General features: G+C 39.9%; 1 protein-coding gene across 1 annotated transcript; it reads right to left on the bottom strand.

Moving 5' to 3' along the window:
- Positions 1 to 26,576: 26,576 nt before the first annotated feature.
- On the bottom strand, positions 26,577 to 88,271 carry LOC149279391 (nuclear factor 1 C-type-like). The gene is made up of 11 exons (XM_089501244.1): positions 88,242 to 88,271; positions 83,437 to 83,968; positions 58,406 to 58,477; positions 58,199 to 58,273; positions 53,791 to 53,914; positions 52,579 to 52,703; positions 34,095 to 34,223; positions 33,754 to 33,938; positions 33,213 to 33,366; positions 32,213 to 32,298; positions 26,577 to 26,594 (listed from the first exon to the last, which is right to left on the bottom strand). The coding sequence occupies exons 1-11, from the start codon at positions 88,269 to 88,271 to the stop codon at positions 26,577 to 26,579; spliced, it is 1,530 nt and encodes a 509-aa protein (XP_089357370.1).
- Positions 88,272 to 132,320: the final 44,049 nt, after the last annotated feature.

The following is a 132,320-nucleotide window of genomic DNA, read 5'->3' on the forward strand; positions in this document are numbered from 1 at the left end:
ATAACCACATATTGGCATGCCTTGGAACTCTCCGGGTTTCACCGGGAGACGCCACATAAGGTGCTGCTTCTACGAGTCTCTGGGTCATTGCCTGGAATTGATACACATGCAAATGGCGACTGTATGCGTATGGAGATTCAACAAGCTCCCAGCAAGTTCACACAGATGGTTTAAAGTAACAAGCAGAAATTGTATCTTCTCGGCCTGTAGACGTAGATACAATGGATCCTTCCTAATGTGATATGATAGTTACGACTGAGGAGGGTAACTGGTATGCAAGCAATATTGATGATTTGTGGGCCAGAATAATGTGAAAGCGGGTTTATTCACTAAGGGCAAAAGTGTCAGGGAAGTTTGAGGGAAGTTTTAGTTTTAACTCTCTCATTTCACTGCTCATTATGAAAGATCAACAATAACAAGTTTGAAGTGAGAAGTTCTGAGCTGTATAATGCACAATTCAATGTGTAAGGAGACATTCAAGGACCTACAATGATTTAACTATACATTATACAGGGTCAAGCAAGCTCTTCCAGCAGCAGAAGCACACTAGGGAAGTGAAGGAGATGAAACATAACTCTCCCTAAAGTCTACAAGGTTTTGGCCAAAGCATTGACCACTATAATTGTATGTTTAAATAAACTACCCTTAGAAATGTAATTCAAAGTAAGGAAGTAGAACCCTGTCTAAAAAGCGGGATTAATAAAATCGAATCTATCATTTATCTTTATCTTCCCATGTCCCTGATATAAAACCCTCAATATTGATGTGCATAGGGGCCAGCATGGGCCAGAGTGGGCCCAGACTGGGCGTCCTGTGTATGGCTAGGCCTTGGCGCCAATTTTGGTAGCTGGGGCTGGAGTTTAGTGGGTAGTTATTTAAGGGGTTGTCACCTTATCCTGTGTTGTTTGGCTGTCCTAGTCCCTTATGTTCGGTGGCTAGCCTTTTCTTGTTTTCTCTCCCCTCTTTCTTTCCTCTTCTTGTTTTTCTGGTTTCCATTGACCAGGGTGTAGTGAAGCGTGACATGATGCTACCGCGGCTAAGCCGCTACAGTAGACGGGGGGGGTTGCCATTTCTTGATAACGGTTTTGCGCATGGCTTTCGGATACCGTTTGCTCCTAGGGCTGCCTGTTTGTCCAGGAAGAACTTAAAAATCTGTGGCGACCTTTCTGGAAGTCCTGCGTGAAAAGTTTCCAAGGAGATTCTGTTGGGCCTCATGGGGGGCCCCTTTCAGGATGCTCCTTTTGATTGCTTTCGGCCGATAAGTTAGCTGCATTAAGGTTGGGAATGGCTGAGGTGTGTGCTTCCTGGAAGACTACTTCAACCATTGTCGGATAATTCCGGTGGGACAGGTAGGTGAGGGCAGACCTAGCTGTTTGGGAGGTTTTCCTTGCCAGGTTCAATGGGAAGGTGTTTTTTTCAGTGTTGGCGGAGTCGTTGTTTTTGTTTACCCATGCATTAGGGAGAGTGAGTTTTGGGGCATACTTTGGGGGCAGTGTTGCGCGGGTAGGTGGCTGGCAATGGAGTTGTTTCCTCAAATGGTGGCTCTGACCTTGTGTATGTGTTGCATGCACAGTCGTAGGGTTGTCCTTTTTACTGACAACCTAGTGGTTGTCCACTCAATCAATTTTTTGTCAGCCTCTTCTCCTCTGGTATTATGCTTGTTGTGCTGGTCGGGAAGATCCTGCAGGGGATGTGGTGCGGTCTGCCCTGCCTGGAGCTGATGGGAACTCCAGGGGCCGCTTGCTTGCATGATGGATGGCTTATGATAAGGTTTGGCAGGAGTGGGATTGGTTGGTGGGCGTTGCGGGTTCCGTAGCAAAGGGAGGGGGATCACTTAAACATGTTGTGGTTTATAGTGGGTTTGGGGTTAAGTGGGGCATCCATCTCAGCCCACCCTATAGTTCAGCTGGCAGTACCACATACACAGCAGTGCACTTGTGCTCCCTTTTCCATGATTGCTACACACTATGGCGGAGAAAACTTTTCTGTAGTGGTCCTGTGCATTTGAAAGTATGAGCAAGACTTTCATTTACTTTAAAACACTGTGGCTTCCTCAAAAAAATAGTTACAAAAGTGTTATCATCATCATCATGGTAATATGGTGTGTGAAGGGAGCATGTTGCCAGCTAAAACAGCCTTCTCCCAGTTAACATGCTGGGATCACGGATAATGAGGTCACAAGTGCCTTCTTCCTTTGACTAAATAAAACATTTTAAAACATTTAAAAACAAGACACGTGTTATTTTGTTAAAATAAATTTAGCTTTTTACATTTTATTTTTAAATAGACAGATGAACATTTGTTGACTTCAACATGCATCACTCTCAACTAGAAGCATCAAAAGCAGGCTTGCCAAAGGTGTAAAGACATTGGCATACTCATTGGCATATGTATTTTCTATCTTTAACACAATTATGGAATATATTCCTTTCCAATATGTGCCTTCCCTGTACTATATTGTTAAGTATGACCTTTATAGCCTACATGGGCAATTTACATGTATGTACAACCATGATAAGTTTACCAAGGGAGTGGAAGCTTTTAAGGAAATTATTCAGTCTAATCTATTACTACTATTAGGTTCTAGGCATCCATGGACAACTTAACTTGTACTAAAGATCAATATATTGGTTATCTCCTTAAACTGTGTGTAACATTGTCACCTAAATGTAGCTACAGCAAAAAAAAACCTGGCAAAGAAAAATGTGCCCTGATCCCCAGCCCTCAATCAATATTGCATAGTTACCGGAGCAAGAATTTTCATCGCATTGAAACAGTAAATACATCTGGAAGAGCAAGTTTCACCCAAAATTACAAAGAGTAGGAGATGGGCAGTAAGCCCTGAAAAAGGTATTGATATAAAGCTGTAGTTAAAATACATATCATATATATATATATATATAAAACCAGTATTATATACCAATAACCAGTATTTTTCTAATATATATATATATATGTGTGTGTGTATATATATATATATATATATATATATATATATTAGAAAAATACTGGTTATTGAGATGATTTGTCCGTGGAACTCAAAGTTTTTTTTTTTTAAGAGTAGCTAATTATGCCCAATAGCCACGTGATGTTTACTAATCCTCTTTTCTTTCTGTACCATCTCTTTTACGCAATCAATAATCCTTTCTGCTGATTCTAGTGAGGTATTTATATCTGGGCTCCTAGCAGGACACCAACAAGGAAACATACAGCTAAACAGGCCATCAGGGTTTTGCTTTTATACTGAGTACCATGTCAAGAATTGGAGGAGCTGCTGTTTATACAGCTAGGTCACATATGATAAATTATGCTAAATTCACTGATACATTTGAATGTTATAAACATCAATGATAACAGTTTACAATCAGTAACATTTGTATCAAGTAGGTTATATAATGCTCATACATACATATGAAGCCTGTAAATATTTCTATTTATGTGAGATTCCAATGGCAACAGCGATATATGTTTGCCCATACACGTCTCAGTCACTAATTTTATATTAAAATGTTGTGTAGGCATGATAAATAATAAAAAAACTGATCTTATTACTCATCTATCTATGGTATTAAGAGAAAAATGACCTTATTACACATCTATCTATAGTACTCAGTATTAAGTAGAGCTTACACTTTAATACCTTAGGAATGTAGGGTTGAGTGAAGAAGGGGAGGGGTAGATAAATCACAGGATCATCCGTTGACAGCATGCAAAGAATAGAGACATTGGTAAGATAGAACGTATATTCCATACAGAATATTTTTAGACTCAGGATGTCCACAGATGAAAAAAAACCTCCTCAACAGTGAAATAGGTTTCCTGTAATGGAAAGTAGCTAAATAATGAAACTAGGTAAAGCATTGGGATACATCTTGTCCACAGAAAAGCTACTGTGACATATTGGACATCACAGCAGTCAACGGGTCAATTTTAAGAGTCTTTACTTTTGTTCATAATATGGTGAAGCCAGGTCATCTTTGAGGACTGAAGTCAAGGAGAAGCAATTGTAACCTATTACGGAACATGGCATAGGACTACCATATGCCATCTTCATATGCTGTGTCTTCAAAAGAAACAAGACTCTACGTGATACTAATATTGTCCTTATACCATCAGGAAAGCCTAAGAGACATGGATCCATCAGGAGTTTTACTTATGTACTTCTCTGTGTCATAAAATTATGCAGGTGTGGAGAAACAAAGTGGAAACCTTTAAAATGTTAAGCTGCATTTTGAAAAAGTAAAGAGACATAATGATGGAGGGGTATTTGCTGTCTCCGTACTCAGTGGAAGAAAGAAATGATGAACCAATATACAGAGATTATAAGCCACCAGCTCTAGATGCCATTCAGCTGCCCACGTATGTCATATACCTGCTAATGGCAGCACTGGTTGTTCTAACTGTGGCATATGCAATTGTTGGACACCTCATGAAAGACCTTCTTCATGACATCGCAGGTAAGAGTGAGGTATGAACACTTAAGGTCACATAGAGTCTTTTTTTGAGGGAATGGAATATTTTTGCAACAAAGAAAAGCTATAAATTAATACAGTACACATTACCCTTGCATTAACACCAAAACAACATAGTTTAGTACACTGACAATAAATAAAAACTACATCAAAGACATTTGACATAATTAATTTGCTCAATGATAATTAAAGAGCTATGTTAAGATTAGCAGTAAAAGGGCAGTGTAGGCAGCATGACCAGAAGAGTTTATTCACACCAATGGCACTTTCCATTTCTACTTTACTGAGAGTGTGCTAGAAAAGTGGAATGGCCTTCCAGGAGACGTGGTGGAGGTTAATACAAAAAGTGATTTAAACATGCATGGGATAGGCACTTGGTTATCCTGAATGTAAGATGAGACCAAGGATCAATTAAAGGCAAACTAGAAGGGCCAAATGGTTATTATTTGCCATCAAATTCAAAATAGAAGAATATCATTATCTTCTAAAGCAGAGCAGATAGAATGGTTATTAACGACATGATGGTTATTTCATAAATTAAAATACAAAATTACTTAGTTTGGTTGATTCTTTTCCCAAAACAGTATTTCTTGACCTTCCAGATTCACTGAAATGTTTTCAATACTGAAGCCAAAATGCTAGACATAGGCAAGGGAAAATACATATATTACATTAAAGTAATTTGCTTAATTGTTAAATTTAAGGAAAGCATAACGACTTCTACTTTGTTACAATCGTAAACAAGCACTATATGGGTCCAAAAAATCACATATGATCTGCTATATCCAGGGAATGAGCAGTCTATAATATATGCATGTGATCCTTTACACTAAAGGAGTAAAAAATAGCAATAGCAATCTGTATGTATTGTACAGTTAAATTGGACTGCTGGCCCTGAAAGCCCATGGTCTGTTGATTCAAAGTTAATAGTGTGTGCCTAGCACTCTATTTACACTGTATACATTTCCAAATGTGTACCAGCTCAAAAAGTGGATATTGCTCTAGGTAGCCATACCTATAACTACTGTTATACATTTGTTACTAGTGGCAAATTGTGAATTCTTACCTGAGAATTAGTAAATTCCTAATGCTTAGGCAGAGATACTCCAACACATGTATCACTGTAATGCATCATATACAAACTTAGAAGCGAGCATAATAAATATATTTATTTAGGTTGAAAAAAATAGTCCATCAAATTCAATCCTTCTACCTATCCTTGATTTTAATCTAAAAGAAGGTAACCCCCCCCCCCATAATTAGGCTATTTTTCACTTAAGGGGAGAAATCCTTCTGGACTCTAAAAGGCAATCACTTCTTGGATCCATAAGCTCTAAAATATTAATGTTTATCCTTTTATTTATAGCCCTGTATGTTCTGCTTTTCTAAAAAAAAATATCCAGTCCAAAGGAGGGAATCCATTGTATTTGAAAGCACCACCTCTCTTGGCAGTGAATTCAATACCTTTATTGCCATTACTGTAAAGAATCCCTTCATTTGCTGTGTAGGGAATCTTCCAATCTCAGAGGATGACTACTTGTTGTTTGTGCATTTCTATATTATGCCTTCTAAGATGACGTTTTTCAAGGGTATATAGATGGAACTTTTTAGTATCTCTTTATAACTAAGATCTTCCAATTCCTTTATTAATTTTGTAGCCCTCCTTTGCACCTTTTCTAGTTCCATAATGTCATTAAGGACCGGTGGCCACTACATGCCAATATCTCAATGGCCTCATTGCACACTCTTGCTAAGTCTGTTGTCTATAATTACTTAAACATGCTTCTCTTTAGTTTTTTTTCCAGGGAAATATCATTTAAGTATGTTGCATTGTTGTTATTTTTCCCATAATGCAAACCTTTGCATTTATATTGAACTTCATTCACCGCTTGCCTGCCTCTGTCTAAATCCTCCTTCAGAGAGGCAACATCAAGGTTAGAGTGTATTTGATGAGGATGTTCCAATTTATGTAGATTTTCTGAACATATTTGATACAATTCCACACAAAAGGTTAGGTTCCCATATAAAATAAAAGATGTAGGCTTAAGCAATGTGACTTGAAAACTGGGTCAAAGAGTCCAGAGAGGAGTTAATGAAGCATTCTCCAACTGGACAAAATTAGTAAATGGAGAACTTCAAAGGCTCTGCTATTTAATCTCTTTATTAATGACAGTGGGCATCAAAAGCCATGTATCAGTGTTTGCAGATGACACAAAGCTAGGAAAGCTAATGCAGCCTGAGATTGGATGTTTAAGAAGCATGTCAAATTATGCATTTTGGGGAAAATAAATGTGCAAGTTATACCTGAATAGCAACTGGAGGGGTAAGCAAGGCCATTCTTTGTTTTTCATGGCACTAACTTGAGACAACTGCCAAGACCTTCTTTTGGCTGCATATAAGCATTTCAACAACTTTTGGAAGTCCCGTGCTTCTCAAAGATCTCTTTAATCTGTCAGCTTTTCCATCTGTGGGTTCGGGTGAAACAGAGGCCCTTTATGCAGCTCGTCTTGACATGATCCAAAAACCACACTCAATCATCAGGATCACAAAAGCACTGTCCAATCTGATTTTTGAGAGCTTGGTGAGAAGCGAAAGTGAGGAAAAGACTATTGCCAATAAGAAGTTCCATAGCTGGGGCCTTTTTAGCGAGCAACTAGAGTCTTGGCATGTACTGCATTAGCCATCTATGGTGCCCCATTTATCACTTGTAGATGTCCAGGTCCAAGGCCCATTCCACTGTCTAAATCTACCCTTCCCAGCAACAGATCTTTCCAATAAGAGTGTCAAGCTGCAGACTTTGTGTGTCCCCTTGCTTGCCTAGAGACATTACTACCATTTAATTGCCTGATTGCAATCAGCCTTCCACTGCAGCTGGCATCCCATTGGTGTAAAGTTCTCTAGATCACCAGTAGTGCTATAAATTGTTGGAGAGACTTTGCTCCCTCTGGGTCCACACCCCTTGAGCAGAAAATGGTTGCACATGTATTCCCCGGACTACAGAGCTATAGTTTTGTGAAAATACTCGGGGACGAGGATGAATGTCAAAGCTTCAAATTGAAGGTGTAGGAAGGAGGTGTAGAGCCCCCTCAGGAGATGGGCTGGCAAAATCAGAATCCTTGTATACATTTGCAATAAGAACTTTATTTAAAGGGACCACAGGAATTAAGGGGCATATGACTGAGTCTCCGTTTGATTTATATCCTATTTTGTTATGATTTTCTGTGTACATACAAAATATGAATTTTTTACATAATGACTTTTTTTTCCTATTGTTTGAATAAAAAGAATAATAATATATTATATGTGTGGGTGCACTAAATGTGAAAGAAGGAAATTACAGTTTTAACAGAGACATAGTAAAAACATACAAATTGCTCTCATCCTGTAGTGACAGGGCCGGCCAGACAATGGAGCCGAGTGGGGCAACCGCTCCAGGCGGCACTTTTGAAGGGGCGGCACTTTGCCGCCCCAAGCCCTTTGCCGCCTCAAGCCTTTTTTTTTTTTTTTTTAAAGCCGAGAAGAGAGAGAGAGAGGGGTGCCGAGTGGTATTATTTTACCAAGTTGTCAGTACCCGCTCGGCGCCCCTCACTCTCTCCTCTGCGAGCCCTCTAGCTCGGTCTCGGTGCCGGCTTGTAATGTTGAGCGCCGGAAGATGATGTCATTTCCGGCGCTCAGCATTACAAGCCGGCACCGAGACCGAGCAGGGAGACTCACTGCCAAAACTGCTGAAATGTAAGTCTGGGGGGGGGGAGAGGAAGGGAGAGGAAGGATAGATAATGGGGGGCCGCAGGGAGAGGAAGGGTAGATAATGGGGGGGCGACAGAGAGAGGAAGGGTAGATAATGGGGGGGCGGCAGGGAGAGGAAGGGTAGATAATGGGGGGGGCGGCATTTTAAACTTCGCCCCAGGCGGCATTTTGTCTTGGGCTGGCCCTGTGTAGTGACCTGTAGTGTCCTGTAATAACCTGTAGAGAGAGCCCCAAAACAGATACTCACGACACTAAGGAGGTCAGGTACGTTATAGGCCCTGGTGACTTCTGCCAGGCTTTGGGCACAATTGGAAACAAGGAGGAAGGGTCTTGGAAGAGACAGCCCCTACCCATTTGCAAGCAGACGACTGCTCAGGGGAGGCCTATAGCTGAAAAGGGTTTGATAGAATTTATTGGAGTATATTTTGGTTGGATCATGTGTGGGATGCCAACATCATTTGTTTTTTTGATAAGTTTGGGAGTTCCTTGTTTCCTAGGGGCAAGGTCCTCATATGAGACATACTGATTATATGTGCCAGTCTACCTACTATTGCATTTTGTACAGCTTGTGGCGACGTCGGCACAGTTCTGCTCTGTTCAAGTTTGAGGGGTCCAAGGTGGACCCGTAATTTTGATTCAAGAAAATGTTGTGAAAACTGCTTTATGGCAATTAACAGGTTATTATGAAGTTAGAACATTGTTTTTATCATGATTGACAAGTACGCGTGTTAAGTCCCATTAGTAAGAATGTTTAAAATGTATGACATATTACTATGTATTACTATGCTTTGTGGCCATACACAATCCAATGCAATGTACAGTCTTTTGTCTTTATCGAAAGTGATTGTGATCCAGTTAACAATGGTTACATTAAACTAGAACAATATGAACACGTTTCTTTCTTCTCTTTCCCTGCAGACTGGGCATTTGGACCAAAAACGGACAATGAGAAGACTTGCGAGAAAGGGAACAGGGAGGAAGAAGAGAAGCATGAGATTCATCTTAACATGGATGTATTTGGAGGCGAGACACAGTGCAGGGACCTGCCATGTTTGGATCGAGATCCCTTCCCCCCACGATCTGGACATCGCCAATCAATAATAACCTTTAAAGAGACCAACCACAGTCGTTTCTTCTGAAAATCTTTCTTTATGAGATTTTGGACACTGAACACAGCAAAGTTGGTCAGAGTGATATGAACAAATGAGACCAGAAGTCTGTTATATATTGACATAGACTTTAGTGTCCATACGTCTCTGTACAAGGAGCACATTTGTCTGAAGTCAAATATATAATAAAAAGGGTCAGCTGAAAACAACATCATGTACAGATAGTTTGGCCTCACAACCTTAGATAATATCTAAGGTAAACGTATGTAGATGTTACTAGGCTTCCTTGAGAAGTCAGCGTTTTTGCGGCTTATTTGCTAACTAGTGTTGAAGATGATTTAAACTCATTGACTAAACTATGGATTATAAAGTTTTAACTTGGCCTTTCTGCAGAATAATTTGCTCAATGTATAAATAAATACCAATTGTGTCTGTCAGTCAGTGGAAGCGAGCTTTAGATGAATAGTCTCAAGTAAAAACATCCTTCTGAAACGATGCAAGCAGGCTATTTGAAGCTAAAGGGGCAGTAAAAAGCCCCTGGCAGGCTCAACAAAAAATAATTTATAGTAAAGAATTTTTATAAAAAAAATAAATATTAAGTTACTTACAAGTGCTTTTTTTGTAAATAAATAAATAAGAGGTGCCAGTACTCCTCTCTTCCCACATACCCTTGCCAATGCTGTACAACATCTTGTAATAAGCATAATAACAATAATTAAAAACTCCACAGCCTCCACAGTCATCAAGTCATCCCTCCACAGCCCTACCTTGGAGCAATTTCTATTGAAAGCTATGAGCTTTGCAAGAGAGAGAAATGGAAAGATTTCTGGGGGTCCCGGCAGCAGTGGGGTACCTAGCATATTTGACACCCAGGGGTGATAATTTTTTAACACTGTTCCCCATACTGAAAAATTATTTCAACAACCTACAGTGCAGCATTGCGTGACCCTTGACATAATAAACTGCGCAGCAAAATATCTTCTATGTGTGGCGCCAATACACATGCTTGCCCACACACACATATTCACCCTTGCCCTCACACACAAATATCCTAACATACACTTGCCATTATACATGCTTATATACAAAACATTCTCTCTCTTTTCTGTTTTTTCTATTTTTCCCTGTATTTCCTGCCTTTCTCGATATATATTTTATCTCTTCTTTCTCTTTCTCTCTCAATTTCCCCTTATATCTTACCCTTCTCTCTTCTTCTGGCTTCCTGGTGGTTTTGCGGTGGACGCACAAGGCCTGTTCCTACAGACTCCTGTATCAGTGCTTCTTCGCAGTGTGATATGACATTATATCCAGGCGCTCAGCATCAATAGCCAATGCACAGCATGAGGGAGCACTGAAACAGAGGCCTTTAGGAATAGACCTTGCACTCCCTTCATTGTGGGGAGATCCATAATCCTCCAGTGGTGGAAAGCAGCAGGCACCCCTGCTCTCAGGGCTTACCTCACCCATTGCCTTAGGGAGAAGCTGGAGCAACAGAGCTGAAACTACGCTCGGCACTGATTGGCTACTTGAACTACGAAAGTGCCTCCCCTGAAATCAGTGGGATGGTTTCTGTACATGTGCATGAGGGGTCTTATTTGGCCCCCATCCCACCTACAATGTTCTCTGAGCCAACACTGTAGGTAACTGTCAGTAAGTATATTAAATGGCAGGAGATATGTTCAGCCAAACACATCTCCTGCATGGCACATAGGAGCTTGAGGGAAGGAGCAAATTCATATGGGGAAATTCTACAGAATCTCTCCATGCATTTGCAAGTGTGTGGGGGGCTCAAATAACTTAAAGGGACTTCTCAGGAATAATATATGCATTATAGTGCATATGATGGCTAACGTGTCCCTTAACCATTATGGCTTTTAAAGAATTTCTCAAAGCAGGACAAAAAATAGATAATTAAACAGCTTAGAAAATGAACCGCAAATTGTGGAAAGGTGTAACAGCAAATAGTACAGGTCAGAAGTACAATGTACAGGTGAGGCGGTGTACAAAAGGGTCTAGCAGGACACAACTGAAACACATTTAACGGTTGCATTAGATTACTCGTAGAGTTGGTTGCTGTAGCAATAAAACATTTACCAAAGTCCAGTTAGAAGATACTTAACTCTTTCGTCTATGTGGGACCTCTAAATTGCACTGTTAATAAACATGCTACTTCTATTTCTAGAAACTAATGCTCTACATATATATCTATCTATCTATATATAAATATATATATATATAGATAGATAGATAGATAGATATATATATCTATATATATATATATATAACGCCACTACAAAGGCAATGAAAATTCACCTAACAGATGTATATTAGAACAGAATGATTGTGTAAATATTACAGTACTACGGCTATTAAATTGTATTACGCTTCTGACTGATCTTTACTATAAGCTGGATCACATGTCTCTGGCAGGGAATGGGTTACCCAGTAACTGAGACTCTAAGATGGAGCATGTGTGGATTTTACCCCCTACACTGTCATAAAACTGCAAATAGCCAAGAGATTAATGAACAGTAGAAAGAAGGAAGACTGGGAGTGCCATTTCAGTAAAGATCGACGACTGGCGCATTCACATTCATCTAAATTTGTGCTTTCACCTGCTGGCATAGTCACCTTTACCAACATGTCCACTCTAAAATCAGTTCTGGTTGTTTTGATGCTTGTAATTTCCACTATGGCACAAGGAGGTAAGAGAACTATTGAAGTGACCTGCGCTGTGTGTGATGGTTGTTGACAGTGCCTGTGTGTTTCCATTATACAGGGAGGATAGTCAGGAGTAGTATGTATTTGTGTATACCTTCTAGTGCGCAGAGAGAAGGCTAGTTTATGGCTGCATGTTAAAAAAAAAAGTAGTAAGAATACTTACTTGGGCATAGCGTGAGATTAAGATTAATGTTGTGGGTGCTTTTTGTGTTTCAAAAAATTGAAGCTGGAACTGGTGGTGACTGCGCTTTCACCATCTGTTTAATTGTCAAATTAAAAGTTTAACATTTATGCTCCCTGAATATTATGAAGGGCCAAGTCCAGTGAATGTCTAATCTGGCCTTGCATAATACATAGTAGGGTTCAAGAAACCACCTACATAAACTATGCATTATCCATGGCCTACTCAGTATTTCTTGTCAAAGAAGCTCACTGGGATTAGCTTTTACAAATGTATTGTGATATAAAGGAGTTTCAGCAATCCCATATTTGTCACCACATGAAGATATAGTATTAGATATCATGATGTCATCATATTATGTACAGAGGACTGGCTGAAACCTTCTTTGATAAATGCCTTTTTACAAGTTAAAACACATGTAGTGATGTCAGATAACAACCAGTTATTGTTACCTGTATTGTCTGTTTACATAATAGTTTGCCTCTCCTACGCACTAGGATTCCAAATGTGTCTTCTACTAATAAAACACACATGTTGGTGCAAACAAGATAAAGGTCACCATCCTTCTCTAGATCTCCATAACATAAAATAAAGCAGTAGGAATTGCCCAATAATCAATAAGTACTATTAATACTTAGCATTTCAACATTTTAATGCTTACGTGTAAAATAAAAGCAGGTAATAGTTTTAAACATGGTAACCTCCAAAGTATGCCTAGGTAAGGGTAGCAGCCATGAGATAACCTAGCAGTGAATAGAACAGGACCCCCCCCCCCTAAATACAATGTCCAAAGTTGTTTACAGCCAAGAATAAATAAACATAAAGGAGGGTAATCTAATATTTATATTTCAAAAAAGTCCTCGGTAGAGTCTTACGTAAACAGTCCTTGCTTGTCAAATGAAAATGAAATAGTTCCTCTTTACACCATGAATATAAAAACATGCTGCTGCCATGCTCTGTATTGTACGAGGTGTCTGCAGATGTGGTGTTCTGACAAACATTTCTTGGTTTTTTTTCATGGCGTTAAAGTTTCTTTTTTGGGTTTGGAATGTATGCCTATACCAAAGACACCAGCAAAGTAGCTTGTGAGGGTTTGTTTTTGTTGCTTTTACTTGTTCAGCTGTTCACATGTGTTTTATAACCATACCATAGATGCTGCAAATCGGGCTTCATCTGGAGGAGGCCCTCGTTACCTACAACCATGGTTGCTAGGGCTTACTGCCGTGGTCGTGTTCCTCTTCATCGTCTTCGTTTTGATGATTGTGAACAGACTGTGGTGCAAAAAAGAAAAGTGAGTATTACTCAAAAAAAAAATACAAACCATTTAAAAAGCAGACCAAGCACAAACCAGCCCCAAATAGTAGTTATTGAACAATGGACATCTACATTTCAGATATGTAGTAGAAGAAAACAAGGATACAAGGGTATCCCCACTGAGAGGTTACATGGTAGAAGAAACTCAGTCAACAAGTTTCCACGAATCTAATGAGCAACCTAATGTTGAGAACATACAATGCAGATCTCATAGTTCGCAACTGACACATCAGCTGGTTCTCTGCCTAGTTTAAAATTTGAGCTGCAACAATAACTGATTTGATTGTTTATACAACTATATTCAAATATCTTACATGTTTTTATTTGTTACAGGGATGAGTATGGTAGGGAGAACCTGAAGAGAGAAAGGTAAGGACAATTGCACACAATGCAACATATACAAAACCCTGTATGTTACACTTTAACAATGAGGATGAGTGTTTACACAGCCATGCTGGCAACCTATAGTTCAGCATGCAGCATAGAGAAGGATTTATTTTACTCAGCCCCTACCACAGTTTAATCCCTTTGCAACCCTAGCGGTTTTTCACGCCATCATGAACATGGAACACGGTAGCTAAAACTGTAGCAAAACATTGAAAATTGTCCCAGCCCATGGAAAATATGTGTCATGGCCCCTGGCACTCAAAGTATTAAGTGAGATGTATGCTTCTAAACATGCTCCTACTGACTGGTTCCCTGTGCAGCAATGGCAAGTAGAAACTGACCACCTCAGAAGATGGAGGGATCAGAATGGAGAGTTCTTTAACACAGACATGTACTGCATTATGTAGATTTTGCTCCACATGATCCATCAGCTCTACTGAGTTAAAACAATACCTAATGTTTAAGGCAAGTATCTTTAAATAAGTTATATAGATAGAATGAATGAAAAACTAAGTAAGCTTTTTATTTAGTGATTTGATGGAGAAAACTCAATGTTGATGACCAATCCGCTATAAGCAGAAGTAGTAGGCATTGGACTGGCCATCTGACATACTGGGCAAATGCCTGGTGAGCTGCTGGCCATCAGAGCGCCATACACAACTGATCTACCATTCCAGTGGATGCTGTAGTGTGCTGCCGCTAGCTGGATATGCCCAGACACACGCTTCGTGAGCATTAAAACATAGTGTGCGGCCTGCCAAATCCAGCTATCGGCCACACTTATGTCATCTGGCAGCCACTGGCCTTGAATTTCCAGGGCTGCCTCGTTATCCCCAGACTCGCACTGTCTGATATAGCCTTGCATTCATTGTTTTTAACATTATGGCTAGTTACTTCTTTGTCCATTTTTGAAACTCATCTACCATGGGCTCTGTCCATGAACACAATCCTCAATATCATAAAAAAAAAAGAAAAGGAGACGTACATACCGTACATAGTGTATAGTCCATCTCTTCAATCTAAACATGAGATCTTGCCTTCACAAGAAAATGTTTGTGAGACATGTAGTATCATAGTTTTTTTGCATTGGTGGGCATAGTAAGGGGATTTCTTAATTTATATTTTAAAAAAAATTCTTTTTTTTCCTGAAAGTAGTGTAGAAACACAGAATTAAATGGAAGATTAGAAACTATTCGGCCCATCTAGCCTGCTGTAAAGACTCCAACCTTAATTGATCTTTGTTCTTGTCTTAACCTTTACACTGTCTACTGAGTGGTATGTCATTACATCACATCTTAGCCTCTGAGCTCTAGTTTTAGATTTTGACCTTTTTTTAACATTTCTACATTTTTGAAATGAACGTCCATCCTGTATTTATTTATTAAAGGGTTCACATCCCCTTTTTTATTCCCCCATATGACATGATTAAAGGTGTTGGTGTCTTTGTAGAACTGTTCTTGTCACTAGAAGGTATTCCTAATGACATCATGATAATATCAGAGGTTATGTGATATTTAAACATTCCCTTCCCCCCTCTTTACACTCTGATCTCACGGTTCGCTGATCACACACAGTGATCAGGAAGCAAGACTCTGTAGGTCTGCTTTCTTGATCATAACATATGTACAAACCCTGAAGAGGCGCTCTTGTTGTGAGAGAACATTTCTGTGGTTTCAATGACACAATAGGAAAGGAATGCCTGAACTACCGTTCAGCATTTGAATCTCATACAATGTAATGACCGCTCACTCGAGCGCGTTCGTCATCATAGTCAGCTCATAGCAATGCTAGCAGCAGCTAATAGCAGGGAGACCAGAGTGTCATTTGAGAGCCGATTCTTTCATGCATCAGCAGGAAGATTTCCCAATATTATTATATTATGCCCTTGCATTTGAGTGCCAGTTTAGCTGGGGTGTATTAATATGCCCTTAATCCTTAATAAATACATTTTGTTATGCTAAAAGCTGTGATGACAACTGTTCCCCTTTAATAACAGAAACCCAATGCAACCGTTTTTTTTTGCAATATGGCAGGAACATATATTAAAGTTTGCATTAAATATTTTATGTAAAAAAAATATTACCTTATAACTTATTTTGCAAAAGAGAATGAAGGATTAATGGTTTTATCTTATTTAAGTGTGTTGTTCCACAAACTAATTATAACACTTACCAAATCCATGCGATTCATTCATCATTCATTTCTATTACTGAAACTTTCATGCTTTAGGGAAGTCATAATTGTAATGTGATACAAAAGCAGGCATTGATAGGTTGTTGTCATAAGAAACTCAAGAATGCTATCGTTTTTGATTTACCTGCTGAAGAAGAATTTAACACTTAGTCTATGTGCAACAATATTGGTCGGAAAGACAAGTTTGTGAATCTCACATTGGCCAAAGTCCAGTGCTTAACTGCGATATTGTTTTCTTATATTTGGAATGGAAATTCCCTATAATGACAACTAATGAAGGCAGAACCATGATAGAGGCAGATGTAACTATAAAAGCTTTCATCATTTTTTTGCTTGTCTCTGTTTTGCAATGACTTGAAGCATACTGATTATATTTCTGCTTTCACTGAAGAATGTTATCTTTCATATGATGTATTTTTTAGATCGATACAAAAAACATATTAATGGGAATATATGCAAACATATTGTTATCTATCACATGTGTACCAAACTCCCATTTTGCATATTGTTCATTAAGATATTATAAGTATACAGCATATGAATCTCAATGGACTTAAATACAGGGTTGCTTTGTTACATATCATGACCAAAATGGTGTATACTCCAGCTCGGAATGATGGCAGATTCAAAGTTTTTGTTTATGATAGGACCTGAGATCAATAATTAATGTTTGTGTTTGCAGCACATACCATCTTCAGGCAGGTAAATAAAATGACTGAATGCTGTGACTTGTAATATAATGACAAATGGCAAAATCTCAATGTTAAAATGATCACCAGAACTTGTAAAGCTGAAGAGTCCCACCCATGAATCTCTGCATTAAGACATACAATAATGGACTGTATTGTCGCACTTATTTCAGTATAGGACTACATCTCTCCAATCATACACAGTTCTTTATTTATGTGAGTGGAAGTGGTAATATAAAGGTGCTGCCTCTTGGAGTGTGGAATGGAAGCGATATGCAAATTAATATTTATTTAGAATATTGTTAATGATGCCTATGTGGAACCCCACATTCTTGTCCACTTGCAAGATAGAAGTGAATCTATAAAAACTAGGCATTATTTAGCCTAAAATGTGTAATCCAGTGCTAGTTAGCAGTTATAGTATATTATTCAGAATTGGAAGAAGTTATTATATGCGGGACAACATTTTTCTGTTGTGCAACAAATTACATATCAATATTCTTCTCTCTTATACTCATTAAACGTTGTGATGTGTCTCCATCAGAGCTGAAATGAATGCCTATGAAAATGAAGCACTTGATGAAGAAGAAGGTGGGAAGATGAAGATGGAAGTGTCAAACGTGGCCAATGGAAAAAAGGAAGAAAAGGGAAGTAATAAAGAGAAGATCACAGTCATGTGAAAAAGAGCTAAAAGAGACATTAATGTTCCCTCTTCAACCTATATTAATACTTGCCAACTAAAAGTGCAAAACTAATGTATATAGAGCGTATTGTTCTTTTTCACAATGACGTGAAGGTAGTTAAAACACAATTTAACTACTTAGGTCGGTATGTATCATTTAAATTTTGGCCAACCCTGCCGAGAATTCATTCATCATGCACATATTACTGATATATGCATATGGAATTTTGAGTGGTCATAATGCCACATGCATGAAATAATTACCAAAGAAAAGTAGAGGGACTTTTGTTGTCATATTTATAATGTAAGTGATCAAATACGTTACTCATAAATATTGGATTCTAAATAAAAATATGTCAATAATCAGGGTTGAGTGTTTTTTTTTACCAAAGAGGTGGTATGACAATTGTACTATTAATTTGTTGGTTATTAGAGTTTGAAATGCTCTAGAGATCAATACCAAACTGTGTCAACACATATAAACGTGTAGAAGCTGTATGTGCAAAAGCCTACATGAAGCCTGTCGCCTACATGAAGCCATACTAAAAACATGTTATTTTTCTTTTATCTGTAGCTTACCTAGTTACATAAATGTCAACATAATGCAAAGTTTCAATGAAGCCTCTCCAACCATAATCCTCAAACCAAAAGGGTCTTCCTTTGAAATGTTAGGAGGTTATAAAGTTTACCTTGTGAAGAAGTAGCAGCTCCCCCCGATGTGGTCCAATGATTCTCACCTCTGATTGGCTGCTTGGAAGTCCCACTGAAATGGGCCTCTCCCACAACCTTCAACAAGCCAGCACTGGAGTTCACTTGTATTTTTTAAATAAAACGGCAGAAGTGTTTGGGTTGCTATGTGATTTACTCAGCACCAGTCACCTCCTGCTCTGTCTCAGTGAACGTTGTACGTGTGTGTGGGGGGGTGCCTAGCAAGAAACAATTGCTCCCAGAGATTCAATGGGACTTTAAGCAGACAAACCAGTATACGATAATCAACTAGGTGGATTCTGAAGGGAATACAATGATCATTTAAAAGGACTTCTCATTCTCAGTTGTCATCTGCATTACTGTGCATACAGTGGGGCAAAAAAGTATTTAGTCAGCCACCAATTGTGCAAGTTCTCCCACTTAAAAAGATGAGAGAGGCCTGTAATTTTCACCATAGGTACACTTCAACTATGAGAGACAGAATGGGGGGAAAGAATACAGGAAATCACATTCTAGGATTTCTAATGAATTCATTGGTAGATTTCTCGGTAAAATAAGTATTTGGTCACCTACAAACAAGCAAGATATCTGGCTCTCACAGACCTGTAACATCTTCTTTAAGAGTCTTCTCTGTCCTCTACTCGTTACCTGTAATAATGGCACTTGTTTGAACTTGTTATCAGTATAAAAGACACCTGTCCACAACCTCAAACAGTCACACTCCAAACCCCACTATGGCCAAGACCAAAGAGCTGTCGAAGGACACCAGATACAACATTGTAGACCTGCACCAGGCTGGGAAGACTGAATCTGCAATAGGCAAGCAGCTTGGTGTGAAGAAATCAACTGTGGGAGAAATTATTCGAAAATGGAAGACATACAGGACCACTGATAATCTCCCTCGATCTGGGGCTCCAAGCAAGATCTCACCCCGTGGTGTCAAAATGATCACAAGAACGGTGAGCAAAAATCCCAGAACCACACGGGGGGACCTAGTGAATGACCTGCAGAGAGCTGGGACCAAAGTAACAAAGGCTACCATCGGTAACACACTACGCCACCAGGGACTCAAATCATGCAGTGCCGGACGTGTCCCCCTGCTTAAGCCAGTACATGTCCGGGCCCGTCTGAAGTTTGCTAGAGAGCATTTGGATGATGCAGAAGAGGACTGGGCGAATGTCATATGGTCAGATGAAACCAATGTAGAACTTTTTGGTAGAAACTCAACTCGTCGTGTTTGGAGGAGAAAGAATGCTGAGTTGCATCCAAAGAACACCATACCTACGGTGAAGCATGGGGGTGGAAACATCATGCTTTGGGGCTGTTTTTCTGCAAAGGGACCAGGACGACTGATCCGTGTAAAGGAAAGAATGAATGGGGCCATGTATTGTGAGATTTTGAGTGAAAACCTCCTTCCATCAGCAAGGGCATTGAAGATGAAACGTGTCTGGGTCTTTCAGCATTACAATAATCCCAAACACACCGCCCGGGTAACGAAGGAGTGGCTTCGTAAGAAGCATTTCAAGGTCCTGGAGTGACCCAGCCAGTCTCCAGATCTCAACCCCATAGAAAACCTTTGGAGGGAGTTGAAAGTCCGTGTTGCCCAGCGATAGCCCCAAAACATCACTGCTCTAGAGGAGATCTGCATGGAGGAATGGTCCAAAATACCCGCAACAGTGTGTGAAAACCTTGTGAAGACTTACAGAAAACGTTTGACCTCTGTCATTGCCAACAAAGGGTATAAAACAAAGTATTGATATGAACTTTTGTTATTGACCAAATACTTATTTTCCACCATAATTTGCAAATAAATGCTTTAACAATCAGACAATGTGACTTATGGACTTTGTTGTCTCATTCTGTCTGTCATAGTTGAAGTGTACCTATGATGAAAATTACAGGCCTCTCTCATCTTTGTAAGTGGGAGAACTTGCACAATTGGTGGCTGACTAAATACTTTTTTGCCCCACTGTATGATGGCTGGTGTGTCCCTTTAAAGCAAGTACTCCCTAAAAAGAGTCAAGTTGAAGTATAATGAAAAATATATGCCCATTATACAAACAATTAATTTGACAGCAGATTAGAATAATTTGACGTATCTAGTTTACACATAGTTGGACATGTAATACCTTATTACTTTAATGACTATCCCAACACATGTTTAAACACTTTACAATTGTAGTGTTTTGTGGATGGGTGAACCCAGATTTAGTTAGCGTAAAGCTAATTTCACTGCAAAAAAATGTTAATATATTATAAGATTTGGATTAATACCAAGTGTTGATCTGGATAAATATATAAAGCATATCTGTGCTAATGTTGAAATATATTACAGTTTTAGGATTATTCACACTTACTTGGGCCACTAGTTGCTTCTTGTTAGTGCTTTCATTGGCCAGAATGGCCACTCTCATACCAAAGGCCCAAGAAAACAGAAGCTTCTTGTTATCGTTAGTATGTCCATATCTACCGTTAGACCATTGTCATGCCACTTTCGACATATACAGTTGCACAGCACACAAACACCGACAGTACTCGTTTCATCTGTACATCATTCACAAACTGTCCAAAAGAAAAGGGAAAAACTTTTTTTTTTACTTTTTATATTTTTTTTCCTTATCTTTGATTGCTTACAAAAGAAACTATTTGTCTGTTCTTAAAAAAATAAGGAAACACATTTCCTCCATCCCCCACCCCAAAATATCCTGAAACAAACACAGAAGAAACAGAGATTAAGCATGAAAAACTATACAGATTAAAAACCCAAGTATTCAAATTTAGCAAAATCACCCAACAATTTTAATAGTCAAAGGAGACATAAGAGTCCCTTTAGGGTACAATTGAGTTTATTTTAGCCCTATAAAAGGTCTAGGGAGAGGGGTACCGTGAATTCGGTTTATTACTTTTATACACAAATCAGATAATCTTTTAATTAGATCTAGTCCCCTCAAACGTTAAATACAATCCGTGGCAGGGTAGAGGGGACACCTCCTCTCCCCATATTTTCATAGAGTTTAGGGACAAAACACAACAAATTGCATATATTTAGGAGGCTTTGGAAGACGCCAGAGAGGAAAAAACAAGAAGTTAAAATAAACATTTTTTCTATCCACAAAAGAATAGTTAAAAGATTAGTTGCATAAGCAATTAGACTGCCAGTTTAATCTGAGACCCATCAGATACAATGTATACCTGCATTTGATTAATCACAATTGATTAATATGGTAATCTAATCATTATAGACACAAGGTCAGGATCGAACAGTCCTTTAATATATATATATATATATATATATATATATATATATATATATATATATATAGTGACAATAGACTTCTTTGGCTGGAAAATGTATTGTTAATGACTTATGTATAGAATATTTATTTGCAATGGCGGTTTTATGTGATAACAGAATTAGATGTAGAAAATATTGCCAACAAAAGAGGTATATGACTAGAGAGCCAAAGTGTTATGGTACATAATGAAATGGAATACTTGGAGGGGTAATATGGGATACTTATACAGAACAAATAGAGTAGCGATAGACAGACAGCATAAGTTACACCAGGTAATATTAGGAGTGGGTTATACAGTATGGAGGTGAAACATTGCCAAAATGGTATAACAAAGGTAATGAAAATTTCAAGGAGGACTGGGTGACACTGACCTAAGGATCTGGAGAGGCTGTTAACCAAAGACAGTCATTATGAAATATAAGTAATTACAGCTGAACAAGTGGAAATGTCAAAGGTTTGTTGAAACTTAAGAGTGCATAAAGGTGATGCCCACCTATGAAACTAAAACTATCATGACAACAAAATATGCTTGCTAAATTCAGCCCTATAGTTGTGGGAAACTTTATATACATTCATGTTACTTTGTATGCATAAAAAAGATCAGAGTGTGATTATCAATGATCTAAAGTACATGATTAACAAAGTTTTAAGGAAAATATGATGTTGATAAAACTTAAAGCAGATCTTTCACTTTTCCAAATGCTACATTTTTTTTTAAAAAAACTCACCTTGTGTGTATACAATTTCAAAAATATCTCAGGATCATTTTTTGTTAAGTTGCTGATTAATTTTGATTGGTTCAAGCACCCCAAGAGATAATGTTCATTTGATAATGTTGGTTATGCCACTTAAGACCAGGTCTCAGCTTACATAAGATAAACTATTAAAATACATTTCTCCTAAAACAATTACACTAGTTGCCAAACAAACAGCACAGGCTACAGGGTGTTTAGTAATGCTAAAAGCTGCTATGGCAAATAGTTTCCCCTTAGCATTGAATCACAAACGATGACCTTAACTAGAAAGGACACAATGGATAACCGAATACCACTAGACCTTACCATTTACGCCAGCCATAAAAAACCATATACATATGTGTGAAGAAAAATGGAAATATACCATGTATTCATGTTTTTTTAAGATCAGGGCCATTGGAAGCACAGAGCATACTTATCCCTTCTTTTAGACCACCGTTTAACCATCTGACCGCTGCACATACGTAATGCATATTTCTAAGTAGTAGTGGATGGAGCATGACATAACTTTCTACACTGTTGTATTAAGAGGCATTTAGTGTAGCACTTCCCTCCCAGTATTCCTTCTTCTTTATTGTCTTCATATGAACCAAATTACGTTGTTTATTGAGTGTTTTGGATTATTCAACGTCGATGGTTAACAGCATCTCTAACGGTGAACGTTTGATACAGAAGGGAGGGTGAGGGGACATAAACATGGGTGGAGGAGGGGCTGAAGAAATGTCAAAAGCCAATAAACAAAATAATAAAAAGGAATCAAAAATCATTAACTGTTTAATGTCTGTACACATTTCATATTTCCTGTATACTGAAGTCAGAGCATGCAGCAAATGAGCAGTGGTTATTTCATCATTTGTCAGAAGGCAAGGCACATAATGTGATAGAAAATTCCGTGCAAATAAGGGAAAACGGTCATCTGTACATATTTAATGCTAATTTTTTACATATATATATATATATATATATATATATATATATATATAGGTTTTTTTGCGTAGAGTTTCTCTTGTAGTTACTAGTGTTTTTTTATATGACTTTTTGTTATTACCCAAAAATAAACAAAAAAAGCAGAATATCCACTCCAGGATTTTGCTGTCCTAAAAAGAGGGTCCCATAGTCCTAATCTCAAACCCCACATCTCTTCCAAGTATCCCAACAGTCATTCATACATATGTTAGTATGCTTGCAAGAGATTAAAAACTAGAAACTCCTGGGATCTTAATGTCACTGGACTGACCCAAATAGATGATTTTTCTTAAATATTATTTCCATAAGGATCATCGGAAGACGATACCTCCCAGGTCCCGAGACCTTAAATAACTTCTACATCTATGTTGGCCAAATAAAAGGCATCCACTTTCACCAACGACTTTTTTTTTTCCTCTTGGGCTAATGCAGCAATACCCGAAACTTACAGTTTGTAAGGACATCTCTTCTAGAGGAAGAATTAAAAGTAACGCCATTAAAATAAATATAGAGAAGTAGATCTGCCTCATATATACTTCAGTATATGTTTATGTCTTAGCTAAAAAAACGCTTAAAACAAATAGGATGTTTTATCTATTGGCAGTAAGGGAAAGAATACGAATATAAAATGCCCTCCCCCTAACTGCCTATATAGGGTATAGTGCTATACATAAATTGGCCATGCAGGTTCTCAGCCACAAGCCTCTTGGATGAGCCTAATCTGACTGCCAGAGAATGCACCATGCAGATTATACTGTTTTATGGCTGAGAGCTTTATCCTCTTTTAGGTCATCTTCATCTTCTGACTTGTTTACCTACTTCCTAGATAAGGGTCAGCAAAGTAGTGAATAAATATATCTGTTAGCCTCAGATTTTCTGTATGTGTACATTTATACACAGTCCTCTTAATGTTTTACTTAAATACATTTTATATAAATGCAAGAAAAATTGGGTATATATATATATATATGTTCAGATGTACATTTATACAAATGAAACACATATAACTGCCTGCTCAGATCATGGTCAGCCATTAAACCAGTGCCCATTTTCAGTGTCCAGCTGAATTACCATAGAAGGGCAACAAACTGTGCCAGGATTTCAATTATTTGTCTTAAAAGTACACTTTTTAAGGCTACAGATGTTTTTTATAAATATAATTCAAATTGATCATAGACGTGTTCTGCCAATCACTTTGAATCCTAAACATTTGTTAAGGAAATCAAACCCCAATGAAGGGATTCACAATGGTGTCCATGTTGCGAAAACTGGAAATAAAAAGTGTGCAAAACTGCGATTATTACTATGAAGAAACTGTTTTCCAATAGTGCAATAGTCACTCCAAAAAGTAGATCTTTGAATGAAATGACGCCCTATAAACATTATATAAAAGAGACACATCTCATATACAAATATTTGGCAGGCTTTTGCACAAAAAAACCCAACAAAATGAACTGCCATGTCTAATGTGGCGGTATCACACATATAGTATGTATATGGTCTTCTAATTCTGTGTATAGTAATATGTCACAAGCGCAATATTCTGCATTGCAGCTGTCATGCACTTGCAGTACCTTTTCTACATTAACTCCATTTTGTAACATGATAAATGGGTTCAATGCTAGCTTTAACCAATGCCATTTGTCGAAATGTTTTGGGCCTGCTACAACATTTTATTTGAGAATAAAAATGATTCAATCTAAATACTCTTAGATTATATTTTACACAAGAAAAGAAAGCTGGGAAAGGGAAACAGGGCTCTGTCGGCTATTATCTGAACTACAACAAGGGCTTACCAAATGCACCTAGAATTTATATGGGAAAAACTGCCCTTATTTAACCTGAGAGTCTGGTTAATATAGTGAATTATTGGACATGACCACAAATGGTCACAAAATCTGTACCATTGGCAGGTCTTCTAACAGGTAATTTACTCCAATTACTGGTGAACATTGTGCATATATATATATATATATATATATATATATGTATATATATATATATATATATATATATATATATATATACACACACATATATATATACTTGTAGGTACTTACACACATACAGTTATGCATATCTTCATGTATAAATTTTGCATTTACAACATGAATGTTCAGGTATATCTACTCATATAAACACAAATGTAACACAATTAATTGCTAGTGGTTAAAACAAACAGAACTTTCAACATCAAAAGTGACAAAATTTGGAGAGGTGCTTGATACATATTTTCGTATACAAAGTGATTTTTGAAAATGCCTCCTCTCCACAGCAAGTAATGAAATGTTCCTGCTGACTAGAACATTGCATTGGTTGCTAACTTTGTACCAAAATCACTTTTTTTTGTACATGTGTTTCAAAGTATATTATCAAATTCAGTTCTTTAATGAGCTGTTTTAAGTCAATGACTACATTAATCACTACATTAAACAAGTTATAGATATTTGTTACATTTGTTAATTTTATATGGGAGTATATATACCCACTGTTTCATGTATATCCAAATAGATGCAGATATACAACATATGCACTATTGTAAGTAAACGTGTATGTGTGTGTGTGTGTATATATATATATATATATATATATATATACATACACATATATACTATGAAACAAAGACAAGGCCCTGCATTTTTCTACAAGGCTTAAGGTGCAAGAACACAAATCTGTTGCTCTGTTATGACCCATGGCCTGTGCATTAAGCAAACACCCAGTTCTTCCCTAAATTCAAAACTGCCAAAGCTGCTATCAGACAAAATCCTTCAGCCAGAAACAGGTCAAATCATCTTTTGAGGAGCAGGAGGGGCAAAAAAAAAGTCCTGTGAATGTATATCATGTACTTACAAAATAAGAGTAACATATAATCAAAGGAAGAAGACATTTCCTTCCTCATCTTCCTTCTTGGTGGCCAGTAATGAACCACTTTGTAGAAGGACTGAAGATAATAAAAGTGATTAAAATCAAATTAATGTATGTGTATATACTTATATATATATTCTTTTGCTTATATTGTCTTTCAAGCAGAAATTGAAGCCATACAAAGGTTTGGGGGAGAATAACGCAGTATTTCCCCCATTTTTTTTTGTTTGAAGTTCAGGGCCCCAAAAACATTTTAAGGATCTTCTCTCATGACCCGCTTCTTTCTTTTGTTGCTCTATAGGATATCACTGGCTTTCTTCTTATTTCCTTTTTTGTTTTGTTTTTTTTTTAGAAAAAAAAAAATGAAATTATATTTCCTCTTTTCAAATGCCTTATTTAGAAAGTTTTTTTTTTTCCTCTGTGTTGCCTGTGGACTTGAACCTGAACAAGGATCTTCAACTTCTGCCTGTTGACTCCAGTGGCTCAGGTCACTATCCAAGGTACCATGACTGGAGAACAAAGAAAATAAATAAATAAAAAGTTATACTAGAGTTAAGAAAAGACAGTGCTTGTTTATGTCGAAGCTACACGTGTATACTGGGTGAATTAAGGAAGCTGGAATATATATTTTGATGCAACATTCTAAATCTTGCTAAATCTCAGAACAGGTGTTGAAAAAAAGGCATATTTTACAGCACTATTGTTTCAGACTAAAAAACTCAACCAAATATATATCAGAATAACAATATTCCACAATTTCCACTCATATATATATATATATATATATATATATTCATTTCCTCCCTCGTTAACACTGCAACTTTCAACACTAACACCAATACAAAAATATATGTCCTCATCTCAGCATAACGCTCTGATCAAAAAGGGTTGACTTTTCTTTAATTTAGAAGTGCTTTGCTCTGTCTTTCTCACCTAAGACTAAAATGAAGGAAGGGTAAGGTAGATAATAGTCAAGAACAGAGCCTGAGTTTGCTACGTAAATAGTATTTGTATAATATAATCCATTATGCCGAGTACAGATTGCTGTAGTAAATAGAAAACCTGACTGATTCGTATCTAAACAAAAACAAAATTGCAAAGTTAGTGGTATATAACAAGTGCCAGCCTTTCAAATCGTGACTTTATTCATTTATAAAAAGCATAGAGACAACTGAATTCTGGCTCAATAAACAAAAACAAATACAAGGAAATCAGAACACAATGTCTCTTATCCACAACACTTGGATCAAGTAGAATAACGGGGAGTTAAAAAATATTGTTGTAAAACAAAAATCTGGGGATGTATAAAATCAGATATATGCTAAATTGTTGGAAAAACCACACAAGAGAGAATATTTGGTGGGTACACATAGGCTTACAGGCACGTGAGTTTTAAGTTGATATACTAACCCGGCATATTTGCTTTGGATCTAGGAACCATACAAAAATTAAACAGCTTTTTTTCCCCTGAAGATTTTGGTGCGGGCTGTGCATGGACACAGACTCATCATCATCATTACCCACACTTCTAATGCATATAAAGTGTTTATCCACATGTTTGGAAAGATTATATGAAGCTATGCATTATGTGATATATTTTATCACATATCACATTTTATTCCAGACAGTCTTCTTGTGCAGCTGTTTTCTCTTCCAATTGTGGCATATAGGCCCAGACCAGGGGCAGAACTACCAGGGGTAGCGATTGCGACCGGGCCCTGGAGTTCTGCCAGTCAGGGGGGCCCAAGGGGTGCCGAGCGGTCGTTTTCAGCAACAGCTCGGTGCCCTTCTGTCTCCCCTGCTCCCTGCCGCCGCCTGCCTCAGCGCTGCCCTGACTGCAGTGGTGGGAGCATGAGGCGTCTGTCTCGGGTGCCGGCACTCAGCAGTGAAGCCACGCGCACCATAGCAGAGAAGCAAGACAGAGGCCTTGCGCCCCCACCACATGACTGCATGGTAAGTGGCCTACAAAGGGGGGTAGGGAGAGGGTAGATAGTGAGAAGGGGGTAGGGAGAGGGTAGATAGTGAGAAGGGGGGTAGGGAGAGGGTAGATAGTGACAAGGGGGGTAGGGAGAGGGTAGATAGTGAGAAGGGGAGTAGGGAGAGGGTAGATAGTGAGAATGGGAGGTAGGGAGAGGGTAGATAGTAAGAATGTGAGAATGGGGGGTAGGGAGAGGGTAGATAGTGAGAAGGGGTGTAGACAGTGAGAAGGGGGTAGATGGTGTGAGAAGGGAGGTAGATGGTGTGAGAGGGGGGTAGAATGGGTTGGGGGCGGCCTTTAACAGATTCTCGCACCGGGGCCCTGAGGTTTATAGTTACGCCCCTGGCCCAGACTACTACTTAAACAGACTCAGAGACTAAATACAGGAGCCTAAAGCTACACTATGGCTACAATAGATAAGACATCATGATCAAAATTTCACAAGTCAGTCTACAATGTCAACAGTATCTACAGTTACACTGAGGTTCCTGCATGATCTCTTCTGTTTTTGAGTGACAGTGGGAAAGTGTCACCAGCATCCTATGCTCCCATGAACTCTGTCTCTTAGCTCCTTACAAGGCAGACACTAGTTGGAGCTGAAATATAACTTCTTTGCTTCAATTTTGTGAATATCTCTGTGAAGATTAGCAATTCAATACTTCAAGCCCCTGCCCACCTCCCACTTTGGTTGAACAGGTGATGGACAGCAACCACACTGAAGGAACCTGGACTTCTTTTCATAGACACTATCCACCCCTTGGCTCCTTTCAACATAAAAAATATGTAACACAAGTTACACACACATACTTACTAACACACACTCCATCTCACCCCACTTACACACCCATGCTCTCACACACACAATTACACATTCATGCTCACACATACACACAATTACACATCCATGCTCACACACAAAAGTACACATCCATGCTCACACACAAGTACACATACATGCTTAAATACATATATATACATATAAATATATATATATATACACATATACATACATCCCACCTGGCTCCCTCCTGCACCTGCTTGCCTCTCACTGCTCCTGCAGCTTTCCCTCTGGCTGCTCACGCACGCTGTGTGGGCAGCCTTGGTTTCACCGCGGGGTCACGTGACCCCCAATACGCTCCTGCCAGTTCAAATAGTTTAGAAAGGGTCCTTCCGACCTGGATTGGTGTGGTCCAGGTAGGAAGGGTCCTTTCTAAACTATTTTAAAATGGTAGAAGGCGTCACGCCCTTGTAGTTACGCCAGTGACTGTATATAACACATAGGTATTGCAGAAGATTTCTTAAAACTCTTTTCATGCAGATGCAGATTGATATCAGTGATCTGAAATCTGAGCAGACCCCATTATGTAGAAATAACAGAGCATTATATAAAAACATCAGACCAAAAAATTGTAAAATAGAAGCAGAATTTCAGAGACAATAGCATACTTAAACGCTCTTTGAAGATTGAATACATAACTGTATATAATATTAAAATGTGGCACTTAAAAGAAGTGTGTTGTATTATCATACTGTTCCTATAAAACTCCCTTTATCTATAGATTAGGGGGTCTATAGGCAGTCACAAGATATATGTGATATTTAGGTAACACTGCTTTCCCAAAAATGTGAAACTGCTAATTCTAAATCAGTCCCCATAGATTTCATAATCTCGCAGATATCTACTTAGTGTGCTGCAACAGACCAGACCACCACGGGCCAATCAGAGGATCTCCCCAACTGACCTATGATCCCCACTGCCTGCAAAATCCAGACTGTCCTGTGAAAACTGGGACTTTTGAGAGGTTTGCATTAGTAATTATAAAAAACTTCATAAAAATTTATAGTAAGTTTCATGACATGACAGCTTAAAGAAATTTTACTATATTATCAGGATCCAGTTTTACAATTCTTTTATGAAGTCAGATTTCTGCCAACCTTATTCGCAAATTTTGCCAACGTAAAGCTTAAAGTCTAACGGTAACAGTCACAGCTTTTGGCGCAAGTAAGTTTATTAAAACCCCCTACAGATTGTTTTTTTGTTTGGCAATCAGAGTAACTGTTTTGAAGATATTCCGTTTCAACATTAATCTCAAGGAAGCTGACATCTGCTTCTGAGAGTGGCAAGGCCAATATTATCTAATCAATCCTGTTATGAAGTTCTACTCTCCCCTAACAAAGGTTGTCTGAACCAATCAACAACAATCAGCAACTTAACAATAGATGAGAGATAACCTGATAGGAAGAACAATCATTCTGAGAAAAAATTAAGATACACTATATGTAGTATGTCAGGTCCCCACCGCGGTACTCACCTTGGTCCCACGCCGCGTCCTCCTTCTGACCCACACCGCCGATATGGCGACGCACGAAGAGGGGTCCGACGTGGCAGACCCGCTCACTCCCCGGCGTTGACGGTGCCGCGATCTTCTTCCCGGCATTGTGATCCTCAGGACGGCCGGAACACAACAGCAGGGCCGTCCCAACAGAGACGGAGAACACGTTCCGCCTCTCGCACGCCCTCTAGTGGCGCGCGTGCATACAAATCCTTTTCTTAAAGGCACAGTCTGCAATATTCCCAGGTGTATAGAATCAGGTTAATCTTGACATCAGAGGGAGTATCCCTCCCTCCTTCCTATAAATCTGTGTCCTTTAGTTCACTCATTGCTCACATATACTGTGCTCCCTATGTATATACATCAGTGCTTCCTTATCGTTTTTTCATTGGATATTGACCCTTCGCTTGCCTTATCGTGTCTGAACCTTCGCTGCCTGAACTGACCTCTGCTCATCCTGACTTCGTCTACGTCTCATCCCTATCGGTACCTCGCTTTTGATTCACCCACGTCTCCAGCCTTGCATATTGGGCTCCGACTACTAAACCCGACATGTGGACACTTGATCATCACACCTAAATGAGCTTGTTGGACATCCCATGCCAAACCCATGGGCAGTAATATTGGGTTGGCTGCCTCTTTCAGCCAAAAGAGCGGTTGGGAGGTCAGGCACTGATGATGGACAAGAAGGTTGTACATAGTGATCTTCAGCTTATCTGCAGCTGCTCGGCCATGGAAACTCATTACATGAAGCTCCCGACGCACAGAGCTTATGCAGATGTTGCTTCAATTTGGAACTCTGTAGTGAGTGAAGATACAGAGGACAGGAGGATGTTATGCACTTCAGCACTTGGCTGTTCAATGTGCAGAGCCAACTACCTCGTGGCTAAGCTGTTGTTAACTCTAGAGGTGTCCACCTCACAATAAGGGCAGACATAGCAGGGAATAAATCTCACAAATGACTTGTGGCAAAGGTGGCATCTTTTGACTGTGTCACATTTACAGTCACTGAGCTCTTCACAATGACTCATTCTACTGCCAATGTATGTCTATGGAGATGGCTGCCTATGAGCTTGATTTTATACTCCTGCTAGCAATAGGTGAGGCTTAAAGACCTAAACTCAATAATTGGGAGGGGTGTCCACATACTTTTGGTGAAATAGTATATTGTGAAAGTTTTTTTTACCTAAATGTTCATCAGAAAGATAAAATATGTTTTTCAGGAGATCCACAAAAAATACCCCAAAAATACCAATCAATGCAATATCATATTAACTGGTCTCTTCCTGTAACAATATGATTACTCAGAGTGTCACTGCATAGAACTGGTACTACAAAACTAGTGGACTGGTAAAATATTGGGAACAAATATCACATAATGGAAGCAGTGTGTACCCTATTTAAGAGAAATAAGAGCTCCTACATGTCCAGTCTGCATATGTCTAAATGTATTGCATGGTAACAGATTTATATATTGATAGACTTAGTTTAAAAGTAGACTAATAATCACAAATCAACAAAAACAAGTCACACTAGTCTCGCAAAACTGAGAAACAGATAGGTGAACTAAGAATCCAGCCTGTGTTTTAATACACTTCCAAACGCCACTGACAAGATCCACTGTAAGTGTTTGGGATTTGTTCTTTTACACATAAATTATGTACTAGTAAAAATGTCTCTGCGGTGTTAAACCACAGTTGTCTCATTTGTGCATCTCAGATATTTTGTCGTTAAGTTGTATGAGGCATCCCCATTATAAGATCACTTAACAAGGGTTTATAATGCCCATCCTGGTACATATAACTTTCATTCTTACTTGTGCCTGATAGAGACTCCCAGGGTCGCGGGGGCCAAGTCCCACAAAGGATCGGTTGGCAGGAGGCGTGCCAGGACCGGAATATGCTGTGGAGAAAGGGAATGTGGTAAGCACCTCCTGTAGAAGAACAGTAAATGATCCGTGTACGAAGACAATACAGAGTAATGCTAGTTAATGGATCTAGTGAACACAGGGTGTAAGTGCAAAATAAAGTACAAGTAAAGCAGAAAAAGACTGTATACAAAGCACAGAACATGAAAAAGTAATCAATGAGCATGTAAAGGGCTTATTCGCTCCTAATTTTTCTTTGTCTAGTTTGGCAACTAAAAATGTGTTTCTTTGTGAGAATTCTCCTGTCATTGTGTACATTGTGTACATATATCCCTGAGGATTTCCAATGAATTTGATGGGAATAGCACACTTCTGGAGACCTACAGCTTTTCATGAACTTCACACTGTTCATCTATGTTAGCGCAAATCGGGTTTTAGTGAACAGGATCCACAAAATATTAACAGGTAAACAGATGATTGTACACATGTACAAAGTAGAGACAAAAGGGCAAAGATTGTGAGATGTTTGGGGCTTATGGTTCAGTAAATGGAAAATAAAATAAACCTAATTTACAAGCTTGTCCTTTTTTTGAGCTGCGTATAAATATCACAGCAGCTAAATGGTGAGCTTTTGGACCACTAGATGTCAGCACAGAGTTTGCAGAACAATACAACAACCGGAACTGCCACCTTTCAGGACCTGAAGGACTTCTGTGTTATGTGCATATGTTACAAAACAAAAATAAATTTCCTAACTTACAGATTCATCTCTTTTGCATAAAATTTCTTCCTTGACACAAAACTCATGTTGTATTACAAATGTTATATTCAATTGCACTATTTTGCATTTCTATACTTGTGATCAGAAGCATTGACCCTGCCACTGTGTCACTAAGCAGCTACGGTTGTCCCACATCTAGGAATACCTCCCTCCACTGAAGGTACTCACTTGGAGATGTGGGTGAGGATGTGCCCCCGTCTGATGCAGTGGTAGATTTGGTGTCGGAGGGTAACGATAGACGAGGCATGCCTGGTGGGGGTGGGGCCAACATCTGAGTTGAGATATAGTGACTTGAAACTTTCACCTGGCCACCCCCATTCAGCTAAGAGCAAGGGGAGAGGGTATCAGCAAATTCAGTGAAATGGTTACAAAGTAATGAATACGCCAAGTGAAAAATAACCAAACGTTAATGCTATACATTTGGCATTGATTCCCTCAAAGAAGGTATTGGTCATTGTAACCACCACTTGGATTCTTTAGTGTAACCACATTATTTCGAGGGCCAGATCAAATCTGAAAGACTTGCTCTAACCCCAGCCCCATGGATTATTTCTCATGCTAGTAATCTACTAAAAGTGTTTATCTTTATGCAGCTACCCCAATAATTCTGCACTAATAACTAACTATTCCAAGTATTGTATCCAATCTTGCATCCCAGTCTGAAAATACTTCCACACCCACCCCTGCTCACAACCTTTCTTTAGCTTACCGGACTAGGCTGCTGGTTGGAAGGGTCACAGGCAAGGGACACCAAATCTTTCAGTGGGTCCTGTGGATTGAGGTGAGGGGGATAGCGAATGGCTGTATGGGGAAAGTAGGTGGAGGCAGCTTGAGGAATAAGGGAGGAAGTAGGGAAGTGTAATGTAGTAGAAGTGTGAGGACTACGGGCAAGGCCTTAGCCATGGGAAGAGAGAAGCAAGGGGTTTGGGGAGGGAGGAGAGAAAAAAAGGACATATAAAGGCACAATAAAAAAAAATCAAAGACACTAAATGAGAGATGAAGACTCACAATCAAGACACAGTTGATCAGACTTTAGGACTATATACTCACCACTGTGCACAGCTATGACTGGCCGGTGATGTTGGGTGAAGCCGCTGATTCTTGGAGATGTATCTTGAGGGGATGGGCTGTGAAACGGGGATTTGTCCATTTCAGACTTCTTCACTGTAGGTGACATACCTGCCCAAATAATCGTATTACATAAAAACTGTACTACATCGGTAATAAATTTAAAATGAAATATTAATGTACCGTATTTCCTCGATTATAAGACAACCCTGATTATAAGACGACCCCCAAAATCTGAATATTAATTTATGAAAAAAAGAAAAAGCCTGAATATAAGACGACCCTATAGGAAAAAAGTTTTACCAGTAAATGTTAATTCATGTAAACTATGTGAACAATTGTTTGTTAATAAAAGCTATGATTGAGAAAAATATTTAGTTTTTATTTCCTTTTTTTTCAACCTGCCCCCCCCCCCCAGTTATGCACATCTGCCCCCAGGCTTGCCACACGCTTGAGCGGAAGTTGTCTACGCGAATCGCGTAGAGCTCTACACGCTGCCCGGACTACGCACCGGGGACTCAGAAGCACCGGTAAGTTGGGGGGGGGCATAACACAGGAGGATCCAGGTCCCCTGCATCGCTGCGGGAGATCTGGATCTTAGTCTCATAGTCAGACCTATTTGAGGTCTGATTATAAGACGAGGGGTATTTTTCAGAGCATTTGCTCTGGAAAAACCTTGTCTTACAATCGAGCAAATACGGTAATTGCCTGCATCATGAATGCTGTACTCACAACTGGCTGTCAATTGTATTGTAGTTTACAAACACAACACTTTATAATATACAACTGTTAATGCCATGAAATGATTGTGTGTAAGTATATAACTCCATGTTATCATAATGCCATATTGTTATAGAATTTAGAAATTGTCCACATGATAAAATTTCACATTGTTGTGAAATGCTACATCTGCATATTTTAAAGAGCAGAGACCGACCACAGCTATAAGCTATACTACAGTAAATGATTATATTATCCATGTAAATGTGCAGTAACACATTATTAACAATTGTATTTTAACCAGAATGAATAATGGAAATTGTTATCCAAGACCTACAGGTCTGGACTGAGGATTACGAGGCAGCCTTGGGCCATTAAGACTGGCAGCTGCCTAATGACATTAGTGCGGCAGTTGGCAGAATGTAACAGGCCACGTTACGTTGTTATGCTCATGTAGCATGTAGCCAGGCATATCCGGCCAGTAGCTACACACTGGCTGAGATAGCAGATGAGGTGAGTATGTGATCCTGGAGCTACAGCTCAGAGATATAAAAGACACTTAGCATGAATTGTTAAGGGAGTAAGACATGATGGCATGTTGGATGTAATAGTCAATTTAGGGACCAATGACTTGTCATGTAATTACGTCAGTGTGGTTGTGACAGAATGAGCTGTCATACAGGGCCCAAGGTATTCAGAGAGGGCTCCAGCCTGGCTGCCAAACAGGCAGGAACTCCATTGTTAAACTAATCCCATTAACAGGATGGCTACCAGGGGGATATTCAGTAGCTAAAGGGGATTAAAGGTTGGGTTGTCTACCTGTTTATCAATGTTGATTTATGTTAATGAAGTTCTGTGGCTATATCAGTCTATGTCTTACAACAATAAACTGTTCATTCCTGCTGTACTCAATTCAAGGTAGTTGTGTGTCTACTTATTGGGTACACATAGCAGGGTTCCAAGGTGTGCATGCTGGCTGGTGCTGGAAGTGATTCCGGGGACAAGAGGAGGATACATGTGGGTGATCTCTGGGAGTTACTACAGCTCTCTTGGTGAACCCATTACATTGGTGGCAGCGGTGGGATCGCCTCCTAGTCTGAGGGACACTTCCTTTGCACCGGGATCTATCTCCAGAGCTGATCCAGAGGAATTGTACCCGCCTGAAGCTCTGGAGGGAGGTTCTCCACTTGGAAATTAAGTACGTGACTGTACACCACAACCGGATCCAGAGATTGTGGATTTAATTGATTCTGAAGATGTTGGTCCAGGAGGGCTTGCAATTGACTTCCCTTCCCAGAGAAATGAAGAAAGTTTTCTGGGTGTAGTAGATGGCACTGCGGTCTCCACAAGCACCCACCCAGCAGAAGAGCTGCCATCGGGGAAGAGTACCGCTGGCCTCTGCCTGCTCCTTTCCCTGTTTCCCGAGCCTGACCACAGCAACCTTGTAGGGTCCAGTCAGGCAGCCCCTGAGACTGTGGTAGTTGATGGGACTGCGGTCTCCACACCTGGGTCCCCAGAATGTTGGGCAGTTGGCCCAGATCCACACTCCCCAGCAGAAGCGCTGGCAACAGGGCAGAGTGCTGCTGTTCTCTGCCCACCCCTCCCTCTTGTTCCTGAGTCTGACCATGACGCTCCCGCAGTGCCCGCTCAGACCACCGCAGCCGAAATACTGGCAACAGGAGAGAGGCAGGGCAGCCCCTCTCTACTAGCACCGGAGGTGCCCGCAAATCCTATAGAAGAGCTTTCTCCTGGTCAGAGTGCAGCTGGCCTCTGCCCTCCCTCATCAGACATCCCTCCACTAGAGGATGGTACAAAACCAGCACTGGGGGACACGTATCCCATACAGGTGGATGAGACGGTGGCTGCCACCTGTGGTCCCCAGAATTGCTGGACAGCTGGCTCGGATGCCCAACCCTGGATTGAAGGGGCCCCCGCCACCCTGTCATCTCCCCAGCGGCTGAGAAGACTCCAGAGAGTTTTCAATTCTCTCCAGCGGCAGTTATATTTTTCGGGAGAGGCAGAGGGCAGGCGGGTGAGTACTGCTCTTTTGTTACATTGTTTTGGGGAGTACCAATTTGTGGCTGGCAGTTGTGGTCCAGATATACAGACTGACTTCGGAGTCAAACTGTGTGGGGTCTTATCAGACGTCAGTCTCCCCCAGAAAAAGGAGATATGTGATGGAGTGTGTGACGGAACTGTCCATCACTGGGGCCCCTGGAGAGGACTGAAAGCAAGCCTGCTACCCGCAGATTATGGACCCTGTCTCCCTGCCCTGGCGAGTGGGACTGTTGTCCTCGTCTGGGACCCGAACTCCCCAGTCTCTAAGTGCACCCCAGGACTGGTTAGTGGGACAGGTGCCTCTTGGCAGCCCCCTGCATCCACAACTCTAGGAGCGACAGAGCTGTGCTGTCCGACTGAACTGGATGCAGACCCGGTTGGGGTCTGGCCCCAGTTCAGTCTTCTTTTTAAAAGGGGAGATATGTGACAGAATGAGCTGTCATACAGGGCCCAAGGTATTCAGAGATGGCTCCAGCCTGGCTGCCAAACAGGCAGGAACTCCTTTGTTAAACTAATCCCATTAACAGGATGGCTACCAGGGAGATATTCAGTAGCTAAAGGGGATTAAAGGTTGGGTTGTCTACCTGTTTATCAATGTTGATTTATGTTAATGAAGTCCTGTGGCTATATCAGTCTATGTCTTACAACAATAAACTGTTCATTCCTGCTGTACTCAATTCAAGGTAGTTGTGTGTCTACTTATTGGGTACACATAGCAGGGTTCCAAGGTGCGCATGCTGGCTGGTGCTGGAAGTGATTCCGGGGACAACAGGAGGATACATGTGGGTGATCTCTGGGAGTTACTACAGCTCTCTTGGTGAACCCATTACAGTGGTATTAGATGTTTTTAGCAAACTGGGTAAGGATCTTCAGCAGGTTGCATCCAGTTTATCTTTTTTATGAAGTGTTATCAGTGTATGAGAAAGAGGATGGCTACATGCTGTGAATTAGAGATTTCATTTTTAGCTAGGGAAAGCTTCAGAAGAACAGGGATTTGGTTTTTTTCACACCAGCCCTATTCGGGGCATTAAGGAACTGTATAAAAATAGATTTCATATTGAAATGGAACAGAGGTTCTTTGTGAGCGGTTCACACATTTTATTACTAGACATTTAATTTAGGACGCTGCAGGTTACCCTTACTTTCCCGTCTGCACTGTTGCATGGATGAATTTGGACAAGGTATATATCTGACACGTATGTTGTAAAACAATAGCTTTAGAGTTATGTGAACAAATGCCTGCAGTTTAGGGAATAAGATCCCTGAACTTGCTGCAATGATATAAAGTGAGATTTTATATTTAGTGGTAATCACGAGACCTGGTACAATTTGAAAAATTATTGGGATGTTATCATACCAGGATATTCTTTACACAGAAAGGATGGAAAAGGCAGAAAAGGAGGATAGGTTGTCATTAATGTAAGAAATAGTTTAAAGATTAATTTGTAATGAAGAGCACTTGAAGACAGCGTGGGAAACTTGGAAGAGTTTGGAAATCCAAATCCAGCGAAGACTTTACTCACTATAAATTCATGCTTCGCACCTACAACTCTGCCCTCTCTCTCGCCAAACAGCTCTTCTTCTCCACTCTCATATCCTCCATTTCTTCCAACCCGCGACGCCTTATTCTACTTTCAACTCCCTTCTCTGTCCCCCCATACCCACACGACAAACCTCTCTCACTGCCCAAGATCTTGCTACCCACTTCAAAGAGAAGATCAAGACTATTATACAAGACCTATCTTCTTTACAAACCTCTCCTACACCACCCACCACCACTCTCTCCACTCCTCCCATATTAACTGCCTTTTCCCCTACAACTGAAGAAGAGATAGCCACTCTTCTTTCTTCCTCTCACCCAACAACCTGTCCCCTTGACCCCATCCCATCACACCTCACAAAGTCTCTACGTCCTTCCCTTGGTCCATCACTTACCCACCTATTTAATCTTTCTCTATCATCTGGAACTGTACCAACAGCCTTCAAGCATGCTCTAATAACACCCATTTTAAAAAACCCGTCCTCAGATCCCGTCTGTCTGACTAACTACCCTATCTCTCTGCTTCCTTTTACCTCTAAGCTGATTGAATGGATTGTGTACAATCGCCTTACTAACTTCATCTCCTCTAATTCCCTCCTTGACCCACTACAGTCTGGTTTCAAACCCCTTCGCTCTTCTGAAACAGCTCTAACAAAAGTCTCCAATGACTTGCTCTCTGCCAAAGCAAAAGGTCACTTCTCTATTCTAATACTATTAGATCTCTCTGCTGCTTTTGATACTGTTGATCACCACCTTCTTCTAGACTCACTTGCATCTATAGGCATTCGAGATACTGCTCTCTCCTGGATCTCCTCATATCTGTCTAACCGCTCCTTCTCTGTCAACTTCTCTGGCAAAACATCATCAACCCTGCCACTTTCAGTTGACATCCCCCAAGGTTCAGTTCTTGGCCCTCGGCTGTTCTCTTTATACTTCATCTGTTGGCATACTAATCAACTAATTTGGCCTCCAGTATCATCTATATGCAGCTGATTCCCAAATCTACCTGTCTTCTCCTGATCTCTCTCCATCTCTCATATCCCGTATTACCAATTGCTTGTCTGCTATTTCTTCATGGATGTCACTTAATCTTTCTAAAACTTAACTCATTATCTGACAACACGACTATCTCTCCTACTAACCAGACCCGATGCCTTTGGGTCATCCTTGACTCTAACCTTTCCTTCATCTCTCACATTCAGTCCCTCGCCAGATCCTGCCGCTTGCACCTAAAAACATCTCTCGTATCCGCCCATTCCTCACCCAAGAATCCTCAAAAACTCTGGTTCATCCACTTATCATTTCCCATCTTGACTACTGCAACACTCTTCTGGTTGGCATTCCACTGTCTCGACTCTCTCCTCTACAGTCTGTCTTATCTGGGGGGGGGCAGTGGCAGCATATCTCGGGGGGGTGGAGGAGGAGGACAGTGGCAGCATATCTCGGGGGGGGGGACACAGTGGCAGCATATCTGGGGGGGGCAGTGGCAGCATATCTCGGGGGGGAGGACAGTGGCAGCATATCTCGGGGGGGAGGAGGACAGTGGCAGCATATCTCGGGGGGAGAGTGGCAGCATATCTCGGGGGGGGGAGACAGGGTGGCAGCATGTTTTTTTGGTGCTTTTTTAAAGAAAAAAACTTTTTCTTTAAAAAAGCACCAAACTTTTAGGGTGCGGCCTATATACGGGGGGGGACTATATCCGAGCCAATACGGTATATAATTTCAAAAGGTTATAGCCTTTTTGGTACCATATCTGTTTTAAAGTATATTAAAATGAGCAATAAATATATGCACTTAAACAAGTGTATAGCCACATATCTTAGCTTCCTGTTCTGAGGATCTGCATACTTATTCCTCCCTATTAATGTGGCTTTCAGCTACTGTTAAGTTGCTAATTGTTGTTAATTTGTTCAGACAGCCTTTGTAAGGAGGCAGAGAACATACGGACAAGCAACTGATTAAAGAGGACTGGCCCTGCCACTCAGAGAGCCATATCTCACCTTCCATGATTTTAATATTCAAATGAAATATCTCAAAATCCATTACAGTGATTGCTTAACAAAAAGCACAGGCTAAAGGTAGTTTTCAATAACAAATCTATGGCATCTATGGCATCAATCTATGGCATCAATATTTATCCATTAAGGTAATTTCAGCAACTATTCCAGGCACTTATATACAAAAACATATCTACATAGTTTTACCAAGTATGTGTAACAATAAAATTCAATATTTAGAAATATTACATTAACCGACACCTTAAATATGTGGTTGTGGAAAGGATAGTTTCTTAACACTTAAAATGCACAAATGAGTTTGAAAATCTAGGTAAAGGCAACATCATATATGCTAAAACTATAGGCTAAGGTATAATGGGCACAGCATGCAAATGAAGAAATAGATTTATTTGCTGTCAAAGTCAATTATTAGATTGTTACCTTAACAATTACAATATTTTAAATGTGAATGCATAATAATTTCTAAAATATCTTACACATATATTTGTAGGCTTGCCTAAGTAATTACCACCCTGGTTTGCTCAGGTTCTGACATGTATCATAAGTACCACTGCTGTAAAATGCTTTTTATGTTGTTTATCCATACCAGGACAAGCCTTGCTGTGTATTCGTACAGTTCAATTCTGATAGAAGAAACTCTGCCATAGTTCTAGGTCCATTGTAGACTGAAAGTGGTCTTCTATCGACATGGTGCTCAACCCTGACCAGTATCCTAGTCCATAGATCCCCAAAACATGTTATTGCTACCACCTTGCTTCCACTGATGATTACGTTAAAGAACAGTATAGCATTTTGCTTCACACACAATTTTGCACTAAAAAAAGGTTAGCTTTTCTGTTGAAGAGCAGCGAATGTTTTTCATGTAATCAGAAATGAATTTGTTTTTTTAGTAATGGTTTTTCACAAAGTCCACCTAGACCAAGCATTTGAATCAGATCTCTTCTCAACTGAGGACCTACCTGACTTTTTGGGGGCCTTTTAGTTAATGCATTCCCTTCTCTAGAACTTTAGCTGGACTTATTTTAATATCATCAAGGTCTTCTGGATGATGTCTACTTATACTTCCAGAAAAGGTAAATAATGTGGGACCAACTGCAGATAGGGGTGTCACTAAAAGGCAGGGTAAAAATTAATGCAATAGAGTGCATATGTTTATAGATACTGTTCAAAGGATTGGAGTCCTTATTTTTTTTAAAGAAAAGCAACTTTTGTCATTAAAATAACATCAAATGGATTAGAAATACAGTGTAGACATTGTTAATGTTGTAAATGACTATGGTACCTGGAAATGGCAGGTTTTTTTTATGGAATATCTTCATTGGCAAACTGACAGCCATGCATTTACCTTCTGTGCTGCCCTAGGCCCAACCTAGGGCAAGCTTTTCCTGTCCTCACCCTCCTTGGAGTCTGAAATGCCTTAAAAGAGGTGCTGTACCTTTAAGGCATGGAGCACCTGGATATGAGGTCATATCCCTGCGCTGTGTCTTAAAGGCGGGAAGCACCTTCTAATGCAGACTATGGGGGCTGTGCTGAGTCAGTACAGCCTGACAGAGATTAAAGATCTCCCCTGTAACCAGCCCATTGAGCAGCAGGATACTGGGAACCTGCTCACCCAAGAGGATGACCTGCCTCCCGGTTTGCCAGCAGGGATACTGTCAGACTAGTTGGCTTAGGCCAGACTACTTCACTGTGTACATAGGCCCTTTATCAGCAACCATCACTGCTGTGTTCCGATGGCATGTTGTGTTCACTAATCCAAGTTTACATTTAAAAGGCAAATTGATCATTAGAAAGCTAATATACGAGGGACGTTCAAAAAGTTTTCACACTTTTATATTTATGTTGTAAACGTTGAAGGCGGGAGGAGTAGTAATTGGTCGTGTCTTAGCGTGTCATGTGACTAGTTCTGTCTGGCAAGCCAGCTGCCCTTGCAGTTTAGTATAAGAGTTTTCACCCTGGGATGAAGATGGCTGCAAAGCGTATAAATTGCAGCAAAGAGGAACATCATTCTATCATACATTTTTTGTGGGCAGAAGGTGTTCCGGGAGCACAAATTCATCTTCACATGTGTGCTCAGTATGGGGATAAAGTTCTCTCTGGTACAGTGGTTTATGAGTGGATTGAAAAGTCCGAAAAATGGCCGTACTGGCGTGTCCAGCTACAGCCACGACCATGAGGAATGAAGAAAGAACCCTGGAACTGATTCATGAAAACAGAAGAATAATAGTTGAAGAGGTTGCAGGAAAGCTGTATGTGAGTGTTGGATCTGCCTATGCCCTGATTCATGACAGCTTTAATTTCAGTAAAGTGTGTGCCAGGTGGGTGCCTAAGCGTCTGACAGAGGAACATAAGCGCAAGCGCTTAGACGTTTGTTCCCGACACATGGCCCGTTATCGTGATGAGTTTCTGCAAAACATAGTCACTGATGATGAAAATTGCATCGAAAAGAAGGTGACTATAGAAAAGTGATGTAATTTGTTTTTGATGCAATTTGTGTTGAGACTTAAAAAAAGTGTGGCAACCTTTTGAACGTCATATATATATATATATATATATATATACACGTGTGTGTGTATGTATACATACATAAAATATGTTATGGTGGGGACAAGAAAGGTGATAAAAAAACCGTCCACTTAAAGCTAAGGAACCATTGCCAGACATTAACGTACATCCATCAGGCCTAAAGACTTAGTTTTCTCACAGGGATTCTGGGTAGCTATATGCATGTGTGGAGGTATGCACATACACACACACACAAACATATGAAGAAAACACTGTTACCTCCCTATATAACTAATCTCAGTAGGGGAGTGGGCAAAGAACAAAATTGTGTGCAACTTAATTTCATCTCCTCTTCAATGGAGCTTGCCAGCAACTCTAAGGTTAATGAATACTGATGTTTTTTTCTTTTGTTTTCTTCAAGCAGAAAGTCTAGCAGTTAACTTTATTTTACATTGATGTTGCAATAAAGTCAGTCAATATGCAAGTTAATGATTTTAGTGAAACTTCCACCACAAACTTGCAACAACTTGACATTTAGGAAAGACTGTGAAAAAAGGAGTTAAGAAACTGCCCAGATGTTTAAATTATCTACATTTGTTTATATATACTTTATTATTTTTGTGTGTCTGTGGGGTAAAATTCCACTGCCTGCTGACCGCAATGAAACCAGCCCCTGATCCAAATCAAACTACAAACTGAACAAAGACATTAACTGAAAGGAGAAGGGGGAGGAAGTGAGGAGGGGAGGGGGTGCCAGAACCTGGCAGGGTCATTTCAGGACAACCTAGCTATAATACAGCAAACATGTGACAAAGGAGAGTGGAAAGTTGCAGAGAACAGGCTGCCACATTACAAACTCTATTCTGAAGCAGCCACGCTACAAGAATAATGCTGTGCGTTGTTGTTGCCATATACCACAAACTTCATGCTGACCCCTTTTATTCGAACGCAAACCTCTTTCTGTCACGGTCTATTTTACTTTAGCTCAGTATATAAGGTTATAAGGGCTATGTTATAAGGGCTGCCATCGGAAGGTCACTGTACAAAAGACAATAACCCAGATTTTAGAAGATAACGTTTCAGTGCATCATTGTGAGGACATGCATTTGGTTTATAACATACACATGGATTGATCCATTGGCAGGCCTGGAAGTCCCCAAAAGACCCATATAAGAGACACCAACTATTTTCTATTCTCCTTCCTTACCAAAAAACAAAACAAAAAAAGATCTTTGGAATGTGTGCTACTTGGACTATATGTCTTTAATCTTCTTATGAACTATAGTATTCAGTGATTCTAATGCAGTTTAGCAATATTAATTCAGGGTAACCAGGCATGCTAGTACACCTAGGATTGAATACCGTATTTGCTCAATTATAAGACGACCCTGATTATAAGACGACCCCCCAAAATCTGAATATTAATTTATGAAAAAAAGAAAAAGCCTGAATATAAGACGACCCTATAGGAAAAGTTTTACCAGTAAATGTTAATTCATGTAAACTATGTGAACAATTGTTTGTTAATAAAAGCTACGATTGAGAAAATTATTTTGTTTTTATTTCCATTTTTTTCAACCTGCCCCCCCAGTTATGCACATGTGCCCCCAGGCTTGCCACTCTGCCCCAGAAATGCCTTATACCCCATATATGCCACTGTGCCCCATGATATGCCTTTTAACCCTCTAAATGCCACTGTGCCCCATGATACACCTTTTAACCCTCTATATGCCACTGTGCCCCATGATATGCCTTTTGACCCCCTATGTGCCACTCTGCCTCCAGAAATGCCTTATACCCCTATATGCCTCTCTGGCATATTATGGGGTAGAGTGGCATATAGGGAGGTATAGGGCATTTCAGGAGGCAAAGTGGCATATAGAGGGTTAAAAGGCATTTCTGGCGGCAGAGTGGCATTAATGGGGATTAAAAGGCATTTCACAGAGCACTCTGCCTCCAGAAATGCCTTATGCCCCCCATTTAACACTCCCTCCCCCTCCCTCCTCCAAACTTACCGGAGCCCCTCAGATGCAGGGGACCTGGATCATCCTGTGTTATTCCCCCCCCCCAACTTACCGGTGCTTCTGGGTCCCCCGGTGGTTAGTCCGGGCAGCGTGTAGATCTCTACGCGATTCGCATCGGGGACCCAGAAGCACCGGTAAATTGGGGTGGGGGGGAATAACACAGGATGATCCAGGTCCCCTGCATCTGAGTCCCCAGTGCTTAGTCCGGGCAGCTTGTAGAACTCTACGCGATTCGCGTACACAACTTCCGATCTACGTGAACAGCGTAGAGCTATACACGCTGCCGGGACTAAGCACCGGGGACTCAGAAGCACCGGTAAGTTGAGGGCGGGGGGCATAGCACAGGAGGATCCAGGTCCCCTGCATCTGAGTCCCCGGTGCTTAGTCCGGGCAGCGTGTAGAGCTCTAAGTGAATCGAGTACAGCTCTACACGCTGCCCGGACTAAGCACCGGGTACTCAGAAGCATCGGTAAGTTGGGGGGGCATAACACAGGAGGATCCAGGTCCCCTGCATCGCTGCAGAGGATCTGGATCTTAGTCTCATAGTCAAACCTATTTATTTTTTCAGAGCATTTGCTCTGGAAAAAACCTCGTCTTATAATCGAGCAAATACGGTATTTAAATCCTACTATTGACACCATCAAAAGTGTTTGTATAATCTTTCCAGTTTTATGTTTTCTTTTTGTATAAAAAAACACTAGAAAACCCAGCATTTTCTTCTAATTTATCATTTTTTGGTTTCTTAAGCCTTTAGCTCATTGCTTGATATTGACAAAGAGCTTTATATAATACTTGGGTTTTTTATTTTGTTTCACCTTACCTCATTTTAAAATGAATGGTATTATTATCATATGTATAGTAATTTCCTTGAAAACAGACACTAGTGATTTTGAAACTGGAAACCTCTATGGGGTTGGTTCACTAACATTGATTTCAAGGCTTATAAATGTATGAATCTGTATATTATTTTTCCTGCTTGCCATCCTGGCACTGTGTGAATTTTTTTGCCTGCCCTGACTTTTTTATTTTTATTTAAAAATAAATAAATGTTTTTGTGATTTTTGGATAGGCCCATTTCCTGGGAGGGACAAAACATTCAAGATCACTAATTGACGATGTTGGGCATACAAGTTAAGTGAAGTAATGATTTGTTTTATAGAGATTTAACAATTGCACGGGCAAATAATGCTTTTCACATCCTAGCCTTCTAGTAACCAAATACATATATATGTTACACTGTAGGATCATCTATCAAGGTAAAACGTAAACTATTGTAAAGGAAGGGGATTGAACATTAAAGGATTGCCTAACCATATTTACATTTGAATACAACCTTTATGGAACACACATCTGTAAAGATCTGTAACAAAAGCATTGTAATTTTCTTAGTGTGGGTAAAGTACAGCACATGACTATATTTTCCTGATAATTATTTTCCAGACCACCTCTCTTGATGCTTTTCACTGGTACGCTTCCAGCAGTATCCTAGGGTGATATCATCATCGCAAAAAAAGTAAGGAAGTCTTTTCTGAGAGAAGGTGTATAGAATAAGGGACCAAAAGAAGGCATATGTTAGGTGGTTGGAAGAGCCAATATTCAGTGGTGTGACAGGGCCCGCGTCTCTGGGGGGCGTGGGTGACCCTGCAACCACTTGTTCCTGTCTCCTCGTGCTTGTCCGGAATTGTTCAGAAAGGGTCATTTCTAAATAATTTGGAAGCGACAAGGAGAGAGACAGGCAGGCAGGGGGGTCACGTTATGTCACATGACCCCACTTTAAAACTGCGTACAGAAAACTGCAGGAAAAGTAAGGAGGTGCAGGAGGGAGGGTATGTATGTGAGCATGAATGTATGTATAAGTGTATGTGGGCATGAATGTCTATGTATAAGTGTATGTGGGCATAGATGTCTATGTATAAGTGTATGTGAGCATGCATGTCTATGAATAGGTGTGTGTAATCACGTTTGTCTGCGTATACTCGTGTGTGACCATGGATGTGGATGTGCATGTGTGTGTTTGAGCATTCATGTCTATGTATACAGTGAAGGAAATTATTTGATCCCCTGCAGATCCTCTCCAAGTTATTAAGGTTTCGAGCCTGACGTTTGGCAACTCGAACCTTCAGCTCCCTCCACAGATTTTCTATGGGATTAAGGTCTGGAGACTGGCTAGGCCACTCCAGGACGTTAATGTGGTTCTTCTTGAGACATTGACCGTGTGTTTTGGGTCATTGTTATGCTGGAATACCCATCCATGAACCATTTTCAATGCCCTGGCTGAGAGAAGGAGGTACTCACCCAAGATTTGATGGTACATGGCCCCATCCCTCGTCCCTTTGATGCGATGAAGTTGTCCTGTCCCTTTAGCAGAAAAACACCCGAAAGCAAAATGTTTCCACCTCCATGTTTGATGGTGGGGATGATGTTCTTGGGGTCATAGACAGCATTCCTCCTCCTCCAAACATGGCCAGTTGAGTTGATGCCAAATAGCTCGATTGTGGTCTCATCTGACCACAACACTTTCCCCCAGTTCTCCTCTAAATCATTCAGATGTTCATTGGCAAACTTCAGACAGGCCTGTACATGTGCTTTCTTGAGCAGGGGGAACTTGCGGGCGCCGCGGGATTTCAGTCCTTTACGGCGTAGTGTGTTACCAATTGTTTTCTTGGTGTCTACTGTCTCAGCTGCCTTGAGATCATTGTCAAGATCCTCCCGTGTAGTTCTAGGCTGATTCCTCACCGCTCTCATGAATATTGAAACTCCACGAGGTGAGATCTTGCATGGAGCCCCAGACCGAGGGAGATCGACAGTTATTTTGTGTTTCTTCCATTTGCGAATAATTGCACCAACTGTTGTCACCTTCTAACCAAGCTGCTTGGTGATGGTCTTGTAGCCCATTCCAGACTTGTGTGGGTCTACAATTTTGTCCCTGACATCCTTGGACATCTCTTTGATCTTTGCCATGGTGGAGAGTTAGGAATCTGATTGATTACTTCTGTGGACAGGTGTCTTTTATACAGTTAACAGACTGAGATTAGGAGCACTCCCTTTAAGAGAGTGCTCCTAATCTCTGCTCGTTACCTGTATAAAAGACAGCTGGGAGCCAGACATTTTACTGATTGAAAGGGGATCAAATACTTATTTCACTGAGTAAAATGCAAATCTATTTATAATTTTTTTGAAATGTGTTATTCTGTCTCTCACTGTTCAAATAAACCTACCATTAAAATCATAGACTGATCATGTCTTTGTCAATGGCCAAACGTAGAAAATCAGCAGGGGAAAAGGTGGCATTGTGGGACATGTTGCTTGGTGAAATTGGGGGGCCCGGGGTAATTTTATCACCGGGGCCCTGCGGTTTCTATTACACCCTTGCCAATACTAGAATGGGAACGGAGCTTTGGAGGAAAAGAGGGATGAGAGGAGGGGGCAACTAATGTTCATAACATGGGGAGTGTAGCTTAGGGAGATAAAAAGTGGAAGACATTGCCTTGGGGACATAATAGGGTTGAGCAGGGCTAATTCTGTGGAGTGGGGTGCGGAGAGGCACAGGAAGCCAATATTAGAGGAAAGGGGCTTGTCAAGATAACAGGAGGGTGAGAGCAGTAGGGGTTTTCGTTGCAATTTAAAGGTAAATGTATTTCACATTTTTAATGCTAAGCATTTCCTCTGTTGTCTGCTTGTATTTTGCCTTGAATGTCTGTATCTTTAAGCCCTTAATGGTGGGCACCGCCATGCCTATATCTCATACACAATGCAATGCACATTTACACCATTTAAATCAGATTACTTACTGAATATTAGCTTTTATGTTCACATTAAGCCGAGTACAGTGTGCTGTATGCTGAAAGGAATTTAGACATACTCTTGCATAGACTACAGGTACCAAAACCCTTTTAGGGATAGCAGTTAGTTATTTTAAGTAAGGTGTGGCATGGGAGTTCCAAGTTAAAGTAACAAAGTAACACATGACTCAGATCCTACAAGGATGAACTACCGTATTTGCTCGATTATAAGACGAGGTTTTTTCCAGAGCAAATGCTCTGAAAAACACCCCTCGTCTTATAATTGGGGTCGTCTTATAATCAGACCTCAAATAGGTCTGACTATGAGACTAAGACCCAGATCCCCCGCAGCGATGCAGGGGACCTGCGCATCCTCCTGTGTTATGCCCCCCCCAACTTACCGGTGCATCTCCCCGGTAAGTCCCCGGTGCTTAGTCCGGGCAGCGTGTAGAGCTATACCCGATTCGCGTAGAGCGGAAGTTGTCTGCGCGAATCAGGTAGAGCTCTACACGCTGCCTGGACTAAGCACCGGACTAAGCAGCAGCGGAACTTGTCTACGCGAATCGCGTAGAGCTCTACACGCTGCCCGGACTAAGCACCGGGGACTCAGATGCAGGGGACCTGGATCCTTCCCCCCAACTTACCGGTGCTTTTGAGTCCCCGGTGCTTAGTATGGGCAGCGTGTAGAGCTCTACGCGATTCGCGTAGACAACGTCCGCTGCAGCGGAAGTTGTGTACGCGAATCGCGTAGAGCTCTACACGCTGCCCGGACTGAGCACCGGGGACTCAGAAGCACCGGTAAGTTTAGAGGAGGGAGTGTTATGCCACTCTGCCTCCTGAAATGCCTTATACCTCCCTATGTGCCACTCTGCCCCATAATATGCCTTTTAACACCCTAAATGCCAGAGTGGGATATAGGGGTATAAGGCATTTCTGGAGGCAGAGTGGCACATAAGGGGTTAAAAGGCATACCATGGGGCACAGTGGCATTTAGAGGGTTAAAAGGCATATCATGGGGCACAGTGGCATATAGAGGGTTAAAAGGCATATCATGGGCCACAGTGGAGTGGCAAGCCTGGGGGCAGATGTGTGTAACTGGGGGGCAGGTTGGAAAATACAAGGAAATAAAAACAAAAAAATGTTTTTCTCAATCATAGCTTTCATTTAAAAAAATAGTTTACATGAATTAACATTTACTGGTAAAACTTTTTTCCTATAGGGTTGTCTTATATTCAGGCTTTTTCTTTTTTTCCTAAATTAATTTTCAGATTTTGGGGGGTCGTCTTATAATCGAGCAAATACGGTATATTTAATGTTTTTCTTATAAAGGTCCTTTATCTGCAGTGTGATATTTTGAAAGATTTGTGTCCTTGTTGAACACCATGCTAGACTGATTCTTTGTGACAATATTAACTAAGTCCTGTTTGTATATAAAGAAGCCATGTACTCCACAGAGGGTCCCTCTTGGTAATTATGTCTCAGACATTCTGTTGCTTACTACATAACATTTTGACAATGAGTCAGTGTGCTGGTCTAGTAGATTCGTCAAGGACAACAGAGCTAGAAATATACATGACAAATATGCATTTGGTGGAAACATGTGAAAACTAGGATTTTTTTAATAACAAAAAATGTAATTTTCAGTGTGATAGTAAGAAAAAAAAGCTGGGTGTCCTTTACAAACTATCGGATTACTGTGCAGCAATCCTACCAGTAAACGTGGTGTATAGGTTTTTGTTAAAATGTACTGGTTAAAAGTACACAATTTTGACAAGACCTACTTAAAACAGGCGTTCAGTTTGGGAGTACAGTCAGTAAAACTGAAATCTGACATGCTGCCAGCAAGTTTTTGGATGAGTCGCTCATACTGTCACTCATGACTAAAATTGTCATACTGGTAAAAGCACTATTTTTGGCATATATATACTATTAGAGAAGTGCAACCAAACACCGCTGTAAGAGAATGAGATTTTTGTGAGGGATCTTGAGCATGCACAGCAAGACGCAACATTCAATATTAAGCATTTTTTTGTTTTTCATATAGTGCACTCGCTATAAATTATGCATGGTTTCTCACAGCTGCCAACAGTCCCAAACTTGCCAGGACAGTCATTTTTAGTTACAGTGTCCTGTTTATTGGGCCTTCTGCCAGCTATGCCTGCACACATTTGAAAATAAGATTTCCATTCCTTGCACAAAACAAATCATAATGCAAGAGTGCTGGCCACATAACATGCAGATATATTGAGAATGTAGTCATACACATTGTCAGCTACCCTGCAGTGACCTGGCAGAAACAGGGATTACCGTTTGTAAATATGGCTTTTACATTTTTAAGCAAAATATGTATTTTAGAACTCCCGGGTGGAAGACCAAGCTAACTCAAAGGATCGTACAACAGCTTGGCAATTTTGATGACCATTGTCTGTTTTCTTTAAAAAAAAAACCTAGAAACTACAGTAGTAATATACAGTAAAATAATTGCATAGCCTTTAGCTAATGAAGATAAATTGTTTACATATGTCTTCAATACACCACCAGCTGTCTTTCTCTAAGGCAGATGAGTGTATCTCACTTCTCCAACAACTTAAATTTTGGCAGACTCATTATTATCTAATTATTGTGTAATTAACCAATTAGTAATAATATAACAATATATCTATCCAAATATCCTATCTATAGAAATCATAATTTTTAGAAGTTGTTTAACAAATACCAAATGTTTACCAAATATTTGAATGTACACAATTCTTTTGACTAGATCCTGCTGCCCCTATAATAACCAATAAGGATCTGTGATCCTCTTAAAATTGTAAAACTACATCTAAGAAAACATTACAGTGGACAAGAAGGTTCTGAAAGAAAAATGTAATCACATCAACCCCAGTTCATACTAATGTCATAACCCAGACCTACTATATAATATACCTTTATCTTCGTACAAAACGTTAAACAAACCTAATGCAACATATTTAAGGGACTGCAATTTAATTATGGGAAAGTAAAACAAACCTAATGAAATAACAACAATAACACATACAGAATTGACATCACAGGTTTAAAGTATATTATGTTTTTTGATAAAATCACAGCCAAACCATGACAAATGTACATTTCAAGCTCCCTAAATATTAAGGAGTTTATTCACTAATGCTGGTGTTGGCAGGAGAGCTGTGATTTCAATTCCCTGAATGCACTATAGATTATTTTTCTGTAATCTCACCAATTTACACTTTAAATGGGTTCATCCAAGCTATTCTTAGGGGTGTCATTGTTCCTTCTAAAGAGAAGTCAGTGAGATGAAATTGCAATACTCCTGCCAACTCCCTCTTTAATAAAAAGAAGCCTGCCTTAAAAAAATCCAAAGGATTTTTAGGAAGAGACATATGTCCCTTCCCAAGGGCAGAAGGAAAAATGCAAGGAAAGTGGGCAGAGCTTGATGAACACGAATAAATTAATATTGATAAGTATTAATATATTTGAATGAGAGTCCTACCCTGAAGTGCCCCTAAACACATGGTGATCTGGGCATAAGGGTCTAAAGGTAAAGGGAGGCAAGGGAACGATAATCTTGAAGGGCTTGTCATAGAGATGCCAAAGGATAACCAGGCTTTTTTTTTTTTATTTCTAGTTCAAAAATAGTTTAGCTCCTCCTGTGCTTGAATAAACTTCCTTTGATAATTAGAACATGATAAACACAGAACTACATTTAACATTTACCATGTTTTATGAAGTGGTCACTCATTTTCACATAGTTATAGCTTCCTTTTGGTTTACAGAATTGACAAATTCTTTAGTCCTCTAGTGTGCAACACTCACCACCCTCCATGTCCTCAGTCCAATTTCGACTGCTCCCAGTCGGAGAAGAAGGTGACGTATAAAACTCTCCCCCGGGGCTGGTGTCAATGTCATCCTCCAGAGAGCCAGACTTGTGTCGCTTACTCCTATACAGGTAGCAAAAACAATGTATTAACACACAAATAAGCAAAGATAAAAATGCAATGAGGTGTAAAATCAGAATGCATGACAATGCTGTGACAACACTACAGAAAGTGTTCCAGGCGTAAGAGTTACAGCATGGCATGTGTCAGAGTTGCTTCATGTCATACAAGTCTTGCTTCATCTGTCTTACAGTGAAAATATTTTACCACTTTCCAAAAATTAAAACCAAACTGGACATTTACATGTAAATGTATCTCCTTATTTTCTTTACTTGTGCATTTAACACATTAAACTTCTGAAATACAATGCATTTAGTAGAGAACACATAAACATGATCCTTTATCCTAACATCTTTATCTTGATCCTTCTTTTAAAGTAGTTCCTGCACCCAAATACCTATTTCTTTAATATATTTTTGCAAAACTTAATGTAAGTCTTGTCTCTTGATGAAACAACAGTGATGTATGGCTATGCTGCTGATTCATGGAATGGTATATGTTGAGATAAAAGGCTTGCACTAATAAAAACGACCAATGATCTTCACGTTGCATAACGCAGAAGTCAATACTTTCTTCTCACCATTCTTACTTTTTTGACATGATTGACCAAATGTTTTTCTATTTCATGGCATGCTATTGATTTGTATCCTACCTATCTGAGCCTTCTGTGTCCTAGCCTTACATGTCCTCAGATCCCATTCCAGCTTTTGCCCCGCTGGGTTCTGTTCTTCACACTTGGGAAGCTTAAAGAACCATTTGTCTTTAACGTCCCATTCCTAGCAATACACTTTTATCAGTCTGCAGTTTTCTGTTATATCTTCCCGGATGGCATGGTGATGATGACTTTAGCCCAACGTAAAACAGAATTACAGTTGAAAGCTATTGGATGATATGTACTATACTGCCTCAGACCCGGATGAATAAAAGAATTATTAAACAAAACTGAATTACAGATTTTCCCTACCAAAACCAATCATTGGGCAGGCAAGTAAAACTTACCAGGTCTGCATCATAACAAATGTGACTAGGTTACAACATACTGACACATATAATGCAGAGCTAGTACTACGACACAGCTGAAGTAACACACCCGCTAGACGATGTGCTGGGCAGAGTCCTTCGCATTCCAGTTCCCGAAGGGTTTAAATCATATGCCAGGTGCCCCTGTAGCTCTCCCAGAGAAAAATTGGGACCTGCACCAGAGACAACTGGAGCTGCAATGACAAAATGACAAGCTGTCAAAAACATGAAAAAAAAAACCCCTTAATGTCGATTATATAGGAAGGATTTTACAAATCCAACCCTTAGCTTTCTAGTGTCAACGGCATACCAACAGAAGGAACACCTTTAACCTGCAAGCATTCAAAATGAACAGTAAGACATGTTATCTGATGTGTACAAGTGTCGATGTTATGTGCAGTGTATGCCAAACAGCACTATGACATTGTCAGCTGCAGGAAAGGGGTGCACGTGCATTAACGCACAGGACTCATTCAGCCACAACTATTCACACCATGACAATTTATAATGCATATCAATGAGAAAGATTAGCATGTCAATATCAATGTAGTGAAGCGAAACTCTAGAAGAAGTGCCATCTAAGTCTTCCCACCTCTAATGTTTAGAACCTTAATCACATTGTATTTTGAATTAACTCAATTTTAAACAATGTGATACATAAAGGAAAAGAGCTTAATAGATTTTCAGTAAAGAAAAGCATTCTGTAAATTAATATATAAATGAGTTTTACTGGGCACGTCTTGTAAATTAAAAAAAATATATATATTATTTAAATACAAGAGGATTCTGTATATTCACAACAATGTGTCATTTTAAATTACTTACACATTTACAAATAAATACAAAGAGCAACAATCAAATAACTGTGATCTAGTTGATTATTGCACAACAATGTATAAAATATTTGTGTTTCCGTCTTGTTATCATGGATCACTGTGAAGAAAACCTCTTCATGGTGCCTTTCACAAGGCCTGGATTCGTATTTCGGAACCCTTAGGCACTCAAAGATGAAGAATGAGAAAGGTAGGCCTCACATGTTTCAAAAAAGGTATAAATATTTTGTGGGGTGAACAGGTTGATCAATCTGCCAATTATACCTCTGGACAGAAATAATTACTAGGAGGCATTTTGGATAATTGTTGGAAATGTTCATTGATGTGCAGAGGACAGGAAGCACTTAGATCTACCATTAGTAGACAGATGCACCAGTAAGCCGGAGAAGACATGCTACACATAGAAAAAAAAATGTTTTCTGCATAAGACATACTATAATAAGAGAAGATTAAGAAAACTCCAAATAAACTAGTCATTTTTTACATAAAAATCACACTGGGCTCAGTTAGGTATATTAGCATCTACCATCTGCCCTAGAAAAGACTCCACGACTTTCATGTTGGGTGCCCAGAAGTTTGTAACTGCCTTACTAGCTCACAACATGTCAGCTTGTGGCTTGATATGTAATCATTTCCTGTAAATACTTTACTAAGTATCATTCCAAAAATTGTGAGGTAAACCAAGTACAAGCATCAGAATTTGGAGCTAAATCACCAAGATTTTGCTTATGTAGCTTGGCCAGGTAACAGACAGGAAAGTCACCTTATACAAGGCAAAGAAGTTTAATGTTCTGAATCAACAGACAGAAGAGAGTGAAATATTTGAAGCAAGGACGACACAAGACCCTGTACTTATTTTAAGTGAAGCGTTCTGTAAAGTAGAGTCTGCAGGAAATTAAAAAAGCCATATATATATATATATACTGGTCATTGATAGACTGACACAAAGGAATTGAGCTCTGTAAATTAATATATCAAACAAAGTTTTACTTGGCATGTCTTGTCAATTTCAAACAAAATAATAATATTGGCTGCCTGAAGCATGTGCATGGGGGCCTTCTTAGACCCCCTGGAACTCCCTTGTGAGCCAGCACCGGAGCAAGCTGGTGATGAATACAATCAACATGCACTGGATGGGGTGTGATGGGGTTAATTATATAGAATCCCTCCATGCACTTGCAAGGAGGACCAAATAAACATCACAATTAGCCATTCTGCTATCATATGCTTTAAATAATTATTTCTCTGACGGGTCTGGGGATTCTGACAGTACTACGAATGATGTTTCCGGTGGTGCAATAGCTAGAAAAGTGTTAAACTGTGTGGAAAAGTACCCTTCATTTTGACTAGTATTACACAACCACACAGGAATACAATTACAACAATTTATCTGTGTTACACTTACATACTTCAACCAATGAAGCCTAGATATAGAGCTGCAGCATATATTGCTGTGAAAAAGTATCTGTCCCCTTCACGATTTCTTCTATTTTTTGCTTTTTTTCTAACATTTAAATGTTTCAGATCATCCAACTAATTTTACAAAATGCAACTTTTAAATGATCATTTCATTTATTGAAGGTAAAGAGTTAATCAAAACCTATATCACCCATGTGGAAAACTAATAAACCTAACAATGGATTGTGCCACCCTGGAGGGCAACAACTGCAATCAAACATTTGGGATAACTGACAGTGAGTCATTTTGATCACTGTGGATAAATTTGGGCCCAATATCCATGGAAGAATTGCTTTAATTGAGACAAATTAGAGGATTTTCTGTCTTTTTAAGGTAATGCTACAGGACTTTGACTAGGCCACTCCAATGTCTTCATTTTGTTTCTTTTGAGCCATTCATAAGAGGACTTGCTTGTGTGCTTCGCATCATCGTCCTGCTGCATTACCCAACTGTGATTGAGCTTTAGGTCACAATCTGATGACTGGACATTCTCCTTCAGGATTTTCTGGTAGAGAGGAGAATTTATGGTTCTATCAAATATGGCAAGTTGCCCAGGTCCCCAAGCAGTCAAACTATGCTTGACTGTTGGTATGATATTCTTACTGGAGAATGCTGTGTTAGCTTTACATTAGATGTCTTCCAAAAAGTTAAACTCTTGACTCATCAGTCCACATATTATATAAATATATAATATAATATATTCTATACTAAAAGTCTTGGGGGTCATCAAGATGTCTTTGGCAAATGTGAGACAAGCTTTTGCGTTCTTTTTGAATCAGGAGTGTTTTTTGCCTAGCAATTCTCCCATGGATGCCATTTTTGCGCAGTCTTGTTCTTATTGTAGGCCTGCAGTTCTTTACATGTTAGTCTGGGTTCTTTTGTGAACTATAGGAAGAGTTGTCAATGCACTCTTGGAGGAACGTTCGTGGACAGGCCACTCCAGGGAAAGTTTAGCACTGTTCCAAGTTTTCTCTATTTGTAGATAATGTCTCACACCATGTCCTGGAGCCTTAAAAAAGCTTTGTAACCATCTCCATACTGAGAGACGTAAATTACTTTGTTTATCATCTATTCTTGAATTTCTTTAGATGGTCGCATCATGTGCTGCTTTTGGAGACCTTTTAGCCTACTTCACTTTGCAAGACATGTACTTTTTAATTGATGTTAATCATGCCTGGGTGTATCTAGTGAAATTGAATCCAATTATTAATTAAATTTGGTTCAGTGGTTGATTGAGTAACTAAGGGGACAATTTCTTTTCCAGGGCCAAGTAGAGTTGCTTTTTACTTCTATACATGAAATTATCATTTTGTGTTTACTGGGGTTATTTTTGTCAAATATTAAACTTAAACTGATTAGGTGTGACATATATCTAAAAATAGAAGAAATTGGGAAGGGGCAAATACTTTTTCCACAACCCTGTACTATTAGCTAAGGCTATGCCTTATTCCTCCAATTGTGATTTTTAGCCTATTTACATAGCATTAAAAGTTAATTTTGATAGCAGAAAAATGTGGAGATTTTGAAAAAATATCATAAAAGCTTACAAAGTATAGCTTAATTAAAACAAAATTGGGCAATGCTGAGAACTGGGGGTTATGTGCAACTTGGGCTAATTTAACTGTATGGGCCATCAGTGGCTCTTGATTTTTTTACCTTAACATAAAAAGGGACTTTGCTTTATTGGTTGTAAAGAAAAATAGCCCACAGATGATTGATACCTTTTAGTGGACTGACAATAGATGAAGTTTTCGATTAGGTTTTCAAGACCGAAGAAGTCTCTATGAATGTTGGACCATTACAAGGTATCACCTGTGTATGCTTTTTACTTGCAACTCTATAGGTGGCAACAAGGGACACATAAGAGAAGACACATCCAGGACTTTAATAAAAATTTCCAGGACTGGTAAAAAAACGATTTTTAATATAAATGTAGTTTGCCTTGCATTTTTTTGCAATAGATATCAGAATTGGCATTGAAACTTTTTAAAAATGGGTAGAAAAAAAGCATTCAGCTAATGCGCTGGCATTGAACTCTCATTTTTATGCTTAAGTGGCAAACACTGGATATATATTTCAGTGTCTCTCGGATCCTTACACATTTATTGTCAGGCAGCCAGTGCCACATACAGTAAAGAAACCCTCCCAGTTTCTTAGCGCTGCTTTTTAGGAGTGTGTGTTACTCACTTCTAGATACTTGAATTAATTCTGTGACGCTGAAAACGCCAGAGGTGACAAAACTCTCCTGGAAATCTGTCATATCTGCAGAAACAAAACAGCTGTGACAGGAATCAGAGGCACGCATAAGTAAATTCACATAAATAACACTCGCACGATACCCATAATTCGGATGTGTATGCAGAACGCGTACACTCTATGCACAATCACACTCACCCAAATTGATAGGTTTAGTGTCTTCAAGGTCTGAACCAATAGCTGTGCGTGGGCTGCTGTCCTGTTCAGAGTCTGAAACATAGAAAAAGACAGTAAGCAGATTTCCAAAATTTTCCAATTATTTAAAAGCAATATAAAAAAAAAATGTTTAACATAGTCTTAATAACAAACTTCAGCCTACCTTTTGATATGTACATGTGTGCAGAGACATATTTCTGCCCTAGGTCTGACCAAAGAAAGCGCCCCCAGCTGTCCCCTCCACGGCTGCAGTCCTCTCTCTACGAAACGCCTTTTTACCCCTCAATGACAAAGCCCGTACATGTATGGGCTCAAAATGCATTGTTTTCAATGGGTTTAGGGACTGCCCATTGTGCTTAAGGGGTTAAAGCGGTGTATGCAGTGTAAATGGGCTGGTTGGGGGGGATTAGAGATGTTCCTTGTAACAGGCCCATTCAGCAGTAGCATAACAGGGGGGAATTGCCCATGAGGTTCCCTGGACCTGCTAGCCTTGGGCCCTGCGCCTAGTCGGCCTAGGCCTAAATACATGTGATATAAAAATACCTTACAAATTGCTAGCCCATCTTAAAAAGTTTAAAATATACACTCGATTAATGTTTGGTTACTTTTTCCATCTGGCAATTTCAGTGTCAGTCATGGAGCAGCATTAGAATGCTGCATTTAAAAGAATCCAATCAAGCGTTCAGTAACAGTGCAGTCTAATGAATGAGCGATGCAGCATCCTCACAAACTGATGTCATTATAAGAAAAACCAGGAACAACAAAAACCTTTACTATATATACAGTTTGTTTAAAGTATTAAAGTTCATGGATGGTTGAGATCTCTACCAGAATGTCATCCTCATTTGTATACTGTTCTCACTGGTCTATAATCTCTCTATCCTTCTTTTTCTTGCCACCATATCTTACACTTCTTCTTGCTATATACGCTAGTTCTTAACCCTGCTCTGTCACAGCTCACGTTCTTGTTCCATGTATATCTGCTACTAGCCTACCATACCTGTCAATGTACCTCTATTATTTCAGTTCTGTGAATACAGATTGTAAGCTCTTCTGCGCACTGTCCTTCTTACCCCTTGTTTCTATGAGTGAAATAGTTTTTTTATACACTACTTGTTACATCCTGTTTATCAATTGTACGTTATTAGAGAATAGGATTGCGCTATATATATATATATATAAAACAATAGATAATAATCCTACTCTCCATCATGGCAGTTCACCGTGGCATTGTGCTAGTTTTCCCTTGCTTTTCTCTATCGCCTACTCCCCTGCAGTTTTCCTGTCATGTGTAAAATACTTTGAATTGACAGGTAAGGTCCTCCCCTAACTCTGTAATCCTTGATACCTCACTATGTCCCAGCCTTGCTCCCCCTCCTTCTATCTTTCTGCGTCTCTCTATTAATATCCCTCTCCTGCAGACGCTGAGCTCAGCAATTCTTGCTCCCGACCAGCGAGATCTCCACATCTGTCCTCCCTGCAGAGGATCAGAACATCTCCCCAGAAAGTGCAGCCCCCCCCTGCACACACACTGCGCATTCCTCCCCCAAAACTGCACCCTTACGAAAAATTACTGCAGTTTTTCTGAAGTAATACTGCTGTTTTTTGGACATGAAAAAACTGCAATACTGCACTTTTAGTGCAGTATTACTGAACATTTACTGCAGTTGTACTGCATTTGTACTTCACTGTACTGCAGTTTTACTGCACATTTACTGCACTTTTTTTTTTTTATATTGCAAACCTACAGTTGTACTTCAATGTACTGCAGCTTTATTGCATTTGTACTTCCGTACAAAAATAACTGCAGTACAACTGCAGTACAGTGAAGTACAAATGCAGTACAACTGCAGTAAATGTGCAGTAAAAGTGCAGTATTGCAGTTTTTTCATGTCCAAAAAACAGCAGTATTACTTCAGAAAAACTGCAGTAATTTTTTCGTAAGGGCATTGCTGATTCTCGTCAAAACTTAACCTTTCACATATAGTCTTATAGAATCCACAGCAATATTTCATATATAAAAGTGATGTCATTTCATATCGGTATATATTACCTCAGTATAGTAGCAAAAACAATATGATTAATGGTGTAATTATTTGTACGAAGGCTTAACGAAACATAGTGTCATTTATGAAAACATTCAAACATTGTGCAACCTTATTGCTTTTGTAAGTTGTATTAGATATTCTATGCTGCAGGAAGCTACGGGTAAGCAGTCCTTTTCAGTGCAGAGTGATTTCAACTATGTTCTAATGCAACGCAAACTGCTTTTCCGGTGAAGCAAAGAAACTTGACCAAAACTTATGGACACGCAACAGCTTTAGGTAACTAAAAATAAGGTAACCAAAATAGCAAGTATCATATGTGCTGTAATACTGCGATCCAAAATGTTTTATTTATTTATACTATGCAGACCACTTGGAAAAAGACATCGCTAATGGAGTAGATATGCAAGTGCACAAACGATTTAACGATAATCAAAAAGATGGCATATAAAAACATGACGGGGCTTAGAGACAAGTATCGGAGACACTTCTTGTGTACTGCTCTTCTTGGCGCGTTGTTATGCCTGTGGCATTAAATGGCTAGGAGAATAGTTTTAATAACATGCAAGGTGATATTAAAAGCAGTCATTTCAAATTATGCTGTAATGGTATATCGCATTGCATTGCAAAATGCACGAAGATGTAGAATACCTGCTAATTGTCCCCTATTTACAGAGAGTCGATAGTTTTGACTCACCATTTGAGTATCCTTTCGCACCTGTGTATATTTCAAGTATTAAATTCTATACACATCATTACAGGATATTTACAGTAGATTTGTGTGATAATGTTTGTTCGTCTAAACTTACTGTTAATTTGGGTGTAAAGCTGACATCAGTTACATTAAGTTCTTGAAGTCAGGTCTGTCTTCCACAAGGGAAAACTCTTGTTGGGTTTAAAAGTGTGTATATTGGAAGGCAAAGGGTGATCATTTTATGAGATTTAGCCACTGACGCACTCCGCCTCACTCAAATAGACTGTTCACTTTAAGCCAAGCAGATTAAAGTTCTAATAGACTCCATTGATTTGCACTCATTATGACCACATTTAGTTACACTGATATTCACTCAAAAACACATACCACTCTCAGCCATATGACAGTTAAACATTCATCACTCTCACAGGCGCTCTCCATGAGCAGCAAGCCTCCTTCTGTGGAAAATAGAATGCTCCACCTTGCATGTTTGCCAGCATGAAGGAAAAATAACTGTATGTTTCCGACACTATATAGGGATCAGTACGTGTAACATCGTAGGTACCACCTTTGCCACAAGCCAGTTTGTAAGTGCTATTGGGAGCATATAGTTACAACAGCTCAGCCATGAAGCGGTAGACCATGCTCACTCACAGAGTGGGGGCTCCAAGTGCGGAATTGTGTAAAATTGCCTGTTCTCTGTAGCATCACTTACTACAGAGTTCTGAATCTCACTAAGAAGATCAATGCGCCCCTGTTCACAGAGCAAGGTCCCTAAATAAAAAGTTTGGTGTGAAGGAACTCAAGTGGCCTGGACAGAGCCGTGACCTTAGACCCATCGAACACCTTTAGAATAAATTGAAACTCTGTGAGCCAGGACTTCCCGTTCAATATCAGTGTCTGATTTCTGAAATGCTCTTTTGGCACAAATCCCAACAGACAGACTCAAAATTTTGTGGAAATCCTTCCTAAGAGTGGAGGCTGTTATAGCCTCAAATGGGGTTAGGGACTCCATATTCTTGCCCATGCTTTTGGAAGGAGATGTCCAACAAGCTCATATAGGTGTTATGGTCAGGTACCTACATACTCTGGGTCATTTAGTATACTTATATCTTATTTATTTTAACCACGGAATGCTTTCGTGTCGCAGTAAACATTTACCACTTGAGTTACTTTTGACGGGTTTTATTAAAAAAACCTTTTTATTGCATAGGTATTAACATATCTAGTCTGCCCTTATACCGTTTTTAGTAATTCATTATTAAGGACTGGTTTAAGTCTTGGGCAGCACGTTTTGTTAAACTATGTTCTATTTTAATGATCCTTCTCTAAATTACCTCTATTTCTATGAACCCATGGCATTCTAAATTAGCTCTCACTGATATATGATATGAACCTATAAATGGGCGTTAGTGCATCTTTTGTCTTCTGATGACGTTGTTAGGAAAACTTGGGGGTTTTGGATCAAAAATCAAGTAAATGCATGAGGTACTTTTGAAGGGTGCAATAGGCTTCATCAAAAGCTATTTAATGGATAGATATTGTCAGCAAAAAAATGTTTCACTCACTGGGTACCCCTACTGAGTGCTTAAGGTTCCTATATGGTTGAAGCACCTGAGAATCCTTAAAGGCTGCTAGTGAAAGTTAGTAAGTAACTAGACTCAACTAGACTTGACAAAACCCAAGCACCAGGTAGCTGGTTCATGTGTCCAGCAGCAGGCACTATACAGAAGAGGTCTGTGTGTCCTGCAGCTGGCTCTATACAGAACTGGCTTTTCCTTCTCATGCTCTGCTGGGAGGTGGGAGCTAGGCAAACTCATGTGATGTACGTGGCTGCTCATGGCTGTTATATATGCATACACGTAAGGAAGTTTCACTTTACTGAGAAGATGGTAGATAAGTGGAACAGCCTCCTAGCAGAAGTGGTAGAGGCTAGTACGAGATTAAGGACTTATTAAGGTTTGAGACTTAACAGGGAAGTTCAATGTTTCTATAAATACGATATATATATATATATATATATATATATATATATATATTGTGTGTGTGTGTGTATAAATGCATGTCTTATTGAAAATGAGAGAGAGAAGCACTATTGATTGTATCTTTGAAACACACGAGGTGATTAACCTTTAGTGAGACTGTTACATGTAATTTATTAAAAATGAAAATACACTTGATGTGGTAGGTAACAATAATCATCTAATGTTTTGGAAGCCATGTAGTACCCATTTTTTTCAGAAATGCACACAATAATCTCCGTCTACATTCTCTGATCTATGAGGTGGCGGCCATTTTGTGTTTCTAGATTGTCGTAATCAGTTTAATGTGTGGGTGAGGGGTGGAAGGAGTGCCCTGTGTGTGCCAGGCAGGTTCTTATTCACAGCCTGCTGATAAAGTTTAATGCTTTAAAGGTTATAGAGAGTGATTAACTCTTTCAATCTCAAAAGAATCTTATGGTAATTGGTCATTAACTAGATACTCGAAATAAAGTTTATACTGTTATAACAGCAGAGGATAAGGTTCCCGGAGAAAAGATTCTTTGTTCTAGCGACGATAAAGTACAGGGTTAATTTCTGAAGTACGCAAGCCTGCCAAACAAAGTAGTTGAATTTGGCAAGTTCTCATTCCTCAGTCTTTCTCCCTCCTAACTACATTTCACTCCCTCGTTCGTTTTCATTCGCTCTTACGTCCTCTTATCTTTTTCACTCTCTCATTTCCCAATGTTACGTATTTTTTTCCCTAACAATCTCTTCTATCCTTTCTCGTTGTTCCTTTTATTCTTTTGAACCGTTCCTCTTATTCTCTCTGTGCTATTTTTTTTTTATTTATCCCTCCATAACCGCTCTTGTTCCAACTTTTACCAGGGCTCTGCAGAATCCTACCTGCATTTTCTTTCTCTGTCTATTTACTTACATCCCCTATTTGTATTAATCTCATCATACCTAGGTTTAGACAGAAATTATTGTGTAAAGGGTGAGGAAACACAGAGAAATTCAAATAAAATGTACACGCAACAGAACTTCTATGTGTTATATACTTGAGTTTGCCAGGTGCTGACTGGTGTATAATCTAGGGGCTAATGTTTACTTTATCCAGTTAACAAAGTGTTTACTTGTTCTATACTGCTATTTGTTAAACAAGAAGGATAGGTAAGAGGGCGGAGACATAACTGTACATCCAGCTACCATTTCATTTTCTAGAGGGCGGCCATTTTAGAGCTCTGTTAAAGTTGATTTTTATAATGTTCCCTTTAGATTCCAAAGTTACTCCTAACAAATGCTCTACTAAAGTAGTTTTCATTTACAGCTATTCATATTGAATGAAGTTAAAGCTATGTCTTCTATTTTTTTTAATACCACTTAACATTAGTTCTCCTCTTCTAATATACAACAAAAAGAGTATTTTCACATGGCATGTACTGATCAGAAAATAAGGAATTTCAGTACGCTTTATAACTATCCAATGCTAAGCTGAATACAGTGTAGCTCCCACTGAGCTTATGGTCCTCTCAGACACCTTTAATGAGGTTCCTCTCTGACATTAGGGGTGCTAACTCTACCGCTTGGTCAAACATCAGAAACACACCACATCTCTCTAATATGCAGTACAACTGATTACAAAAAGACAGACCTGAAAACTCTCCAGGTTTGGTCTAGAGTATCTTGAAGCCAAGGGGATTTCTAGGACCATGGGACACCCTTTGATCTCATATTGGGGGGGGGGATGCTTGGCTCTGTCCACTCAGCAGCCGTTCCAGGCTAGATCCACTTCTACTACACAGTCAAACCCCTCTCATAAGGACCAACACTGGGGAGTCCCATGATATGACTGATAAAACATTTTCCGCAACTTTTTTTACTCCCTGAATTCATGTCTTAGAAGTTAGTGCTCCAGGACAAACTAAAACATAAATGAGAAATGTCTAGAATTTGCAGACTAGTGTCTCTTGTTATCCCAGCCAGTACCCTGATTTGATTTTTAGGAGGGCTGGCAAACAGCCATATACAATAGGTGTTGCATTCCACAAAGGTATGCATAGTGACTGAAAGATTGTCATTATATATAGACTAATTACACTGAAAACAAGAATTCACATCTAGCAGTGCAGGATCAGTGTCATGTGAGAGGCAAACATCAACTTATGGACAATCAGCCAGCACCTCTTTAACAAGAGAGAATTATTAACAAGATTAAACCCTTGGGGGAAATCCTATTTTATTCAAAGTTCAACCAGTTTCAACTCCCTATAGAATCAATCAATTTTAAAGGGCTACTAACCAACTTACATGCATATTTATTCCCCAGTTATTCTTACTTTCCATGTTTACGTAAGTATCTGAGCATTTCCTTAATGTTCCTTTTAAATAAAAAAAAATAATACAGCAGGGTCTTCATGGACCATTCACTTTTCTTCATATAACAAGGAGGATATGCTCCGACAGAAGATGTTTGGTCCAAATAATCTACACATAATTCCTACCCAATTAAAGACCTCAACCTTTCCTTGGTCTTTGATTTTCTCATATGTTTAGGAAAGAACAATGCTTATCTGCACTATAATAAACGCTTATCTGCACTATAATAAACGCAGATACTTCTTCTGAAGACTATTTCACTTATCCACTACTTAACAATGAAATAATACCTTTTCAGATTACATCCAGGGTCAGCCCTAGAGAGTCTAGTGTTCTAGGTGAGCCATGTCTGTGTGGCCATCCCCCTGAATGGACTTGCTTGCCAACAAAATTGAAACATGGAAGTAGCACCTCCACCAGCATCAATCTCCACTCCTGACCCTGTGGCCTGCTTGCCTTGACATTTCTCAACTTAGGGAGGCAAAGCTCATTATTAGTTGCAGTGTTGTATTAAAAGTCGCACAGTGCCTTTTAATTGAAGTTAATGGAGGTTATGCTGAGCCGGCACAGCATCCATAGGGTAAATAGGCCAGTTGAGGAGATCAAACATCAGACCAGTAAGTCTTATGTTAGTTGTTGATAAATTAATGCGAACCATGCTAAAGAATAGTATTGTTAAATATCTGGAAGTAAATGGTTTACATGATCAGGACCCGCACAGGTTTACTACAGGAAGATCCTGTCAAACTAACTGTTGTTTTTTTGATTGGGTAACTACAATAATAAACCAGTGAGCAGCTGTTGATATACCCTATACAGATTTCAGTATGGCATTCAACACTGTCCCTCATGAAAAAAAACGTATAAATAAATTGCAATCTTTGGGTTCGGATGTCAAAATAGTTGATTGGATAAGACAATGGTTGGGTGATAGGAGGCAGAAGGCTGTAGTTAATGGTGTATATTGAGGGGAAGGACTTGTTATTAGTGGGGTACCTCAGGGATAAGTATTGAGACTTGTACTTATAATATTACAAGTTATGTTTTATAGTTATATTTTTTGTAGTGAAATTACAGAAGGTCTTAATGGTAAAGTATATCTTTTTGCACATGATACAAATGTCTGCAACAGGGTAGACTTTCTGGGTGGAACAAGTCAAATGATCAGAATCAGAAGTATATCAGAAGAATGGTTGAGAACGTTGCAGCTGCAGTCTTATGTTGATAAATATAAAATAATGCACTTGGGACTTATAAATCCCACGACAGCATTGGGGGGACAATGGAGCAGATAGAGTAATTATTTTCTATTTATGACTTAAATTTAAAATAGGCAGACAATGCAATAAAGCCTGAGGAAAAGCAAGCAGGGTGCTGGGTTGTATTGTGAGTGGCATTAGTAGCAAGAATAGGGAGTTGTTTGTGACACTTTTCAGATCTCTGGCCAGGCCTCACTTAGAATACTGTGTACAGTTCTGGAGACAATATTCTAGTGTGTATGTGTCTGGGTATGTTACTGTGTGTGGATATTCTAGTGAGTGAACATGTGTCTTTGGGTATATTATTGTGTAAGCCTGTGTGTTAGTGTTAGTGTGTGATAGGTTCTGTTTGTGTGAGTATCTGAGTGTGCGTTAGTGCTGAATGTGTGTGTTAGCATGCATGTCTGGATGTGTGTGTGTCTGGGGGTATGTTAGTGTGAGTACCCCTCCCGAGGTCAGGCTCTGGATCCGACCCTTTCTCCAGAAGAATACTGAAACTTTGAAGAGAGTTCAGAGGATGGCTACAAAATGGTAAGTGGCTTGCAGGATAAAACTTATCAGGAAGGACTAAGAGATCTTAAGATTTATAGCCCAAAGAAAGAATACAGAGGGGAGATGTATTAAAAACATTTAAATGCTTAAAGGGAATTAAAAAACTACAGGAGGCAAGCTTATTTGAAAGGAGAAGCAATTTTAGAAGTAGAGAATCAGAGGCTTAGATGTAATGTAAGGACATTCTACTTTACAGAGAGAGAAGTAGATAAATGTCTCCCAGCAGGAGTGGTGGAGGCTAATACAGTGAGGGAATTTAAACAAGCATGGAATAGACATAAAGCTATCCTCACTATGGGACCAGACCAAGGATTGATAGGGCTTTGAGTCCCTTACATCAGGAAAAATCAGCTAACTAAATGGGCTGAATGGTTCTAATCTGATGTAAAATTCTATGATTATTTCACTTTCTGCTACTATTGCCTCTTGCTATGCTAATTCTTATGTCATTAGCATGGCATCCCTTACCTTCAAGACATAAAAACAAAACAAAAAAAATTCTATTTTAGTTACCCTCTCAAAATCTATAAAGCTGGTTTGACAAGCATTTCAGTTCTTTTCAATATTGTTTCCATTAATTTCCTATCTACGAATGTAAAACTGATCTGTAGTTCCTGGCTCTTTCCTAAAGTATTTTTTTGTTGATGCAGAAATTCACATCATAACTTCCAATCTTCTGGAACTTCACAAGTGGATATTAATTGTGTGGTAAGCACACTATTAAACTTTTAATTAGGGATGCACCAATATATCGGTGGCCGAAACATATTGACCAAAAATAGTATTATCAGCAAAATGCCGAAATAAAAAAAAAAAACAGCTGAAAATAATCGTCCGCAGGGGCCAGGCTGCTTACCTGTGCGTTGCTCCCACACTGTGCGAGCAGCGTCTCTTGTACCGGCCAGGGTAAGCAGGAACGCAGAGTTCACATGCTCCGTTCCTGCTTCCAGTAGGTGAGACAAGAGAAGTTGTTCGCACAGAGAGCGAGAGAGGGAAGCAGCAGGGCCCCTGCAGAAGTCTTCGAGTGAGAGATCTGTAGTTCAGGTAAGGGGGGGTGTATGAACAAGTATGCATGATTGAGGGAATTAATCTGTGAATTAATGAGTATATGAATGAGTGTGTGTGTCATAGCATGAATGTGTAAGTAGGGGGGCATGGCACAGGGAGGCTGTAAGTGATGTGCCCACCCAATACTGCTGGCAGAATCAATACACAAGGGGGGCAGCTATCCAGGTTTCAGCAAGTACTGGTTGACTTGGCAGGATAGGAGTCTGATTGCTAACAGCAATCGCAGTCCTATCATGCCCAGGTTCTAGCATGTACTGGTTGCCTGGGCATGATAAGAGTGTTGATTACTATTAGCAATCATACTCCTATCATGCAAAGTCAGACAGTACATGCAGGAACCTGGGTATGCCTGGGCACGATATGAGTGTGATTGCTGTTAACAATCATATATATATATATCTATAAGTAATATTATTACGTTTTTTTTGTGCAATTTTGGTGTGTTCATGAGTGAAAAGTAGGTAGTTTCAGAAATGCTGAAATAAAAGCAGATTGTGGTAGTTCATCGCTTATGTAGATCTTCATGTAAAATGATAGTCCACATTCTGCAGGAACCTTGTAGCCTTTGGACAAGTAAAACCAGATGATTACCATGGTTTACAGGGTCTTGGAACACACTGGGAGGGAAAACCTTTAGTGTGAGTAGAGGATGGAGTTGACAAGCCATGCCCACTTGGCGCTGACGTGAGGGAAGAAGGCTGCATGTATTAAAGGTGTGCATGTACATCAGCTTTTGCTTTTTTGTGTCACATGTAATGTTTTTTATTTTGCAGGAGGTACACATGTCATCATGCTCAGTTAGTTACAGTAAAACATAATAGTTTTGAAAACGGACTTTTAACGTAATAGCAATAAAAAATAGTGAAAGTTCTCATTTAATATCAGTCAGGGTGTTGCTGCAGAATTTCACTATGTTAACCACCATAGAGCTAGCAAAACCGCACGGTCACTCAGTTAACCTTACAATGCCCTACAAATCGCTATAGCAACAGTCAGGGATAGTGGTGTAGGACAAACAAAATCAATAGTAAACAGACTATGAATAATTTTTATTGAGGTTTATCAGTATTCATAGTAAAAGGCATCTTTAAAACAGACACCTACATAGCTAGGAGAGATCTTTAAACAGTGTTAGCTTGAACTGTAATATGCAATGTCATGAATTTTCCTATTGGCAGCATGAAAAACAATTATCAATCACAGATGCACATCTACATAAAACATTACCTCATGATATATATATATATATATATATATATATATATATATACACACACACACACAGGCACAATTACCTAAGGAAGAAAAAACTTATAACACAAAGTATAACAATATACTAAGAGATTCTCTCTATAAGAGATTACAATTTACACACTGGTGTAAGAGCTTGTTGGGTTTAATGAAAAGTAAAATTAAAGGAGAAAAGTTACAGTAGAGTTGAATTAGAATGTGCAAAGTGACAAAAGACCACACAGACCAGTATGCATGCTAATTATCAAAACAAGCAAGTTATATCTTGAACGTGTGCCTCGCAAAGAATGGTTAAGGATAAAGGTTAGGTCAGTACTGCATGCAGTCCCCATTCCCTCCACCTGCTCCTTACCCACACACAATTCTCTCTACAAAGTTTGATCAATATTCATCGATTGGCTCTGGTCTGAGCCGTCAGTCAGAGGCTGATTAGGATTCAGAGCTGATAGAACAGTCTCCCCTCACTTCACCCCAAACCCCCACGACACATTTCTCTACTGAGCATGGAAACACAGTATATCTGTAAAGTGCAAACAAAGAAGCAATGTTAGATTGAAAAGTCTGTTGATAATACCCCAACTGGACAATGAATAGGGCTATAGGACAATATGCACCCAGTAATCCAGCAAAAGGGGTTGCTACCCCTCAGATCTGCTGCTCTAAGCCACAATACATTGCTGCCATACATGTGACAGAACCAGTTTGCAGTAGGCTTGCCGCAGGGCACAGAAGCTTCTAAAACAGGCCCAAAGTATCACAGAGACAAAAACAAATCAAGAGACTTAAAAATGGGTTGACTGTTTAGTTCAGTGAGAAAATGACTTGATCTGATTGGAAATGGATGAATATAATTCAGGGTATTTCAGTACACCTAGTTTGGCCTTTTCCAAGTTGCCATTATCACTGATGCAAAGATTGCACTACTTGTCCTTTAAAAATGTAAACACAAAACATGCTTCATTTATGTTATTTGTGTTGCTATCGAAATAAAGTAAAATACAAATATACATATTTGCAAAATTCACAATAAAAATTGATATACTATTCAGAAACATATAATTTGTGCAGTGTATTAACAGAGTTCCAGAGGTCCCACCAAAGCCTCTACAATGATGGTGTGGATTTTCTAACACCGCTACAGATCCTTCATATGGACTTTCAGACAGCACATCCATGACGTCACTTTTTTTTGTATAGCTTGTCATGTCATGTCCTCTATGCAACCCATATATCACTGCTGCTGTTATTTAAGTCAATCGATCAGTTAAGGACTCTGCCCTGGTACAATCAAACTATAAAACACCATCTTTTCTGCTTCCTACAGTTGAAACTCATCAGTTCTTTCAATGACAAGCTCTGAAAGTTCTTTTTGGCAAGCCACCATACAGGCCACCTCACATAGACATCAGGGGTGGGCTGGGCCGGGGGGCAATTGCCCCCCAGGCTGCCCGAAATCTAATCTAAACGGCCGCTGGGTGCTGATGCCGCCGGCCGGCGCTACTTTAATACTTTTTTTAAAAATTTTATATGGCAAGCCGGATCGGCTATTTAATGAAAAAAAATAGTATTAAAGCAGCGCTGGCCGGCGGCATCAGCACCCAGCGGCCGTATGCGATGGCCGCCAAGTGATGGGAGCAGCGTGAGGGGTGAAAGCTCCGCTCCCTCGCACTCACCTTTCACCCCTCACGCTGCTCCCGTCACTATGCGGCCATCAGATTGTTGGAAATCTAATATAAACGGTCGCTGGGTGCTGATGCTGCCGGCCGGCGCTACTTTAATACTTTATTTATTTATTTTTAATATGGCAAGCCGATCCGGCATATTAAATAAATAAAAAAAAGGATTAAAGTAGCTCCGGCCGGTGGCATCAGTTTAGATAAGTTTTCCAGCAGTCTGATGGCCGCATAGTGATGGGAGCAGTGTGAGGGGTGAAAGGTGAGTGCGAGGGGGCGGAGCCACTTCACTTGACTTGCCCCCCAGGCCTTAGGCTGCCAGCCCTCCCCTGCATAGACATATTGTACACTGCTGACCCACAAAACAATTAAAGGAACCAAAACCGGCTACCTGTAATTTGCTCAAAAAATCAACCAACAAGGACTTGTCTATAATTTCTTTCACATATTGTTACAGAGGCTTCAATAGTACCAGTCAAATAGTATCGGTAAGCTAATCCATGACATTTTGTCCATATTTTACATTAAACATTCACATCCCTGTAGCACTAATGAACAGGCTTAGACATACTCTCAGCATGATATAAACAGCCTTTCAAGCAGGCTTCTTCTGGCCCAATCCTGGAAACCAGTACCTCCAACAGTTGAAAGTTGCTTACTACTAATGTTCATGAGACTACGGATCCATTTTTCAAGATCCACCACAAAGTGCATACTTTATTTTAGATTACACTGCTTGTGATGGATTTCTTCCCATGCGGATGACAGAAACAGAGGTGTTTTGCCTTCTTCCCTTAATACCCACTCCCTTTTTTGAGTAAACAAACCTAAATTATAATCATAGAAAAAAGAAAAAAAACTATAAAGATATTTTACACTTAAGTTGTGTTTTATTTTACAATGTCATAAATGTACACAAATCTAAAAAATGTATTCCATATAAGATGTTATCAAAGTAAATCACCTAGGTGTTTTTTTTCCATGAGTAACACAGACTTAAGTAAAATGGTGTTGTCAAAACCCCTAAAAGACTAAGGATGCCATATATGTCCCCACAAAACAGGCATTTAAAGCAGAGACATTATATCATCCAATACTTGCGATCATAGTGCTTGTTTCCCACCAAAAAAGCAGTGAGACATGCTATCTAGGCAGGCCAGAAGCAGCCAAGCATGTATAAAGTCTGCGCATGGGCGAAGCAAATCATATGCGCATTGATGAGGTCAATGTTAGTAAACAATCGTCCCAATGAGTTTTCCTTGTCGCTCACTCCTTCAGTCTGGTCATAAGACCATTTATATATTTTTATTTTGCTGCAATACAATTTTTTGGATTACTTGTTTTTTTATTTTTTTGTTTTGTTTAGCATTAATACATTAGGTTGGGTGGTTTGTTGGAGAATATGTTAAATTTAGGGATATAATTGTTTGTAGTTGCCTGCTGACCACAATACTTAACCCCTTCGTGACAAAGGCTGATTTTACTTTTTGTATCCTTCGTGACAATGGCCGTTTTAACATTTCTGCGCTGCTCGTGTTTAGCTGTAATTTTCTTCTTTCCCCTATACTGAACCCACACACATTATATATTGGTTTTTTCAGGACAAGAAGGGCTTTCTTTAGATGAGATTGTTTTGATTGTATCATATTATTTACTATTAAAAAAAGTATAAAATTCGGTGAAAAATTTAGAAAAAAATGACTGTTTCTAACTTTTAGTTGAAAAATCTTTTACTCATCTATAAAAAGTAATGAAAAAACCTGCTAAATAGATTCTACTATTTGTCCTGAGTTTAGAAATACCCAATGTTTTTATGTTTTTTTGCTTTTTTCTACACGTTATGGGGCAATAAGTACAGGTAGCGTTTTGCTATTTCAAAGCCATTTTTTCCAAATCTGGTAATTCTTCCCCCCATGTGCCATTTCGGGTATCTTTGATGCCGGCCAATGCAATTTACCCCATCAAGTCATATATTTTTGAAAACTAGACAGCCCTGGGTATTCCAAATATATAGTATTTTAACCCTTTCCAAGCACTAATTCTACCATCAGCCTTTGTCAAACTTTATGGTAGTAATTTTTTTTGCATTTGTTTTTTCACACACATTTTACTTCAGGTATGAATAAACAGGTTCTGGTATATGTCACTATCATAAAACACCCCAATATGTGTTTAGCAACATCTCCTGAGTACAGCGACACCTCACATGAATGATTTTGCCTGGCTGTTTGGGGGCAAAAGGGCCACATTTGGGGCATGCGCATTTTCAATGTTGAACTTTGGCGTTTGGCGATCAACTGCCCATGCCCTATTTGGTACATCTTTGAGCCGGGCCATTTCAGTATGCCCAATAAAGCTATATATTTTTGAAAACTAGACACCCCAGGGTATTTCAAATGCTAGTATTTTAACTCTTTCCATGCATCATATCTACCACCAGTCTTTGTCAAACTTTGTGGTAGTCATTTTTTTGCATTTGTTTTGTCACACACACTTTACTTCAGGTATGAATTAAAAGGTTCTGGTATATGTCACTATCACAAAACACCCCAATATGTGTTCGGCAACATCTCCTGAGTACAGCAATACCTCACATGAATGATTTTGCCTGGCTGTTTGGGGGCAAAAGGGCCACATTTGGGACATGCGCATTTTTCAATGTTGAACTTTGGCATTTGGGGATCCACTGCCCATGCCCTATTTGGTACATCTTTGAGCCGGGCCATTTCAGTGTGCCCAACAAAACCATATATTTTTGAAAACTAGACACACCAGGGTATTTTAACTCTTTGCATGCACACATTTTACCACCAGAATGTTTTCAAAGTTTGCAGTAGTATTCTTTTGTGTGTATTTTTCCCCCACACACCTATGTTATGTATGAATTTACAGCTCCTGGTATATGCCGCTGTCACACGACACCCCAATATGTGTTCAGCAACATCTCCTGAGTACAGTGATACCCCACATGCATGGGTTTGTCATTTTTGGGGGGAACTAAAAGGCCACATTTGGTACGTGTGCATTTTTCTAATTGGAAATTAGATGTGTGGCCATCCTTTCCCCCGTGTTAATTGGGACATTGTTGAACCGGCCAATTCAATGTACCCCATCAAATCATACATTTTTTAAAAGTAGACACCCCATGGGCATTTAATATGCCAGTATTTTAACTCTTTCCATGCGAAAATTGTTTTAAGCTAATGTGCTAATTTTAGGACTTGCTCACAAAAATATATTTTTTATATATATATTAAATTTTTTTTGCCTTTTTAAAAAAAATGTTTACAAATTTTTTTCAACTTGAAGGTTCCCATCAGTGGGAAATTATTTTAACATTTTACTGTTTTTTTTACTTTTTTTTTCTAATTATTATTTATTTTATTTTATTTTTTTATTTATTTTTACTAATCACACTGTGATTAGAAAGCTGGGCTCCATTGACTTGCATGGTTGAATGCAGTAGCTGTATTCAACCTGCAAGTGGAGCCAGAGTTCTCTAGAGGGTCTGGAGACCGTCTAGCGAACTTTTTCATCTTTATTATTTTTTTTCCCGGGCCGGCACCATCTTGCTGAGGTAAGTGTTTGGTGTCGCTGGATGCCTCCTGATCGAGGCATTCCAGCGACACCATTTAAGTTTAGGAGGTGATCGTTGATCGCCTCCTAAACGCTTTTAAAACGGGCATCCGCCGCCATACAATGTATGGCGGTTGTTGATGCCCCGGGGAGGGGCCAGACGTAGATCGCTTTCTGCACCCGTTTAAAGACGTGCCGGTTCTGGCACGTCATTTGTCGTAATCGACTTGTTTTTCCGTGCCGTGCCAGAACCGGCAATTGTCATTAAGGGGTTAAACAATAGTGACCATATCCAAGGCAATCCTAGGTTCCCATGGACGTCAACATGTGTGGAAGCCCAGATGGCATGTGGGGGCTTATCTAGAAGATCAATTCCAATCAGGCCATAGATAATCACGGGAATGTGCAGAGCCTTGTATACACAAGTAGCAATTTGTTGATATTAACTGACAATTGTTCATTCATTTTAAACTGGCAAATAATGGCAATCTATGTTGTATTTGTAATATGATTTGTATTTAGTTTTAGAAATGTTGCTCCCAAATATAAGAACCGGCCAAGGACATTTTCCTTTTAAAATCGCCCACAACTACCCCCAAAAAATCTTTTGACAATGTTCAACCACACCCATTGCTAATACATGTATAGAAATTAAACACATAGGCAGCCATTTCCATAGAAAACATTGGCAAGAGAATGGGTTGTACAGTGACGCTGTCATAGGATGCCACCATTGCCACAACCCATTTTGTTAAATTTCTGCCCAGCTAGATCAGCCATGATCCCATATAAATGCTATTATTGTATAGCAGAAGCACCTAGAAATAACAAGAGCTCAGCCATAAAGCGATAGACTTGCAGAGCAGGGCTGCCGAGTGCTGAAGCGCATATCACATGTAAATTGCCTGTCCTCTAAAGCATCATTCACTATCATTCCAAACTGCCTCTAGAAACAGCATCAGCATAAGCACTGAGCATTGGCACCTTCATAAAATGGATCTCCATCACCAAGGAGCTGCACGCAAGCCAAAGATTACTATGCACAATGCCAAGCGTCAACAGCAGTAGTAAAGACGTTTTAAACAATTGTTTGCTTCCAACTTTGTGGGCCCAGTTTGGAGAAGGTCCTTCCCTGTCACAACATTGCTGTGCCCCTGTGCACAAAGCAAAGTCCATGATTTGACAATTTCATGTGGAGGAACTTGAGTGGCTTCCCTAAACCCCATTGAATACCTTTGGGAATAATTGGAACACTGATTGCGAGCCAGGCCTTCTTGTCCAACCACACAAATGCTCTTTTGGCAGAATAGACACAAATTCCCACAGACACACTGCAAAATCCTGTGGAAAGCTTTCCCAGAAGAGTTGTGGCTGTTCTGTGGGGATGGGCAACTTCATATTAATGCCCATATTTTTGGAATGGGATTTCCAACAAGCTCATATAGATGTGATTGTCAGATGTTCACATACTTATTGGTTATATAATGTATATCCCCTCTGGTGATTTTGCTGAATGTACTGTATAGTACTGTGTAGTTCTCACACATCAATATCCACACATCAGTATCCACTCTTCTTTAGTGTGGTTGTCAAGGACTGTAAACTTTCAGTTGAAATACCCAGGGTTGTCTAGTTTTTAAGTTAACTTTTAAGGTTTATGGGCTTAAGTTGAAATATGGGACTGCTGTCTCAATCATGGCATGGTCCCAAAAAGTAATCTATGAAAATTCCAAGTTTTTAAATAAAAATGTTGAACTGTAACACAGCATACCTATCTATGTGGGACATTGTTGTAAATGTGGGATGTGTGCAGAATTTGAGAGTTTTCTTCTGTCCTTGAGATCTATTGCAATACAGCAATGTGTGTGTGGGGGGAAAAACCCAACATTACCACGTTTGGTAACAACTGACCAAAAAACACCCATGTAAAGGTGCCGGAATAACAAAAACGATGTCATTTTATTAGACCATTTTAGATACTGTGCATGCTTCGAATGCTCTAGTTGCAATATAATAATGTTTGAAAAACCTCAAGTTTTTTGCCCTGTAATCATGAAATTAGGTAACTGTCCTAGGCATTGCTCCCATTGTATTAAACTAACAATAACTACAATAGCTACTAATAATTAATACATTTCTCTGTACATTGGTAATAAGTACCAACAATGCTAAGAAAGGCCTTTGTTTCCTTTTGTTTTCATAATCCAAATAGTGATATACTACTTGCTATTGATACTGGGAAAGACTAAGATCAGAATCCGAACAATGCTAATTAATATGAATTGTCTTTCTAAAAAAAGCTTAGTGTCCTTTTAACACACATAGTTCTGTAAAACAATTGAAAAGAGAATTCAACCCAGTACAAGAATATATTACTTGGCAATGAAGAGTTAAGCTGCATCTGTTGGGGATCCTCCTCCTACTGCAGCAGAAGAAATCTCCCTCCGTTGACTACATGTGAAGGAGGGGTAGAAAAGGAAGAGAGGGGACCTGAGGTCAGCAAGGAAGCCAAACCAACAGGAATACAAATATTATCATACTGAATTCCAGAGAGAGTGAGGGAAAGAAGAGCACAATAAGAGTAAAAAGAGACAGAAAGGAGCAAGAAAAATAGTGAAGGTGTAGTTTGGGGAAAGAAAGCTATATATCAGGATAGATGGTTTGTAATAAGACAATAGAGATTCCAAGTGTGAGAAAAATGGAAATCTGATGAAGCCACGAGGAACCCTTGATGGGCAGTGTCAATGTTTAATATTTTAATCAAGGCAAAAAACTAAAGTGTCCATGATTAAAGTAATACCTACAGTGCAACACTCAGAATAAGTCTAAATTTCACAAAAAAAGGAAAACCTATAAATGAGGTTCAAGGGCATAAGTTAAATAAATCTACCAGAAGCAAAGGAAAGTTGCTTACATTAAACACTAACTAAAGCAAATTAACCCCTTAAGGACAATGGGCAGTCCCAAAACCCATTGAAAACAATGCATTTTGAGCCCGTACATGTACAGGCTTTGTCATTAAGGGGTTAAAGATCTCTTTTAGCCTAGTATGGAGCTAGAAATTGACTTATTAGTGAAATACCATGTTATTCTATAAAGGTTATTCATAAATAGTTTCTTAAATGCTAACTTGTTTAATTTAACATTATATGCCATACTTTCCTACAGCTGTCTACAGCATGTGGTGGCCTGGCAAAAATTAACCCAGCATCAATAAGAGGTAATTATGTGATCCACCTCACATTTCCTTTGTGCTTCAAGAGGCTAGGGTGCAGAGAATAATGGTCATGGATTATTCACCAGTTAACCAAAATTTAGCAAAATATTAAGTTGCAATTTTTGATAAATAATTCTCTCTCTCTCAGTATTGGGTACCTACTTATGTCTAAAACCATACGAACAAAGGCTTGACCTGAATTTTCCTACTCAGCAGAACTGTAAAGATATGTAACGCAGAAATTCCAATGGGACAAATTCACTAATGACCTGAGGATAGCAGAAGTAGCTTACGTGGTATTTCTAGGTTAAAGAGTGAATTCACTAAACCATACTACAACCAAAATCCAGTGGAAAACAAGGACATTTCTAACTCTAATGTAACATAATTGAAAAAGGCCTTTGTAATGATCATTTGGTCCTTTAAACCTAAACCTGGATTAGCTAAAGCAACACACCATTGAACACAAAAGTGAGGGTTGCTGATAAAGGGCCTCTGTACACATATGAAGATATTCCATAAAAAATTAGCAGTTTCCAGCTACAATAGTCATTTACAACATTAACAATGTTTACACTGTTTTCCTGATCCATTTGGTGTTATTTTAACTAACAAAATGTGCTTTTCTGCGAAAAACAAGTGACCCCAAACTTTTGAACAGTAGTATATAACACAAAGTTTATTGGGAATAAAAACCAAGTAAAAAAAAATCCCCTAGCATTTCCAAACAACTATAAGGAAAGGCAATTTATGTTTAGCAACCTCCCCTCATTTCAGTAGTACCGCAACATGCTTTTGTTATGTTTTTTTGCAGGCCAAAACAGTCCCTTACACACTATGCTGCTTTTTTCTCCCATTTTTACTATTTTTAGTTTAATTACAAATTCACTTTTTATTTTCTGTTTTTCATCATAACGTTGTAGGCCACAGGGAATTCTTTTGTAACTAAAATGCACTCCTTTATTAAGAAAACTATTTCTCAGTCTGATCACAGACCACATAATGATCAAGAAGCAGTGCTGCTTTCCTGATCCTGGTATGTGTGATGAAAGACAGGTGGGTCATCAGAGACCCCAGAAGGCTTTGTAAATCTATGTTACTGTTCTCAATGCTTCCTGCGGTGTCACCTTTAAAAACAAAAGAAAGGGAATGCCTGAACCAGGGGCGGGCTGGGCCAGGGGGGCAAATGCCCCCCAGGCCACCCTAAATCCGGGCCGGTGGGCCGGACGGACGACCGGCAGACGAGCATTCAATGCAGCCGCAAAGTTAAAAACTAAGCGGCCGCGAGCAAGATTGAATGCGGCCGTCATGCCAGTAGCGTACCTGTCGGGGGGGCACGCCTTCAGAAACGATGTGCGCGGCAACTGTGGCTGTGCGCCGGGACTTGATGTCAAATCCCGGCGCACAACACTGAAGCCACGCCCACCGTCTTCCGCGCTCAGTACATCGGAAGGACAGAAAGAAGAAGAAGAGGAGGAGGAGGAAAAGTGAGAGTGAAAGAAAAAAAGGTAGGACAAGATTCAGGGAGAGTGGATTAGTAAGTGTGTGAGAGTGATGGGTGTTATGCTGAATGTAAGTGTGTGAGAGTGATGGGTGTTATGCTGAATGTTTGTGAATGAGGGTTTCAGATAGCATGGATGTGTAAGTGTTGGGGGATAGCTTGGCATAGGGAGTCCATAATCACATTCCTTTCATGCCCAGATTCCAGCATTTACTGGCTGCCTAGGCATGATAGGAGTGTGATTGCTGTTATAAATTATTTTTTGGTCCAACTTTGGTGTGTTAACACTTTTATTGGACAGAATAATTCAATGACAGTTTTAATATATATATATATATATAATTGCAAACAGCAATCACACTCCTATCATTTTAAGTCAGCCAGCACATGCTAGAAACTGGGCATGATAGGATCATGATTGTTGTTATATATATGTGTGTATATGTTAATATTGTTATTGATTTTTTTGTCTAATTTTGGTGTTACTTTTAATAAAGTATTTTAAAGTTTTTTTTGTTTTTTTTCCAGTTTTGGCCAAGTGAATGCTGAATTTTCAGTTTCGGTCCAGAATTTTCATTTCGGTGCATCCCTACTATATACTATGCCAGTCACTAAAGTGGTAAACCTACACCACATCAATGTTTGGCTTAGTATATAGTGATAGGGGTTGTCAGTGTCTGGCTCAATGTATAGGCACACATTGACGGTGGTACCGCATAATCCCTAAGTATATAATGATAACAATTTTGCTGTACCCCTGTCAATGTTTGCCTAACCATAGAAACTATGCAGTTTTAAAGTGTGTGTGTGTGCGGGGGGGGGGGGGGTGCCACATACAGGATCTGCCACAGGTGCCAAATACTCTCGGTACGCCCCTGACCCAACGGCCATGCCTCAGCTCCTCTTCCCACGTCTTAAAAGGGGTGTGATGAAGAGCTGAGGCATGCGGCCACTTTAATTTCATTAGGCGCTGGTGGAGTGACTGCCGCACGACGGCCGCTTTCAATGTCGCTCGCAGTCGCTTTGATGGTGCAATGGGCCAGTTGACTAGACTTGCCCCCCAGTGGCGGACATGATAGAAGCTGCTGCGCAACCCATGAGAGTGCAGGCCACACATTCTTCTTTTCATCCCAGCCCTCCCCTGGCCTGAACTTCAGTTCGGGCACTCAAACACTTTCGGTGAATATGGCGCTCAGTACACTAAATCTGTCAGTTGTGGACTTGTAATGTTGGCTCTTGTTGACAGAAGGGAGAGATCCTTGCAGAATGACACTGCAGAACCAATTTTAACCCATGATGCACCAGGTATGACACTGGTTCTCCAGGACCAGGTTTTTGCGACATATGTCACCAGGCGCAAAGGGGTTAAATCAGAATGCTTTGGTTGGAGTCTTGCGTACTACTAGTTTGAAACAAACCTTTCCCTCCAAAGTAAGCTCTAGAGACAAGACCCCATTAAAATTAATTTGAACTTAACTAGGCTACCTAAAAATTTGTATTTAATAACTAAACAATTTCAGAAGCCTACTCTATACCCACATAGATAGTATTATTAAACTAAATAATATAGTCACTATGGTTAAAATGCAGAAGCGCGAGGCAATAACCAACATGTATATCTAAAGCATGAAACCTAGAATTAGTAAATTCTACCTTGCCAGTTCTCCCATCCCCGTTTTAAATCGTTTTGAGATGATATTGATTATTTAACTACACAGCCACATAACAACAACACTGTCTATTCTCCGAATCAATAATACATGAATATCTACAAGATATATAATAACAAAAATATACAAAAGCAAAAACCTAAAATGTAAAGAAACCTTAACACTATAAACAAGCATTGATTATGACACTTCATAACCAATTATGTTAGCACTGATGTTTTATGAAGATGTGCAAGATGGACTGATTAATGCATCTAATTCACTTCATGTTAAAGGATTACCCTTAAAATAAACACAAATAGTGACACGTGAAAAATTAACCGAGGCAAGGTGGGCAGTGATTGAAAAGAAAGATGCCAGCAGTATGGCTGAGCAGGTGGCAATAGATGTGAAAGGGTTAACACCCATCTGTGCATCTTGGCACTGGTAGACTGAGCAACGAGTCCCTCCCTCACACTGCCAGGCAGACTGGTACCATCTGCTGCATGTCTCAGGGCACAGGGAGGAGGGAGTGTGTTCTAACAAGGAAGAAACGAGAGCAGATCTTCATGATCTATGATCCTTCATGCCTATTTCTACTTTCAGATTACAAACCAAAGTACCCCCTTATTACCTACAGTCTTTCCTTATACCCACCATATTTCTACTTCTGAAATGGTATATGTGAATTTGTTTAAAATGTAATTTCTGCAAAGAAACCACAGGGAGGGAAACAGTCATGTGAAAGAAGAAGAGAGACAGAAAATAAAGAAGAGGGTGATAGAGATTAAGAGATGATCACACAGCGAAACGAACCAAGGTATTAATATGAGAGAGGTAGAGTTACAGAAACACACATACAATAACCACACAATGATTTTCCACTCAAAAGGGACACAATGTTCCAGACTGATTCTCCCCAGAGCACAAACCTTAAGGAGTCAGAAGGGCGGCTTATAGAATAATGCTGATGTGGAAGAGACACAGGGAGAGAGAGAATGCGACACAGTGAGAAATGAATTCAGAAATGGGAGAAAGGTAATCGAAAAGGCACTAGATAGTGAGAGGAGGAAAATGCACATGGAAAGACTCTACAATTAATTATTTCCTAATTAATTATTAGGAATGAAAGTGAACATATTAAGTGTTAAAATATCCCAGGACATTGTGATTGTGTATATGTGAAATAGTTGTTGAAACCAGAGAACCCTTTCAGCTTGACTATGGCAATAAAATAGTGTAAAAGTAATGTAAAATGGCTTATAACACACACAAAAAGTACACACACAAAAGCTTTTCTATGCAACTCACCAGTGGAAATGATTTCTTATTTATTTCTAAACAACTAAGAAGAGACTAAAGATTAGAAGCAATAATATATGGGCTAAATGCATTATTAAATGTCCCAAACTAAATAAGCCAACTAATGTAAAACCAATAAATACAAAAATACTTTTCAAATAATGAACCCATGATTTTAGGGTTCATTAAATCTTATTCTTTTCAATAACCCAATTGTTGTTGTTTCCATGTAAAATTTCAAATATGTAATTTAAAGTTTTCTAAAACTATATAAGAAACACACATGCACGATCAGATACATGTTTTCCTTCAGTACATTTATGTTGTGTGTTAATCTTATCATCATATGTATATGGTCAACTTTAATGTTATTTTTTTAACTCTCCCCTATTGTAACAGTGCTATAGAATCATTTGTTGCTCTATAAATAAAATATAATGTAATACTTATAGAGACAAATTGCATAGGGCAAATACACATGCTACAGAAAAAATGATAAAAATGGAACATTTCAACTTAGTGAATTAAGCATCTTCAATGACCCAAGAAGAAACAATGGGAATTCAAAATATATTTGCAAAGCAAGCTGCTATTTCGCTATTTTAGTTCCTTAGCACAAAGGTTTAGTGTATGGTGCGTTACCAAATGTTTTAAACAGTGCTTATGTGAAGCAAACCAATTTCTATGGGGGAAAAAAGAATGGCCGCATTACTAATACAGGCTAAACTGAATACTTTAATATAAAAAGAGACAAAGAAAACAGTTAAATGCAGCAAATAAAAGGAATGTTGTTTCAAGAAGAACTGTAAGCAAAATAAATTTGAACAGAAAAGTGAAAGTGAGTGTGAAAAATTAGATGACCTCTCACCTCTTTCTCGGATGAAGTAAGCCAAGTAAAGGTCTAGCTCTTTGACAGATACGCTGATGTGGTGTGGTTGCACACATAGTTGAGGGTTGGAGCAGTGGGCGGCCTTCACCAATCTCTCCCCATCTGTGCTCTCCAATGGAATTCCTTTGAACAGGATGACCATCACTAGGTCCAATCTCCACACTTTATCCGCCTGTCGCAAGCAGTCAATTCTCCTCATCTTTCCTTTTTGGTCAGGATTGGAGAGGACACAGCTGGCTGCTTTCTTTCCAGTTATGGACAATACAAAGTCCTCACGGAACTCTGGCCTGATATCCTTGCGTAGTTTTGCTAGAAGGCGTGACGCCCACTTCTGCTTGACTTCAGGCTTCTCGTTCAGCAGCTCATCTTTTACCCCTTGCTCCTCATCCTTGGTCATCTTCTTTTCATGCTTTTTGAAGTATTTCCGTTTCCTTGCCTGAAGGTTGAACCATGTGTATGCAAAGGCTCGAACGTGAGGGAGCAGAGCTTCAATAAACGGGTGAAACTCATCCTAGTTGGAAGGAGAAAAATGGCATATGTAACGAGTGCCACGAGAATCCACAAATATATTTTTAACAAGAACAAAACACAATTTCAAGTAAAAGCTATTTGTACTTTAAAGATAAGTCTATCCGTCCTACAACAGTATATCAGTTCAGAGAGAAGCATCACGGACTCTATTAAACGAGGGAAATGCCTTCCTAGAAGCAGAACCACTCAGAGCAGACCAACATTAAGCTGTTGGTCTGTGTCCAGCAATAAGTATGAAGACTACACATGTAGCATCATGGAGTCTCATTAAGTGCAATCAGGCAACATTTTGCCTGAACGTCATGACAAAAAAAACTGACGGGGAGGGATCTTTGATAACATAAGATGGCACAAAAAATTTCAAGGGGCCTTGTGAGACTGTGGTGCTTCACAGATTGTTTTGCTTCTCTGTTTATATTACTACTGTACCTATGCATGATAATATCATGTTTTTTATCCCATTAAAGGGAAATCCGGAAATAATATATATCTAGTGAACTGTCAGAATTGGAATAGCATAATATTGTGGGCACATACGCACTCTTTGCTTGTACACAATTTGTTAAACTACAGGTTCACAACCAGCAATTATTGGAACTGCATCTGCCGGTTAATATACAAAATACGCAACCAGATAAACTAAGACTCAGTCCAGATATGACACACAAGGCAAAGGTGCTGACTGTCAGAGGGAGGAAGTTGATTTAAATACATACACAACTACATGCACATGCTTTAGTACGGCACAGTATTATTAACTTTCATTTATATAGCGCCAACAATTTACACAGCTCTTCTTACGATACAAAGGGTATGACAAATACTACAACTGACAACTGACAAAACTTAGTTTAGGTAAAGAGGTCCCTGCTTGCAATTTTACAATCTAGAGTAGGCAACAATCCCCTGTTTATATGTATTAGGGGCTGCACTTCCGAAGGACCAGTCAAGACTATTTGTAGACTGCAGAGTGAAGTAGTACCGGTCGTCAGCAATTTGCATGTTTCAAGAATGCTACCCTGACAGATGCAGAGTAATCTTCACACACGTTTTTGAATGAGAACAGCACTACTTAAATTATTTAAAATTGAACTAATATTGATGACATGTACTATGAATATAGGATATTTATAATTCCTACTGACCGTATGGTGGGGAAGAGGTTAAATCTAGACAAAGAATGAAGAATATCGAGGGGGGGGGGGCAGGGAAGGTCTCACTTCCGGAGCAAGAGCAGGTGGAGCTGAGGAGGGGTGTTTGAGCAGAAAGAACAGAGAGGAAGGTTATGTGAGGACACCACTGAATGTGTTTATGTGCATTCATGTATGTACCAGCATGCTCATAAGTTTACTATACTTAAAAACATCCACTTTAGCTCACTATGCACAACAATTACTATCTACATTAATGCACACATACACGGCTTCGGCTTGCTACCAGGAAAGAAGTTAAGGTGAAAGGTTAAGATGTTTACCAGTCCCATGGAGAACCATAATTATATTTTAATAACAGAGATTTGGGGTGCTTATCTTGTATGGTTTGATGCAATTTGTACAGAAAAATAGCAGGGCTGTAGTCAGATATAATTTTATAGAAACAGATTTTATCTGAGCATAGACCTTTTAAAAGGGGAAAGTGATGGAACAAGGTACGAACCATTAAAAAAGTTGAGGACCAATACTAACAGGGAGAGAAGAAGAAGATAGGATTTCCTTTTACAAAGGCTTATAAGTGGATGTACACGAATACAGCTCACGACTCTCCAGACACAAGAAGAGACAGTTCAGATTTGGCCTTTGCATTATCTGCCAATACAGGCACACAGAAAAGTAATTTCTATTGGAAACATGCAAGATTAATCAAACACAGGTGAAGAACATTGTAAAGATGAATTTAGCTTAGCTCCGTCTTAAGACAAGAAAGGAGAAAAAAATGTTATGATGTTAAAGGCAAACTTTTGAAACTCCTATAATTGGTAGCTTATACTTGGTGAATAACTTTGAAGAGTCTTAGGTCAGATTATTGAGAAGCAAAACATGACTATTGTAGGCCACAGGGCAATCATGATATTGTTTTGGTATGGTCTGAGATGTATGAGGTATACGCTAACGGGAAAAATTATGTTAGGGAATAAGAGGCGCTGAGGACCATAAATTATGCAAATTAGCAACAACAGGAGGACACCATAACAGAAAATTAATAATCTGTAATAAAGTTCAATAGAAGTTATGAAAAGAGACAAAAAGTGTCACCATTGATATACCTGGAATAGGAAGCTTAATAACTTATCCAGGTGTTCACACAAGTAATAAAAGTTATGTGTTTTATATAAAGGAGAGTGGTGCAAGTAGTATACTTTTATGTGGTATATTATTAACCCATTTGGGAGCAGTTAACCGATAAGCATAGAGGATCAGTAAGGACAATTATTGGGATAAGTCATTTAATAAATGAAATAAAGCATGTAGTTAGTTACAAGGATGGGTACATGGGGCACGAAAATGTTTATCTGTTTCAGGGCTAGCATGATATCATATACAACAATTCTTGGTGTAATTTGGTGGCCATTTTTCAAACATTTCGTTGTGTCAGAAGTGCATGTCCGCTACTAATTTGAACGGCTGCTGCACCATCTACAGCATTAAATACTTCCGTTAAAACTCTAGGACGTGGCAGAGGCACACAAGCACAAACGACGATAACTGTTATGGCACAGAGACACAACTAGGTTGCACAGAGCATCACACACTAAAGAGACAATATTTAACACATACATATACAAAGACATTTATAATTTTTTTTTAAACATATATATATATATACTGTGGTTCCACATTCTACCGTATACTGAGCTGCACTAGGCTAAGGACTGCTCTGCACCAAGAAACATGGCATGTGATTCAGACTGCTCTGCACAGGCACAATTTGCTCTACGGAGACATTGACTGATTTGCACTACCACATGCCTAAACATAAATAGTTATAGATGGACATATATTGCTCTCCTGCACTGCATAAACTGCTCTGCAGACGGATGTATTATGGTGCAGGCAGATAAAGATTCCTAGGATAGGAACTCTCCATCTCCACCGTTCTAAACAACACAGCACTAAGCAAATATTACACGCAAACATATATTATACGCAAACATATACAGTGCTGCAGAAAGGTGTGATAATCTATTCCCAAGAGCTAACAATTGGATTTTTTTTTATTGAAGCCGAATACTTTGAAACCAGGCCAAGGTCACGTCAATGTCCAGGCCTTTAACATCCTCAAATCAGAAAATCTTTTAACACTCTGAGTGCCAGATTGTTCAGCAATATTTCCGTGCCCTATTCAATTTGAAGGGGTTAATAGTTGTTTTGTTTTTTTTTTATTAAGAAAGAGAGTGGGGATATAAAAAGATCCACCCCACAGTTAGTCAACACCTCAGGGAATAACGGCAAAGATTCGCCATTGCAACTGTAACAGCGCCGGACGGACCTTATACACTTAACTTAGACAACACCACAAACAATGATACAAACAGCCAAAAGAAAACGTATGCTCACATTCTCTTCCCCCACCTCATGAAAAATGAGTATATATATATATATATATATATATACACCTATATATATATATGTTTGTTATTTTTAATATATACACATGCATACGGTTGGAATTAATTAAATAACTGTCAATTTATAAAGTACAGAAGAGAGAGACAGTATTGAGAAAATATTCAGCCCGCAAAAAAGCGCGCAAGAGGGTGTGGGGCGAGGGGCGGACGAGACACGTGACTTGCTTTTTTTTTTTAGAAGACGAAGAAGAACGGCCTGTAATACATTTATAAAACAATACATATCAAATGTATTTAAAATACATTCTAATGGCATCTCTGCACTAGCGATAACGAAATAATCAAACGCGTTTTTAGTTAAAAATAAAACAGGCAATTGGTTAAAGACAACCTCTGCTGAGGACACAGCACTTCCTTTAAAACTTAGAACGAGTTCCTCGTTCCCCCATTTTATAGCAAAAACGACAGCTTTTTCTCTCTCCCGTCACAAATAAACAAGCAGCCTTCTACCTCCTACGTAAATCTGTTTGCTTTCTACAATAAACCGTTGATAAAATAAAAGCGATATAAAAATAAGAGCATAGCTGCGTGCAAGGAGTCTCGTGACTACAGCAACAGAAAGCATTAGGAGCAATAGAGTAAAAGCACTTTAGAAAGTCGACATAAAATGGGATGTATGGAACTTTACCTGTGTCAGACATAAAGGTGATGCATACATGATTGGATAGGGTATCCTCGTATACTCCACTGTTATATGCACAAAGTTACTGAGTCATAGGCAGAGGCTGTAAAGTCGCTTCTTGTAAGATCCCACATCCAACTTTCTGTCCCCCTCGCCAAAATAATAATTAAAAATAAAAATAAAAAATACCGCAATATACACATTAAAAAAAAAAAAAAAATCAAGCGATAAAAAAATCCCTTGGGAATACCAGCCTGGAGTGGTAGGGAAGGGAGTCTTTGGTTTTAAAAAAAAAATCCTGTCACCCTCCCTTAACCCTTTTCAATTTAAGATTCCCCGCAGGGAGGTGGAAGGCAACTTTGTGAATTGTGTCCCATTACGAAAATGAGGAGATGAACGATAGAATTAAAAAAAGAGAGAGAGTGTGGGAAGGAGGGGGAGGAGGAGAGGAGGGATGACGTTTTATATCAAGCCCATCCTACAGTAACACACACAAAAAAAAACCAGATATAAAATGACATCCCTTTAAAGTTGTATGATCCTCAGATGGAGGATGAAAATGCATTGGTGGGTGAGAGAAGAGCCAGGGGATCGAAAGCCTCTCTCATTGAACTACCTGGTAACATACTGGTTAAAAAGGGCAACAGGTTGCAATGTGTGTCTGAATTTCTGTACATTATGATACGCACTCCGAGTAACATAATTCACTAGGGCGGGGAAAACTTTAGCCTGCAGAGAAATTGTTAACGGCACTTTGAGTAATTAAAATGCTTCTTTTACGAGCCAGTTAACTGAAATTGGGTGTTTCGCAGGCTGTATTATGGCGCTGCGGAATATGACGGCGCTATATAAATCAATAGATAATAATAATATCATTTAAGTGTATTTAAGGAGGTCAATTCACTGTGCAGTTTTTACAGGCGACCAGTTGAAAATGCTGACATGCTCACATATACTGCAGTGGATGGACATATTATAAAATGATGTAGTGGGCAAACATGCCATGTGGCCGACCACTTTAAAGCGATATACGGGGACGGGATTATTCACCCGGATGTTATGATAGATAATGCATTGTTCCACAAGGGATATCAAAGAGGATCATGTCTCTCCTTGTTTGTAGGTTCGTGGAGAAAAAGAGATAAACAAATAAATCTGTAAATGTAATTTATCTGATTTATAAAAAAATAGATGTTTGTGTTAAACATTGTTGCTGACTTAGTGATACTGTAACAAGTCATGCTATATTTCTCTGCTAAGGGGGAAGATCTTGTCTAACATTCCCCACTAATGAACATTGCAATCCCTAATATAAGACAATGAGATATATATATATATATATATATATGTATTTGTAGGCTTGTCTAATGGGAGCGCACTGTATAATAAATGCCATTCCGTCTAATTGTAAACGTTATATAAACAAATATTGACAAAATATGTACACTTAGCACATACAAGGTTATACAACTAAAAAGCGATACAAGATGATGTGCTACAGCACGTATCCGCTTCTACAGCAATCAATTCAGTTACACATATTGTACACAACTGACAAAGTGTTTAATATCTGCCTGTAGGTGTAACAAACTGGTTTCACAATGACTGTGAACTTAAAATATGTTTACATATTAGCACAGATACAGATGTTTCAATTTTACACACACACATATATATATGAACATATATATATATATATATATATATATACGCGTAAAGTAAAATCAAAATAAAATGTGTTCTGTATTGTGACCCATGAAAACCGTGTATTTGGCAGATCATCATTTTAATAAGAATTTTGCCTTAGATAGTAATAAGCAAAAGTAAATTGGGTCTCTGAATGGACGGGCATATACGTATTTATGATGTAGAACACCATTTATCTTAAAGCAGACTTGTGTTAAAGCCAATTAAGTGTCCTCTCTAATGTAATGCAGCAATATGCTTTTACCGGAGGCAGCCTGCAATAAAGTGTGCCGTAGTACATTATTGTTACTCTATTCAAAACTCCTACCTATACGAACAGATTATTTTACTGCGCGCTTATGTGTATATAATTAATACCTATGGTTTCATATAGCGCCATCATATTCCGTAGCGCTGTACAATAGGATGTATGACTATTGGAGCTCATTCCCTAATCTAAACTGTAACTAGGTGTAAGAACAGTATTTGTAAATAAGTGAATTGTTGGTCTGAACTGCTAGTTCAAACAATTGGATGTTTGGATGGATGGAGCTAGAATGACACCCAGCATCTCAGACATCCTGCTACTGACATATTTAAGAAGATCCTGCCATTCAATGGCAGAAAAGAAGTTCATCAGGGCCGGCTGCTGCCTGCTCTCTTTTCCTAGAATATGTTACTGTTACTTCCTAGGGCTTTCTTTCCATTCTATGAAAGTCTGACTTGACTTCTTGCTAATGTGGCTTCTGGCATCCCGTGTTTATCCAAAGCTGGAATTGGGGTACGGCATCGTTAACCCTTTATGTTCCCTTTTCCTATTCTCCCCCTGCAGCCACGGATCTAGGAACAAAGGCATCATTATCGTCGCCAAGCTAGTTTTGCGGTGCCTGTCCCTTTAATACGGTCCTGTCTGCTGTACGTGGCCCGAGCCAGGCGTGCCTTTCCCGGCTTCGCTTCCAAGTTCGTGCCGATTTCGGCTCTAGGTCCTCCCCTTCGCACGCGGCCATATTTAGCCAGCTCCAGCCTCTAGTCTGATAAAGCTAATTCTCCCCACCCCCTTGTCCTAAATTCCCCTCCCCCTATAAAGCTAAGAAGGGTGAACCCCTTTTTTAATATACGAGGAACAGGAACCAATTTCATCATCCTATACAAAAGCAATTCGCATGGCATCCCATAAACATAGAGACATCAAGCAAAAAGCGGTAGGCAGGAGCCCCCAGCCCCAGCACTCACATCACTCGCAGCATGCTGGAACTGTCACCTACCATGATGCTGATCACAGTGCCTTCTACCAAACTAAGCTGGGGATACGGCGGTCGGATTGGAAGGTCCACATGGTTCTCCTAGGTGCATCCTTGTCGTACAGAGGAAAGGAATCCCGCCTGAGCCTCCTTGTGATCTGTGTCAGAGGTTACTGCGGGACCCCCATGCCTCTGCCTCCTCTGCCTACATGCCTCTGCCTCCTCTCCCTGGTGCTGTGAATGAAATGCTGAGTAACATAGTGTGTGATCCTGCGCTGCCCTCCCCACTGCTTCAGCTAGGGAATTACCAGGCTATGGGTGGAGGTGGCTAAATAAAAGCTTCCTTAAAACGTACAAGTCCTTCCAATTCACTCATCTTCCGCATAACTAGTGATGGGATCAGCACTCATCCCCTTGTGTTGGATGTCTGACACAACATATGAGTATTTGGGGCAGTTGGGGATTGGAAAGGGAAACACATCTAACACAGGTTTAAAACATTATTAGGATCCTATCAGATTTTTCTGCCTTCCCCAACCCTTTTATTACCCCATAATTTCCCTCTTCATATTCATCTGCCTCATCTTTTTCCTCATTCAGACACACTATTTACTCCTTTCTTCTCTCACAATCCTAGTAAATCTCTTTTTCTCCCCTCCCCCTCATCCACTTCTCCCAATTCCTCACCAACTCTGCCTGCCTCCTCCTACTGATCTGCATCTTCCCTCCCCATTCTCATACACTGTCCATGCCCAGCTAGAGTGTGCCCCCTGGCATCTGCAGGGGTGAGGGAGGAGCTAATGACTCCTACCGTCCCCACACTATACAAAGATCTTAACTCATTCAATGCAGCAGATAGGATTGCATTGCACCCCTTTTATAGTTTACCTTTTTATATGTATTGTGTAACGACCCAAATATCCCTCAAATTGATCAATAAAACATCTCTTCATTTAATAAGAATAATATTTTTGAATCAATATGTTACACCCTATATAATGCCTTCCCATAACTTCTCATGCTATTTAATTAAAAACAATTAAGTGGGGGGTTTTGGCATGTTCTTGAATAAAAAAACCTTAAACATAACCATATAATATCTTACTCTTATACTAAACGATATTGCATACATCATTCACTGGGCCAGGACCCTGCTCCTTTGGCTCACAAGGGGTCTTGGAGACTGCCGGGGTTATTTTTTTTGTGGGGGGTCGAATTTGTGAGTTGGCACCCTTTCCAGTTTACACATCTGTAAAATCAAGGCACTGCATCAACTCACAGACAAATTAAATATCAATGGTAAAATTGCTTTGGAGGTTATAACATGCAAGTGCCTTTAATCGCCTTGTGAGTTGTGACATCAGTCAAGAAAACATTAATTCATCAATTTTTTGTAAATAGACTCTATAGAGGTTTTCTTATATGTTTTCGCCTCTGTATCTCTGCTGTAATGCTTTCCCTTTATTGCAGCTGTATTCTCCAATTCATTATTATTAGCCTTTATTTATTAAGCACTAACATATTACACAGCGCTTTTTTTTTCCAATATAAAGTTGGGGTAGTTAACAAATACCTTACAAATATACATTTACACATACAGATACAACAAGTGTGTTCATGTGTGAAAGAATGAAAATATTACACATATGGATGTGAAATATATTTAAATAATACATATATTCGTATGCAGATTTATGTAGAATTTAGAGCTTGATTTCATATATCCTAAAGTTATGTTACGTTATCCTAAAGCTTTATGCATTTGAATTTTGCCCTCATCTTCATAATATAAATTAAAAACCCAGGACTGTATAGAATTCCCATTTTCTGCACTTGCCAATAATTAGCAGACAATTAGTACTTTGTTAATAGGTTTGCCCCCTCTGTTTAATTGAGACATAAAAGGGGAGGGGGTGTTGTTATGAACGGCGCATACACAGGGATCAGATTGTGCACACAAGGTGTCCTTGCCTGACCCCACTGAGTACAGGAAACTAAAGGAGGGGAGAAGGGGGGAATATGTGTGTTACACAGAGTCAGAGCAGAAGGAGAGAAGGGGAAGTAAAGAGAGGAAAATAACTGGGTCATTTTGTAGTATAGGAAGATTAGTGGAGTCAATGTACCATGTGAGTTCTTACCAAAACATAGGTGTAGGTATAGTTTGGTGAGAGAAAGAGAATATATTGTATATATACTGTATGATGTTTACAAAGCTTGTTTTTGGACCAGGCAACCCAGATGATTAAACAACGGATTTTGTTGAATGGAAAACTACCATGAAAAAAATCTTACCCTATGCGTCTTAAATCACAACCTAGTCAACCTCACTATTCAGGACCTTTTTATGCCCTAAACATCAGCATTTATTTTCCAACAAGCATGATTCCTCTGTTCAGTGTTTACTAGATTTGTACATCTGGATTTGTCTGAACAAAGTTTTCCTAATTCGTGCATTCATACGAAAAGGAGGAGGGAACTAAAAACCTCTGAATATTCGTTATCCATCAGTTTGTCTTTTTTTGGCTCACCCTTCCCCTCCATAACATACTCACTTAGAGCAGCGGTCCCCAACTTTTTTGGCACCAGGGACCGGTTTTGTGGAAGACAATTTTTCCACTGACCAGGGGCAGGTTGTTTTGGGTTTGATTCAAATGCATTACATTTATTGTGCAGTTTATTTCTATTATTATTATTATTAATATATTTAATATTATCTATTAATATCTATTATTATTAATATATTTATTATTATTTATAATACTCCACAGCACTCCATACCTGGCTGTGTTTAAATATGAAACTTGTAAAGTAAAGCTGCTCCTTCTCTGGCTGCCTGTCCTCCTTCCTCGCGGTTGCCGCCAAACAGAAAAATACGCAGTGTGGAAAACTTTATTGAAGACACAGCCTTCCCATGCAGCCCCGCGGTCTGTCTGCTGTGCAATGCGATGCGCATGTATGTTTTACAGTAGTCGGGCACCCGTGACAAGCCTGAAGTAGTTGATTGTATAGCAGGCAGTGGCAGGTGGCGATTTTTCGTTGTGCCTTGGGGAGGGCTGGCAGCCTAAGGTCTGGGGGGGCAAGTCTAGTCAAGTGGTCCTTTCCGCCACCGAATCATATTGATGTAATGTGATCATCAGTACACTAAAAAGTCATCATACACGGGACGCTTGAAGCCACAATTTAGCGCCACTAATCCTTTTTAATAAGATATGCAGACTAAAATAGAGTAAATAACACAAAACCTTTACTTTTCCTCTTACTGATTTCTGGGCCTAGAAAGTTTTGTCCTCTGAAGTGACTACAAATTCAGGAGGGAGTTTTATCTCTGGATAAGTTAAATAACTATTAATTAAAAAATAAGCGCTCCGTCGCCACAATGTGGGCCGTGCGGCCGAGTTGCCGTTAGTTGGGGACCCCTGACTTAGAGAAGCCAATATTCAGTTAAAGCTTGTTACATTTTATTGCAATTTATAAACTCCCAGAAAATATGGGCCAGGTACCCTGTAAGATAAGGTGAATAATAATTAGAAGAATGTAGGGAAGCTTATGTGGTTTTCTTATGTACAGGGTAGTATGAATGTGCATGGGGTAGGGTCACTGGGTATTTCTTAGTATGTATATGCATACTTTAACCCCTGAAAGACCAGGGTTTTTTTACTTTTTGTACCCTTTGGGAGCGAGGCTGTTTTGACACTTTTGCGGGGCTCGTGTTCAGATGTAATTTTATCCTCACTCATTTAGTGTACCTACACAAGTTATACATTGGGTTTTTTTAGGACAGGAAGGGCTTTCTTCCATAGATACAATTTTTATCATATTAATTTCATATTATTTCCTATAAAAAATGATGAAAAATTAAAAAAAGACATTTTCTGACTTTTACCTGAAAAATCCTTTGAATATGCTAATGCATAAACCTGCTAAATAGATTCTAGTATTTGTCCTGGGTTTAGAAATACGCAATGTTTTTTTTGCTTTTTTCTGCAAGTTATTGGGCAATAAGTACAAGTAGCGTTTTGCTATTTCAAAACCATTGTTTTCCAAATCTGGTAATTCTTTCCCAATGTGCCATTTCAGGTATCTTTGAAACTGGCCAATGCAATTTACCCCCTCAAACCATATATTTTTGAAAACTAGACACCTCAAAGTATTTCAAATAAGACCCCAATATGTGTTCAGCAACATCTCCTGAGTACAGTGATACCCCCCATGCATGGGTTTGTCGGGTTGTTTGGGAGGTAAAACGCCACATTTAGTGCACATTTTTTAACTTGGAACTTTTACATCTGGTCCTACTGCCCCATGTCCTTATAGGTCTATCTTTGAAGCCGATTAATTCAATTTACCCCATCAAACCATATATATATGGCTCTCTCCACCAAATGTATCGGTTTGTCTTTGTCAATTCTTGTCTTGTCATATCCCTTGAATTTATGTATTGTATTAAGCGCTGTGTAAATTGTTGGCGCTATATAAATAAAAGATAATAATCATCTCCCCAGCACGGTGATACCACCCATGCATGGGTTTGTGTGGTGTTTGGGGGCTCATTTGGGAACTGCGCTCCCCCCCTCATTTTGGTCAGTCTGTGCCTATGCCCTCTCTTTGAGCCCGGCCACTCCAATTTACCCCATCAAACCATTCATTTTTTTAAATTAGACACCCCTTCGGTATTTGAAATGTTTTTACTTTAACTCTTTCCATGTCAATATTTTTGAGACGATACAGGACTAATTTTAGCATAATAAACTATACATTTTTAATAGTAAACTTTATTTTTTTATTTTATTTTATTTTTTTTTGACTTTTTTTTTGCTGAAACTGGATGGTACATCTGATGCATAATGCAGTACCTGTATTCAAGCTGCAAGTGGAGCCATAATTCTCAAGAGGGTCTGGGGACCCTCTAGCGAACTTTTCCAACTTTTTTTAAAGGACCCTCCGCCATCTTGCAAGTGACAAAATCACTTACAGTGGCGGTTGTGACCGATCTCCGGGGTGAGGTTCATTGTTGCGACACCATTGAAGTTTAGGAAGTGTTTGGCGGATGTTGAGGCCCCTTGGGATGGGCCAGACAAAAGAGAACTTATGGTCGAGGATATTATGTTCCAAATAGCATCTGGATCAGACCTCGGGACCCTGAGCAACAGCATCGGAAATGTCCCCGGGAATAGTCTGTGTGGTAGAGTTCCATAGCCGCGGTTCAGTAAACCCTGGTCCTAATGATTGGTAATAAAACCAGCTTTCCCAAATGAGCTCCCTCTCCGTAACCACCACCGAATGTTGCCCACCACAAACATAGTGGCAAAAGAGAGATGTGGTGGGACAACAGGTGTCTGTAGCGACGCAGTTCCAATTGTCGGCAGGGATTTCCGCCATCATTTTTCTTCATTAGTTCCTTTTCCAGTTCCATAAAAGCTTGTTTGAAAACGCATGTGTGTAATTGCAGAGTTTAAATTACTGTTTTACATAAGTTGACTGTTAATTTCTATTAAGAACTCCTTAGACTAAAATGCATTTTTTCATCACAGCAAAATGTACTCCAGGACAAAAGAACACCAACCAAGACTAAAGGTCATCATATTTGGTCTGATTTATTTGAAAATAGATTTATACTCCTTGTGGGTGGGTAAAAGCTGAAGCCTACAAAGCGTAGAAGCTCTGCAGTATGTTTTACAAAGAAGCACTCTGCAGGGTCAGGAAGACTATTATGTTTAATAATTATGTTTAACAGACTATTAAGTTTAAAAGAAGTTTGACATGAATAGTCAAACAATAAGCTATGTGTATTTATAGTTATATAAATACATATATACAGTTGGTTAAATAATATATAATTCAATAACTTAACCACTGAACACTTTTCTCCCAAAAATGTAAAATGGCCAGTGAGGAACCAGATTTCTTTCCAATTTCACTGTGGCCTGTTAATAGCTATTTATTTAATCAGGTCGCATAGAAGAATGACATGTTTCTACAATTAACTGGCTAAATGAAATCTATTTTCTATTTATACACACATTATTGCCACTGTAAGGCTCACTGACCAATCGTCAATACAGTGGCATGATTATATCCTTCTATACCACTTAAATCCACCAAACCTTCCTGAGCTCATACAAAAACTGGATATCGGGGGAGGAAAGATGGGCAGGCTTTTGGGAAGTATAGCTTTATCAGGCTGCTGGGCAGCTCTCATCGTACAGAGCTGAACATCTGATCTAAAAAATATGCCTCCTCCCCCAACTTATCATCTTATCTCTTAAATCAGCAGCTTAGAGACTGAAAATCTCCAATCTGAACCTATAAATAGATCAACAATAAAGGCAGTAGAGTAACACTTTGTTTTTCGAACGGCAACAGTAATAATCAACATACATATCCAAATGTCAATAATGAGAACTAAATCTATATCATTACATTAATACTAACAGTTCTATTTACCAGAAAAGCCCTGACAACTAGGCTGATGTCTTGGCTATAAGCCCCAGAGGCTGCTAGCCGCTATACGGGTGCAAATGGGCCAAAAAGGATTCAGACTAGTTTTTTGGTTAATTTTTGACCCATTCATTTTCAGGCAACAAATAACGTTCCCTGCCCACTCGATTCGGACGAAAATCAGGGGCATTTTTATTTTTACACCATTCCCCATGTTCTGACCACACATAGAGAGTGAAAGGTCACACACAGAGAGTGAATGAGAAATGTGTTGTCCAGTGCCCACATTTACTCATTCACTCTCTCACACTCATTCTTGTTTACTCTCTCTCATGTTCTCTAAATGTTTCTCTAATTTCTCTGCCGACCACTTCTGCTTCTGCCTACCACTTCTGCATCTGCATCTTCTTATTCTTGGCAATTCAGATGAATCTGAATGCACAAGTCTACTAGCCGCCGTTGTATTTATAGTTTCTGAATCAGGGGCACACATAGGGTAGGGCAAGCCCAAAGGTAGAAAAAAGCTGATACATAGTAATGAGGTCCTAACCTCAAAGCTACAATTTAAAGGTAGTCAGAATACAGGGACATAGACAGTTGGTATAATCACTATCAATGTTTGGCTTAGATTATACATTGACAGCAGGGTACTTCTAAATTTTATGCCAGAAACTAGGTCTACTGTATTTCTAAGCATATTACGTCAAACAAAAACAAAATGGAGTCAGAACAATCTTGTTTTCTGTAAAATAATATAAATGGTTTGATTTATACTGTGAACCAGGGGCGTACCTAGAGTATTTGGCACCTGGGGCAGATCCTGTATGTGGCCCCCCACAAACACTTTAAAACTGCATAGCTTCTGTCATTATATACTGGCGCAGACGTTGAAGGTGGTACAGCATTACTGTTATCATTAGATACTGAGGCAGACATTGATGGTGGTACAGCATAACACCTATCACTATATACTGAGGCAGACATTGACGGTGGTACAGCATAACACCTACCACTATATACTGAGGCAGACATTGATGGTAATACAGCATAACACCTATCACTATATACTGAGGCAGACATTGATGGGGTACAGCATTGCACCTATCACTATATTCCGGCGCTCAGCATGACATGCCAGCACCGCGTATCATGGGAATTCTAACATATCAGTTTTTTGGGGATTTTTTGTCAAGATTAGTGAGTTCATTAGTCCAAACTTTTGATAGACAGTATTATGGACACAGGATGTCTGGACCAATTCCACCAAAAACATTGGCTGTTCAACACTACGTTTGATAGATGAGTAATAAACTTTCATGGCTTTTCTATATACTTTTCATCATATTTTTGAGTTAACAGTTTCATTGCTGGTCCATAACTAAAATTATTAATTAGATGAGAGCTCCTCTTGGTGGTGAATTATGGAAATTGTATAGGAATTTGCAAAATCACATGATTATAAAAGGAAACAACCATTATCCTTATTGGAGCGTTTTAATCCATGGGAGTAAATTGTAGAGATCAGGTTTGCCTTAAAAAGAGGGAAGACTGTGAGGATTAGCATTTGATTCACTCTTCTAATCACTATAAGATAGTTATTTTTATGTTTTTTATATTTATTGTCTTCTTCAACATTTAGAATAAATGTAGCCCATTAAACCCTGTAAGTGTAGTATATTCACTAAGGCATTTTTTGCATCTATTAAAAATAAAAATCTCACTGATAATATGGAAAAAATGCTAAATTGCAGCTACAGAATGTTATCTTAAACAAGTTTTTAAATTGTTTGTTATTAGTGACATTGTAACAGACAAGTTCAGTGAGATAAAATGATTTTTCTACCATGCTAATTAACGTTTTTTTCCCTTCTTTAGCTGGCAGTTCCAAAATGAGATTGTTTTGTTGTTGCTGAGTGGATTGGAAAAAGTTAACTGGTTTGGTGCCGATGGTGGTAATATTGGATACTACTACTAGAAATTGTGCAAGTAGTTGATGCACAGAAATACACTATTTTCTCAGATAAGTATTGTTGTAACCAGCAAGCTATTATATGCATAAATTGCATGTTCATGTGCTATGTAGATTACTGTGTTATAACACAACCAGTGAGTTCTGTTATTTGGAGCTACACAAACTGTATGCCTTTTAAACTTAAGGAACACGTGCTGTTTATATAAGGAATCTGGAATGTTAATGCAATGTGTTATGTTTTACTTGTTGCATCATTGTTGGTGTTAAATCTATAAGCCAGCAACTAATACCGATCAGTATTACACTGTATTCTATGCCATGCTGTATTTTGACACGTTGTGAAGTTCATTTTTCTGATTTATATTTTGTAATGCACAGATCATATAGCTATCTTGTAGACTTTTGTTTTAACAACAACATGTATTTTTGAGTAAATATAGTTGTATGATATATTATTTTGAACTCTAAATTTTAATCTGATCTACAAGAACGTAGGAATAAAATATAGGGTATCTCTTTATATTAATATTTTGGACATGGTCCTATATTAATTAATATTGCCATATTTATTAGTCATAATATTCCCTACACCATTCCCCATGTAATGGCCACACCCCCCTCTTACAATTCAATGGTGGTAGTGCCACGTCAGCGCCATCCTTGTGGAAGGAGGGGAGTTTTAGTTGATTGGCAAAGTAATGTTCCACCCTTAACAGCTCACATGTCAGTACCAGTGGATTCTTATGCCAGAAGCATAAGTACAGCTATGGGGACTTCCACTTCATAGGTCAGCCTTCTCACCCATATCTTTAGCTCTTACCCCTCCTCCTTCTGTAGCTGTTTTTCTGGCAACTTCAATAACTTTGAGTCACCGGGCAGGAATGCTGGCACCGGGTATGGGGCCGCCCCGGCACTAAGCCGCATAACATCTCCACCATTCCATGTCACCAATACAAGTTATATTACTTTCTCTCTATTAAATGAAAACAAATACTGGATAACGGAAGCATGAGGGTTCACAACAAAAAGGAGAAAATGAGAACAAAAATCTATATAAATGGTCACTGTTACTGTAATTAGTCAATTTAGTCAAATTAGTCAATCATCTTACTATATACTGACACCTAGTGGTGTATATAATCAAAATCATAGCAAGGCTGTTATGATTAGGCTGTAATCATGATTATTATTATTATTACTATTTTATACTTCATGGTATAGCTAAAGTGGGTTCAGCTACAAAAAAAAGTCACAAGATACAAGAAGACCTGCTGCTGAGATACACAAATCAGCCATAACATTATAACCACCTGCCTAATATTGTGTAGGTCCCCCTTTTGTCACCAAAACAGCCCTGAACCGTTGAGACATGGATTCCACTAGACCTCTGAAGGTGGGCTGTGGTATCTGACACCATGACATTAGCAGTAGGTCCTTGCAGTCCTGTAAGTTGTGAGATAGGGCCTCCATGGATGCATCCTGGTGCCATGTTACTCACACATGCTCAGCCATCCATGTGATGTAAAAGAAAAACATGATTCAGTTTCTTCCATTGCTCCGGGGTCCAGTTCTTTTGCTCTTGTGCCCATTGTAGACGCTTTCCGCAGCATGGGCACCCTGACTGGTCTGCGGCTGCGCGGCCCCTTACACAACTGACACAAATTTTGTTATTTCAACTGTTTACCAAAACAAATTCAAGTAACAGCTAAATAATGAATATGGGCTTAAAGTGCAGTCTTTCAGCCTTAATTTGAGGGTATTCACATCCAAAGTGGAGGAAGGGTTAAGGAAATACAGCTCTATAATACACAGCCCCCTTTGTTTTAAGGGCCAAAAAGTAATTGCACAATTGACTCAAAAGCTGTTTAAAGGTGTGGGCTATTCCTTCATTAAATTTTTCTTCAGTTAAGCAGATAAAAGGTCTGGAGTTGATTCGAGGTGTGGCATTCGCATTTGGAAGTTGTTGCTGTGAACCTACAACATGTGATCAAAGGAGCTCCCAATGCAAGTGAAACAAAATATCCTTAAGCTTCAGAAAAATAAAAAAATCTTTAAGAGAGATAGCAAGAACATTAGGAGTGGCCAAATCAACAGTTTGGTACATTCTGAGAAAAAAAACGCACTGGTGAGCTCTGCAACACAAAAAGGCATGGACGTCCACGGAAGACAACAGTGGTGGATGATTGTTGGATTCTTTCCATGGTAAAAAAAAAAAGAAAAAACTCTTCACAACATCCAGTGAAGAACACGCTCCAGGAGGTAGGCATATCATTATCCAAGTCTACCATAAAGAGAAGACTTCACAAGCAAATACAGAAGGTTCACCATAAGGTGCAAACCATTCATAAGCCTCCAGAGAATTCACATTAGACATTGCCAAAAAAGCTAGCCAAGTTCTGTAAAAGTATTCTTTTGAATGAAACTAAGATCAACCTGTACCAGAATGATGGAAAGAAAAAAGTATGGAGAAGGCTTTGAATGGCTCATGATCCGACAGATACCTTATCATCTGTAAAACGCGGCGGAAGCAGTGTGTTGGCATGGGCATCCATGGCTTCCAATGGCACTGGGTGACTAGTGATTATTGATGATGTGACAGAAGAATTCTGAAGTATATACGGATATTTTGTCTGCTCAGATTCTGCCTAATATAGCGAAGTTGATTGGTGCCCCCACTCAACTTCAATCACCTGATCTCAACTCGATGGAGCATACATTGCACTTGCTTAAGACAAAACTTAAGGCAGAATGACGCCCCAAAAAAAGCTGAAGAAACTGCAGTAAAGGCCTGCCAAAGCAGCACAAAGGAGGTCTATGCGTTACCGTCTTTAGGCAGTCATTGCCTGCCAAGGATTCTTGACAAAGTATTAAAAATGAACATTTTATGTATGATTGTATTGGTTAGTCCAATTACATTTGAGCCCCTGAAATAAGGGGACTGTGTATGAAAATTGTTGCAATTCCTAAACGATTCATACCATATTTTTGTTGAACCCCTTGAATTAAAGCTAAAAGTCTGCACTTCAATTACATTGTGGTGGCGTACAGAGCCAAAATTATGAAAATATTGTCAGTGTCCATCTTTTTCCAGACCTTACTGTATATATATAAAACATATATGATATAAAACAATCAATAATAATAAATAGCAATTACATGGCATCATGATCGTGAAAACTGAAACAAGAACCACAGGTACATCTATGCCAGGAAAATGCTCAACCAGTAAATTCGGATGAACGGGATGAAAGATGGCGGGAAATATCAGTTAAAGATGGAATTAAAAACCCAAACATGGAAAGCTAACATGGCTTTGTGTCATGATGCCCTCGGTATTTGTAGTTAACCCTTGAAAGATGTAAAGGGGAAGGAGGTAAGGGCTTGAAAGGATGTTTAGGTATTATAATAAAATACCTAAGAAGTCAGTGTAGGTAAAACATCTTTGGGTGTCAGTTCACAGCACCAGACAGAAACATTATGCCGAAGCTTTTAAACTAAAAACATATAATTTTTTAACCCCTTTACGACCAGGCACGTCATTGGTAGTTAATTGACCAATGTGCCTGGCACATTATGGCATTAAACAAGGTTAGAAAGAGATCTACGTGTCAAGGCATTCAGCAACACCAAGATCGACATTAGGGGCCCTGTTTGGCCCTTCCCCAGGGTGTCAACGTCCGTCATACACTCTATGGCAGCGGACACCTGATTTAAAAGAGTTTAAAAGTTTCCAAGAATGTCTCTCCAGACCCTCCTGTGAACTCTGGGCTCCTGCAGGTTGAATAGGAGTATTGCATTCAACCATACAAGTCAATTGACTCCAGCTTTCTAATCACAATGTGATTAGTAAAATATTTTTAAAATGATTTGATATTGAAATGGAAAAAAAATAAAAATAGCTACAAAAATATATAAAAATGTGGCAACATTTCAAAATATTTATGCATTGATGTCACCATAAGTACAAAACTTAGTGCTGTATCCTCCCAAAAATCCTGACATGGAAACTAATAGCATTTCAAATAACAAAGGGGTGTCTTAAGATGTCCCAAATAAGGCATAGGCACAGACTGACCAAAATGGGAAAAAATGCACTTCCCAAATGTAGTCCTTTAGCCACCAAACATTCAGACAAACCCATGCATAGAATCAAATAACATAATCTATTTTGCAGTTTTTTTCATTTTTAACTTTTGTACAAAATGCTTTTTTAAAAATTTTTCAGGATATATATTTTTTATATATAGGAAGTTAGATGATACCAACAAATAGTATCTAAGGAAAGCCCTTCTTGCCTTGGAAACACAATATATAACTTGTGTGGGTTCACTAAATGGGAGAGGAGAACATTACAACTAAAAACGAGCACTACAAAAGTGTTTAAACAGCCTTGGTTCTTAAGGGGTTAAATATTGATTATTGAATTGACTGTTTTTATATTTCAACTGTCTAGTCGTTCCCACCAGCACTCATCCTTGGTGGGGTTTCTTGTTCTTGAACCCTTTCTTTGTTTCCTCTCTCCCCCTTCTGGCTTATAGAGAATTCCCTGTCTTTAGACAAGCCTAAGACTGAACTCTCAAAAAGATGCGATCATCATGGCCAGACATTCTGACCATGTTCTTACACTGGTGTTATTTTCAAAACTAACTCAGGCTCAATGGAAGAGGGGACCTCTCCTGAAATATGTACTCTGTATTAGGGTGCTGGTGTTTATGCTCATGTGTAGAGCTATTGACACTAGGACCAGTCATGTGAATGGATGCTTTGGATACTATATGTTATTTCCTAACATAAATATATTTAAGTCTGTTTTAAAATGTGTTCAAATATAATTTAAAGGAAGGACAAAAGCTTAGTCTCAGGCTGAAATTTAAACACCAAACCATACAGACAGTGACACCTAGAGGGATTTATGATAAATTGAAATCTATTTTTCTATTGCATAAATACACTATATGACCAAGCTCCAGAGTCCAATGGCAGCGTGTTTTACACTACTCCAACCAACGCTTAGTATTGCACATAGTGATTTTTGGCTTGTGTGCAGCTGCTCGGCCATGGAAGCCCATTTCATGAACCTCCCAATGCACAGTGCTTGCACTGATGTTACTTCCAGATGCAGTTTGAAACTCTGTATTCAGAGATGATACAGAGGATAGGCAAGTTTTATGCACTTAAGCACTCCATAGCCCCTGCTCTGTGAGTGTGGCATACTGCTTTGTGACCGAACTGTTGTCACTCCACTACCCAATAATGGCACCGACAGCGGACCAGGGCAGATCTAGCAGGGCATAAATTTCACAAACTGGTTTGTGTCAGAAGTGGCGTCCTATGACAGTGCCACTTTAAAAATTGCTTTTATTTCCAAATATTGGGAAGTGATCTAAATAGATCACCTGCTTTCCTACACAAATTATGTCACTATTCCTAAATACAACTTTTTTACAGTATATACCAAAATGACCACACACGGAATTTGAATTCAAAAAGTATTATTATTCCGATGCAGGTGGCAATAAGTTAAATGTTTTATTTCCGATTCACACTTTTTTCAAGACACCCTTAAGGGTATTTACACCCAATAAATACTCAAAAGATCATCCCACCCACTACTTAATCCCTTCTTCTCCAAAAAATGTACCCTCTGAAAACCTCATATAAAGCGTATATGCATTGCATTTGTAAACAAATATAACGCAGCTGACAATATAGTACAGTTTATGTCCAAAAGGCGCCAAAAATGTAACATATTAACAGACACTCATTATTAAATAAATGTCAATACTGATGTCATGCACTGGAGCGGACTAGGGGGTGCATCTAACAGCTCTATTTGACAGCCTGGAAATACAATAATAGTACGCTCTCTTTGTGACCCCCAAGGGGCCACTGTGTCCAAAGTAAGTATCCAATATGAATTAAAACCAGGAATGCCCTACCCCAGTAAGCTTCCTTCATGGAAATGTAGTGATCTCTAAACTTCTTTGCAAAATATTGAGTTTAAACATTTAGTATGGACAGAACAATACAGAAATTTGACGAATCAAAATTTTGTATGTTTGAGGAGATGACTGTATGTGAAACTAACACCAAGGTGTAAAACATACCATTTAAAATGATGCAGGAAATTAACGTGTGCGGATTCTTTGCCTGTTCTGGAGTTAGTGATTTCCACAAGATTCACAACACTTTGACCGGAGAAAAGTACCACTCTATTCTGCACAAGTATGCCATTTCTTAAAGTTGTGTGGACAGTGATCCTAAACACACATTGCAGCTGTGCCATGCGAAACAGCTTCCAAATGCAAATTCCACATTTTGAGTTCACTCCAGACTCTTTAACTGCTTAATTGTTAATGAAAAAATGCGGAAATACCCCACACCTGGCCATACAACAGCTTCTCAGTCAATTGTCTGATTACTTTTTTGACCCTCCGAAAATAGGAGGGCTATGTATGAAAATTGCTGTAATTCCCAAACCATTTACCCAATTTGGCTGTAAATACCCTCAAATGAAAGCTGTACTCCAATCACACCTTGTTTGCTTAATTTTTACAAATAAATGTCACTGTCCAAATAGTCATGGACCTAACTGTATGTGTTCTTATCTTTAAACATCACTTACATAGATGTATTTAGTGTACTTAACTGAAGCAAATGTGATATCTGGCAGTGGCAGATCTGCTTTGAGCTGCATTGGTAAAAAAAAAAAATGAAAATGTATCCATACTTATCATCATTTTCTTTTCTTGGCTTGAGTCAGAGGCCCTGAATAGACCCTCCTTAACCCTAAATCCTTAGTCTTAGTGACTATAAGAAATTAGAATGCTGCCATGGAGTAACCCAGAAAAGCAAATTTCACCCTTTTAGGGCTTACCATGTATGAGTGATTGGCCAACCACTGATCCAATTGAGTGATGGCACTATTCCCTTCCGTTCCTCTTCCAAAAAATATATTCTTATTGAAGTTGGACTGCAGATCATTATCTGAGCCAACCGTCAGCCATTAAGCTTAACTAAAACAGTGGACAATATGCAAGGGTGTGGGGGCATTAATTCTTAAGGTGGTGCTGACTCGGAGCATCACATAAATCAGTCGGTAATGGGATAAATATACAATTCAGAGTTGGCTGGGGGCAATACACAAGGGTGTGGGGGATCAATAGGACATTATTCACAAAGGGAGCTAGCTGTGGGCATGACATAAATCAATACTAAAGGGAGGGACAGGCTGGGGGTATAAATACACATAGGGCAAAGGGCAGAGGGCAAAACACAAGGGGACAAAAAACACAAATGGGGGTCAATGACAAGTCCGGATATGAGTGTCAGTGTGGAAGAGCCTGTCATGGTGTGTATGTTTGGGTGTCGATGTGGCAGAGCCTGTCATGGTGTGTCTTTTGGTGTCGGTGTGGCAGAGCTTTGCCTGGTGTGTGTGTGTTTGGTCATCCGTTGTCAGGATCTACCTGGAGTTAGCTATGAGAGGAGCCAGGGTGCTCTTATAGCAATAGGTATAACAAAGGCATAGAGCAAGAACAGAGTGCAGAGGACAATAGGAAGGAGAAACTCAAGGCAAATCTAAGAACAGTTCTGGGGTTAATAGGGCAGGTGGCTGGCAAAGTGTTAATCCAGTTATCAGTCCAGGGGTCAATAGGGCAGGCAAAAGGCAAAGGGTTAATCCAGTTATCAGCCCAGGGGTTAATAGGGAAGGTGGCTGGCAAAGTGTTAATCCAGTTATCAGCCCAGTGGTCAATAAGGCAGGCAGCAAGCAAAGGGTTAATCCATTACAACAAAGCAAGGTCAGCAACAGATGGGAGACAAAGGAAACAAGGCTGGTCACAGGAAGGATAGCAGGGAGAGCACAGATAGCGGGAGACTCTGAGCTATGTGTCAGCGGGGGGAAGCGGCTTCCCGCTGCACAACCACGCATCAGCCGCCGGCAGCACCACGTCATCAAAGCTCCACTCATTTTATCCAACCCTCATAAATAGCATAATTTAGCCCCGCCTAGTTATTATGTGATGTCCCCAGTCAGCACCCCCTTAAGAATTAATGCCCCCACACCCTTGCATATTGTCTGCAGCCAGCCCTATATTGTGTATTTATGCCACCCAGCCAGCCCCCCTTTAGAATCATGTTAGCCCTGGCACCCACATTGCATCCACAGGACCTGCCTAGCACCTAGACTGGATTGTATCACCAAGTTCCCACCAACACTACCATACATCCTATGTATGCGGTAGATATATTTGCAGCATAGCATCTATATCAGGCAGGTGGATTTTATCATGTTTAGAGAGGTTATTTAGATAAGTAAATAACAAGGAAATCAGTGATTTATTCTGTGCTGGTCGGGGCTTGAGCAAGTGTTTTGCATGAGCTTAATATGATATTAGGGACAATGGGACAGTAAAGTAACCTTTGGCACTCTAGAGGTTGTGCACTAAAATTTCCATTATGCACCTGCAAGAGTCATAGCATATCCCTCATCAGTATGCAGTTAGCAAGACATTGATACGATACAGCGCAGCTTATAGTGAGCATGAGCACATAGTGAGCCTGACATATGTTATACAGCATAAATCCCATTACTGTATATTGAGCCAGTCACTGATAGTTAACCCTATCATTATATACTGAGCGTGAAGGTGGTACAGTATAACTCCCATCGATATTTACTAAGCCTAACAGTGGTACACTATAGCTCCCGTCATTAAAAAGTGATCCAGACACAAACAGTAGTACCGCATTACTCTCATCATTATATAATAAGCCAAAAACTAAGGTTGGTACACAATGTTCCATCTAATTTTTCTTAGGTGGCGTGCGCAGAAAATTTCTCTTGTGCAAAAATTTTCCCAGAGCCAAAATCTTGTGCGCATAATATCCGCGCCTCATAAAGTATCAAAAAATAAATATATATATTTTTTTTTTTTATTGGGAAAAACTGTTGTGCGCACAATTTTTGGACGTGTGTGTGCGCTCTAAAAATGCTATGTGCGCGCGCACAAGCGCATAGCTTAGAGGGAACACTGTTGGTACAGCATAACTCCCATCACTATATAATAAACCTGGCAGCGGTACAATATAGAGAGCCTGACTCCCATCATTACATAATGATCCAGGCACAGATGATGGTACAGCATGACTCATATGCAGGGGCGTACCTAGAGTATTTGGCACCTGGGGCAGATCCTGTATGCCCCCCCCCACAAACACATTAAAACTGCATAGCTTCTATCGTTATATCCTGTCACAGACATTGAAGGTGGTACAGCATAACACCTACCACTATATACTGAGGAAGACATTGACAGTGGTACAGCATAACACCTATCACTATATACTGAGGCAGACATTGACGGGGGTACAGCATAACACCTAACACTATATACTGAGGCAGACATTGACGGAGTACAGCATAACTGTTATCATTATATACTAAGGCAGACATTGACAGTGGTACAGCATAACTGTTATCATTATATACTAAGGCAGACATTGACGGGGTACAGCATAACACCTATCACTATATACTGAGGCAGACATTGACAGTTGTACAGCATAACACCTATCACTATATACTGAGGCAGACATTGAGAGTGGTACAGCATAACACCTATCACTATATACTGAGGCAGAGAATGATGGTGGTACAGCATAACATCTATCACTATATACTGAGGCAGACATTGACGGGGGTCAGCATAACACCTAACACTATATACATTGACAGTGGTACAGCGTAATCCCTATCACTACACATTGAGCCAGACATTGATAATAGTGCAGCATAACTCCTATCACTATATACTAAGCCAAACATTGATGTGGTGTAGGCCTACCACTTCATTGTCTGGCTTAGGGATGCACCGAAATGAAAATTCTGGACTGAAACCGAAAATGCAGCATTTACCTGTCCGAAACCGAATATGACCCCCCACACTTTTCTTTATAGTAAGTAACACAGCATGTACTAGCTGACTTGGCATGATAGGAGTGTGATTGCTAACGTATCTAGCTACTACAATCTCTAACATTCTCACTCACTCTTATTCAAGCTCTCTCATACTCTCCCTCACACTTTCAGTCTCTCACACTCTCACGCATGTTACCTCACAATTTTACTCATGGTCTTTCACACTCTCACTCACGCTCTTGCATACTCTCAGACTCTCAATTTGTGTGAAAAAAACCCCACAAAGTAAATTACTACCACAAAGTTTGAGAAAGGCTGGTAGTAAAAATAGTTCATGGATAGTGTTAAAATGCCAGCATTTAAAATACCCTGGGGTGTCTTGTTTTCAAAAAGATATGATGGGGAGAATTGAACTGACTGGCTTCAAAGAAACCCCAAATAGGACATGGGGACAGGTTTACCAGATTTGAAACAAAAAATGGTTTTGAAATAGCAGATTGCTACTTATTCTATTGCTCAATAACTTGCAAAAAACAAACATAAAAACATTAGGTATTTCTAAACTCAGGACAAATAGTGGAACATAGTTAGCTGGTTTTCCAGCTGAGTATATCATTTTTCAAATAAAAGTGAGAAAAAGTTTTTTCCTAACATTTCCACATTGTATTATTGTGTGGATTCACTAAACGATAGACAAGAATATTACAGCACAAGCACCGCAGAAATCATAAAACAGCCTCGGTCATGAAGGGCACAAAAAGAAAAAACAGCCTTGTCCTCAAGGGGTCAAAGCACTCTCTGAACACCATTAATAAGATACCTATATGTTAACTGGGGTGCTTAACCCTCACGTCTTTCCAAAACCTACAAATACATTTTTAATGAACTTATCACTAAAGGGAGCAGCGTGATGTTCTCCATTGGTCGTGCTCTGCTCTTATCTGCTTTTCTAGTCACCTTCGGGCTTCAGGCGTGCAAAGCTCTGCGCATAATCGGAGTCGGTATTGATGCTCCTCATTTTGCCACTCAATGCACTAATCACTCCAACACATTGGTTCCAGAAATCTTCCATGCGGCCATCCTCACAGAAGAAATTCACAGGATACCCGGTCTCAGGACCCAAATACGAATAAGGTGAAATAGAGACACATCATCAGTACGTAACTCCTTTTTGCTTACCTATCTGCAGATCATGTAGAGGAAAGTGACATTTGATGGTAAAAATGTCTGCCATTTTTCAAGGATTAGGGTATCCGCACTAAAATCCAGCTGACAGGTTCCTCAGGTGTCAGGAAAATTATCGGAAAATGCATTCAGTAGGTGAAACTACCGAACCATAGAAGAAGCTTGTTTCTAGAGCTCTTTTTCAAAGCCCAGTCTAATGGTACACAGGTGGGATCATGTGCACACTTGGTGTTTGGTTCATCATCCTCTGACTGCTTCTTTAAGATGGGATCAACGCACTACTTCAAGGGCTTGTCTGATATTAATACAGATTTATTATTTATTGATTTTTCTCACTGTTAAAAAAAAATACACACTATGTTTTTTTTGTGGGATTTCTTTGATTTTGATGTTACTGTTTGTCACTTTGTTACAAGAAGACCAAACTAGCACACAAAATGAACTGTGTTAATTCTGCCACCTTTTTCCACAAAACCCTGTTTTTATAAACCCAATATTCCCAACACAATTACATGGATTGATAAACATAAAGCCCAAATATGGTGCTGCATTCTTGAATAGCTTCTCATTACGTTATGCCAGTAATGATAGACCGATTCAACTCGTTTTACCCCGATTTTTATTTTCTCAATGACGTCTAAAGCATTCTAGCCTTCACTTTTCCCTATTCATTTGCAAATCAGGTGAGTTCACTCCTCCTTCGGTTCCCCCCCCCACACCTCCGTCTCGCTCTCTCTTTTTCCCTCCTCCCACTATTCTCCACTCCCAGCGTGACGTCAAAAGTAGCTCTCCACAGCCTTGGTGCTGAAGCATACATATGGCAGACTGTGTGCAGGGGAAGTGAGAATCATTATGACTAGCTGTACACGAAAGAAGGCATTGACCAGCTAACGCTGCCAGAAGGAGTTGGACTGAGCCAGGCACAGGGCAAATACCATGTCTTTGCTGTGCGTAGGAGGTAAGGATGGCGGTGAGGACCACATAGCATGTTGGGTGTTGGCTGCCAGACCATTTTTCCTGTTGACTACTTCCTTATATCTCTGGTGTAGAAGTACTTGGCATCGAATGGGTTATTCCTGTGTAATATGGTGGACTGTCTTTGTGCTGCCTATACATTAATCTGCCTATTCCCTTTAAGGGAAAAGTGGTAGCCAAGTATGCTTCATTTCTCCTGTAGGCATCACAGGCACTGCATGTCTTGGAAATGGTGGGGATGTTTTTAGGATATCTGTATGCCAGATGATGTGGAGATAAGTTATCCCTTTGCCTGTGTGCAGCCTCTCTCCGTCTCTCTATGTGTATATGTTATGGTGTATATGTAGGTGTGAGCATGCACCTTTCTTTTATATAAATGAATATATCTATGCAGACGTATGTCCAGATCCCTGTCTAGAAATATTATATATATATATATATCTATATATATATATATACATAGTCATCTATTATCTATGTAATAATCTATAGATCTATCTATTGCTGATATTCTTTATATCTTTATATCTATATCTATATATAGAAATATATATATATTTAGCTATCGTACAGGTTGGTTGACACAGATGTATTTCGGTGTTGATCTATATCTCTCTCTATATATATGTATGTGCGGCATGTCAACATACGTGTGTGTCCTGGTTCTTTGGTACTCTCACTACACACACTATCTCCATACACACTGCTGGTTAGCCACTGCACACTGGATCCTTGCTCTGTCTCCTACAATAATGCTCCTGTTTATGCACACTGCAATTGCTAGTGCACCCCCCCCCCCCCCAGCCACTTTCACTTCCCCCTGTGGAGCTGATTCTGCTTCTTTCACAGAGAGCACACAGAATTTATGAATAGAAAATAGAAAGGTGACGTGAGCAGATGGCAAGTGTGGGAGGTATATATTGCAGACTGTTGTATGTCTCTCTCTCTTTCTCTCTCTGTATATATATATATATATATATGATATATATATCATGGTCTACGTCTATCTATATATGAAAATGTATTTCGGTTTGGACTTAGGCTGTCTTCACGTGAAGATCCACCCAAGCTCTCTGGAAAAAAATGGGGAAACTGGCCATATATTGTATATATTTGGAATCCATTCTCTGGGACTGTTTCAAAATAGACAGAAAGGATCTGTTATATATATATATATATATATATATATATATATATATACAGTATATGTATATATAGGTATACATATATATTATTATGGTTTTAGAGGATGTTCTGGCCAATATTTATTAGCACTACTACTGTTTTTGGAGTTGGCTCGGCTAGTTTGTATGTGATCCATTTATGAACAGAAAATTAAAGAGCTTTTTTCAAATATAGATGGAATAGAGCCGGATAGATAAAGTAGAGGCTGATTTCTTTCGCTCTTGCTTCTGGTGAATGTATTATTAAATATATAGAGTAGCTCAGCTATCAACCTGATGCCCTAAAAACTAGATTGAACTATCCTTACACATCCCAAAAATATAAACTCCAGCATTTTCATTGATAGCATATCAATTTTATTAAACCGGAAAAATGGCACCCTTTTCTTTCAAGTCAAAGTATCGTGCAGGAATTTAAGGGTTCATTTGACTCATTTCCATGAAACAGCTTATGCCAGTGTCTGCCTTCCTCCTGCGTGAATCCCCATTCATTCTTTCTCTCCCGCTCGTCTTCCGCTGGAAGCATTGATTTCCTGTAGAAAGCTTGGTATGGTTTATATAATAAGACTCAGGCTGAGTACCCCCATCCCCCTCCTTTCATAAACGCCATCTCTCCCTCCTATCTCTCTCCCCTCCCTTTCTCTCCCTGGGGTTCTAAAGCATCAGCTGAGCCGTGAAATAAAACCACTGCTCACATGATTTCCTAAAAGAGATGAAATGCCAGAACAGCAGAGAACTGAGTGTGTATGCAATGTAGGTTGACCTGAGTACAGATCACCAGAATAAGTTTATCTCTTATTGTTCTTTTGTCTGGGTAATGCCTAAGGGTCATCTTAGTGGCCGTAAAACCCAGATAGTGATGGGTTTTTTAATCTAATACACTGTGGGTTCAGAAACTAACCATCAAATACATAAATCTGCAAGGATAAACACACTATATGGCAGGGGTGTCCAAGTTTTTTCTGCAGTGGGCCACTTCATCAGAATTGTATACGTGCACGGGCCGCACTCATTTTTCACTGTGACAAAAAATATGGCCTTTAATAAAATATGCAGATTAAAATAAAGTAAAATGACACAAAACCTTTACTCTTCCTCTCACTGATTTCTGGGCCTTGAAAGTTTTGCGACTACAAATTCAGGATTCCCTAGATTTATTCTAGGGATGAACTAAAATGAAAATTCTGGACCAAAACATTCAGGGTTCACTTAGCCAAAACCGAAAATGACCCCCACCTTTAAAAATAATAATAAAAACTCACATGTTTAATAAAAGTAGGTAACACACAATTGGACAAAATTAGCAATATGACTTGGCATGATAGGAGTGTGATTGCTAACAGCAATCACACTCCTGTCATACCCAGGCAACCAGTAAATGCTGGTACCTAGGCATGATGGGACTGTGCTCGCTGTGATTGCTGTTAGCAATCACACTCCTATCATGCCAAGTCAGCCAGTACATGCTGGTACAGGGTGGCTGTAAGTGATGTGCAGACCCCATACTGCTGGCAGCATCAATACACAAGGGGGGCAGCTAGCCAGGTTTCAACATGTACTGGCTGACTTGGCATGATAGGAGTGTGATTGCCAACAGCAATCACAGTCCCATCATGCCTAGGTTCCAGCACTTACACATCCATCCAGTAAATGCTGGAACCTAGGCATTATGGGACTGTGATTGCTGTTAGCAATCACACTCCTATCATACCAAGTCAGCCAGTACATGCTGGTACAGGGTGGCTGTAAGTGCAGACCCCATACTGCTGGCAGCATCACTACACAAAGGGGGCAGCTGGCCAGGTTTCAGCATGTACTGGCTGACTTGGCATGATAGGAGTGTGATTGCTAACAGCAATCACAGTCCCATCATGCCTAGGTTCCAGCACTTACACATCCATGCTATCACACACACATCACACACACACACACTCATAATCATTCATTCACAGATTCATTCCCTCAATCACACACACTCATTCAAACACCCTCCCCACCCCCTTACCTGCACTGCAGCTCCTCGATGCCGCTCACAGACTTCAGCAGGGGGCGCGGCCTCCCTATGCCTTCTCTGCTAAAGCACAGAGGAAGTAGGATGTCACGTGAACTCCGCTTCCTCTGTGCAGTCCAGAAGACCCTCCCACAAGTAAGTAGCAGGGCTTGAGGTGCGGCTCGCGTAAGATCGGTTGCCCTGGCTGCATGTTGAACGCCCCTGCTATATGGACAAAAATATGGGGACACCTGACCATTACAGCAACAGGGACATTAATAGACATTAATATGTAGTTGATCCCTATTTGCAGCTTCTGCTCTTCTAGGAAGGGTTTCCACAAGATGTTTGAATGTTACTGTAGGAGTTTTTACCCATTCATACAGTAGAGCATTTGTGTCATGGCATGCTAAAGGGGATATACTAAGACATTTTGGACAATGCTATGCTTCCAACTTTAGTGGAACAGTTTAGGGAAGGCCCTTTTTTGTTCCAGCATGGTTGTGCCCCAGTGCACAAAGCAAGGTCCATAAAGACATGGTTGGATGAGTTTGGTGTGGAAGAACTTTATTGGCCCACACAGAGCCCTGACCTCAACCCCACTGAACACCTGTGGGATGAACTGAAACAGAGATTGTGAGCCAGGCCTTCTTGTTCAACATCAGTGCCTGACCTCACAAATGGTCTACTGGATGAATGGGTAAAAATCCCCACAGAAACAATCTGTGTAAAGAAGAGTGGAAGCTGTTATAGCTGCAAAGGGGACCAAATACATTCTTAAATATCTATGTCATAAAAGTCCCTGTTGGTGTAATTGTCAGATGTCTCAATACTTTTGTCCATATAGTGTATAAATGTGTCCACATGCTCTCATTTTTAGTAATTTAAGTTAAAGTGATAGCAATATCCTAGATGAATTCTGCCTCAACTGGTATCTCTAATGCCTGGTTAGAACCTTATCTATAGAGTCATTCACAGGAAGTATATTTTGTGCATTTATACAAGAGGCATTGTATACTTTTTTAGCATTTGTAGATAAGGCAAGGCAAAACCAAGGCCCAGCACTTTGCTGGTCTAAAGCAAGCTTGGCAAATAGCACATAGCACATTTAGTGTTCATTATCTATAAATTAATTACTAATTCAAAGGAACAATGCCCAGGATTATGTCCCATTTATTAGAATTGATGGTAGCTTACCCTAAGCAGACACCGCATCGGAGGAGGAGATGGGCTTTCTGGGAAATGTGATGTCTGTGTGAAATTATGACATCTTCCTTATATCTGATGTCTCTCCGTGAGACATTGGATAGGTTGTTAATATGCAACATATATTATGTTCATCAAATAATACATAGTAAGCTAATCTACCCGCAATTCTCTTGGGACCCCATGCCTTAATACCTTTCAACAAAACCCTTAAAAAAAGGGTGGGGAATCAGCCAAATTAAAATAATGCAATGGGCTAACATAAGGGAACCCAGCTTAAATACCATCCTTTGTCGCCACCTCTGAGCAGTATTGGCTCCCTAACCTGACCCTAGGATGTTCCCTTATTTATAATGTAAAGTTAACTACACTTACGGACATGGAAATCCAATTAATCTGGGCCTGGTCATGGAGCCCTACTTTTTAATTCTTAAACCCATAGCTTAACTTTAGAAGTGGTGGAGGTTACCATATGTAATATGCAATATATTTCATATGATGATATGTTACTGTACATTATCAAGGTCATATAATAGTGTTTTAATGCGGATCTGACTCATATCAGTGTCTCTGTGTCTGTATCTTAATCACAAATACGGATATTGGAAGGATTTAAGCGCTTAATCTTTTGTAAATAAACAGATTATATCTGAAAGCCATGATTCCACATTTCCCATTATGTCTAGTTGACGTTTTACTGACAGGACCAAACTGTGATTACTTCTGGTCTTTTCTGATTTGTTTGGTTGTTGATTGTAGACATTGTTTGCAGTGACATATTAATATACCTGTGAACTTCTTCACTCCGGCTACCCAGAAACTTCCATTGACGTCAGTGTTAGGGTGTTGACCTAGAGAATCAGAGAAGTGGTTTAATACATTTATACTGACATATCTGTGCTCAAGATGGGATATTTGAAAAAGTGGCCTGGTGGCAGCACTTAAAGCCTGGAGTTCACCATTGATTTAGGGTATTTGTGCTTCTGGTGTAAAGGGAAACTGTCACAACTTTTAACTCAACTATATTTATTAAAAATGCCTGCTTGGTGCCCTGGAGTGTAATGCCATAACCAGCCTCATTGTATCTCTCAGTGGACCAGTGAGGAGCATACCCGTGTCAAGTAATTTGTAATGCCAACTTTGGTGCCAGTGTAAATAAGCATTATTTTATTATGTTGTAACAGCCATACTGAGGTATAACAATCTTAAAAGTTATATATTTAATGAGGTTGGAAAAAACATTTAACCAGTTCTATACCTTCAATAACTATTCCAAGGTATCCCAAATTTCCCCTATCCTGAGTGTGGATACAAAAACAGGTGTTTAGCTTATGTTTTGCCCAACACTGCAGAAAAAATTATCCTTGACTTTCTCACTCAAATGTATCCCTATATTAACTACTATTTATAGCAAATTAGATTAATTTAAATTTAGTTAAACATAATTACATTTTGCTAGTCTTTGCTTGGCAAAAAATGATTCATTTTAAACCCATATTCTAGATTTTAAAAATACAGGTATACTGGAAATATCAAGCATGTGAATGTATTTTTGTATGTACTTAAATTTTTATGTTTACACATTATTACATATTATACAATGAAAATGCATATTAGCCCCTTCAAGCCCAGGGGTTTTCATAACCAAAAGACCAAGATATTTTTTTGTCATTTTTACCATATGTTTGTTAAACCACAATTCCATATTTCCTATTCCATATTTGATCAACCTACACAAATTATATATCATTTTATATCTAAGTACATAAAATATAATCATTTTTGATGATAATAGATAATAGTACTATACTAAAATAGAAAACAAATTACATTTTTGCAATCTTGCATACATGTTCTTCTATACTGTAGGTGCCATAGCTGAATGACACAATTTATGTTCAGCAAAGTCTCTTGATTACAACCATGGCCACATCCGTGCTTTACATATTTCCCCATATTACATATTTACTATTGACTTGGTTCAGGTGTAGTGATTTTTTAAAGTACCTTTTTGCTTATAGTGGAAGAGCTAAGAGAAACTTTTTTTAGATAAAACTGCGACTTACATTCTTATCTCTCATCTTACTCAGTATCTCCCCTCTTTCTCTATACCTCTAATCTTTCTCTTCATCTCTCTTTTCTCCTCATTATATCTCCTCTTCCACAGCTTTGGTATTGAGCACCAGTATATGACACCATACTCAGCATCAGCCGCCAGCACCCTTTGTTCTTCCTTTATATCGGGCCATTAGAAGGAGATCCATGATCTCCCGACCGGCCCTGCTTCTCCAGCGGCAGGTAGTCCAGTCTGTCTCTGGAGAGAGGAGACAGGGTGGCAGACACCACAAATTGTGGTGCCGGACACCGATGTCCATGTACGCACACCTTGCCGACCCTATTACACACAATCTACGGTATATTTCAGATTTCCTCTTGATTTATACTTTTACAAGCAGGGGCGGGCTGGGCCGGGGGGCAGGGGGGCAATTGCCCCCCAGGCCGCCCTGAATCCCGGCCGGTGGGCCGGCCGGATGGCCGGCAGACGGATATTCAACGCAGCCACTTAGTTTGCGGCTGGATTGAATGCGCCCGTCGTGCCGGTAGCGTACCTGGCGGGGGCGGCCGCCCCGGCTGCCGCTCATCTGAGGGGTGCCGGCGCGGCAACTGTGGCTGTGCGCCGGGATTTGAAGCCACGCCCACCATCTTCCTCACCGGAAGGACAGGACACAGAAGAAAGGAAGAACGAAGAGGAGGAGGAAAAGTGACAGTGACAGAAGAAAGGTAGGACAAGATTCAGGGAGAGTGGATAGTGTGTGAGAGTGATGGGTGTTATGCTGAATGTTTGTGAATGAGGGTTTCAGATAGCATGGATGTGTAAGTGTTGGGTGATAGCATGGCATAAAGAGGCTGTAATCACATTCCTTTCATGCCCAGATTCCAGCATATACTGGCTGCCTAGGCATGATAGGAGTGTGATTGCTGTTCTCAAAATTTTTTTTGGTCCAACTTTGGTGTGTTAACAACACTTTTATTGGACAGAATAATTATATATATATATATATATATTGCAAACAGCAAGCACACTCCTATCATGCTAAGTCAGCCAGCACATGCTAGAACCTGGGCATGATAGGATTGTGATTGCTGTTAATTATATATATATATATATATATATATATATAAATTAATTAATATTGTTGTTGATTTTTTTTTAGTCTGAGTTACTTTTAATAAAGTATTTTAAAGTTTTTTTGTTTTTTTTTTGGTTTTGGCCAAGTGAATGCTGAATTTTCAGTTTAGGTCCAGAATTTTCATTTCGGTGCATCCCTACTATATACTAAGCCAGTCACTGACGTGGTAGGCCTACACCACATCAATGTTTGGCTTAGTATATAGTGATAGGGGTTGTAGTGCAGTATTGTCAGTGTCTGGCTCAATGTATAGTGATAGGCACGCATTGACGTCAATGTGTGCCTCAGTATATAATAGTTATGCTGTACCCCTGTCAATGTTTGCCTAACCATAGAAACTATGCAGTTTTAAAGTGTGTGTGGGGGGTGCCACATACAGTATATGCCACAGGTGCCAAATACTCTCGGTACGCCCCTGCATCATGCGGCAGTCAAACCCAATGGCTGTGCCTCAGCTCTTTGTCCCACATCTTAAAAGGGGTGGGATGAAGAGCTGAGGCACAGCCATTGGGCGGTGCGGTGCGTGCACGCCGGCCGCTTTGATTTCATTAAGCGCCGGTGGAGTGACTGCCGCACGACAGCCGCTTTCAATGTCGCTCGCAGCCGCTTTGGTGGCGCAATGGGCCAGTTGACTAGACTTGCCCCCCAGGCCTTGGGCTGCCAGCCCTCCCCTGTTTACAAGCTACATGTAAATGTGGAATCTGCTTACTGAACAGTAAATTTAACAAATACTCCAACCTAGTGATTCAATTTCTCTGCCTCTCTGTTCAATTCATAATAATTAACTGTAGTAGGGTGACCACATCAGCCATGTTTTCCAGGGCACAAATATTTTTTACATATTGCTGACCAGCCCAGATAAAATGCTGCCCTGCAGAAGGGGGGAATGTATGACTGAATAATTGGTTCCCTTCTACAAGTCTATACACCCCACATACTGCAGGGCAGCACTTTATCTGGCCGGGTCAGCAATATGTAAAAATTATATGTGTCCTGGAAAACATGGCTGATGTGGTCTCCCTAAACTGTAGGTATGCAAAAAACCATGTGTTTATTGTAAGCAGAAATATCAGTTTGTTACTCAGCATGCATGGCTTTTTCCTACGCCTGACAAATATGCTGATCTTATCAAGTTTATTTTGCAAAATAAGATGCATCTTACACTCTATATTTTCAACGTATCAGTCTTTATTTTTGTGATATCCTGAAGATATGTCCTCTACATGAAATATAAAAATGACATTTAAAGGGCTGCAAGGTACAGTGGTGGGTCAAATTTTTATAACACTCATTTTAACTTGACTTCAACCCATGTACACATGCTTGAGCAGTACATCAAATGAAATTGTTTTCTTGACAATGAAAGATGGGATTTGTTGATCTGCAACATTCTGTTTTTTTGCATTCTTATACACTGGACTAATACGGCTACCCCAAACTACAGTACTATGGAAGATACCGCATATAGCCGTTTAACAAAGCAATTCTTCAAAATCACCACAAAGGAAACACAGCTCAACAGTGACATATACTTCTTATCTCACTGTAAGAAAAGAAGGCTCATCCCCAATGGACTGAGGATCAAAAATCCAGTCGCTACAACGCATAACTCACAATATGCTGAAAACCTCTGCAAACGCACCAGTGAGAAACTTAGGAATCACCTTATCCACCTACTAAATAAGAAAAAAACAAGCATTCAAAATGAAAAACAATCCCTGCTTCAGAAACTACGGGGAATGAACATACACACGACTGCAAAAGTGGAAAAAGAAATGCAATATTTCAACGCAAAACAAAAGAGAGAGCTTTTCATGAAGAAAAACAACAAACTTAACAGGCTTTCCCAAAATGTCAGCAAACGCCAAACAGAGGGAGAGACCAGGATCACCACTAAACCACCCAGAGCACCTGAAACAGCCGATGGTCTCATTACTAACCCGGACTACAACACAAACAGCTCAGGAATTATAAATATTTCAGATTACGAACTGTCCACACCTGAGATATCTGTCCTCTCCAAAGGATTATCATTTTGTCCAAGTACAAAATTAGATGACATTGAACTGTACTCAGACCTGGAAGAATTTTTTAGGAGACTACGATTAAAAGAGTTCTTTCACGATAAAGAGAAAACTACCACAACGCCGGATTACAATATCAAGAAAAAGAACTCTCAATTCACTCCAGCACCAGGACGCAACAGCAAATTGGACAGTTACATTGAAAGTTTCCGGCTAAGAACTGCATCCTTAGTCACAAAGCAGCACCATAATAAAATCAGAGCTAATCTCTCACCAATAGAAAGAGATGCAATCAAGGATTTAAGGAATAATCAAACCATCACAATCAAACCAGCGGACAAGGGAGGAGCAGTCGTTATTATGAACACCCAAGATTATATAGAAGAGGGAAACAGACAATTATCAGACAGCACATACTATAAGAAACTGATCAAAGACCCCACCAAGGAATACACTACCAAACTGAGGAAGCTGATCAGATCTGTCCCAGAGGAACAGCAAAAACGATTGGAAACGTTTATACCCACCAATCCCAACATAGGGACATTCTTCCGAAAATCCACAAACCAGGGAACCCAGGCAGACCTATAATAACAGGTATGGACACACTAACCGAACCAATTTCAGGCTTAGTGGAAAATATTTTAAAACCCTTTGTTAAAAACACTAGGAGCTTCATACAAGACACCACTGACTTCCTTAACAAACTCAGTAAAATTACAAACTTGCCTGCCAATTCTATACTTGTAACCATGGATGTGGAATCTCTATATACCAACATCCCACACGTAGATGGAATTGAGGCCTGCTCTCTGTTCTTTTCAGAACATACTCATAACCAGAAATACAGTCCTCAAACTATTACTAAACTCATAGAATTCATCCTCACACACAACTACTTCAGTTTCAACAACAATATATATCTGCAAACCATGGGCACTGCCATGGGGACGAGAATGGCACCGCAATATGCCAATCTATTTATGGCTGACCTGGAACAACGATTCTTGGAAACACAACAACACAAACCCTACAAATATTATCGCTACATTGATGATATTTTCATTGTCTGAACGGACGGAAAAGAAAACCTCAGAGAGTTCCATAACGCATTTAATACATTTCACCCATCTATCAAACTCAAAATGGACTTCTCCACAGAAAGTGTAAACTTCTTGGATACTACTGTCACAATAAACAAAGACACACTGCATACATCCCTATACAGAAAACTCACAGACCGATCCAGCTACCTGCACAAATCCAGCTTCCATCCATCCCACACAAAGCAAGGCATCATTCATAGCCAAGCCACCAGGTACCACCGCATCTGCTCCAATACTGATGACAGAGACATGCATCTAAAAACACTGTCTGAGACACTCAAACAAAAGGGATACAAACCTAGGATCATCAATAAGAAAATTAACTCTGCTCTACAAACACCACGTGAACACCTGTTGCAATACACAGACAAACAAACATCCTCACGCATACCTCTAGTAGCCACATACAATCCTGCCTTAGAAGAAATCCGAAAAATCATCAAGGATCTGCAGCCAATGCTAGCAGAGGATGTGGTGTTAAAAGAAATTTTCCCTGAACCCCTCATCTTGGCCTTCAGACAACCAGCTAATCTCAAACAAAAGCTGGTGAGTAGCAAACTACATACTGAAACAACACACACAGATAATGGAAGCAAACCATGCAACAAAGCCAGATGCAAACTTTGCCAACACATCTGTACCAGCAACACAGCCACCCACAACAAGACATACAACATTAAAGGATCATACTCATGCACTTCATAAAATGTTGTATACATGATTCAATGCACCAAATGTACTATAGGGTGTTACATTGGTGAAACCTGCCAGCAACTCAATAAAAGGATGAATCTGCACAGATACTCCATCAACCATCATGATGAAGAAAACCTTTGCAGTCCAGTTGGGCACCACTTCACCCAAACAGGTCACTCCATATATGACCTTAAAATCAAAACACTGAGAGGTCGTTTCAAAAACACCCAAGAAAGAAAGACATTTGAAGCCAAAATGATACATTTTTATGATTGTAAAAATAGAGGACTTAATGTGGATTTGAGCTTTTTAGCACACTATCAAAACTTCCTATAACCTGTGGGGTTTTTTTTTCTCTTTCTCTTCTTCTCTCTCTCCTACACGCTTACCCCTGCTCCCCCCCTAGCCTTATCTGTGCAGTATATGCCACTATTTACTATTTACGACCCTCTTAGTTTTTTGTCTGCAAATTCTCTACCGTGTTGTTTTAACCCCTGTTTTAACCCTGTATCAGAACATGTACTGGTCAGTTTTAAACTGTGTTTTTCACTTGCTTGGTCAGAAATGCTTTTGACTTGATCAAGGGAGGACTCCCGAAAGCTCGTCTATTATTTTAAATACTGTTAGTCCAATAAAAAAGGTATTACAAGATTCTGCAACATTCTGTTTTTTTGCGTTGATTATAAAGAAATACTGCTGAAAACACAAGGGCGTTGTAGCACTGTTAAATGCTCTTGCACAATTCTTCCACGTTAATCTAGAAGAACCAAACCCCACAATTCTAAAGATGTTCCACATGCCTAGTTACTAGACTTGCGCATTCGTCTTCGGGCGAACATGAAAACGAGCACGAAGAGGCCGGTTTTTTGTTCGTTCCGAAGACACGCCGAAGAGAATACAGTGCCGGCAAAACGTAGGAGAAGACGAAGACTCACAACCACGAAGAATCGAAGATTCTTCGTGATCGTCTTCGTTTTTGCCGCGCAGCCGCCAAAATTTCAAACAGGAGTGAGCTGATCTCGTCTGTCCAATCAGCTCACTCTTGTGACGTCACGCTAAGGGTCTCGTCCAATGCCTGTGCTGCTGTTTTTTGAATTCTGAAGGCGCCTTTATAAGACCAGAGCTTGCCTGAGAGATCCATTCATTTTTCGCTGTGACTGCTTTGGCAACACTGCTGTGCTGCATCCGAGCGTTACAGAGAGAGATTGTTCTGTTCTGTGTGAGACTGGTAAGCCTTAGCCTGCCATTTCTCACAGTGTACTTCATCCTCACTTCAGTGCTACTTAATATAATTAATAATAATAATTTGATTAATTTAATTTTTTTTATTTAATTTGTCATCAACTGTAGTGTAAGTGCTGTTGAGTTGACAGTGCACCCAGTGCCTCAGTGGCACTGGGGTGCCCTTGCCCTGGGCTGGCACTAGTGCCTATTGCCTGTCCTGCTTAAATAAATTAAATAGAATTTATAAATAATAATTTAATAGAATCTATAATTTAATAGTTCATTATTATATATATATATATTTGTCAGTCATATATATATATATATATATATATTCTATAGTATACTAGTGTAGAGTGTACTGTAGACATTCATCTACTAGTGTCTAATTTAAAATCAGTAATATTAATTAATATAATTAATAATTGAATTCATTATAAAATTATATATATATTTGTCAGTTATAGTTAGTAATAGTATACTAGTGTAGAGTGTACTGTAGACATTCAAGACATCTACTAGTGTCTAATCTAAAATCAGTAATATCAATAATTCTATAATTCTTTCTTGTCTTAATAGTTAATTAAATTAGCTATAAATAAAAGTAATAATATTAAATAATTACTACTAGCGTATAGTTCAGCTAATCTTATTAGTACTGGTGCTGCAGCTCTATAGTTTGTGCTTTGTTTTAGCAACAGCAAGAGACCAAGTCAATTTTTCTTAATTAATCTTTCATTTTATTTCATTTGTTTTGCTCACCTCAGTCCATCAGTGAAGTGAACTTGTTGGGCTAGTGAGTGCAGCCGCATAAGTGCTGTGTTTTTTTTTGATCAGCAAGCAGTGACGTTAACTGTTTTGCAAAGATTTTCTCATTTATTTTACATTTTATTTCAATTTTATTAAAAGTACCCTTAGTGTTTTGCTCACCTCAGTCCATCAGTGAAGTGAACTTGTTGGGCTAGTGAGTGCAGCCAGCAGTGAAGCTAACTGTTTTGCTGTGACATTTTATTTTATTTCTAATTCTTTTCAAGAAAAATTGACTGTGACGAGCTGTACTAAGCAAAGCTTCAAGCTACTAGCTGTAGTACTAAAATAATTCTAATCTTCTTTAATCTTAATCTATAATATATTATAAATAATATATAACAATATAAATTCTAATTCATAATCTATAATATAAGTAATTCTAATTCTAAATTCTAATTCATAATCTATATTCTTCTATCTATAATACATAATATATAAGTAAATTATTTCTAATCTATTAATATTATATAACTTAATATTAATTAATAAATCATATACTGAATCTGATTTAACCTCACTTTAGCTTAGTGGGTTTGAGAGCGTCTGCCTAGAGGTAGACTTATAGTAAGGAAATATAGCTTTAGGCTAGCATAGTAGTAGGCTAAGCTCTTAGGCCCGTGTAAATTCAAATTAAAAATAAAATACTGCTAGTTATTAAATAGTTAATCTTGAGTTAATAATTTAAATAACTTTAGCACTTTGGCAGATTGCACACAGCACAGTGCAGTAGTGCATAGTTTTACTTTTTAAGCAGTAGCACTGAAGAGAACTTCCTCTAATTTTTTGTCTTTAATTCGTTTTTCCTTTTTTTTATTTTTATTTTTTTTTATTTTTTTTATAGTTTTTTAAACACTACACTACACTACACACACAACACAAAATTTGAAATGGATCCTCCTTTTGGGACTAAGGAGGGACAAGCTCCATCTACCACCGCCACCACCAGCACCACCACCAGCACCACCACCAGTTCTAAGATGCAGCCTTTGCGTCAGTCTAGTCGGCCAAGTAGGCCAAGCTCTCGCTTATCATTTGGGGAAGCATTGCTTGAAGGATCATCAAGTAAAGGAAAGGCACCAAAAGCAGGCAGTAGTAGTGCGGCTAGGCCCACAAGCTCTATGGTTTTTTACGGAAAGCCTAAAGCACCAGAAGCACGTTCAAAGTTAAAGGGTAGCACAAGTAGTACCAGCCCAGTGACTAAAAAGAAGTGCCTTTTGCCCCAAGCAGCATCTTCCCCATCCACCAGCAGCATGCAAGGTACCAAGCAGAGCCAAATTAGCAGCAAGACTCAGAGGGGTCCCAAACCAAAGCGATCTCATTCCTTTGTAGGGAAAACCACCACCACCACCACCCCCACCTCTACCGCCTCTACCACCACTAGTGCTGCGCCTACTGTTCCCACTGGTACCGCCACGCCATGTCCTCCTAGTACCTCTAGCAAGCCACCAAGTCCTTACAAAATTTTTGTAAAGACAGAGAGAGGGCTACACATAGTGGAACTCCACCTAGCGAGGTAGCAGAGGAGCCTGAGACTGAGAGGCCAAGTGCAGAGTCTATTCTTCCTGCTCGCACTACTACTAGTCACGAGTCTCACGACGATATCAGTCTTAGCTCCAGCCTAGCAGGAATTCCATTCGATCTGGCTAATGAAGAGCTAGACTATGAGCCAGAGGAAGTAGAGGAGATGAGTGGTCAGGAATCAGATTCCTCAGGGAGCAGTGTCCAAATGACTAGTGCACAATTTTCCCCTGAGCCTCCACCTTCTCCGCTACGATCATCACCACCACCACCACCACCAGCAGCAGCAGCAAAACCTAGCAAATCTAAAGCAATTAGCAGTCCCACTATGGCCAGTACTGTTACCACCAGTCCCACCACCACTAGTTCTGCCTCTGTTCATCCACCCCGAGCAGTAGGAGCAGCACCCAAGGCACACTCCAAGGCTATGCGCGCCCCAATTTGGGAGCACTTTGAACATGTTGAAGAAGGGCGCTATGGAAAGTGCAAACATTGTGGGAAGATAATAAGCAGAGGGAAAGTGTCTGGCCATTTTACCAGTGCTAGCATGAAGCATCACCTCAGCACTCAACACAACGCTGTGCTATTGGGGAAAGATGCAGAGGGAAAACTTAGTGCAGGCAGCATAGCTGGTGGCCGTGGAAAAACCCCAACAGCTTCTTCTTCTGAGCCAATAGCAGCAGCAGCAGCAGCAGCAGCAGCAACTAGTGCTGGCAGCCAGAGACCAAGGCAGGTTGGAGCACTGCATGTCCAGCCCACCCTGGAACAATTTGTGGCATTCCAATCCAAAAGGTCAATGCCCAAACAGCAGGCCAATAAAGTAACGCGACTGATTGGTCAGTTCATTGCTGTTGGAGGGGCATCCTTCTCTATGATCGAAGGGGAGCCTTTCAAACAATTGATGGCGGCTGTGGCTCCACAATATACAGTTCCGTCACGTTCCACTTTCAGCAGGAACATTGTCCCCTCATTGTATCGGTCCTGTGTTGCAGCAGTGAAAGAGGAGCTTTCCAAGGCTGCTGGTCAGTCTGTTCATTTCACTACAGATTTGTGGAGTGCACCTAGCGGCCAGCATGCCTTTCTTTCTTTGACAGCACACTGGTGGCAGCCCGGTGTGTCTAAGGAAGCTGCTGCAGCAGGCTACCGATCTTTCCTTCTCCATGCAGAAGTGATGGATGAAAAGCACACTTCCCAAAACATTCTGCATGCGATGAGGAAAATGTTTAGCCTTTGGGTGGGAGCAGAGGCGGGCACCAATGTTGAAGTTGGTTTTGTGGTAACTGACGGTCATATTGTTGGTGTGCGCTGTGCAGCCCACATCATCCGTCTTGTAGCGAAGGCAGCAATGTCAGAAGGAACTAATGTGGCAGCAGTAGTTCTGTCCCGCTGCAGAAAGATCGCTGGGCACTTTCACCATAGTGTTAAGGCTAGCCAACTTTTGAGGGAAGAGCAAGAGAGGTCAGGTCTTCCCGTACACTGCCTACGTCAGGATGTCAGTACACGGTGGAACTCCACGTTAGACATGCTCGAGAGGATTTTGGAGCAGCAGAGGGCAATCCATAATCTTGCCTCAGAGCACAATATTGGGATTACCTCTCCATTGAATAGGGAGGCTTGGACAGTGATCGCCCAGCTAGTGGCAGTCCTTAAACCATTCAGGGATGCCACAGAAAATTTAAGCTCAAACACTGCCAGTCTGGCCCAGGTAATCCCAGTGTTCTCCCATCTAGGCAGCAAGATGGATGTGTTCCTTGGAAACCGTGAGGCTGTTCAAGGTGGCACTCTACATCCTGACATAGCAGCCATAGTCAGGAAGCTGAAGGATCTGCTAAAAGTACACCTTCGCAAACGAATGGAAGAGAGTCCCGAAATGATGCTAGCGTGCCTTTGCGATCCAAGAATTAAGGGAAAGCTAGCTTTGAAATTTAATGTTCTCAGTAGCTACCGGGAGCAATTGGTCAACAAGGTGCGTGACTGGCAGCGTAAAATGGGAATGCTGTCCGAGGAGGGAGAGGTGCAGGAGGAGGAAGAGATGATGTGGTCTGCTACTCCTAGCAGCAGCATCAGCAGCAGTGCCACAAGCAGCACAACACAGCTGAGTGGAGCAGCTGCGTTTTGGGAAGAGGCACTTGGGAGTATAGTTGGACCATCTGACAGAGCTAGCAGCAGAAAGGAGAGTAGTGCTGCTGAAATGGTCAAACTTTACCTCTGTGAAGTTCCTTCTGCGCCTAATGTTGATCCTCTTAGCTACTGGGATGAAAAGAAGAGTGTGTGGCCTGCACTCTCATGGGTTGCGCAGCAGCTACTATCATCTCCGCCAACCACTGTTCAAAGTGAGCGCGTGTTTTCTATGACTGGAAACATACTGAGTTCCACAGCGCTCACGCATGGCACCTCATCTGATGGAGCAGATTGCCTTCCTTAAATTCAATCTGCCCAAGTTGGGTTACCCAGCTCTTAGCTTGGAAAGTTAATTTTTTTTATCTGTAATGTTTAAGGTAGTTTCTCCCCCTGGTTGCACGTGTTTGCGGTGTGGCAACGTCTGCTACCTCCGCCGGTGTAGCCAATTTACGCTAGGGCCTAGTGTCTGAGTTCTGGAAGTCCGCTCTCAAACGCCATGGACTGACAGACTTTCATGCTTTGCCCTGGGGTGAAACAGGTGAGCGGGTCGTCAATTGCCCACTCATTCACCTTTTTCCTTTTCCAACGGTGCTGCTGGTGGTGGTGCCAGCATCTTTTGCCAGTTCGCTTCCTGGCTGAAATCATGCCTCAAATGTCCCTAATGGAGAGGGTAGTTTCTCCCCCTGGTTGCACTTGCTGCGGTGTGGCAATGCCTGCTACCTCCGCCGGTGTAGCCAATTTACGCTAGGGCCTAGTGTCTGAGTTCTGGAAGTCTGCTCCCAAACGCCAAGGACTGACAGTCTTTGGATGCTTTGCCCTGGGGTGAAACAGGTGAGCGGGTCGTCAATTGCCCACTCATTCGCCTTTTCCAATGCTGCTGCTGCTGCTGCTGGTGGTGCCAGCGTCTCTTCTCTGCCAGTTCGCTTTCTGGCTAGTGTCATGCCTTAAATGTCCCTAATGGAAAGGGTAGTTTCTCCCCCCCCTGGTTGCACTTGCTGCGGTGTGGCAACGCCTGCTACCTCCGCCAATGTAGCCAGCTTACGCTAGGGCGTTGTGTCTGAGTTCTGGAAGTCCGCTCCCAAACGCCAAGGACCGACAGTTTTTGGATGCTTTGCCCTGGGGTGAAACAGGTGAGCGGGTCGTCAATTGCCCACTCATTCGCCTTTTCCAATGCTGCTGCTGCTGCTGGTGGTGGTGCCAGCGTCTCTTCTCTGCCAGTTCGCTTCCTGGCTAGTGTCATGCCTTAAATGTCCCTAATGGAGAGGGTAGTTTCTCCCCCCCTGGTTGCACTTGCTGCGGTGTGGCAACGCCTGCTACCTCCGCCAATGTAGCCAGCTCACGCTAGGGCCTAGTGTCTGAGCTCTGGAAGTCTGCTGCCAAACGTCTAGGACTGACAGTGTTTGGATGCTTTGCTCTGGGGTGGAACAGGTGAGCGGGTCGCCAGTTGCCCACTCATTCGCCTTACCCAATTCTGCTGCTGCTGCTGCTGCTGCTGGTGGTGGTGCCAGCGTCTCTTCTCTGCCAGTTCGCTTCCTGGCTAGTGTCATGCCTTAAATGTCCCTAATGGTAAGGGCAGTTTCTCCCCCCTGGCTGCGTCTGTTTGCGGTGTGGCAACGCCTGCTACCTCCGCCGGAGTGGCCAGCTTATGCTAGGGCCTAGTGTCTGAGCTCTGGAAGTCTGCTGCCAAACGTCTAGGACTGACAGTGTTTGGGTGCTTTGCCCTGGGGTGAAACAGGTGAGTGGGTTGCCAATTGCCCACTCATTCGCCTTTCCCAATTCTGCTGCTGCTGCTGCTGGTGGTGGTGCCAGCGTCTCTTCGATGCCAGTTCGCTTCCTGGCTAGTGTCATGCCTCAAATGTCCCTAATGGTAAGGGCAGTTTCTCCCCCCTGGCTGCCTCTGTCTGCGGTGTGGCAACGCCTGCTACCTCCGCCGGAGTGGCCAGCTTACGCTAGGGCCTTGTGTCTGAGCTCTGGAAGTCCGCTGCCAAACGTCTAGGACTGACAGTGTTTGGGTGCTTTGCCCTGGGGTGAAACAGGTGAGTGGGTCGCCAATTGCCCACTCATTCGCCTTTCCCATTTTTCAATGCTGCTGCTGGTGGTGGTGGTGCCAGCATCTCTTCTCTGCCAGTTCGCTTCCTGGCTAGAGTCATGCCCAAAATGTCCCTAGTGGTAGGGGCAGTTTCTCCCCTCTGGCTGCGTCTGTTTGCGGTGTGGCAACGCCTGCTACCTCCGCCGGAGTGGCCAGCTTACGCTAGGGCCTTGTGTCTGAGCTCTGGAAGTCCGCTGCCAAACGTCTAGGACTGACAGTGTTTGGGTGCTTTGCCCTGGGGTGAAACAGGTGAGTGGGTCGCCAATTGCCCACTCATTCGCCTTTCCCAATTCTGCTGCTGCTGCTGGTGGTGATGCCAGCGTCTCTTCGATGCCAGTTCGCTTCCTGGCTAGTGTCATGCCTCAAATGTCCCTAATGGTAAGGGCAGTTTCTCCCCCCTGGCTGCGTCTGTTTGCGGTGTGGCAACGCCTGCTACCTCCGCCGGAGTGGCCAGCTTACGCTAGGGCCTTGTGTCTGAGCTCTGGAAGTCCGCTGCCAAACGTCTAGGACTGACAGTGTTTGGATGCTTTGCTCTGGGGTGAAACAGGTGAGTGGGTCGCCAATTGCCCACTCATTCGCCTTTCCCATTTCCTTTTCCATTTCCATTTCATTATTTTCCTTCTGATACACAACCAACCAAACATAACACACACAATAACACAAATAACACAGTGACATAACACATAACACACATAACACATATAACACAGTGACAACACACATAACACACATAACACATACACGTACAATGCAAAAATCACAAGGACCTTTCCTCTTGTTATTTGTCCTGGCCTTCATTTCTACACTCACTAGCTATAACTCACACTTCATACTATAACATTTTTCCATCCACATACCTGCCAACAGACCCAACTTTTTCAGGGACAGTCCTGCTTTTTTCCATTCCTGTCCCATCTAATTTAGCTAAACTAGGTATGCAAATACACGTTGGTAGTTATAGCTCGGTAGGTAGCACTAGTATAAACATTAAATAAATATAATAAAGTACTAAATAATAAATCTAACTTTAAAATACATTTAAATAAACCCCTAATTTTTTTTTAAAACCAATTAAAATTAAATTATTATTTAGACATAATACATCTTTAACCAAAGCAGTGCACTGCTACTAATCTTAAACATAACCGTACATTAACCCTAAGCTATTTTTTAGTTCTTGTCCAACATTTTTCCATCCGCATACCTGCCAACACACCCAAGATTTTGGTGGACAGTCCTGCTTTTTTCCAGTCCTGTCCAGTAAAAGTTGGGTTGTTGCAAAGTATGCCATTGTAAATAGGTAGCAAATGTTAGGCATGTATTACAAGTGGTCCAAAATCAATTTAAAAATGTAAAATAATCCCTATTCTTTTATTAAACATCTATGGATGTGTGATTGTGTATGATAAACGGAGGCCAAGTTCCTTGGAGCATTTGTCTCTAGGTCATTTTGTGTACAGTACACCTCAGTACGTGTGTGCAACTCTATTGGTCGTTTCGGCAGGGGGCT

This window comes from Sceloporus occidentalis, unplaced genomic scaffold, assembly GCF_023333645.1.
Source record: "Sceloporus occidentalis isolate IW3139 unplaced genomic scaffold, rSceOcc1.0.p SCAF_169, whole genome shotgun sequence".
In the NCBI taxonomy this organism is placed as follows: Eukaryota; Metazoa; Chordata; class Lepidosauria; order Squamata; family Phrynosomatidae; genus Sceloporus; species Sceloporus occidentalis.

Bases quoted from the DNA above. Each gene is read 5' to 3' on its own strand.
- LOC149279391 (XM_089501244.1), bottom strand. From the start codon at position 88,271: ATGTATGCATCACCTTTATGTCTGACACAG. The intron at 83,969-88,241 runs GTAAAGTTCCAT...CCTTCCAACTAG, and splicing joins CACCTTTATGTCTGACACAG to GATGAGTTTCACCCGTTTAT. The intron at 33,367-33,753 runs GTAAGCTAAAGA...CCTTGCTCTTAG, and splicing joins CCAACCAGCAGCCTAGTCCG to CTGAATGGGGGTGGCCAGGT.